Here is a 137,006-nt window from a genome sequence, read left to right as displayed (position 1 = left end):
ATCTTTTTAATTTTTTTTAAAAGTTTGTAACCAAGTTTTGAAAATCCACTGCTTAAAGTACTTAGATTCATGCAAAGATGTCTCAGTAAGAAATTAATACAACAAAGCAAAGAAACCTCTAATTGTAATAAAAAACTGCAGTTCCCATTTCCAGTAAAACCAGGTGTGTTGGTCCTTACCTTGGCCTGGGCAACGTGGCTCTGGTTTATTTCTAGTTCTCTCTCTCACCCTTGAACTCTTCCTACCACTGGGCAAGTTTTGACCTCATCTGAGTCACACAAAATTACCTGGTGAGTGGTTGGGAAGGACTGGTCAGTGCAGGCTGGGAGCAGGGATGGGGAGGGGAAGCAGGTCCTCAGGGCCACAGAGCCCTGAGAAAGAAACAGAAGGCTTTGATCCCTTTCATAGAAATTCAATCATCAATGCACAGAGACAATTATTTTTTTCATCTTTCATAATCAGCATAGTTTGCATGCCCTGTAAATCTATGAACAAGTCACAGCTTGGTAATACTGCTTCACCTCTTGAGGGAAAGGGTAACAATAATTTCTTTAGAACAGGCAGGGAGTGTGATGATCCTGGAGTCTTTACAGGCTTTGTTACACTTCTGCTCCTTGCGTGATTAATAACTAAGTAATTTTAGGTTAATAAGTAATTGGAAGTTGGAGTTGAGCTACTTCATAACTTGCCCTCAAACCATTAACAAGCACACTGCTGAAGATAGGAGAGAACCTGTAAGGGGAAAAACAGAGATTCCTGTTCTATTTTTGTAGTAGACAATCACAATAAGCAGGCTGCCATGGCAGCATCACACACACGTGCTGCACTTCAGTGGAAGGACTTTGATAAACACAAAGTATTCCTTTGTTTCACAGTGAGAAGGAAAATCCCTAATCCTGTTTGCAAACACCTATTTCTAGACAACTCATTAGCTTCAAGCACAGAAAATTCTTCCAGGATTTTCTGAGCCAGCTGCTCTAAGGCAAAAGGAGAGCCTCATCTGAAAAAACCTGAATTTAACTCAAAAAACAAGTGATCAATCCTTTCATTCTCATGACAAATGCTACCAGAGGGGTGGCATGATCATAGGAACAAACCAAGAAATTAAAACCTGAATTTAGGCTGCAGAGGGCCTCCCACTCCTTAGCAAGATTATTTTGTGTCATCACAACCAAGTGCCAACAGCAGTACTTGTGTGCCAGGACGTGTTCTGGAGCCACGACTGATAAGCACAGCAGCCAGAAACTGGGTAACAGATACTGAAGTATATCACAAAAATGAAAAGCCCACAAAGGCTCATGCACTGCCACAGGCCATAATCCCTCTCACACACCATTTGGTGGATTTGAGGGCCACGAGTTTTTAAGGACTAGAAAAAAAGCAGAGCTGAAGTTGGCAGCAGCACACACGTATTGAAGGCTATGGTTTTGAATATCACATCAAGAACTGGAACTTAGCAGACACTGACCTTTGCCTGCATGGGAAGCAGCTTGCAGGTGTCACTGTTATCATCCTCATGAGCCACTGCTGGATGGGCAGGTCTGACCTAAGCATCTGAAACACCTTTAGTCATGCCTCGTGGCAGTCATTGCCTGTCCACACCCACCGAGTCATGCATTTAATATGACAGGACTTCACAGAGGTACACGGGGATTTTTACTGCCTGGAGCTACAAAATGTCACAGAGGGCAGCACCAGAGGGGACTGCCCTGTCCCACAGAGGGACAGCAATACAGCTTGTCACTCCCACTAGTGCTCAGCCAGGAGTAAAGTCACTGCCTCATCACACCCAGCCAGGACCGCACTCAAAAACTGTGACACACTCAAGGTTTTCAGTCCATCAAACATAATTTGACCAAGTTTGTTTTTGTTTTTGTTTTTGTTTTTTCCTGAAGGTCATGCTATACATCTGGATTATTCTGTCTTCAAGACACAAAACCCTTGGTCTCCCATACTTCTCACAGCTGCTATCAAAACCCTCTCAATCCCCACAAAACAACCACCCACCAATGCATTAGAGGATCCTTTTGTGCTCACTCACTCCTCTGAAATTACCAGTTAAGGCCTTGTGACTGTATCCCCTGACTCCCTTTTCCCATTTACAATGACTTTTCTTCAGTTTTTCCTTAAGGCAGGTGAGTCATGATGTGGACTGTCTCCTGTTTTCTATTTCTTTAAAAAATGTCTGTCCAGAGCTCCCCTCAATTGAGCAGTCACTTCCTAGAGTTCTGGGGAAGATTCAGATCTTAATCCTGAACTGAAATTGTTACCATCATTCCTGGAAGGGCAGACTCACCTGCTACAGCTGGGACGTCCTTGCAAAATAGCCTGCCATTTTTTCTGATCCTTCCATTTAGATGAGGTATAAATACGCGTTTTCCATTTGAAAGGTGTTACACATCAAAGCTTCTCCTGTAGAGACAAGAGGACAGTTTGTCCCTGCAGCAAAACACACTGAGATAAGTGCCAGTGATGCCTACATGTGCAGGAAATGGTGCAATAAAAGGGTGACAAACAGCTGTCTCTTGTTTCAGCTCTGCCTGAGCAGCAGGGGATCAGAGGCTGGTGGGCACTGGGGAATGGCAGCAGTGGCAGTGTGCCCGAGCAGCCCACGCTCCTGCTCACAGCCCCTGCGTGCTGCAGGCATTCCTCACACCCGCGGCTCTGCACTGTGTGCTGCTGAGCACAAATCCCTCCTGATAATCCTGTGCTCCTGAGCACAAATCCCTGATACCTCAGCCTGCCGGGAAGCTGTGAAACCGGCCACATCTGAGACCTAAAAAATGTCCCTGTAGTGAATATTGGCAAGCAACAGCCCTGAAGCATTAGAAAAATTGTTCACTGAGAGAACAATGTAATATCTGTGCATTACAGCTCTATACAGACAGTAGAGTGGATGATCTAGAAGCATCCATGGCACATATTCATTAATTTGGTCTTGAAAACATGAGCCCAGAGGGCACTGGCAAGGAGACAGTGCAAAGCAGAACAGATCAGGCTGACTCACCCTAAGCCGGGTGTGTTGAGGGGACCACTGTGACTCCTCTCTAAGCAAGTTCGTGCTCTGACACCGACACTCCTCAGCTCAGCTCAGCTCAGTCTTCTCACTGGAAATCACCCCGCAGACACTGCCTGCTCCGTGTCACTCCTGGCATTCCATATTGCTGCTTTTCCCTTACAGTATCAAATAACCCCTTGGAGCGTTGTGCTGTTGAGCACGTTTTACCAAAAATAAATTCATTTATATACTTACTGCATATCATATCCTTCTCCCGAGTGTCTGGTTGTATGGATCACTTTTCTCTTCCCATTCAGACATTGAAGGCTCAAATCCTTAGGGTCCTGGAGCTTATGGTGGCATTTATAAGTCCCCTCCAGGGCAGAGGCGGTGGCATTTCAGCAGCATTGGAGGAAACAATAGAGTCTCTAATTTGAAGGGCCAAACCCTCTTTCGTGCTTGGCTCACACATTTACCAAACTATGCTAGGCTTTATGGGAATTAAGGGGGCTAAACTTTGATTGCTGAGGACATCTGAATGGCTTTTTGGCATAGAGGTGCTTTGGAAAAAAGTATCCAGATGAGAGGGCCATGGAACGTGGTGGAGTATCAAACCACTATCTGATTTGGACTAAGAGCTCTGCCTGTGCCTGTGTAAGGCAACGTAAACAAGTCAATAGCTGTTTAGGAGATGCTGAATTCTGGAAAGATTCTTCCCTGTGCAGTTTTTTGGAGGGTGTGTCTTCTAATTTGGAATTTGATCCGTCTGAAACTGTCATTCTCAGCCCCATGGGCAAAACCTTGGTTCTAGCCGGCACACATGTCCTTACAGGTGAAGAATCTGAGCGCACTGGGAATGCAGAGTCAGCCTCTGAGGTGATGTTGCCCTAGCTTTTAAAAAGCACACAGGAAACCACAGGATGCTGGCTGGCAGAGCCCACCTCCAACAAGAGGATGGTCAGTCAGCTAAAAAGCTGCGGAGTGTCTGTGGGATTGTTACCTGGAAGCTGTGCTCGCCCTGGTCTGTGCAGGGAGCACAGGTTCTAACTGGTGCAGGAACGGACACAGTTTCAGGCATGAAAAGTGATGCCTAAGTTGTTGCAGAAACACGAACTGAGTAAATGTCAGAGGTAGCTCCGACAGGTGAGAGCAAAGCCTTCTCGTTCGCACGTACGTACACAGCTCTTGGTGGAGTGAACTCGGTGTGCACGACCAGGACCAGACAGACAGGCGGATTTTGGCTCTGCCCTTGGACTGGCTGTTCCACGGGGGGCGCGGTGCCTGAGCGCGGACACGAGGGGGTGCTGCTCGCCCGCGGATCGCGCCCAGGAGCGATTCCCGCAGTTCCTCCGGGATGCGCCTTGGTATTCCCGGGAGCAGCTTGTTCTGAGCGTGAATGGACACGAGGGGGTGCTGCTCACCCGTCTAACGGGCTCCGGACAGCTCCCGCCGTTCGTGCGGGATGTGCCTCGGTGTTCCCGGGAAAAGCGTGTTCCAAGCGTGGATGGACACGACGGGGTGCTGCTCGCCCGCTTAACGGGCTTCGGAGCTATCCAGCCGTGTGTGCGGGATGCGCCTCGGTGTTCCCGGGAGCAGCGCGTTCCTACCGTGAACGGACACGAGGGGGCGCTGCTCGCCCGCGGATTGCGCTGCGGAGAGATTCCCGTAGTTCCTCCGGGATGAGCCTCGGTGTTCCCGGGGGCGTTCCAAGCGTGGATGGACACGACGGGGTGCTGCTCGCCCGCTTAACGGGCTTCGGAGCTATCCAGCCGTTCCTCCGGGATGCGCCTCGGTGTTCCCGGGAGCAGCGTGTTCCAAGCGTGGATGGACACGAGGGGGCGCTGCTCGCCCGCGGATCGCGCTCGGGAGCGATCCCTCAGGTCCTCCGGGATGCGCCTCGGTGTTCCCAGGAAAAGCGTGTTCCAAGCGTGGATGGACACGAGGGGGCGCTGCTCGCCCGCGGATCGCGCCCGGGAGCGATCCAGCTGTTCCTCCGGGATGCGCCCCGGTGTTCCCGGGAGCAGCGCGTTCCGAATGCGGACAGCGCTGCCTTACAGGTCTGTCGTACACCTTCCTCGCTCAAACACACGCAGGGAAAACTTGACTTCCCAGCTAGACCGCCCTAAGGAGCGCTGCTGTTGCATTCTATCGCGCAGTGCCCCGCGGCAGGGCAGGGAAGGACGGACGGACAGACGGACGGACGTGCAGCTGCCCTCCACACGCTGTGTGGCACATGCTGGACACCCACACCCGTGTTTCCCTGCCAAAGGGCTGCCCCTGTAGGGTCTGAGGCTGCGGGTGTGGATGTGGAACTTAGAAAAGGAGTCCATCCTCAGGGATGCTGGTACATCTTCCTGCACGAGAAGTAAGAGCAGGAAAAGGGTATGGAAAATTCAGTTTTGGTTACAAACTCTACAGTGTGTCAATGACAGGAAAGATAACTGGTCCTGGACAATATGGTACTACGGGATCCTGCTTGGCTGAAAGTGATAACGAAGCACTTGAAAGAGAAATCCCTATATTCCTAGAAATGCCAAATACTACTAAAGGAAAAAATCTGCACCAAAAGTGCTGAGCCCTGGACAAAACAAGAAATGGACCTGGCCAGTGTAGCCTGTTCTGTCCTAAGGGCAAGCTGCTGCTTCTGCCCTTGTTGTGAACAGGAAAATATCCTTTCTTTTAGCTTGCAGATTTGTGAATTCCTAGGCAGGAAACAGTGTCTCCTCCCATCAAACACTTCAATCACAAATAAACAGGGAACCTGTCAAGTGGATCTCTAAAATGTCTGAGACACGGGTGTTGGGAGGCGTACCAACACTGGGTCACCTGCAGGAAGTGCAGGAACAGTTTTTTATCCCAGCTGCTGCTCTCTCTATCTGTTGGACACTGTTTGCATTGGCTGCTGAATGGCACCTCATTAAAAAATTGTAAGCCTCTGACTAGTTATGAGCCACCAGGATAACCTGGCAATTTCTGGCTTCAGGCCGACGTGTCTGAAAGTGACACAGCAAAACGTTTCTAGCACAAAGCTCAAAACAGACTGACGACACAAAGCAGCACTTGTCTTCAAGAGAAAAGGCCTAGCTGGGCAGTCAGCAGCTTGCTATTTCCTGGGTGGTTTGTGTGTGCATGCAGGGACTTGCTGCTGCAGGTTACTTCAGGGTAGCTTCAGGAATTAATCTGTTTCTCATAAAATAAAACATGAGTATCTCTTTGTCATCATTTCTGAAAGTCACGCGGGCATCAGTTTGTTCCATTTCTGTAAAATGCAATCCTCAAGGAAGCAATTCAAGTCCACGTTTGGACACTGTTGTGTCAGAACCCGAAAATCAATAGGAAAGCTTCTAAATGTGCAGCTCCAAGTCTTTACAAGATGCAACCATTTTATTTTTGGTGTTTTTATGCACGTCTCATGCATTTCACTGGCAACACTTCTGCTGGTTATCAGTGTGCCCTGCTATTGTATTGTACCTTGTTCAAAAATAAATACCAGACCAAAATGTATGGGAAAACACTTAATTTCATTGTGTGTGATGTCAGGAGGAACTACTTCTTCATTCTTTTTTTGCTACAGTAGTAAAAACAATTTCCCAGGGGAAAAAAATGTGCAGTGGCTAGTAACAGTAAAGTGCTGCCTTTGTGTAACACCTCTCACTTGGGGCCATGAATGAATTTAGTCTAAAACTTCCCCATTAGTGACTGAAGTATGATTATTAAAAACCTAAAAAAAAGAGAAAACCACGGACAAGGATTTTTCCAAACGCTGACATGACTTTGAGTAGCCCAGATTCAAATATACCTGGTTTACAAAAGGAAGAGAAGGTTCACTCTGAAAATCACACCACGTCCAGGCTTTCAGAGAAACCAAAAGCATTTGCAGCCAACAACTGGACCAGGAAGCACACTAGGTAATTTCTGCCACCACTGCCAAGGGACAGAAGATGCAGCCTAGAGCAAGAACGTGTGATTTAAAATTGTTCAATTTCTCAGTGAGCAAGGAACCTCACATAGGAAAGTAGCAAAGGCTGGTTTACATGGAGGCATGTATTCAAGACAATTAAAAAATAAAAATAAAAATAAGAGATATGTGGCTAAAACTCAGCTGTCATTTAAAGATGGAACGCCGAGAGATCCAGAAAAGGGTTTTCTGATGTGCTGTAACTTGGAGGAAATCTTCTGTATTTTACCTTTGCTGTTTCAGAAATGATTAAGATTTGAGTTTTATTTCTGCACAGAGGACTTAGGAAAAAGTCAGACGTGAAGAAAGGCCACAGAAGGTGTCACAAGCTGAAGCTTGTTTGCAGTCTGTAGCTGAAGGATGTTGAAGAAGGGCAGTCCATTGAGTCTTTTCCTCCTTCAGTATTTCCAGCTAAATCCTTTCATGACCCCTCAAACTCCTCTAGGAATTTACCTTGGTAGTCCTGGGATTTTCCATGCATCCCCTCTTGCCCATGGGCCCAGAAGCCCATTTAAGCTTGGGTTTTGGCAATTTTCCTGCTTTTGCACTTTGCTGGAGGAGTGCTTGTGTTGGGTCCAGCCTCAGCTTTGAGTTTGCCTGGCCATGGATGGCACTGATCCGGGTGCCTGCCCTGCCACTTGTTTTTCTGGCTTGGCCTGGGACTTGCCTCGTTGTCCTGAGCTTTGCTGCTGGTGTAGGCTCTTGGTTGGACCCGGGCCTGCCGGGATCTCCTTGCTCAGGCCCTGTGGGAAGGAGATCCTGGGCAGTGGGGTGCCTGGCCATCCTGCTGGGTTCGGGTGCTTGGCTCCCCGTGCCTTAGGGAGCAGCTGGTCCTTCCTGGGCCCCAGCATCCACCTGCCAGGACTTGCCCACTTGCTGCAAACTTGAGCACTGACTCCTGGTAGTGTTTCCTGGGTGCTCTCTCACTGAAGGTACAAAATCAATTGAAAATAAATGTGGAAAAATTCAAATGTTATTGTTCACGTAAGAGCAGGGGAGACACATAAAGGTGCTTTCAGGTGGATGCTCTGAATTCAGTTCTGCTGCAAGTAGAACGTTCTCAGTTGGTACCCTGCAATAGCATCCCCTTCTTGCTGGTGTCTGGCCATCTAATGCTTCATCCTGGACCTTTTGAAGTGAAATATTAAATGATCAGATGCTTATTATGTTCACCTCTTTCACACCTTCTGAAACAGAGCCGTTAAACCTTTGAAGCCCAAAGAATGATGCCCAAAAGAAAGGAATGCCTCACATGCCAACAGGAAGTCTCCACAGTGTTTTTTACTTTGGGCATCTTGTTAATGCATGTGAGACGGGAGGAAAATTATCAGATTACAGAAGAGGAAAGTGGGTCAGGGAAATCACCTCAGTGACTTCAGTGGGGTGAATAAGACCCTTGCAATCCCCAACAATGTGTTAGGACAAACAATGCAGAAGAGAAGAGACATAAATCATGCAAATCCTTCATTAAAGACTTGATACCAGTGTCAGCTTCAAGCAGGAAATTCAGCTTTCAGGTGGTGTCTGTAACAGGCACTACTAGGAAAACAAAATGGGCTGCGTTGAAACCAGTGTGTCACTGGTGGCTGAATTTCCTGGCTCCAAGGTGTGGAATGAAATGATAATCCGCCTCAAATCCTTTATCCTGTGATAGTTTATTTGTTTTTGAAATGTGTTGAGGGTGAAATATATTGCTTGAGTCCTTTCCAAAGGATTATAAGGCAGATCTGTCCCAGAAACAAAGAAAGTAAAACACTGTTTTTCTGAGTAATTTTCAGATTTACATGATTCCTTTTTAAAGGGTTAAAGTGCCTGAAACATTAAAGATAAGATTGTGTACCCATAATTGGTATTGTTTCACACAAAACATACAGAATAAAGTTGATGTTTCTTTCAAAGCTGTTCTAAATCCATACTTCCAAGTATGCTTGGTAACCCCCAAACCCTACTTTTGAAAGAAAGAAAACCCAGTATCACTTGCATTGTCTGAGGTCTGAACTACTTGTGTTAGAGAATTGTGCCAATTCCTTATTTAATCCAAGAAATCCATGGCAATCCTTTATTCCTGTTTTTTTGTTTTTTTAATGCATATATATGAATATAAATATTAAAATATTAATCATGAAGATCTCATGGCTACTAACTTTTCTCCATACTGTATATTTTAGTGTTTATTTTTCTGAATCTCTAGAAATTATTCTGAAAGCCCCAGTAACTTAAATTCATCTCCTGGTAGCCAGGCACCTTCAATCTGTGCAGCCATGTAATTGTGTTGAGGCAAAGTCAGGCACAAAAAATAAAACTTTGATCTTCAGCAGTAATTAATTTGCTCTGGCTGGACTTTGAGGATGACGGTCTTGTCTTTGATGAGGACTTGGCAAATCCTGGCTTAATCAACTATCCCAGAGTCACAAACCTCTGCTCCAAAGCCAAGGGCTGCACTGGAATCTCTGCAGCTCCAGGATAACACTTCAGGCATGTGCTTGTCTTTTCTCTGAATCTATCCATCTTCCAAATCATGTGCATGCAATAAATATAATTTACTTGCTGATTTTATCTTGGGTAGTCCTCATAATTTTCTTTCACAGCAGACTTGCCTAAAGAGGAAAATTCCTCATGGGTCCATGCTGTACACTGCATTGCAAGGACTGCATCCACTGAGTCTTTTCACAGGAGCATTTGGACAGCAAAATACTGAAATTCTCTCGATTATTGCTTTCCCAGATACCCAATGACTTCAACTGTAATTAAAAATGTGCAAAACCAGGCCATTTATTCAGTGGAACAGCTTTAAATGTGAAAGGCCAGACTGTTAACTTGCCTGAGGAAAGTTAGCTTTCCACGCCAGAAATTAGGCATATCCCAAAGTGATTTCACATCCTCGGGTTGAGCCTTAGGGAAAATTCCTGCTCCAGGGCAGGATGATGGCCTGCTCTCCTGAGAGGGGGACCACCACATCTCCAAAATGACGCTGTCCAAAGTGTGTGTGTGCCACCAGGGCAGAGGTGACGCCGCGCACAGGGCTCCCGGGAGGACACCGCAGCACCGGGACATTGCAACACCATGCGGGGAGGATTTGATTGTCTTGCTGGAACTCATTACCAAGTTCCTGCCTCCAAGAACTGGAGTGACATGAAAATGCCCTTTGGATGTCCCAGCAATGAATCACTTCGAAATGGGTGATGGCTGGCTCACAGGTTTGGGGACGAGGCCCTGAGGAGCAGCAAAGCTGCAAGGTACTGGCCTTTTGCAACATCTGCTCCTGTGCCTCCAGCCTCCTTGTTCTCCCTCTGCACCATCACAGTGGCAGGCAGCACCATGCTGCAGCTGCAGTGCTCCAGCTGGGATAGAAGATGTGCACTGGAAGTCATCCCAGCGTGGTCTGACTGCTCCCACTGAGTGCTTCGTACCCTGGCTGGCTGCTGCTGAGGTTCATGGATCCAGCAAGCTGTCAGAGAGATCCAGCACTTCATTAATTTACACCCACTGCTCTTAGCAGGAAGAGCAAACGTGACCCAGCTTGTCGTGAAACGAAGTGACCTACATGTTAGTAAGGCTGCTTTTGTGATAAAAATGGCATCATGCCTTGCAATTCCATTGTGTTGTATAGTTTAAATTCATGGTGACTTGGCTCATAAAGGCTGTAGAGCCATTGCCACCAATCCTTCAGATATTTTCTGCCAGCTAACGCAGTGTCTCTGATGCTTCATGCATTGGATCACAGTAAATAATTTTCCAGGCTGTGCTGTTACAATAATTGAGATGCACAGTTTCAGGGAAGCCACTCAGGTGTTTTTATTTCTTTTCCAGTCCTGGCTTCTTCTTCCCACCTTTGCAGTGCAGCTGTTGCACCATCTCCCCAGTTATTTCACCACCGGTGTCCCAGAGTCAGATTATAAAATGGACCCCTCAAAAGAAGGAGAATCACACTAAAAGTCAAAATGACCAGCCCTGAAATGAAGGAAACCTGTCTGTAATGATGTGCACCTCAGAAATCTCAGCCCATCCTATCCCAGATCTCAAAGCCAGTCCCCAAAGTCCTCCGTTGAAAATCCACTGTGACTGCATTTTTAGGAGAACCACTATTCCTTTCTGGGTTATTCTGTGGAAAACATAGTAAAACAGCACAATACCTGTAGATTTGGAACCATCTTTGATTCAGAGAAGAAAAAAAGGCAAGCAAATAAAGGAGGACTCCAAGGAACTCACAATGGTGTAACATAACTTCCCTTAATGCTCTGCTTAAAGAATAAAATGTGATTTTTGGTATCTTCAGAAGGGAGGCAATTAGTTTGAATTGTCTGAATTTCTGCCACTTGGATTATGTTTCTTACTGTCAAAAAAGCACATTAGTGCTCAAAAAATGTGTTTAAAAATCAAATTGCTTTGCTCTTGTGCCTTCTGCTCCAGACACATGCTTTTCATCTGGAATTTCTTTTGGTAAATGATTACCATCATGTTTGGCATTTCCTTTTGGAATTGGCTGTGAAAAGGATAGGACATGCAGTGGCTCATGCAGAATTGCAAGGATTACTTTCAGAGTGCTCTGGGATGAGTTCAGACCATGACACACAACTCTGCAAACAGGGATCACAAAACACCCAATCCAGAAAGCACATGGTGAAAAATTCTACTGTGACAGAAGGCTTTGTCCAGGATCTGACTGCCCATCATGGCAAGATTGTTTACACCAGAGCAACAAAGAATACAGCAGCTTTTTCATTCTGAGTGTGTGTTTCAGGGCTTTGAAGGTCAATAAATGAAGCCTATCTTGAAAGCGGACATAAAAGACAAGAAATTTTAATGAGCTGCACAAACACACTCCAGAACTCATTTTCTGCTTCCTGTCCAATTCTGTACCTTAAAACTGAAGATTTATTCCTTGAAGTTTACAATAAGTAGGGCTGCAATTTGAAGTGTGATCTGTAGCTATTTCCCACATCTCTATAATGTACTTCAGGAACTTGTGTGAAAGGTGAACAGTGACGTTCAAGCCAACAAGTGAACATCCTGCTCATCTTGCAACACAAGCTGGAAGGAAATTGTTTTCAAACCTTGGTTAAGTAACCGTCCTTTGATCAAAACCACCGTCACATCGCTCTCACTAAAGTGCAAACCAAATCCTGGTGTACTGATAATTGTGCACCACCACAGCTACAGGCCTGGCAATTGCTCTTTAAGGCACTACTGCCTGAAATCTCTTTGTGTCCCAGCTGTAGGGGCTTCCTAGGCCTGCTGTGCCCCTGCAGACTTTTGTCACTTGTCACGCTCCACGTGCAACCAGCACCAAAGCTGCACTCAGCACAAGAGTAACAATGAAGCTCCTGTGCAGTGGGAGAAGCGTTGGAGCTGCCAAATGGCTCAAATAGAACTGTAAAACTAGAATACATGGGGAAAACCTTTTCAGGAGAGAATCTTTAAAACCTCATATAAGCCAAAAAGTAGATGAAGCATGAAGTCTAAGCAAGAAGAAATGCTCCTGGGTGTCTTGCATTCCATATTTACTCTCTGACAGTCCATGAGAAACTCTTCTGGAGGACATCTTAGCAGCCAAGGAGTTCCTGTCCTCTAAAGCTGCTGAAACAATGGGGGTTTTGCAGGAGAAATGGAAATATCCTCTGAAGAGTATGTGTGATTGATGGGATGAACCTATGAAAGGCTGCCAGCTGGCGTGCAGGCACACATGCCACTTCAGAAATGGAAATGATAAAACAGTGGCTGGCATCAAAGCTCATAATGACTCTCAGCAGTTTCCAAGCTCTCTGCTGGTTATTGCACTTCAGAGGAATGGGGAAGGGATATGGTTTTCTGTGGGTGGTTAAACATTCGGCTCCGTGCCCTGCGCTCATAGTGGATAGTTTCCTGATTTATTGTACTGGGATTGGATACCTCAACTGGTTGGACCTAACAAACAGGTATTGTCAGACCTTCGGGAAAAAGGTGCTGGGGAAAATCAAACTGCCTGCTGTAGGTTTATATCCGTGATCTACATGAGATATTCAGACGTTTGAGTTTGGTATCGACCGCTGATGTTCTGTGTCCCACAGCAATGCAGCTGTTTATGCTAAATAAAAGTGGGTCAGTTCCTGGGCTCTAATCATATTCCTTCCTCTAAGAGGAAATTAACTCTGTGCTGAAAGTAGGAGAAACAATGACACACAAGAGTAATTTCCACATTTCATTGAATCCAAATGACAAATACTTTTCCTCAAATGAAGAGGAGGACATGCCTTTAGTGCAAAGAGAATCCAAGCCCAGAAACAACAAACACTGAGCCCCAATACTGAAGAGAGGGTAGAGTGGGAATGGCAGAAGGAGAGTAGAACTTTTCAAAGTTCAGAACACACCTTAGGAATTGCTCAAGGTATAAACACACCCGCAGTTCTAACTGTGACTGTCCAAGCCAGCTCAGATCTTGGCTGATGGGGGTTTGGTAAATATCAGGCCCAGAGACATAAGTCAGTCATACAGAGATAGGATCTACCTCTGATGAAGAAGATTGATCTGGGTAGGAAGTGATTGCTTAAAATGTCCCGTCACTTTCTTCTGAAGAGTTAAAGATTAGCTTCATCCTTTTCTCCCAAAGCACCCAGGTGAATTGCAAATGCATTAAGAATTTAGTGTGCAGAGGAGATATGATTCAGCGTATAAATACCAAGATAGGCAGAGATTTACACTCCTGAACAATGGTATTTTAAATAGTAAGTTCACAAAATCCAAGATACTTTATACCCATATAGTGGTGCTTTCCAAAAGTGCTGTAATTCTCCAGGCAATCTACAGAGGCTTAAAACAATATGAATTCTGTCTTTATACCACTGGGCCTTTAAAAATCTAGAGAGCTACTTGTGAGTGCTTGGAAAAAATCCAGGGTGCAAGTTCCCAAACTCTCCCTGTCACACAAGTATTCTGGTTTGCTGTTACATACCTGTGAGGAATGGGAGAAGGCAAACAGGTCATACCTGAAGCATTTGTTTGACCTGCTGCTAACTCATGATCAGGGTTACAAAATTCACTGGAGTTAAAGGAAGTTCTCTATGGCAGGAATTCCCAACAAATCAATTTAATGTAAATTATTCCCTGGGGTTTTTTGTTTCGTATGGGAATGAAACCAGACAAAATGAAGGAAAGAATAGGAAAATCCAGTGGCAAGAAAAATCAGTTTTCCCTGTAAATAGTTACCTTCCAGCACAGTGTTCCCAAGCAGGGAAAGCAGATGTTGGAATTTGAGGCCAATGCACCCTCTTTGTCTCCTCATAGCTGCTGTGCTTTGCACCATCTCAGTGCCTGTTCAGTGAGTTCAGGACCTTGTTCTCTTTGGATCTACATCCAGTGCTGAGGTGTGACTCCTTTGATTTTAATTGATTCCCCGTTTACACCACTAAGGGGGTGATTAGAATTGCAATGCCCAAGGAATGTACCATAGAGTTACTAATTCTTCTTTGCTTAAATTCTTGAAAATTCAATATCTTTGGAAAAGCTGTCATTATTTTACCCTTCCCTCCCAAGCAGGTAAACCCTAGAACACAGGCTTCTAGTTTTGGGACAGCTGAGGGGATACAGGCTGGCAAAGAGGAGGCTGGGGAGTAAGGAAGGGAGCACAGCAAGTGCTACTCCCAAGGATCTTCTCCAGCCCTTTCCCTATTCCCAGCTACTCTTCCTGCTCAGTCCTGGAAGTCTTGGCTTTGTCACACTGAATAAAACATTTTTCTGAGTAACTCTTTTGTTCATGTATTGTACCACATCATTAGGTTTTCAGTTACATATGATGAATAATGAAAAAAGGCATCTATCTAATAGGAAAGACAATACATGGTGATACCATGTATTGCAATACTGGAAAGTCCCTGAGTAATCCTACTGCCATTAGTTGGTTTTTTTTCTTAAAAATGCAATTAATGCAATTAAACTGGTCTCTTTTTTCCTTGGAAGAAGTCGCTGAGTAGCCTGAATACCCTGACAATGTTTCAGGCAGCATCCTGTCCATTTCTTCTTTTTCTTTTTTTTTTTTTTTCCCCCAATACTACTTCCCTTTCTGAAGATGATTTCATTTCCTATGCAGTTACTACATACATGGGAAAAACCCAGGAATATACAAAGACAGATATTTTCCATCAAACTCAATCAGTAAATGGCTTTTGTTGTATTGTGAATCTGCCAAAGGGCACAGAAAGGAGGAACTGCAATTCTGGAGTCCTTCAAAGTGCTGAAAAACGTGAATCAAGTTCTGAGTAAACCACAAATACTCTGCTGGAAGCTCAGGGGGTGCTGAAGCAAGGCTCAGCATCTCCATTAGCGAATTTTAGATGTGCAGCTGCAGGCGTGGAATATTAAATGCACAGCACCAGGACCTAGAAGAGCCAGCAGGATGAGCTCTGGGAAATCAACCTGGCTGACAGAAAATTCAGGAGAGAGAGAAAGAAGTGCTAGCAAGGAGTTCAGGTGTGTGATATAATTGTGCATTCCTGGAGCAGCTGCTTGTGCACATGCCATGTGCTCCCAAGACAGAGCTCCGAGGCGCCTCACCTGCCTGTGAACCAGAGATCTCATCAGCAGGGCAGGTGGAAAAAAACATTCACCAGCAGGGATGTTGCAACTGTGCTCCTCTGCAGCAAGAATCACGGGCTGCACGGAAAATACAGGAATGGGGATCATCATCTCCTGTGCTCTGAGGAAGTATGGCTGTGGTACAGCAGAGCTCTGCCTCTCATCCTTGTTCTCAGAAGAATGTGCAATTTTATGACTAATTAATTCTCCTTTCTTAAACCACTGGCACAGTGACCTTTGTAACATCAGTGCAGGAGTGATTTGGCAAAGACCCTCCACTCCATATCCAGCACTTCTAGAAATTAACAATGCGGTTTCCATTTTTTTAATGAGGGTAAATATCAAACACAAGCAGTTTTAGGAAGTGTGGAGGAGGCAGCCACACAAATTTCAGCGAGCCTCTCCTGAGATGGAGGGCTCAGCAAAACAAGTTGGGCTTGCAGAATTGCACATTAACTAAACAAAAGAGAATTAATATTTTTGCACAGGACTGATCAGACACTGCAGAAGCTCATAGAAGACAGATACTAAAAATTAGTCTCGTGTTTACATTTCTAATTACAGCTCTTTATATTTTTCATGTAAAAGTCATTCAGTGTGAAAGCTGGCAAACCTAAAATCTTGTGGAGTTTGTTGATATCTAATTAAGAAATAGTAGTGGGGAAAGACATAGAGTTATAACATCTGTAACTATAACGAATTCTTTGTTTGGCCCTCTCAAGTCAGCCAGTTTGCCTCAGGAAAGGCTCACAGCAGAAACCATCTCACCACCAAAACACAGATGAAACTAAAGATCCCAAACGCCAGGAAAAAAACCACAAAGGTGTTGAAGTATTTTCCTGCTGCAGATCAAAAACATCGAGATTTTGCATACAGGGTCACAGAAGTGTAAGAAATTAAGAGGAAGAGTTTGCCTAAAGGAAATGTAAAGCGAAACAGGACTACCCTTTCCTGTGGAACCTAACACTCTTTCAAAAATCCCCATCAGGTCACATGGACTGACTCAGCTGCTCAGCAATTTTTAAATCATCTTTTACATGTTTGGATGTAAAATTCCAGGCATAAGGCAGAATTACTAAAGATAGCAGTGAACAGTCATTGAGGGAAATGAGGACAGGGCACTGCAAGGATCCCCCCCAGGGGAAAGGAATTCCTCACTGTTCATGTGGGCACAAGGAAATGTAAATTTTCTGGGCACTTGAGTCAGAGAAGGGCAGGAACACAGAAAATTATCTGAGAAACTGCAGTGTTTTCACTTGGGTACCTCAGCCTCTCTCCTGCCCTTTGTTTTCTGTAGCATAACTGATGTGGAAGCCTTGATTAGTGGAATTACTGAATCCTATGCTTACTGCAGCACCTCCAGATTGATCTGAACTAATCCTGCAAATACCAATTTGCCATGTGTTTTGGACAGGGGCTGTTGGACCACGCACCAGTGTCAGAAGTGAGCACAGGACAGCCTGCATTCCTGTGTGCCATACACTGCTGATAAGCATCAGTGCTCAGAAATCTTATCGCTTGGTAGCTGTTAAGGCTCTCTCCTGCCAAGAAAATGGAAGCTTCTCAATAGCTGTATTCATGACCCTTATGACAAAAAGGTGTTTATACAGCTGAAGGATATCAGGTATCATTTATGACACTCATATTTAAGGCTTGGCAATGGCTCTCTTCAGTCAGAGTGTGTGTGAACTAGAATTCCAGCAGCTCTTAATTCACTCGCTTCACGTCTCCAAAACAAGGCCCTTTAGATCAATTGGAACAGCAGCTGCTGTCTTTGGCCCAAATCACACAGTTTACAATAAAACTTGTGGCCTTTTCATTCAGAGTTCATCTCTTCTGACTTCTCTCTGGTAATCACAGGACAGAACTTATCTCTGTGGACTGTAAGTTTTTTGCAGGCCACTCCTGAGCTCTCTGCTCCCCACATGATAGATTACAAGTCAAAGCACAGCCTCCAGAACAGTGCTCAGCTGTCCCACTGCTCCACGTCAAGATCTGCTATGCTGTAATCATTATGTTGTCTCTGACAGACGTACAACACGTAAGCCCTTTCTTTATATTTGAGTAAAACACACAGAGCCACAAACATCTGGTCTGCCTGGACCAAGAAAGCAGAAATGATGCTTCCTTAAAACCAAACAGGCAGAAGGTTTTGCACAAAGTGGATGAAGGATAAAAGCTTCATTGCATATAGAGCCCAGAAAGAATAACTTTTCACTTGGGATACAGAAAATAATTTGTGAAATTAAAGAGGAATAACAGTTTATTGGAAATATTTGGGGAAAAAAATCCACACTTAGTAGGCCCTGCAATTCATCCTTCCATTTTCTCCTTGTATGCAGGCAAGAAAACTTTGCCATTCATGGTCTAGCATGCATTTCTGCAAACAGCTTGCTGTGCATGGAAATAGTGTGTGAAGAGAAAATAAAAAAGGCCAGAGTCAGGAACAAACAACTCAGTCTGTTGGACAGGACAGCACTTGGAGAAAGAGGTTGACCTGGAGACATGATAAAGGCCTACAGAATTATGAAGCCAGTGGAAATTAGGGATAAGGATCAATATCTGCTTCTTGTTACCCTGTAAAAGAATCAGGAGGCAGCAAATGAAACCAGAACCAGACTGCTAGGGATAAGTCTCAAAGACACTTATTCTTCTCTTACACATTCCTAGACACCTGCTGATTGCCATGGCTGAAGAGGACAATCCCGAGGCTGACCTCAGTCAGACAAGCAAGGGCTGTGATGAGGGGTTGATCTGGTTATATCTGTTAGCCAATCCTGCTGTACTTTCTGCACAATGTAAAGTGACAGGGAAACCAGGTGCTTAATTCCATAGCTTCTGGAATAGCTACTGTTCAGATCATGTGCTATAAGGCAAGTTATAAACTAGAGACAGTGATAGATATGGTAATAGTAACTGGAATTCACCCTGGCCTATGTAAAACTCTGAGACCTTCATGATCAGTCAGAGAAAAATAACCTACATTCATTCACATTTGGCTTTGTTCCTTTGACTTCCCCATTACCTGGCAGAAAAAAGTAATGGCAGTCCTTAATGTTTAACCCAAACAAGGCCAAGTTGTATTATAGTATTTGTCACTACGGTTAAAAGAAATGGTTGAACTCCTCTGACTTTGTCTGAATAATCCTTCTTCATGATCCCATCTTCAGTTTTCTTTATTTTCATCATAATCACAAGAAATCCTCTCTTTACATGGTCAAATTTAAAATTGCAAAAGTGCCTCACTTTATTTCAGAAGCAGAATCCTACAGCAGCTTTTAGAATTTTCCTTTACCCAAATTCAAAGCAGCAAATAACTAAGAAGTTTTTGCTTCAGAAGAAGCAGTCATCCTCAAAAAGCAAAATCCACCTTAGGTTAGCAAAGCAACTCATTGTGTCACATTTACATATTCTGTGTGTTCTTAATGATACTACAGAGTCTCAGCGGTACTGTTGTTTATTTCAGTGAAACTAGATTCAAATTCATCAAAAGAATGCTGTAAATATTTCTGCTAAAGTTATCTCAGCATATAAAAAAGGGTGTTTTAAAATGTACATGAATATAAGGACATGGAGAGCTAGTATCTATAATTTCTAGAATTATTGGCTCCTGCTTCTGTCATGTCTTAAAACAGAAAAAAAAATAAAATTGAAATCCAAAGACACAGAGGTAGAAAATCACAGAGCAAATGCCTTTGAGCTGTGGTAGAAAGTCACAAGGAGGACACGACGACAGATTAAAGTTATTCCAAGAAATTACAACCTCTGTACAGACTGCACACAGCTCAGTACAGGGCAACTCTACGTGTCTTTGCTCCACAAAGTGCTTTCTATGAACGAGAAGCAGTTTTGTGGTCATGAAGGGAAAGGGGCTTCCCCACTCACCTGTGACTCAGTGCTCAGCAGCATCTCGCAGGTTCGGAGTTTCCCAAACCCCCCGTGATGCCGGAGTGCCCCGGCTGGCCCAGGCAGGATATAAACACAGCCTGTCCCAGAGCACAGGCACTCGCCAGCCCGGGATCTGCCAGAGCTCACCACAGAACCAGGCCCAGGCCACACGAGGAAGACACGCTCTTGCGTCATGGCTGCCAAGGCTGTGGCTGCTGTGCTGGTCCTGCTCCTGATCTCAGCACTTGGAACGCAAGGTAAAGGAGCCCTTCCTCAAGCTCTGCTGACCAAATGCTGATGGAGAGGCACTGTGCTGTCTTACCAGTGCAGCAAAGGGCCCTCCCGATGCTGTCAGCAGAAAACCCCATCTTGTGCTTCCTGTGAACCACTCCACCTTTTTTGTTTTCCAGGTGAGGCGGTGCCGCGCTCGGCCGTTGAACTCCGGTGCCAGTGCATAAGCACCCATTCCAGGTTCATCCACCCCAAGTTCATCCAAAACGTGAACCTCACCCCCAGCGGACCTCACTGCAAGAATGTTGAAGTCATGTAAGTGTTTTGCAAAAGCCTCCCGATTACTTAACGAGGAGGAAGCAGATTTTGCTCTCGATCTGTGAGCGGCGTGAGTCGCCGGCAGAAGCAGCTGCTCAGAAAGCAGAACAGCAACATTCCCTGCTCCTGCAGACGATGTGCTACGTGTTGGGAACTGAGTGCTGTTTTGCCAAGCTCTACTTTTAGAACACATGCAATATTTTGACATAAATTTGCTGTCATCAGGCAGCAAATAAATGACTTCCTAAAACTCTGAATTCCACTGGCTCGTGAAAATGCATGGAGCCATGCTGAGCAAGAGATAAAAGCATAATTTTTAAGGGCTAGGTCAAAAAAGTGATCACACTTCTGCTCAAGTCAATGAAAAAACCCTACCATTAGCATTCAAGTTGTTCCAGTTGCATTTCAGAACTTTTACTGTTAAATAACCAAGTTCCTCTGGACTGGGCAGTACAATTTCTGAATCAAGATGGAAAGATTTAACTCTTCAGTGAAAGACCGACACCAATACAAAGCCAGCTGGGGGAAAAGAGCAGTTTTGAAAAGAGGGAGAGTCCTGCAGATGGTTTAATGCATCCAACAAACAGCTATGAGAAGATACTAAACCAGTGAAAAAGATCCTTTTATGTTAGGCTACAGCCTCAGTTTATGCAGCTTCAAGTGGAACATGTCAGTGTATATTGTTGTTATGAATGTTGTTGTTATGAGAGACATGTTGTTATCGGCTACAGCCTCAGTTTATGCAGCTTCAAGTGGAACATGTCAGTGTATGTTGTTATTATATGAACGCTGTTATTATGAGAGAATGGTGACATTGCCTTGGGTTTCACTAAACAGCCCTTTTCCCTTCCTTTCTTCCCTGTTGCAGAGCTACCCTGAGAGATGGCAGAGAAGTGTGCCTGGAGCCCAGCGCTCCCTGGGTGAAGCTGATCATCAAGGCAATTCTGGACAAGTGAGTCATTCCTCCTCAATAATCACAGCTTATTGAAAACCGGTATTTTAATTGAACTACCAAACACAGACAGGTGTGAAGTGCTCCAAAATTCTGTCTCCTCCGGCAGTTATTACCTTTTGTGTTCGCTAATTGTGACAAACGCTGTGATTGCTTTGAGCCTTAATTGCAGCATTAGCTATTGAAGCCTTGCTGTGCCACTCATCTCTGGGAAGGTTACCTTCCTCTCCCCTAAGGCACAAGCGTTTTGAAAACCTGCAGCACAACTGCTCAGAAAATCCGAGCATTAACTGACTGGTTTTCTCATGCTTGCAGTGGCAGAAAGCAGCAAGCAGTTTTTCAAACTACTGGCACATAGATAAAAGGGGGGGAAATCCAGCTCCAGCTGTGAAGAGGAGCATCGAACTATGGAAATTCACTGCTGTTGAATCATTTGGGGAATGTTACCACGTACCAGTCCCTTGGGTTCTATCACAGCTTCTCGGGGTCTTGGGCACAGAAGCACGAAGTGGTGGATTGCAGCTGACACCTGCAAGTCTTACCTGTTGTATGGTTGATTTTTAATAGCTTCCTTTTCCATCTTCTTTCTTTCTAGGGCCAACACCAAACCTGAGACAGCGTCCTAAAACAAAGAAGAAAAATGTCCTGACTCCTCCAGCGAGGCAAAAATAAGGCAGACACTCACTCAGTTTCTGACAGCTCAGCTCCTCCTGCCTCCCACATTCACAATGTCACAGCATTTAGAATATGGATTCCCTGGTTTGTAGTTAGTTGACAACGATACTTTTAGTCTTTTAAACTGGTCTCATCACGTAGGAAAGAAACCACTGCCGCCTCAATAAGGAGGAGGGGAAAATGGCTTGTGAAGGAATACGGGGATGATTCTGGAATAATTTTTGCTAAACACAGCTGGAACAGTGCAGTGCATGCCCAGTGGAGCTTTCACTAAATGACTCATTTCCTTTGTGCTAGCAGTTTAGGAAAAGACCAGCAACAACTTCTCCCCAGAAAAGCATGGACAAAGTAACTTCAAAGTAACTGGGTCACTGCCACTCACAGTGGGCTACTGGGTGAGGAGGGGAGATCCAGAATTAACACAGCAAAATGATTGTACATCAGGTTTTGTGTCATCATTTTCAAGATATTATTTATTGTGAATGAGTGCTGTGAAGGTATAAACATATATTTTAATGCCATCTTTTCGCTAGAAAAAAACCCACTTTATTTATTTATAGAACAATATTTATTTATTTATTTATTTATTTATTTATTGAAGATATTTATGATTGCCTATCTAATAAATGCTTGTTGAAATGTTTTCACTTCAGTGTTGTTTGTTATTATTTTCCTTGTTGGAACAGAGAATTGATAAAAAGAGGAAGCATTTTCTTTCCTTTTGTATTACATAAAGGGTTCCAAGAAGGGCAAGGGGGGGATCTGAGTTGTAGGGGCCAGCAAATTGAAACAGCATGTTGCTGCCTCTGTAAAGTGTAGATTATTAGAGGAATTATGACAGTTATCTACTTTCTTCCTCTTTCCTGTGAGACTCAGTGTTTTCAGAAGTCTGGACCATCAAATTCCCAGACAGTAATGAACAAATACTGGTTGTCACAGAAGTCACAAGGCCATAGCAGTGTGATGCTCTGACAGAAGAGCACCTGAGAACATGGCAATGAACAAGGGTTTTCATCAGCTTAAAGAAACAGGGAAATCTGATAAACATTAAGGAAGTCACTGAGAGCATCCTCCCTAATTCCAGTTAGGAGGGAGGACTACATCAGGGGAAGTCCTAAGAAACAGAGCTCTAATTATTATATGGCTTTATATCTACCTGTAGCAGAGCAATTAACCGAGGAATGTTGAAATTCAAGCAGCAAACACTTGGGAAGTGGGAAAGTTGAGCAAATATTTTGATATTTGTTTAGGTTTGGTCTTTTCCAACAAGGAGCCACTCCATATTCTGCACAATCAGCTCATGTTTGCTCATGGTGCAAGACATAAAGGGAGTTTTTGGCAGTGTTTGGGCAAGTTCTTGTGCAAGAGGACAGCTATTCTGATGACACTTTCCTCCCTGTCCCCACATTTGCCCCTGCCCCACTGCACAGCATTGTACAGCCTGCTAGACCTCAGAATGCAAAGGAGTCAAGGTTTCTCAAGGAGACAGGTTTTGTTCAGACTTGTCTTACAAGTCTAAGCCTTCCTGTTAATAATCCTGAGGGATTTTTATAAGATATCTTCTTTCAGAGATGTAATTTGGAGATAAGGATGTCGCAAGTATCAGCCAAGGATGGGGAGAGGTTGGGAAAGACCACTTGATCTGCACAGCCATAAAAATCTGGGTGTATCCTAAAGGACTGGCATCACCTTTAGTGTAATACAGATACACATAACCTTTGCCACCAGCAAAATCCCAGTCAGGTTACTGGGAGCTGAACCACAGCTGAGAAAGGACTTTTCTCATCAGCTCTTCTGTCCAAAATGTCAGCAATGGCTGCACTTGTAGGACCCTGGGCACAGCATCTGCACCTTCCTCCGTAGGCTCGTCGGTGAGATGCCATTCCAAGGGTAGAAATGACTACATAGCACATCCCTGTTCTGTGTGCAGTCACAGAATACCTTCCATAGAATCATAACAACCACTCTCATGCTTCCAAAAATGTATTTCAGTGCTCTTGGAGACTGCTAAGTGAAGCACTGTGGCTGACTTGGTGTCTACCTTCACGGGACTGGGCTGCTCTTCCCTGTCACTAGAAGTCACTTATGACATGTGTTTATCTGCTGTCTTAAGCACCTGTGATTATTCTAAATGCATGAGGTTAGAAAGAAAAACAAGCAACTTCCTAAGTGTTTATTTTAACCAAGTATCACTACAGCCCTTACTGCCAGATACTTTCTCCTTTCACGTTATGGACAGATTAAAGTTTCAGAAGAGCTTAAGTGACTTTGGTGATGATGCCTCAGTCATTTTAAGCTCATCATTTCCTGCTTAATGACTAGAGAGACTTCTCAGCACAGAATAAAGCATCTAAATCCCTTTAGCCAAACTGAAAAAGACAAAATCCTTTCAGAGAGCAAGAGGAGTTGAGTCTTCATAAAACACTGACTAATAACTGTGTCCGAATCATATCAAAATATAGTGTGCAAGACTGGGATGAAAATTTCTTCTAATTATGCAGGTAAATGTTTTTTGCACAAGGCACTTAAGCATGATGCAAAGAGCTGAACAGAAGTTTTATATTCACAGAGGAGGGGAAAAGTCTCTTTATTTTGGCTCAGAGAGATGTCTGGTAATGTTGTGTTGATTTCCAAGTGCAAGCTCAGCGTTGCTGGCTAAAGCAAATATCCCATGAAAAAGTGCAAATAGAAAGTGATGGATAACAACAACAATTTAAAGAATAATTGAAAATATACAGCAGCAAAAGGTAGGGAAGTTTGAAGTGCCACTGAATGGACTGCACAGAGGTTTGGGTTTCTTATGCAACACTCTCATGTGTTAGGAAACCTGCATGTGCAGAACCCACCTCTCAGCACTCAGGCTGCTGGGAGTGCACCTTTCAGGTATAAAACCTGATGGGAAACAGCACCAGAACAGGACCTCTGTCAAGAAAACGTGCACAGCAATGGATGGCAAATCTGTTGCTGTCACTTTGGTTCTCTACTTGGTCTTAATGGCAGGGTCAGAAGGTAAGAAAGTTATTTCTTAAAAATCATGTAAGCAATTAATAAGTATATGCATGTATATGCTATGTCCATGATGACTTTTTGCAAGAGAAGTGCATCCTCAGTAAACTGTCATTCAGAAGTAAAAAGGATCATTTGTACCTGTGAGGATGCTGTGGATGTTTCCAGGGGTAAAATATGCTTCTGTGTGCAGATGAATTTATTCTTATGCCACAATATATGCTTGTCTCTAGATTTTAATAAGTGCTTGAATTAAAACAGGGCCTTTCCCCCTAAATATGTCCATATAGATATTCTTCTACAAGTGACAATTTTATCCTTTTTGCAATTTTATTCTTAGTAGGCAGGTTGATGACAGAGCAAGAATTATCCTGTTTGCAAGAAAGAATAAGGAATATGAGCAGCTGATCATGACAGAAACGTAGCAACCCAAGTTTAAATTCAAATGCAGCTGCACACCAACAGCTCTGAAAATGCAGCTGCTGTGTTGTGCAGATGCAGTGACTTTTATCTCAGCATCCTGCAAATCAGAGTGTCTGAGGAACAAGAATGAGGCTGCAGAAGAGAATACAGTTTGTTTCAGGGGAGCAAATAAGATGTACCTAGAGTTAACAGAGTTTTGTTCCACAGGTAAGGCCCTGGAGAAGACAGATGGAGGAGGCTCCCAATGCCAGTGCATAAGCACTCATTCCAAGTTCATCCCTCCCAAGAGTATTCAGGATGTAAGATTAAGCCAAAGAGGACCTCTCTGCAAACATGTGGAAATCATGTGAGCACTTCTCCCAAACAGCACCTTGCTTCCTACAGGAGGAACCGACCCACCATTTCTCATCCTACTTACTCATGTACTTTGAGGGGCAGGATGGTTCCCTAGCAAAGCCTCAGAGACACCAAGTACCAGGAATGAGGCCTTATGGCCAAAGGAATAAGTTCATTCACAGGCAGTGTTACAAACTTCCAGAGAGCATTTTAATTCTCTTTCTGTCATCTTACTTAGGAACAACATCAGAGGGGAGAATCAGATTCCCACAACACAGAGCACAATTAATAACTCTAGACATTGAAGAATCGATCAAAGATACAAACTTGATCCTCTTGACATGGATTAAAACAATTTCCTCTGACTTGGCCTGTATGTGCCAAGGTTTGAAAGGCCCCAAGTTATTTCCTGTGTCAGAATTTCACATGGAGTATTTTTCTGTGTGAGGAGCGGGGAACTAGGATTGTACTCCATGTGGGTACAAAACAAAAGATACAGTAAGCTTCATTTAAAACCACTCCTGGAACTAGTCACAGGAACCAGGGCAGTGCAGTCACCAAACAGAAGGGCTCAGTCAGGTTTTTATGCTTTCACTATGGTTTCTTAAGCAAATAATGGTTTTACAGTTATACCCTCTGTGCAGCACTGCATGGCATCCCGTTCCACCTCACTAGGAACTGGTAATTTAAGCCAGGCTTGGTTAAAAAAAAAACCCAACTTTTCAAGATAATTATGTTCCTGAAAAATCTGCTAAAGTATGGCCAGATAGAGAACTGAAACCAGATAGAAAATCCATTAGGCTCATGATAAGATTATAGCATAAACACCTGTACTGACATCATTCACAAAAACCCCCAAACACATAAGACAAAACGAACAGGTTCTTCATCTACTGGCTAAGAGAATTTCCAGCCATCAGGAGAAGTGTGAGGGACACACCTGGCCTGAACCCCTCTGCTCCTTTCTCGGCAGAGCTACGCTGAGAGATGGCCGGGAAGTGTGCGTGGAGCCCGCTGCGCCCTGGGTCCGGCTCGCTGTGAGGGCTCTGCTGGCCAGGTGAGCTGTTCCCTTTCCTACAACCCCTGCACTTCAAAGCCCCTTTTAGAGCTACTTCAATTCTTGGCATGCAAATGTTCACCCTCTTCAGGCATGGGTAATTCTTTCCATCAGTTCTCTCTAAAGCAATATTTCTACGTGCCTGGGGAGTGAAACAGTTTCCTTTGATATCCTCCTGGTGTGTTAAACCACCCAAAGGGCCATGGCTATGATGCCCCAAAACCTCTGCTGAGAGACAGCACATTTTGTGTGTTTCACACCTCCAAAAATCCAGGTCTCAATTCCTCTTCTGGGAAACAGACACAGAGCTGGCATTTCCCAGAGCTTTCACTCCTATAGACAGGGATGGTCAAATCCTTACTTTGCACACAGGCAGATGGAAGTTCTTTCTGTTGAAGCAGTTCATGCAGGAACTGTTTTGGGGTTCTTCTGTTTGTTTGGTTTTTTTTTTTTTTTTGCACAAATCTCAGTTGGTTGGTACAGTAAAAATAAGTAATTCATGATTGGTGAGCGCTTACTGCTCTCCCTTAGCTTGCATTAATAGTAATTGTTTCTTTAATTTCTGAATTCACTTTGCACTTAATCGAATTACAGGGCCAGGGACACTGTTGAGTCACCAGTTAAAGAAAAGTCAAGGAAGAATAAACTTTGGATTTCTGCAAGGTCATGAAATGAGAGAAAACATTGCTGCTGAGAACACCATGATTTCTGATGAGAATGGCCCCTCTGCTACATCACTACAGCTGATTATTTTTCTTTCCCTGAGATGGTTGCTGATTCATGTCATTTTCTTTGCTGTCACTCTGTCTAAACTTCTGTCTGTGGTAGATCAAGGAGTTCAATGTTAATGAAAGTGTTTAAGTGTTGTAAGGATGAGAATAAACAAGATGAAGTTAGTTACCCCTAAATGGCCTTACTCAAACAGAAACAGATCGGATACAATAAGCAAGCACATGAAAAAACACATAATAAAGAAGCATCTGTGTGGTTTTAAGGAAGCCATCTCTCATGAATTGTTGCAGTTGTTTGAAGGTGAAAACAAGGCAGGATGGATGGATGTGGCAGGTCTCACAGGTAGAGTCAAACAGCCTTTCTGAAATCTTTTCACAGCCCTCACTAAACATTGGAAATAATGAGGCCAAGAAGCATGTCTTGGAAAGGCACAAGTAACAGGTGAGTGCCCAGAGATGAAGGGCAGAATGAAAAGATCAATTCTCATTGATAAAGGGACATCACCCACGGATTCTTACAACCACCTTCTGTGGGGTCCTGCTAGGTTTGTCTGTCCCACAGGGGATCCGGGAAGGTCATTTTCCATGAGCTGAGGTGCTCTGGTGATGCTAAATGATGATGTGAAAACAAGGCTCATCTATAAAGAGCTGCAGAAGGACCTTGGGAGAGTCACTGACCAGGCAACAAACCAGCAGGTGAAATTCCCTGTGGGAAGTAGCCAAAGTGATTGACACAGGAAAAAAGTTACAAGGCTCCTACAGAAGTAAAACATTCTAGGCTGACCATCAGCACACAGGAGAGAGATCTCGGGGTGGTGCTGGGTATGTGATAGGAATACCAGATCAGGAAGGAAGAGTGGTTATATGTGACTAAATGGGATTTGACTGGGTGTAAGGGAGGTGCAAGCAAGCACGGGCTGACACCTAAAATACCTCCTGTCTCATTAACAGTTCCAAGTCACAGTAAGCCTCGGGGTAAAGACTGGGAGCTCACATCTTTCAGAAGGGAGCAGCTAAAAATAGAGAGACTACATCACCCTTGTTACTTCTGTTTGTTGTGCTGCAGTTTCTGCACTCACAGACAGGAAGACGCCGGCAGAGAGACACGGGTGCACATATACACCAAGAGAAGTTTAGAAGTCATATTTCCAAAGGAAAGAACATATTATTTACTTCAATATATCAGAAAATATTAGGTCATTTTTTTTTTTTCTCTCATGTTAGTTCACACATTACTCTGAGTTGGAGGGGACCCAGCAAGATCATCAAGTCCACCTCTTAGCAAAAGGCCAATATGGGGATTGGACCTGTGACCCTGGCATTATGAGCACCATGTTCTATCTGACACCCTAATAGACCACATTTTTTATATATAGATATAAAAGGATTTTGCAGCTTACATATTTATTCTGTGTTGTTTTTCCAGGGTCCAGGGGAATGCATATATGGTTAAACGTTAGTGTTGATGTGTCAATTCCTATTGACTTATTGTTAATTTCTTTCTACAGTCAAAAAGATGTTTTGTCTTAGTGATTTGCTGTTTATGGCTAGCCATATAAATCTGATTTCTGAAGCAGAAAGTGCTGAAGTGCACATTCTAGCAGCACTCATCAGACCAGACACAGATGGTGAGAGTGATGGAGGACTCAAAAATGCCATGAGCGCCCTGTGGGGTTCAGTCTTGTGAGCCCCAGGGGGAGCGGTGGGGTTTGAAATTTGAACCCCAGCAGCACCTTCCCCGAAGCAGCTCTGGACCCAGATGTGAATCCATGAGCTGACTGAACACATTGGCTGTCCCTTCCTGCTGCCCCACCACCAGGTTTTGGTAAAGCAAGGCTTCACCTGTCCTTTGGCTGGAGATCCACTGGATCATCAAATTTACATATTACAGCTGTTACACCAAACTGATCTCATTATGAGAGTTAGAGATGAAGGTGTGATGTGTCTTATGGCCACTGAGCACTTCTAATTTAATCAAAAGTTCCTGGCACAAACTTCTTCAAACTCACCATGTGTTTCCTCCTGCCACTTCATGACCTGCACAGTCAGAAAATGCCTCTGGCTGAGCTGATGGGAGGCAAATGCAGGTTAAGCAATAAAAGCAACCTTATAGGGCAGGTAGAGCCCAGCAACTCTCTAGGTGGACTTAGTATCTCTTCTGTTCATACCACGTAGAAAAATTTTATTTGTAGTATGTATATTTGTTAATATTTTCTAGTATTTTATGTTAACACTACAGGTGATGCTAGTGCATCCTTTTCTTGTATTACTTTATACCTTATATTAATATTTTCAATGCATTTTCATGTGGAGTTGGAGCAAATTAGACATTTCATGTAATCCACAACAATTTTTAAGTGGAAGCTACAATACAGAATTGAGTCTTTTCAAGCAGAGCCGAAATGCACATCAAAAATGAATATGCAGTAATGTAATACTGTTTTTATAAATACATATATTAAAAGGCAAATCAACCTAAAAGCTGTACTGCTACTTTGTGATTCCAGAGGGATTCAGGAAAGTCCAGCACGTACTGTGGTCTGACTAAGGCTACATAACCATCTATATTTAAACACTGAAGTTTGAAAAACCCCACAAGCTGACCTAAGCCTTTCTCCTCTCCTTGCTATCACTTCCTCCTATAGCAATTCTGATATCTAGCAGATATTTTGCCTCATTGCAGACTTCCACAAGTGTTTGCACAACACTGGGCACAACTTCTGAGCAGCGGAAGCGATTATTTCACAGCTCTTGTATTTGTCCCTTCAGCCCTCTGCAGCTCAAGTGGAATGGCAGCGGAATGCCAAGGCCCTTTTGGGGAAAAGGAGGTGGTTTCAGGAACCAGAGTGAGATTTTCCCTGGGTACAAGAGTAGGTGGAACAGAGGACACACAGGAGGCAGGAGTTGGCAGACTGGCTGAACCCTCATTACAGCAAAAGCTTGGCCTCCTGAGTCTTGTGTGCACAACTTCTCAAGGGAGAGGATGGAATTTGCCTAAAACAAGACAGATTCTTAATTTTCTCAGGGAAAATTTATCAGCCCAGGAGCTGGAGCATTCCTCTGGACCTGGAGAAACTCAAACCAGTAATAGACTGAAGCTCAGCCTCAGTAGACCTGAACCCCCTTAGGGAGTCCCCTGTGCAGGGGCATCCTTTGCTACATGCAAAGATTAACGGGTCCCAGTGAAGATCCTAAAAGATGCCCTTTTGACTTTTGTGCTCATTAGACAAGCTGATGAGTCATGACAAACCACTAGTTTCCATCCTGCAACGTGGGGAACACAAGCTATATCCTGCCCTAGAACATAGGCACGGGAGGTATTTGCTTCCTTTTCAGCAGCATTTCAGTAGTCAGACTGTTGTGTAAGCGTTGTTTTGTTCACTGCCAGCGTGGTTTTTACAGGGTTTAGCATGGAAGGTCTCTGCTCGCGGCAGTATCAGCTCACTCGGTGACGCGGTCCTTCCAAAGGAGCAGCAATTCCATTTGCACAAGTCATCTCTGATGGCTGGCAGGGGAAGGAGCTGCCAGAATGCCATAATGGATTTGCAGCTGCCTTGACAAAAGCCTGGATGAGATCCTAGGCATGGTGCTGAAGGGATGTAGGGAGAGCTTGGGTGAAACATGGCACTCCCAGAAACGCAGCTTAGGAGTGCCTGGCCTTTGGGCTTGATCTCATGCCTTGACGTTGTCACCCCTCAGTTTGTCTCTCTTACTCTCCCTTCATACAGCCCCAATTAAACTGTGACTTTGGTGAAAAAGTGCAGGGATTTATATTCCATTACAAACTTCCTGCTCTTTTAGACAGATACTCTCTCTTAGTTCAGGGGCAGGGCTCATCACAGGTGGAGCAGGCTCTTGGCTTCACTTCTGCCCTGGGGACTTCTGCAGATCCGTTACTGCCACAGGCAGGAAATAGCTGAGCCTGGTGGTCAGGAGCACGAGCACTCACTGATTTCACTTGGGGATTTGAAGGGGAATTCTCTTTTACTTCCTCAGATATCAATAACATTTCAGCACATACCAATATTATATAATAAGGCTGCAAGTAGTAACTAAGAAAAGTGTGATCTCTAATCAAATGTTAATTTAACCTCTGTGTGTGTGCATACATGTATGGAGACACAGAGTGAGCTCAAAAGAAAAAATGCCAGCAAAACCTTCCACGTAAATTCATTAAAACTCCAACATCTACAATGAGGCACCACACATTAATACAACACAACATATTCATCATACTAGAACATAAACAATAAAACATAACCCTACGTTCCCAGCAAAACCCTCTCCTTGTTCACACCTCCAGAGAAGTAAATGTATTTTTGATTGAAGTTCTCTAAGAGACACAGCTAAGGAGCAGCACCATCAGGGGTCAGTGTCTTTTGTCATCTTAAAGCTCAGTAAGAGGCAGGAGAGACAAAGCTGCTGGATCTTTTCCTGGGACAGCCCATACAGCGATAGGACACAAATGAATTTTTATCACTAAGTTCCTTTTATCAAGTTAATGACAAGGAATTTATTTTATCAAGTTAATGATAGGAATATTATCAAGTTAATGACAGGAAACTACAATAAATTATGGGCAAACTATTCCGCTCTTACTGTAAATAAACTGCAATGCTTTACGTGCCAAAGATGACTGAGTTTTTATGAAGACCCCAGATTCAGGGAGAAGTACCTAATTCAATCCACAGATCCCAAAACCACAAAGCTTTGAGTTTGAAGACAACAAGCAGCAAAACTCATCATGTCAAAAGGACTGTGTTTTTACTGCACTGAAACAGAAGGCTTTCTCCTAATCACACACATTCCAGCTGGGTTTGAAAATGCAGATCTTAATTCAAGCAAACGTTCAGCATTTGACCCCATCCTCCCTTGGAATTGTCTCCCTTGCAAGGTGTTATCCCCAGCCACAGCAAATGGAAGCTCAGCATTCACCAAACAATGATCTCTAACAGAAAACTCTGTACAGTGTCATAACTCCCACTCTTGTGTCCCTTTGCTAGCAAGAAGGGTTGCTGTCGCTGAAAAAGATGTCAGAAAAGACTTATTAAAAATGTCTGGACTTGCAGAGGAAACAAAATCATTTATGTTCAGCAGTCATGCTGTTTAGTTTGTATGTAAAGCTTCCTCTGTTTATCACCCATTAACATGTGTAACATGAAAAGTACCGGCATGACTTTCAAATCCATTCAGAATTCAATATCTGCTTCCTGCAGAAAGCTTTGAATACTGCAGCCTTTATTAGCCACAAAGAATTAGTGATGAACTTACTTTGTGCCATGCCCCTTGAACGGAGGGGAAAAAAACTAAAATGAAAATCTTTCATGTCAAAATAATGCTGAGGTAAAATCATGACCCAATAAGGAGCTTCTCACTAATTTCAGCACTGCCTGAATTCCACTCTGGTGGCTTGTACCAGGTAAGCAAAAGCTGTCACCTTAACTGGGAATAAGAAATTCAGTATCTCAAGTGTAGACCTGATAAATCTACAAAGAACAGTTATAACCTTGAAGAAAGTAATAATAAATGACAACACAAATGTAACTGAAACCATTCTAAAGGTGTATAATTCAATAAGGATATGCTTTAGAAAAAGCACAAAATTGACAAGTCTACTGAAATAATTTGAATGCGTGGCTATCATAGACATGTTTTAATAAATTAATACATGGTATTAATTGTATCTGCAGGATAATTCCTCGTCATCTAGGAAGAAGTTTCACAATAGTCATGTGACTCATTTTTACTGCAACTGGGAAATTCCTCTAACGCAATCTCCATGCCAGCAGAGTACAGAGGCTGGGCACAAAACCGTATATAAGCAGGAATCAACAGTCCTCACACACAGCAGGAATCAACAATCCTTTGGGACTCCAGCTCACAGAACCAGACCTAAACAGGCCAGCGAAACACTCCTGTCCAACCATGAACGGCAAACTCGTAGCTGTCCTGGCTCTTTTCCTGATCTCAGCAGCTGTGTCTCAAGGTAAGTAAAGCTTCCCAAAGCCCCCTTGGCTGCAGTTTTGCTGAGGGGCCAACTGAGATGCTTGTCCTTGCAGGGTAGCTTTCTATTTGTTTCACTAAATTAGTCTCCTTTAAGAGATTTTCAGCAGCTCTCTTCAGTCAGAAATCTACCATGCAGACCTCAGACTGAAGAGTTACTGACATCTTGTGGGAAATATTTTAGGGATGCAACTTGCATTTGCTTTGTTTCTGTTTCTGTTGAAGTGCATGTGGCTAGAGACAGGTTCCTCTGTGGCTGGAGGCAGCTTTTTGTTCTGGAGTGTTTTAATGTTTCTCTCCCTTCCCACACAAATAACAGTTTATCATCTCGTATTTGTTGCTTAGTGACCTTGCCACCTCAAGCAAGTAACACACAGCTGGAAAGGGAGAGCAAAAAAATACAAACACAGAAACACGGGCAAACCTCCAATTAATGAACAAATCTAGGGCTCTGTCTTCTGCAGGGTGGCCAAGTTTTTTGATCCAGATATTAAAACAATGCAACTAACCATACTGTGTAGTCAGTAGGGTTAGTAACCACAAAATATGTGGGCTAACTTTTAAAAGATTTGTTAATTTAATTTCCAGTGTACTTGGGCATCAGCTCCTCTGAAACCTAAGTAACCCCACGACAGGAGATTTAGGCAGCTTGGACAAACGCAGTGTTTTAACTGAGAATGTTGTTACAGTAGAGCAGCTGTGCTTTGTGTCTGATACACGGACCACGAGAGCACGTGTCCAACCCCAATCTGCCTTTTCTGCTCGCAGGCAGGACCCTGGCAAGGATGGGAACCGAGCTCCGGTGCCAGTGCATAGCCACTCACTCCAGGTTCATTCCCCCGAAATCCATTCAAGACGTGAAGCTGACGCAGAGCGGCCCCCACTGCAAGAACGTCGAAGTCGTGTAAGTAGCTCTGCAAGAGATTCCCTCCCCTTCCCCTGCACTGCTGCCACTGCTGCTGGCCTTTTGGGCTTCACAAGTACCACAGTCAGCGTGCTGACCCCGTGCAGCCAGACTTGGCTTTTATTTTGGGAGGGATGGTGTTGAGGGAAACTGGTTTTCACCCTCTCTGTGGCCTTACATATTCCTGGTCAGGGGACATGTTAAATATTTCTAGTAGTAGAAGGTGAATTTCATGGACTTGTCAGTTCTTAGTACATAAGGTAATGATGTAGTTTGAATCCTGCATTTATTAGGCAGGCAGACTCAAGGAGAAAAACAAAGTTCCAGTAAGCAGATTTAGGGAAACAATGAACCAACCTAATCTGACCTGAACAGCACCAAGGCACCAAAATCCTTATTCTGCTCAAACACCTTTTCACCAGTGGAGGTTTTAATCGTTGTGTAAGAAAGCTTTAGTAATATAAATACGTCCAAAACAAGTATTCATATATAGAGGGAAGGATTTTTGGGAATGCAAGTCTGCTTTGAAAGCAGACACAGAGACTCACACAGTTCTGGATGGTTCTGGTCTCCTCGGTTGTATAAAGCAAAACAGCCAAATCTTACCTAGAGTAGCTGGCAAGAATTTATACTGGCTGATCTAAAAATGCAAGATTACATTTTGTGAGTAAAACTAATCCATGTAGCAGATTCCTGACTTTTCTTTATTCCCTGTTTTGCAGGGCTACTCTGAAGGATGGCAGAGAGGTGTGCTTGGAGCCCACTGCTCCTTGGGTACAGCTGATTGTAAAGGCAATTTTGGCCAGGTAAGTCCCATTACCTCTCTGTCTGGGCAGCTGAGTGGCAAACCTCCCAGAAAAAGCCAGTTTGTAGGATTCCATAGTGATACTTCCCGTTTGTAGGATTCTTTCTTAATCAGATTTAAAGAAGAGGCAAGCTTCCTGCTTAGTGAAAAATTCAGTCTTGGTTTTTCTGGCTGTGCATCAGGGTCCTTGCTCAAGCTGGTATGTCAGTACTAAACCTCTGAGTACCAGCAACTCTGTCTGCAGGGAAGCACAGAAGTGTTTTTCTCCCTTTGAAAAATAAGGCTTTAAAAATGTCATCTTCCCCTCACTTAGTTGCTATTTTTGTGCTAATGAGGTTCTTGCTGTGAGAAACTGCAGAAGCTCATGCTGCAGAGGTTTCCCAGCTGGACACCAGGCATGCACACACTGGGATTTCAGCAGTTGCTTCAGAAACATCAGCTTCATTCTCCCTGTGCTTCAAGATAGCACAAAGAATGGGAAAGCGACCCTGCATCCTGAACTGTTTGCGCAATGCTAAGCAGTGGTAACTTGAACCTTCTTTTAAATTATCCTCTTCCCTCCCCTCTCAACAGGGCTCAACAAAATTCTGACTCTCCTCTCTAAGAAGCACCAGGACAGAAAAAATCTGGGAACTTCTTCAGCTCCTCCATCAAGAGAAATGTTTGGGGAAAGCATCATTCAAGCAACGCACCACCTTCCACCTCCTGCATCAGTGTTATGACGTTAATTATGGATAGAGCATATTTATCTATTTATTTATCTATTTATTTAACTGTGTGTATTTAAGGAAGTCTTTTGCTGTGGTCAGTGCTGTCCGTGGGACATGCTGCCCGTGACACTGAAGGAAAAGTGGTTTGCTGAAGGAGATGGAGAACCCTGGGCAGCCACTTTAGCCAAACACAGGCAGTGAGGTGCAATGCACCTGCAGCACAGCTTATTCACACTAAGCCTGATGATTTTGCTATTTCAGCAGCAAACTGATGAATCCTCCTGCTCCCCTGGAGCGCCCCAGTATGTTGTGTCAACAACAGCTTCCCGAGCCACGGCCAGCCTGTGGCCAGCCTGTGAACTGTAATGTCTCACTTGAAAAACCTAACCCACAGAACGTGTAACGCTCCATTTGGTGTTTATGTATTGTGATTTCCGTGGTATTTATAAATGTATTTATTGAGCAGTTGCTATGTTAGAAAGCAAAGAGTTATAATTTATTTAATTTCTGATGGATTTGTCATTCCTGCTATCCTTTTCTGGAGAAATATTCACAATCTCATTACTCGGTACTTGATTGTATGTCTAATTAGCTACTCCATCATCTAATGGAAAAAACAGCATTTTACATACCTAGAGTTTGATTATGAGAGTGTAATTATTCCTAAAAATGTACTATTAAAATTTTTGTGTATTAAAAAACATCTGTTATCTGCTTCATCTTTTAAATCTTCACTTGCTTTATTTGAAAATTCTGCTTTATTTTTGTCAGCCTGATTTCTGGAACTGAAATGAAAATTTTTAAGTCCATGGTGCCATAACTCCCCCTGTCGTGGTAACCTGGCACTCCTGACTACACTAACACAGACTCTTAGGGTAGGGTAAGTGGCTCACTCTCCTCTCTTCAGGCTGTGCCCAATCCATGGGGACTGGTGGGCTCTATCTAGGGCAAGGCCCCTTCTTTAATTCCATTGAAGATAAAAGAGTTTACCCCCAGATGCTTAAACACCACCGAGCGTCCACTTCAGCCTCACAGTTGTAAATCTTTACTACAAAAAAAGGCCACTATCTAACCACTGAAATGGGAATTTTGACCTTTACTTTGGGTACCCAAAAAGCAAGCACTTGTCCTGGTGGAACAGCTGCTTCCTATTCTGATCCCTGAAATGCGGTGTGCTGAGCACACGATGTCTGCCTCTCTTAAAAACCTCCCAGAAGGAAACAGGGAATAAGAGAGAAAGGGCATAAGTTTAAAGATTATTGATTTTAACTAGTGTATAACTGTTCATTTGAGGAATGCACACTCTTATTTCTCTTTTATCTACAATCTAGATAGTAATAAAACAGCAGAGGGATTGTTGCTTGGTTACTTTGTGATCATAAAATAAGACAGCTCTCTCTGGCTTGTTTTTTCTTGAAGACCCTTCTTAGTAAGATTCATGCTGGTCCTCTCCTTCTCCATTTTATTTTAGCATCAGCTAGAAGAGTTCTGCACTTTAAACAACGTGCCCTCCAGCTGTCAGGCCACGCAGAAGCCACGAGGGAGAAGTGCACACTTTGGAAACATGCAGGGCATGCAGTCAGTGTCTGTGTGCACGTCTGTGCAGCGCAGCAGGAGCTGGCCAGGGGGTGATTAAAGGGTCAGGACGTTTGCACCACAGTGAAAGGATGGACCCTGAGATTTCACCGCAGCTAACTACGTGCTCTTGTCCAACTCCTCCTTTTCCCAATCTCATGGAAGTTTCTGCTCCCCTCGGTCACTTCATTTAGCATCTAAACTGTCTTTCTACAAGGCTGTCAGGAGACCATTCCACCTTGCAGCTGCTGTGTGCATTCACCACCTCCCTTTCATTGCAGTGCCTCCCACTGGAATGCAGCAGAGGAGTTTACATATCCTTTCTGTCCTCTGCTGTTCTCTTGCCCCTTACTTCACCTTCCCTTCAAACCACTTTTATTCCTTCTTGCACCGACAGGTTCATTTTGAGGGGCAAGAGAAGTGGCAACTACCAACTGACCAAGGCATGACCTCCTGTCATTTCCCTATCCTCAAACTCCCCTTCCCATGCCTGGCTGCTGGAGTCCTGCTCTTGTATTGAGGACTGCAATTTGTCCCCTCGAGTGTCTGTGGTTGCTGTCCTTGCAATAACGAAAGTATATTTCTCTAATGTATAAACATTGCAAACTATAGAGGAAGTCACGGGGAGAAATACTGGAAAGTCCCTGAAAAAACACTTCTAACTCTTCCTTAGAAGTACAGGGAATGCAAACACGGGTTTCTCAGCCTCAATTTCTCTGTCTGTGCTGAATATTGGCTAACATAAACATGATGTTGGCTAACAGAAACATCCTGGTTTTGTGCTAGGTGACAAACCCATGATCCATGCTCTACTTGCTTTTGATTACGGACTGCTTCCCATTCTAAAATGATTGCTTTTCTTATGCTCTTATCACATAACAAGGGGAAATCCCATTTTTCCCAGAAAAATTATGTCTAGGATGGATTTTGTATTGCAGATGTGTTTCGAGCATTTATTCTTGTTTATAACAAGATATTGTAAGCAACTCTACAGGAAGCAGATCCTTTGGAAATTACACAAACTGCCATGGAAATTTTGGGGTCAAAAAATAGGCATTCTGTTTCTGTGTGCACAGGTAAAACAAGAAATTTGCCACCTATAAAAAAAAGCCTGAGATCTCTGCTGTTGAAAACTGTCATGAAAATTGACTTTCATGTTACCTGCAGTTAAATTACTTCTAGTAACAAACATTGGTGCCAGTCAGTGCAAAGGCTACTTCACAATTCCTGTGGAATTCTGGAGAGGGAGATTCTGTGGAACAATCTGGAAGGTTGTAGGTATAACAAGGCTCACTGATACTGCTCCCTCTGCCCTTTCATGAAACAGGCAGCAGTGTGACGTCTCTACAGCATTCTGTGGGCAGATTTCAACACAACTATGCTGAATAACTTGTCATCACTAACAAATATCATTTATTTTAACAAGCATCAACCTCTGATGCACCCAAATACCTTATTCCATGGAAGTTAAATTAATGACAAATGTGATCTTTTCTTTTTTTTGAAAGAAAAGGGTTGCACTCAGTTTCCCAGAACCCATCTCCACTGGCTCAGCCAAGGACACTAGCAGAAAAGTGAAGTAAGGCTGCACCACCCAAGGTGCACATTGGCATCTCTGGTATCATTCTGTTGACTTCTCCTATTCCTTACTAGAGGACAGGAGAACTGGGGAAATTCTAATATTTTTATCCTTTGCAGAGAATTTTTTCATACATAGGCACCCTATGAAAATCTGTGGAAATAAGACATTAGGAAAGTGGCTTGAGAGCATATTTGGACCCAGTTAATCAACTTAACTCAGTTCAGTTAAGTTAACTTAACTTAACTTAACTGAATGCTCCAAAGGAGCATTCAGTTTTTGAGAAAGAGAGTTAAGCAGCTTTTCTGACTCAGCTAAATACAAAAGTAAATTTTAAGCACTGAAGTAACATTCTTGCTGCACTCCTAAGATTCACAATTTCTAGCTTTTTCCTTGAAATAATTTTCGAGAATGATGAGAACTTCATAGCTCATAAGAGAAGCAAATGAATAAGTCCACTCTCTTAGCCTGATTATTTTATTAAAGGCATATATAACATGTTTGCACCGAAATATGGAGTCTTCCAAAACACTGACAATTCTTCTTTTCCTCTGCTGTTTTCAAGGTCACACTTTGTACAAGTTTACAAGCAGACGGGAGAATCAGAATTCAGCTGTTGTGCTAAAGCCAAAGTGTCAATAAAATTGCAAAAGCTTGAAACACCATTTCTGTGTGAAGTGTGTCTAAAGCATCAGTGAAGAGCAAGTGACTTCTCAAAAAGCCCGAGTCTTTGAAAGCTTTGTGTTTGATTATCAATAACCAATAAAGGAATGCACTGCCACCCAGCTGCTGCATTGCTGAGCCAGACATTGCCAGCAGCAGACCAATAATCAAGCCAATAAATCTAGGTTTGCTGACTTACTGCATCCCTGTAGTCAAAAATGCCATCAGCTCCTCATTTTCTGCTTTCTTCTCTGTTTGGTACTTCACCTCTGACAGCAAAGCCCGTCGTCCTGTGAAAGAGAAGAGATTGATGCAAGCACTGCTCACCCTGAGCACAGTCTCAAAGAGAAGAGCCAAAGAAAACAGGCTCTGTTGTAGCTGGTTTGTGTGGAATACTGCAGCTTCACCAAGGAAAACCCAAGTGGATTTTGCATACACAAATCTTTCACCAAAATCAGCAGGAGACTCAGCTGAGGAAGGAACATGGGAAAGAGCCGTCAGTCTACCTGCACCCACCTGACCTGCTGGCAGGCCAAGTGCTGGAGTCATTTCCATGTTGAGAAGTTCTCACAATACTATTCCTGCTTGGAGGAAAGGATGAGGGAGAGCATGCAGTGTCTTCTGATAGTAAAATGACTATTTAAAGAAGAAGAAGAAGAAGAAAATTCATGAAAATACCCTGTACGGTTTGTTCCAAATGGTGTGTTCCAGGAATACAAGCCAGGGCCATCCAGATGGAAAGCCTGCTGGTGGAACAGTGCTCCCCTAGAAATATGGGGATTGGAACAAACCAAAAAAACTCATTAGAAAGCAATGATTTTGTCAAATTCAAGCGCCAAGTGCAAAGTTCATCTAAATTTAGCTAATCTTAGCTCACAGCAAAACAATATTTGGAGCTAAGCAAAATTATTCTTTTCAGTCAAGGTTCAGATCAATTTAATTTTATGAGGCCTTTCACTGTTTGGAAGAAAACCAAAGGTAAAAAGGCTGAATTTCAATTACATCAAATGCTGCTTTTTTTCATTAGCCTGTTTTCCATGGAATGCTCCTAGCTTGCTTACTCTCCTGCCACCTCAGTTTACTCCTGACAGCAGCACTAACTAGCAATTTCAATTTCTTAATTCTTAAGAAAGAAAAAATGCTTTGCTCATGTTTGTTGCCACAGCTTTTAGCACAATGTCCTGTACTCTGCATGTATTGAAGCAATTTGGACTCACACTATCTGGAAATTTTAAAAAAAGAAGGGAAAAAAGAAAGAAATACAAGATAATGGGGAAGAAAACCACTGACAGTAAACTCAGTGGCAATCACATTTACCAAAAATGTTATCAGTGTGTTTCCTCCAAACACCTCCTTCTCTAAACACCTCCCTATAACAAGCTGAAAGGATACATGTCCCTCTTGCTGCTTTGTAGGCTGTTTTGGGTAATTCAGTAACAAGTAAGCAAATTCATGGGTATTATTTTTCCTCCCTGCCAACAAACAGCAGCCATTTGTTGTTGCCAGGAACAATCCAATTCATTTTACTACAGAGTCCCAGTACACTGGAGACTGAACCTGCACGTGGCACCCAAAGGGCTGTAAGGAAGCGTTCCCTGAGATGGCAGCTTCGCTGCCTCCTAGGGTGTAAGTCAAGCATGACTTCTTCATTTTTCCTTCATTGCAAAACAGGCAATGGAAGTAACAGACAGGATTGAAGTCTGGGTACCATGAGAGAAGGCTTCAAAGATTTTGCGATGATTCCAATGAGTATTCCCATTTTCTTGTGGTCAGATGTCTCGTGTCACTGTTTTCCCAAGTGATGCCATCACTTTAACCAAAAGACCACAACTATTCAAAGCACACTCCCAAAAATTACTCAGCTCCACTGAGTCTGAAAATTGCCTTAAGCCATGTTGGGGGAGATGTTGATTTTGGGGCCTTGGATTGGGGTTTTTTTGGGGTGAATAGTTCCTTTTTTAAGAGACTCATATTTTCCTTATTTCCAACTATCTGCAGACAGAACAAATTTTTATGCATTTATTTCCAAACAGCTCATTTCCAAGATGACTGGAATCTTTGCTATGAAGTTTGCACACATCCAAGGACAAAAGCCTGAAGGCAATCTGTAGGATGAAGAGCATTTTCTGCTGCTGGTAAAGCCAAGAGGAGCTCTTTCTGCTTTTCAGAAGCTGTGATGACCTCAAAGGCTTATCAACCAAACAACTATGTGGGGGTGGAAGGAGTCACACAGTTGTAACCTTTGTCCAGGATCATGCCTGCTACTAAAAAGCTGGGAGATTCTTTCTCAGAGAAAGTAAGAAGTAGAAGTAAGAACAAATTGCTTAAACAGTGGACTCCAAACTCAAAATAAAGCCCCTCCTGTTCTTATATGTTAGGTGTAAAATACCGGAATCAGCGAGTCCACCAGCAGCCACTCAATTTTTGGGAATTGTTGTGTCCAGGAGTCCCACTCAGTAAGGTGACAGTGAAACCACAGTCTCTGCAGTCCCATCAAAGATCTCAGAAAAGGCCAGCCAGCACCTGAAACTGAAAAACAGAGAAGTGATGGCCAAACACACAGATTTCAGAGCCAACAGGTTCTATTTGCCAAGGTAATGCCTGAGTAATACAAACACATTCCTTTCAGCTACCCACGGTGTTTGTGTGTGTGTTCATGCTCCAATTCCCAGCAGTGGGCACAGGTGAAGGACCTCTACCTCTGGGGAAGGAAAACAAGAAAACCTAAGGGCTCCTGAGGGCTCCTGAATGTCAAAGTTAGGTGAAGGTGCAGGAAGGTGGGTGGGAAGATACTGAGCACTATTTGCTACAGATAGTTATTTTAAATGTGAATTTTCACACCTCAAAAGGTACTACAGAAATGAGCACAAAACAACGTGTGACGTGTGCCATGATGCAGCTGGCAAAACAGAGTTGGGATTCTCCATGACACAAGCTGAACAACAGGACACTTCAATCTCTTACATATTCTGGTATTATTTTCAAGGGCATATGGGGTGGAAACATGTCAAACCTTGAGAAACACACAGGGAAATTTAAGGAAATAAACCATCTGATAGATATAAAACTTACTTTGCACAAAACTGTGCAAATTCACAGCTTGAAATTTGGTTTCTGCCTCCAGCAAATATGTTTGTACTTCATGACAGAGCTGGATCCACAGGAGGAATCATAGGTGCTAGGGAGCAGCACCTCATCATAGCCAAGGAATACTATGAAGCACACTGATATAGGTAGGAAAGGTAATATGATGAAGATGAGAGGATATCAGCAGTCCATACCCTCTGACTTTACTCAGTACTAGGTAGCAGTGACTTGACATTTTACAGATCAGAACATAAATCACTCCTAATCAAAACCCTAGAGGAAATAAGACTGCTCCTTCAAAGTTGGCCATATTTAGTGGTTTCAAGGCCATGATGAAAGTTCACCTTTACACTTGTATCAGGGACACGTCCTCCAAAGTAATTCTCATGCACTTAGGAGAAGTCCTCACTTGTTGAAGTGAGACATCTCTTGTTTAATTGTCTTGTAGCTCTCCTGGGCCTGCTGCCAGTGAATGGCTCCCACTACAGGTGCCAAGCCAAATAAATACCTGCTGTGGAAAGGCACACAGCCAAAGTCTGAAACAAAGCAGCCAAATCACTTCCTGCATGTAATGAATTAAGGACTGGATAATGGGTAGGCAATTGAGCCATGAGGTTTATTCCCTTTATGTACTTGCTCAGGGCCTGCCTGAGCTGCTTTCTGTGTCCCAGTAACCCCGAGACCCAGGCTAAGGACTCAGAGATTTCACTTCCCTTTATGTACTTGCTCAGGGCCTGCCTGAGCTGCTTTCTGTGTCCCACTAACCCCGAGACCAGGCTAAGGACACAGAGATTTCATGGAATCACAGAATCCTGGCCTGTCTTCACACAGCAGTTTCTGCTAAAGAGCTGGGTGACTTGAATGGGATCTTCAGTGAGGCAAATACAAACCTTGTGGTGAGTTCTGTCCCAGCTACACTGACACCACCACTCACTGTAACTAATTTAAACTTAATTCAAGATGACCTTCGAGGTCCCCTTCCAATCCAAGCCATTTCATGATTCTATCTGTTCCACCTGCACTCGGTGCATGGCAAAATTATGTATAATGAAAGAGATAAGGCAGCAGGCAGGGAAAAACTCAGCTTTCTAAAGAGATGCTCTCTGCTCCCTATCTTTTCTGTACTTGATAAAGGAATTTTGCCAAAGGTGGTGAAGGGAGACAAGGCAAGGGGTACAATTGAAGAGAGTTCCTCCACAACTCAGCCTTGCTGCTGCTGTCATCTGGACTGAAGAGACCTTGCCAACATTCCCACAGAAGGCAGCTAGAAGCAATCTGAAGTCTGCAGGTACAATGCCTTGCTCAGGCAGATGCATGTTGCAATAGTCCCAAAGACACCCATTTCCCTTGTTCCAGGCCTGTTTGTGCAAGCCCTGACTCAGAGGACCAGGCTGTGCACCATCTGCTGCACCGCAGCATGTCCATGACCTGACTGCTGCTCCTCTTGGCACACAGCTCTGAGGGAGAGCTGGCTGCAGTTTCACACATTGCTGCTCCGTGTCTAAAAACAGCCTCACACTCCAGACCCCAGGAGACATCTGGAATTTCCTCAGCAGTAACCACTGTGGAATGAGTCTGATGGGTCAGTTCTTGTGAGCAGTCATGTAAGCATAAAGCCAAGTGCTGTCACGTAAGCTGTCCTTACTCATGCGTACTGTCCAAGAGCAGCAATGTGTAATCTGAGTGCGCACCAGTGACAATGAGTGACCTGCCCTGCACATCCACTCCGGGCTGGATCTGCCAACCATAATTGCAATGTCCCGAAGCAGATTATGCACCATCCTTCCTGCTTCTTGCCTCAGTTTGCTGCAGCTGGGCAAATCCTTCTTCCTGCAAAGAACATGGCACTTCCTTAGGACAACCATATGGGGAATTCACAGTCCAAAGCTTGCGTGGCTATAACCTGGAGAGAATGGTGATTCCACCTGCATGATCTCAAGGGATCTCAGTGAAGGTTTCTATTTAGTGGCTGCCCCTAAGCTGAGCATGTAGCTTCATTTTAAGACCAAGCTAAAAGCCAGACGCTTCCAAGGATGTTGTTACCAAGTGTATCTGGAAAAGGGTCCAAATTAGGCATTAGATATTTCCTGAAAACATGGGGCAATCACCATTTGCTTGTGACATACAATCTTCCTGCAGGGCTGATCTCCTGAGGGACTAAGCCAGCAGCTGTATGAAACAGCTGAGCTGTAGATGATGGAGCCCAGGAATGAGAGTCCTTAATCTCCTTAATCCCTTTTTAGGACTGCTTTACATGCTGTATCTTATCTGTTTTGGGTCCTGACTCGGTTTTGTTCTCAGAGAGTACACCTAATCTAAGGCATTCAGATAGATGGGGCAAGACACACGGCAGCCTGACCCTGGAACAAATTGATTTGCTGAACCCCGCTCATGTTCACAAAAGTCTGTGGAAGAGAACAGATTGGCTACAAAAAAACCAAAACAAACCAAAACAAAAACCCAAACCGACCAAAAACCAAGACCAATAAAGTGCAATATTACGTTTCGTACTAAAACTTATTACAAAAGAAAGTGTGTTGACCATAACTGATCCAAACCCATGCGTAAATAAAATTTAGAAAACCTGCATCTCATTTTCATTAAAAACTCATAGAAAACTGCTATTTTGCTTCTTTATAACTGAGCTTAGCAAAATGCCTTGACAGGAATGAAGAAAAAGAGTGACCTATGTGTGCAGAGGAGTGGAACAGAAGGCTTTCAGCAGTGGAGTGTAGTTATGGAAACCTGAGGGCTTCCTAGTCGCAGGAAAAAACGATTTCTGGTTTTCAAAAGCTAGGTGAATAAGGGGTGCACGGGGGAGCAATGCCCACCGAATAAGAGTGTGTGGTTGCACAGGGTTCGGCAGCAAGGCAAACTCCAGAACCCAGATTCCCCTTTGGCTCAGCAGCCTGCACCCTGAAAGCTAACGGAGAACCCCCCCAAAAAGCTGCCGCTCCTTTGGGAGAATGGGGTCCCAGCAGACGCTGGGCGGCTCTCGGGACGGCGCAGTGCGACGCTTCCCTCGCTCCCAAACCTGAAGGAGCCGCTGTGCCGGGAGCGGCCGCTCTTCTCTCTCCGCCTTGCTCCTTTAGCTGCACACACCCACAGGTGGAAAGGGGCCAATCGTCACTGCCCCCCGGCTCCACTCCGGGAAATTCCCCGAAGCTGCCGGCCGGGAATAAAAGCACGGGAGAGTAAGGGGGCCGCCTCGTCGGCTCCTGCACCCCCTTTGCCGCCAGCACCAGCCATGAATCCGCACCTTCGCCTCTTCCTCCTCCTCCTGGCCGCAGCCGCTCTATGCCAGGGTAAGCGGCCGAGCAGGGGCTACCCATCCTCGGCAGGGGTGCGCGGGGGGCCGGGCCCGTCCGGGGGTCGGGGGGTTTCGGGGGACGGCGGAGCAGAGGCTCAGAGGGCTCCTCCCGCTGCCAGGTGCGCCGCTGGCCGGCGAGCTGCGCTGCCGCTGCGTGCGGACCGTGTCCCAGGTGATCCCGCCGCGGCGCCTGGCCCGCCTGGAGTTCCTCGCCGAGGGGCCGCACTGCGCCGTGCCCGAGGTCATGTAAGTGCCCGGCCCCGGCCCCGGCCCGCCGAACCGAACCCGGCCCCGGCCGAACCGGCCCCGGCCGATTCCTCGCCGAGGGGCCGCACTGCGCCGTGCCCGAGGTCATGTAAGTGCCGGCCCCGGCCCGCCGAACCGAACCCGGCCCCGGCCTCACCGGCCCCGGCCTCACCCCTCCCTGTCTCGCCCGCAGAGCCACGACGAAGCAGGGACAGATGATCTGCCTGGACCCCGTCGCGCCCTGGGTCAAGATCCTGGTCACCAGGATCCACCGCAGGTACCAGCCGGGCCAGCTGTCGCCAGCGCCCGGGGCCAAACTTATCTTTTGGAGGGGCTTAAAGGCAAGAGTAACGAGCCACATTCTGTTACTGATTCTGTAGGGAAATCTGGTTAGTTACACCAAAAATGTGTCCAGAAAGTGGCTTCTTTGTTGGGGAAGAGACGACCCAGAAGGTTGTCGGGGAGAGTATCCACAGCAAATGCGTGATTAGTTGTAAATCTAGCCACAGTACATTCCATCATCATCACCATCAGGCATCTTTTCCAGGGGAGAGTATCCACAGCAAATGCGTGATTAGTTGTAAATCTAGCCACAGTACGTTCCATCATCACCATCAGGCATCTTTTCTGCACCTCCTATGGGCTTTGTTTTCTGGTCTATGCAAGAAAACTTATGGAAAAATTTCCTGTCTGGCTTTACAATTTGAATTCTTCCTATTGCAGTTCACCCAACAAGCTCTGAGTGAGGAAAGCGACACCTGGGAATGAAGTTACCTGCTTGTCACAAGATGCCAGGAAACAGATGCTGTGAGGACACAATAGCTCAGCCCTCTAGTTTTGATGGGTTTGTAGATCAGATGTTCTATGTTTCGTTCCCTCTCCTCGTATTTGTTACTGCCTGATCCTATGTGTGGTTTTACTGACTGAGATGAAGTGATTGAATCCATTTGATAAGGCAGTGGAAGCTTTGCTGGACCCCTCTCAGCAACCTTCTCAGAACCTGCTCCACCTTTGTGCAAGCTCCTCCTTGCCAAACACTGTCTGCCAATAAGTTCCTATAAAACAGCACCAATACCTAAAAAGAGGCTGGGCCCATCGTGAAGAGGATTTTGCAAATGTCTGCAGAGCGTGTGACAGGAGAGGTTTGAATGGATTGTGCCGATGACTGGGGGTAATCCTTCCATCAGGAATAACAGGAGTGCTGGCTGGCACTTAACATTTCAGTGCCTGCCCAGGATTACGTGGGAATAAAGCCTGCTTCAGGCAAGAATGTTTTGCTGAATCTCCTTTTCCTACTCCAACCCGCCAGCCTTTAACATAGAATGCCTTGGACCTTTTTGCACAATGCACTGTCTAATGAAATCACAAATTTTGCCCCTGAAGCCTTTTTGCCCCTATTCAATGCTTAGAAGGGTTTAATAATTTCTATGAAATTGTGGGGTTTTGTGCCATGACTGGTTTGATTTTTAACCAGATAACGTTGAGGCTGGTTAGTTGGTTTGTTTTTAAATGAGTTTACATGGCAATATTTGGTATTTATGCACAAGTTCTAAAGGAACAGTAAATGTTCTGGAGAGACTTAGACATTTTATGTCTTCTTGTATGACACAATGTCATAACTCATAAAGAATAAGTAATTTTCATTATTCTGCTTTGGAAAATTGTATGTAAAGAGGTGGATTTCTCATGGTAATGCAATGAAATATACAATGCAATAAACACGTTTTCCTGTTGAAAAACATCCCGGGTTTTGTGAATTCCATGTTAAATGGGGCTGTGTACCTGTGTTGTTGGGCTAGTGGGATGCAGGGAAGCAGCAACCTCCGTGCAGCCAGGGATTCCTGGACACACCTGCAGATCAGTTCTCTCTGAAGTGCAGGGGGCACTTCGTGCCACGCAAACATGTTTCTATATTCAGAGGCCCATTACTCAAAGCCTCTGATGTGAAGCTGATCTGAGCTGCTGATATGAAGAGAGATTAATCCCAGGATGGATCTGTTGAACCCAGGCACACCCCTGCAGTCTGCAGGAATTTCTAATCTTTCTGTTCTCCAACCCACCTCGAAGTGGGCTGTGTTTAAAGTTAAGCGGGAAGGAGTAACAGTGTTTGCTACGGTAAGAAACAGTAAAAGTTTGCAACGGTAAATTTGTTTCCAGAAGAAACATGGTTCGGGCCCCAGCGGTAACAGGGATCTCTGACACTTCTGAAAGCCAAGATTCCCCTTGTCTGCATTCCTCAGTGCAAATTTCTAGGATAAACAATCTCTTCTGTCACTAGGTACATGGCACTTGCTTAGCGACAGACGAATCTACTGAAATGAAATTAAATCCACATTAAATCCAACAAAACCTTAGCTGGAAGGGCACCCACATCCTGGCCTTGCTGACACGGGGGAGTCATGAGCGTTCTCCTGTGACACCTGAGGAAAGCTGGCTCATCCCCAGAGCACGGGACAGACAAATGAAGGCAATATGGAAATCTGTCTCCTTTACACACCCATGGGCAGAGAACATGAAATGTTCTTCCGTTTCCTTGTGAATTGTGAATTTATTTGTACATTTTTTCCTTAAAAAAAAGAAAAAAAAAGAAAAAAAAAAAAGTGATCTTTTTCCCTGCCTTTAAAGGTGAACTGAGACTGTTGCTCCCTCTTCAGAACCTCGAGAAAGTCCTGCCTGCCCTGACCACCTCTCAACAAGCCCCAGTGTGTCTGCACACATAATGGCTTTTCCCCTGGGAATGGTGTCTGTCTGAAATGACCACACTGCCCTCTTACACCATGTCTGTCTCAGGAAAAGCCCAGAGAGCTACATGCACCTTCACTTTACCAGAGCAGCAGATATTTGCAAAATCCCAAGGCAGATTTTTCATTTTCCCCGCTTAGTACACACCAAAGACCGTGACTAAAACACTGACAATAACCAGATTCTTTCAAAAGCTGAAAAGTATAATTTACCAGCAGGAATAGATGTTCTTTTTGAAAACCATGGCTCAGTAAAAACTTCTACAATTCTTCCCTTCTGCTCTATGTCATATGTTTTTCTTCAGATGCAAGTTAATCGACTAAAACAGCAATGGAAATGTCTTGTGCAACTCTGGATTTTTGCCTCCCACCCAGTTTTCAGCAGGAAAGTACATTGCCCAAGAAAAAATGCTAGTAAAACAGGACACATCAAAAGCCTCCCAGGTTTTTAGTCCTCATGGGGCTCAGGAGTTGTTATCATTGGTTCTTTGAAATTCTCAAGATATTAAGCATGAATCAAGTTAATCTTCACAGCACCCTAAGAGATTCACCTAAGTGCCTGTAGATAAGTCAAATGTACAAAGTCACAGTAAGCCTATCATTGCAACTTAAAACTACATTTAACACTTGAAATTTTTGGGGGTTTTTTGTTTGGTTGGTTTTTGTTTGTTTGTTTGTGTCCCCCCTGAAATTGAAAAGAGAATTTGATTTCCACGTAAAGTTCCAGCTTTGAGTAAATAACATAATTTGTGCTATTTTGTAATGGGCTTGATCAACTGAAAACGTTTATAAGATATTTGGAGGAATGACTAGGCAATTGCTTCGTTTTGCTTAGCTGCAGATCATGGAACCAAATGCTTTCATGAAGAAAATAAACGTGCTTACTCTGCAAGGGTCCTCAAAAATTATGACTGTCACCACCTGAATGTCAGTCATTTGTAAAGACCTGTCTAGGAAGGCAGGGAAAATCCTTGAAAAATATATTCCATAACATCAAAAATAGAGGAACACCTGCTTTTTTTCTGCAAAAACCCAGCCAAACACCTTTCTCCGTGGGCCTGAGCTCACTATCCTCTTCCATACAGAAAGAGTACACTCAGAAGGTATCACCCGCCAAGACAGCAACAATTATTATAGAGTTTGGGGGTTTTCACCACTACTATTTGATTAATGTGGCTGAATGCATTGCGAGCGAAGGCGCTACGCTTAAAGGGGTTTACACAGAAACACGAAGCGGGTTCTTACGCCCTCTGCAGAAACGGCTTGGCACGAAAAATAGCATACAGGTTTTCTCAAAGCTCCCTTACGGACTGCGGAGATTTACCTTAAGGCGGAGCTTCTCCCGCCCTCAGCCCCGCCTGGATCTCGCCATCTGTCCCCAAGCGACGCCGCTTCCACCTGTGGGGCCCGACCCACATGGCTGCGGCCACCACAGCGCTCTCCTCCTCCTGCTCCGCGCTGCTCCCCCCGGCCTGGGCCGGCTGCAGGGCCCCTCGTAGAGCCGCCAGCTACTCGGCCACCAGCGGGGAGTTCTCCTCGCTCCTTCCCCCTCGTCCCCCTCAGTCCCCTCAGCCCCCTCACGCTGCGGCGGGAAGCGCGCGGCGGGCAAAAAGGGCGGGAAGCGCCTGAGGGGACGGCCGGGAACATTTCGCCGGTGTTCGGTGAGGGGCCGAGCGCGGCACAAAGGTTACTTTTAGAAAACACAAAAGTTCAGCAAGGGAAAGGTAGGGACTTTGGAATTTCAGACACAAACTTTCTGCTGTTGAAAAAAAAAAAAAATCCCCAAAAACAAACCCAAAAAAACGAATCAGATTGGAAGAGTCGGGAAGTCTGCAGCTGTGGGACATTAATGCTACAGTGTGTCTAATTCCCCATGAAGAATATGGTAACATTCTGAAGATATAGAAGGGAATAACAACTAATACGTGCATAACTCTTTGGAGTCCATACAATTTATAAGAGGCTTTGGAAAAACATGCACGCTTTCAATAAAGAAAATGCCACCATCTTAGAGAGGCTTATATAGATAACATCAGCAATGCAACATCTTTGCTTAACTTTTAGTATGAAAGGAACATTGAAAATTGTGACCTGGCATTAAATTTCTGGGGCTTTTTTAAATTATGTGACTGACATGGAGTGAAGTTAGTTTCTGGAATTGTCTCTAAATGAGTTTTATCCCAAATCTTTAAATCATCTGGGGAGTAGATCTGTCAAAAGTCAGCTGAAGAACGGTTTGGCAAATGACAAGAGAATGCACATAGCAGGTATGGAGATTGCTGGGAAATTCAGTGTGGGTTTGATTTGTTTTAAATTCATAAAGACATCTTTTGTTGACTTCAGTAGCAGTGCTAATTTTATCTCCATACCCGAGTAAAAGCAACATAAAATGCTGGGTTTGTTTGGAGGACTTTGTATCAGAAAAAAAAAAAAAATTGGTGATTTTTAAAAAACTTTTTTATTTCCCCTTAAATAGAATAAGCTTTAAGTTAAGATCCACAGGAAGATCCCCTTATTATACAGAATTTGTAATGTGTGGTTAGACTACACACTAGAATTCTTGACAACATCTGTAATTCTTAATGATTCTTTTAGAATATTCTTTTAGAATATTCGACCACTATTTTTTTTTAGAATAACCCAAGAGACAAGTTAAATGAAATTAAGATATGGCAATCAAGCTTAAGAGAAGCTTCCTAAGGCTGAAAATCCCTGTTCTCTTGAATAATGATGAACACCAGTGAAAAAGTCAAAATAGCACGCACTTCTGCAAATATCTGACAGAATTCGAAGACTGTCACTATACAGAAAGAATTGTTACCACTACTAGTAGGAATAGTAGTTATTGTCTATCACTTGTTTTGTAATGCGGAAGCTGCTATTTCAGATAAATCAGATTGTTTCTCCTGGAAAACATGCATGAAAACTGGATTTAACCATCCAGTAACATTTGTAAATGGCATTATAAATGTTTATCACTGTTTTTACTCTTAATACTTTCTAAAATCATTACTTTTCTTCTGCTATTTTCTCTGTTACAACACTCTTTGTGCCGCGCTCTGTCCCTCACCGAACACGGGCGAAATGTTCCCGGCCGTCCCCTCAGGCGCTTCCCGCCCTTTTTGCCCGCCGCGCGCTTCCCGCCGCAGCGTGAGGGGGCTGAGGGGACTGAGGGGGAAGGAGCGAGGAGGAGAACTCCCCGCTGGTCTCCGCGTAGCTGGCGGCGCTGCGAGGGCGCTGCAGCCTGCCCGGGGCGCCGGGAGGAAGGCGAAGGCTCGGCAGCCCCTCGGCGGCGCCCAGGCCGGGAGCAGCAGCGCGGAGCAGGAGGAGGAGAGCGCTGCGGTGGCCGCAGCCATGTCGGTCGGGCCTCACAGGTGGACGCGGCGTTGCAAGCAAGCGACGAGGGGAAGAGCCGAGACAAAAGCAGCCGGACCCAGTGCGCGGCGGACGGGAGATGCTGAGGGACAGGTGGAGCTGAGGTACGGGTGGACAACGGGACAACACGCTAGTTTTTATCTAGGGTAGAATTTGATAAGAATAATATTTTAGAAAGGGCAAGCCGTTAAAACCCAGCATGCACACTGTGGGAGCACCTGAGCCACATTACTTTTGGAAACATATAACTCGTCAAAAACCTTGCCAGGACCATAGCAGAACATGAAGCCTGACTAAGCTGACACATCTTTCTAAAGCTTTTCCCAACTTTACAAAGGAATTTTCCCACTGTCAGTAGGCTGGCGAGGGTGCTGTTGTTATTTTGGCATGCTTTTTGTGTGCTATTTTAGATCTTTGTTTGTTTTCTCCTCCCATTCTGCACGGGCGATTTTTCACTATAAAATCTGCCACTGAACGTGACAGAGGTCACCAATTGGCAGATTGCAAGCGATTCCCTGAGACTTCCCCCTCAGGAAACACGAGGCTGCAGGGAATAACTATGAAGGGCATCGATGCTTGTCCGTGGAGCTCTGTGTCTGCCCGCTCCAAACTGTGACGGGAAGGGCAGCCAAAGGCTGCAGCCGAAGCCCGACTTTGGGGCATCGTTTGAGCCGCGTACCCCGAGGCTCCAAATCCCCGCCGCGCCTCAGCATCTCCCGTCCCTCCGGCCCGCCCTTCCCTCAGCTCCACCCGCTCCCGAGCTCCGCCCGCTCCTGCGGCGATCCCGGCCCGCCCCGCCTGCCCGTCGCTTGGTTGCGGCGGCGCTTCCGCCCGTGGGGGCCGGCCGAAATGGCGGCGGCCGGCGCAGCCTGGTCCCTCTCCTCCGTGTCCTCCTCCTCCTCCTCTGCCGCGCTGCTGCTGCGCCCGGGCTGGGCGCCCCTGAGGCGGTGGAGAGCCCTCGTTCGCGGCGCCAGCAGCTTCCCTCGCAGCGCCGCCAGGTACCTTGCGCCGATCGGGTCCTTTTCCTCGTCATTCTCCTCCTCCCTCCTCGTCCTCGTACCCCTCACGGCGCGGCGGGCCCCAGGGATCAGCGGGCTCGGGCCCCCGCCGTCGCCCTTTGGGGTGGATTGCCCTCCGATCCCCGCTGAGTTCCGTGGTTCTTCCCGGGGGAACGGGGAATAACCAGCGGGAGAGCGGGGGGCGAGCGGGCCGTGGCCCTGGCCCTGGTGATCCATCGGGGATTAAAGCGGTGCCCTCGAAATTGAAGAAGACCTTGCAGTGTGACCTTCGTGCCCCCTCCCAGAGGGGAATCTGTGAGCTTGCTTGCTCCTGGCACGTTAAAGGGCCTGTCAGTGGATTTATACCAAATTACTGTATGTATTCATAATTTGGTGGCAAACAGGGCATGCTTTGGTGCAGTAGGGATCAGTGTCCTGACAACAATCACCCCCTGCGTTTAATTTATTGTATTGTGTGCAAAGGGATTGTGGTGTTGGTTTTGCAGCACTGCAGCTCTGAGCTCCTGCCTGGGTGTGCATGGGAGGGTCTCTCAGAGCTCCTGCTTGTGAACCTTCTCATTTACATGTAATTGTGTTAAGACCTGGCTGAAAGCCGACTAAAGAGATTCAGCAGATCACAAATGCCGATGCTGAAAGCACTGTCTTTGTGATTTCAAGAATGAAAAGAGGAGTGAGCTGAACAGCATTGAAATAAGCATCTGACCCCTTGGATGGTCTGTGTATTGAGAATTGATTCTGCCAGTTTTGGGAGAAACAGTTGTATTTCTGGACCAGTGCATATCCTGCTTCTGTGCTGCGTTGTGGTTTTTCCCAGTGCTGCAGAACGTGGATGTTTCTGCACTAATAATTTTCCAGGGGTTTTTATGGGGTGTGGGACATGTCCTGTTGTGATGCTGGATATGATCTCAGATTGATCTAAAATTGTAGAGCAGATCTTAGTTTGTGTCATGCCCTGCAAGTCACCGGATTCATAAACAAGAAGAATTTTCTGTGGTAAATCCATGCTGGGTTCAGAGTAAGAGCATCCCTGGGTGGGTGGGATGACAGTGGGACAGGATGCAGTAGTAACATATTAAGTCTGTCATTTAACTTGGTCATGAAATCTGTCACAAATCCATCATTAAACCTGTCATTGACCAACACCCGGTCGATGTTTTAATGTGTGTAGAATTTACAGTAATCATTATTTGTGTCTTAGTTTCAGTGCCTTGAATAGCCTGCAGTGTAGGCTTTCTGTACACGTGGTGATTTATTTGTTCATGCAGTTCTTGTGTGATATATCCATCAAAGGACTTAGTTAGGTTCTGAACTAAAGGAGCATCAACATGTTTCAGTATTTGCTATTTTTATATTTTAGAGGTGTGAGAAGTGCTGTTTATTGACTCCCTAGCCAGCAGCTATGAAATATGAGAAATATATCATTGAGGCTTGGACAAAAAAATAGTGTAAATAATGCTACATCAAATCAATTTTAAAGGAAATTTGAGGCGGGAAGCGGGTGACTTTCCTTAAACCAGTAAAACCTAAGGGCGTAAGAACATTCTCGTGTTTTATTCCAACATGAAAGAGTTCACGTATGTTTACGTGGCTGGCTGTGTGTGTTGGGAAGGTGAGCTGTGGCTCCTCTTCCCAGGGCACGGAAGGCACATCCAGGCTCTTCAGAAAGCAGAGTGGATGTAGGCACACAGTTTGTGGAATTGGGAGCGGGGCTGCAGCCCAGCCTCATCCCCAATGGGCCGCAGCTGTGAGAAGCAGGTGGACATTGTTGAAGGTGACGAGCCATGGAGTGCCCGGTCTTTTTCCTGGTGAAATTTTAGCCCTGAATGTTGTGTACCTTTTTTGTCTTTATAGTGACGAAGCAACCGTTATCTCAGGGACGAAACTTGCACACCAGGTTTTGAAGGAAGTTCGGAGGGATGTGGAATTGTGGATATCGGCTGGGAACCAGAGGCCTCACCTCACTGTCATATTGGTAGGAGACAACCCAGCCAGTCACATCTATGTCAGGAACAAGATAAAGGCAGCTGCTGCTGTGGGTATGTCATGCAAGTGTTCCTTTGGTGAGCTCTGAAAAGAAAAAAATAAAGCAGGAGGAATCCCCTTAGTGTCTGAATTAAATTCTGCACCGATTTCTTCCACGTTTTCTCTGATGGACCTAAGGAATTGCATGACTGTATGAAGAAAGTAGTTTTAGTGTGATTTGAATGGGAGCTCTAAGTTTCATTTTGCATCTTAATATAGTGTTTGGAAACAGTTCTTAAGGATCACAGATTTTTGCACTAAATTACTAAGCTGATCACTCTGTATCCTTATTCTGACTTGTCTTCTGTCTTTTGTTTTTATCAGGCATTTCTAGTGAGATCATACTGAGGCCTAAAGACATTTCACAGGAAGAGCTCTTGGATATGACAGTAAAACTCAACAGGGATTCCAGAGTTAGTGGATTATTAGTTCAGCTACCTCTCCCAGGTGTGTGATATCTTTGTCTCACTCCTCATACACAGTCCATATGAGAGGGAAAAGTTTAGTGGTTCTGAGCTGCAAGTGTACCTTAGGGCCATAAGAAACTTTTGAAAGAGGACCTGTGTAATGAAGGGTTAGCCGAGGTGGTTTTTTTTGTTGTTGTTGAATATGCAGTTTCTTTTAAAGAAAAAAAACCAAAACATATCCTGGGGATAATTTCATATGTAAAACTTGCTTTTTTAAATGATCAGTCACAGTGGTGTTTCAAGGCATTTCACATAATTTGTCCAGTTTAATTTTTGGGATTGTTGCACTGGTTTGCCTTGAGTTCCATGCTCTCATCCTCTGTGTCATGCAACATTATGATATGTAGCAGGTAATGCTGTAGCCTTTCTCAAAGTGATTCCAGGTTTTGCCTTAAGCATTCAGCATTTATGTTTTCATTGCTGGCCTTAATGTTCCAAGTGAACTTTGTGCGGAGGTCCTAAAAACATTGACTTAATTTTTGAGTGTTTTATTTACCTTCTCCTGGTTTGTAATAAAAACTCACTGGAATATCACCAGGGAGTAGCTGGCCAAGAGGCATTTTTGCAGTGATAAAACATGCAGAGAAATTCAGAACTAAACTGGAAGTATTTTTTATCTGTTAGACAGGAAAACTGGGGCAGGTGCTGAGAGTTATGGAGGAGAAAATGCTTTGGTTGTGTTTGTAATGAACAGCAGTGTTCATCATGAGGAGGGTTTGCAGCTGGTGTTGCACGGAGCTGTCCTGAAATGGGCCGTGTACTGAAGTAAATTTGCCACAAGGTGGAAGTATAACACAAGTCAGGAGCCACATCCCGGCCTTCAGGGTAGGAGCTTTTGGAATGTGGACGGTTGCCTTTGGAGGAACATCTCTCCCACTGATGGAGATTTGCAGCAGCAGGTGATGTAATTAATGAAGTTTAATTGCAGCAGTGAGAACTGCAGAAAATGGAGCACTGGAAGCCTGGGCATGGCAATCATCCTGTCTGAAGCCCGTAGTAAAGGGAGCAGGCTTGTACACTGGACTCCCAGTGTTCCCCAAAAATGGGAGGTGTCATGTGTCAGGGGAATGGTCAGGTACCACTTGGAGAAACGCATTTATGGAAATGCATTTATGAGGTCACTCAAGTCTGCTTTCATCGGTGCACAGTTCAGAGCTTCTTTCAGTCTTGAAATGTAGTGGATTTACACCTGGTCAGCACGAGAAAAGAAAAAAAGCTTGATGGTAATTCTAGCTGTGTCAGTTGAGCTGTTTGATGCTTCTGCACTGAAATGCTGAAGTCCTTAAATAAGGATTAATCCTAAAATTGGTTGGAGATTGTTCCCAAGAAGTGTGACACACCTGTCACAATACATGAAGACTAATTAGCCTCCCTCCAACCTATCAGACAGGCATGGCTGTTGCTTGTGTTAGGAAAAGCTTTAGAGCAGTTTAATCCATAGCAGAACTTTGTCAATATTTCAGTGTCTATATAGTAAATAAAATGTGCAACTTCTCATGGACTGGAAATATTCAGTAAGCTCTTTCCATGAGTTATATTGGTATTCCACAACAATATAACTCAGATAACTGATATTTTTTTCCTCAAAGGAACTTAATCAACTAAAGGGCCAAAAGCTAAGTTAGCTGATTTCCCAAATTTTATTTGCCATGGAGGAAGGAGACAAAACCCAGAAGTTGTGAAGACTCCGTCTGTGGAGGTTCCTTATTCCTGAATTGAGGTTGTGGGGTGGGGTTTGGGGCTTTTTTGCAGTAAACCACACCAAGTGTGGCTTTTGATCAACACGGGGTTAAAAATGGAGTCAGAAACAAACAGCTTTGTTCTGTTGCACTGTTGTGAGCTGGGGCAACTTAAATTTGAGGATTGCTATCTTTGCCTCAGGAGAACTTCTTTTCTCTCCACCTTTTGAGTGCATTACTTGTGATAGTTTTCTGGAGGTTTTCCTGGCTCTTGGTTTGAATTGCCCGGGAGATGGCCACGAAATGTTGATCTTTTTGTGACAGAAGATGAAAATTCACGCAGTATTATTTTTCAAATCCCTTTTGTGCTATGTTACTCTTTTCAGTACTCTTCCCTTTTGAAAACCAGTCTATTTCTCACGTGCCAGCACCAGAGGCAGTTGCTGTGTAAGCAGCAGTTCCTCTGTGGGCAGATGCTTGGCCAGTGATGCCCGGTGTAGTCCTGCAAGTTCAGCCAAAAAGGGAGAGGAGGAGTGCAGAGAGGAGCTTGGCCTGGGGAGTGGCTTGTAATGTCTGCAAGGAAACTTGTATGAGTATCAGCTCATGTTTTATGAGACTGACAGTAGGGTAATTAAGAAATTATTTTGTTCCTCTGGAAATTAAGAAGGCATGTGGGAGCTTCTTTTCTGGCTCACAGCTCACTTGTCCCCAGCTGTGCAGCAGCATTTCCTCCCAGTGGTGTAAACCCTGTTCTGGAGTTCTGCAAATCAGTTTGCAACATGGAAAATATCCATGTAAAGCGTGATTTTTTCTTCCCTTTAACATAATTGTGTCTATTATCTGTCTGGTTTTGGGAAGCTAAAGACAGGGTGGATGGGGTGTTTTTCAGAGCAGTGTTCTGCTCATCCCAGGCACAAGGCAAAAGCATGGCTGCCAAGTTTGTGTTGGAAGAACAACTGACTTGCCCAAGGGTAACAAGTTCTGTTTTGCAAAAGCCATTTAATAGGTTACTCCAAATTTCTTGGTTTTGTTTTGTTTTTTTTAATTCCCAAGTTGACATAAAAACAGGGTTATGGCTGCTTTCAGTCTCTGTGAGGCAAGATTCAGTTCTAAGAGACTCTTTCATCAATGCACTTAATATCTTAATTTCCACAGTCTGTTCTTATTAGGACTCAAAAGGAAACTTGCTCTCATCATAAAATGGAGAATTAAACTGTAAATCATAGCATTCTGGTTTAACTCTAGGGGTTTTCTAATTGGAAATCTTTTAACAGGTGATTATCATGGTTTAAGTTCTACAGTATGCTTATCTTTTAATTATCTAGCTGCTTTTAATGGAAAACCACAAAAACCTACTAAATTAAAACATCCTGTTTATGTCTCGAAAATATTTTACCGGCAACATCTGAATTTCCCTGTTGATGCTTATTTTCCTTTATTTGGTTTTTTAAAACCTTCTGTAGTGCTCTCTGGCTCAGACACTGACACATCTTGCCACACAGTTGCAGGATTCTGTTCGGATTGTGGGTCCTGTAAGGGATGCAAAAAGCAATTGCTCTGAGGTGGAAATTAGAAGCCCCCAGCCTACTTGTCAGGTTTAGGGGAAGGCACTTTGGTTCACACTTTTTGGTGCTGGGGAAGAACAACCAAATTCCCAGGAGGTTCAGTAGCCAGCTGGTCATGAACCCACAGAGGGTCAGGGGCTCTCTCCCCATCTCCCCACTCTGGGGGTCAGCTTGGCTTTCCCCTGGAGAAAACCTTCCAACAGGTCTGGGTTACTGCAGGATGTGGGTGAGTCAGTGCCATTTTGGGTGAGGCCGTGGGCCAGTCAGTAAACACAGTTTGCTTTTTGGGTTAATATGGGATGTTTTGTGGGGTGTTAGGTATTCCACGTTTATGCTTGGATTTGTAACTCTGCACGGAGAGGTCTGCAAACACATTTTTCCCTAATTAGTGCTAATGTTTCAGCTTTAAGCGGTTGCAGAGCTGTCCTCTATCATTAGTGCATATGAAAAATATTCAGTATGAGTACATGTGAATACAAAATTATGTGCAGGCCATGCCATTTAAGCAATATTCAGTGTTTTGAGCTCACCAGTATCAAATAGTTTTGTGTATTCTCAGTTTTCTAATGAAGCAGGATATGTTTTGGTCCTACTGATTAACAGTTGGCTATAAAAACCAGTGTTGTTGGAAAAAGAAAGCTAGATCTTTAAAGTTACTTCAGCTTGAGTTTTCCCTGCATTTGTTTAAAAATTAGCTCATGTATCCTCTGTGGGCTTAGAAACCAGGAAAATGCATATAACTGTTCTCCTGTCGTTTGTTGGGGTTTTTGAGCCGCTTCATATTTAAGAATTCTACATTGCAAAAGTGACTTCCTAAAATATTTCTTCTTATAGTTACTGTGCTCATTCTCAGCTGCGTACTGGGCTCTCATATTTTGACAGAATCTGTTGTGTCAACGCTGTGACAAATGCCTTAACCTAATCTGCAGAAGTTGTTTGAAAAGGTGAAAACTGCCTTTGGGGGGGCGTAGTTGGTTGAATGGAGAGCAGTAATGGATGACCCTGGCCAGCTCTGGGCTGCGCCATGGCGCATTGGAGAGCCGTAATGGATGACCCTGGCCAGCTCTGGGCTGCGCCATGGCGCATTGGAGAGCCGTAATGGATGACCCTGGCCAGCTCTGGGCTGCGCCATGGCGCATTGGAGAGCCGTAATGGATGACCCTGGCCAGCTCTGGGCTGCGCCATGGCGCATTGGAGAGCCGTAATGGATGACCCTGGCCAGCTCTGGGCTGCGCCATGGCGCATTGGAGAGCCGTAATGGATGACCCTGGCCAGCTCTGGGCTGCGCCATGGCGCATTGGAGAGCCGTAATGGATGACCCTGGCCAGCTCTGGGCTGCGCCATGGCGCATTGGAGAGCCGTAATGGATGACCCTGGCCAGCTCTGGGCTGCGCCATGGCGCATTGGAGAGCCGTAATGGATGACCCTGGCCAGCTCTGGGCTGCGCCATGGCGCATTGGAGAGCCGTAATGGATGACCCTGGCCAGCTCTGGGCTGCGCCATGGCGCATTGGAGAGCCGTAATGGATGACCCTGGCCAGCTCTGGGCTGCGCCATGGCGCATTGGAGAGCCGTAATGGATGACCCTGGCCAGCTCTGGGCTGCGCCATGGCGCATTGGAGAGCCGTAATGGATGACCCTGGCCAGCTCTGGGCTGCGCCATGGCGCATTGGAGAGCCGTAATGGATGACCCTGGCCAGCTCTGGGCTGCGCCATGGCGCATTGGAGAGCCGTAATGGATGACCCTGGCCTGCTCTGGGCTGTGCCATGATGCATTGGTGGCACCTGACGAGCGAAGGGCTGTGGCTGAGGGCTGTGTGTCCCCTAGGTCACCTGGACGAACGGACAGTGTGCAACGCCATCGCCCCTGAAAAGGACGTGGATGGATTCCACGTGGTGAACATCGGGCGCCTGTGCCTCGATCAGCCTTCCATCATCCCTGCCACCGCTGCTGCCGTCTGGGAGATCATCAAACGCACAGGTAAGAGGCTCGCCTGTGCTGGAGCTCTCCTTATCCTGGGAGACAGGCAAGGGGTGAGCTCAGGTGTGAGCTGAAAGGTCAAGGTCATCTAAATGCATTGGGCTGAGTGAAGAACTACCATTTAGAGAATTAATCTGAATAAGGAGCTGCCAAGTAGATGGGCTCTTGTGCCATTAGCACAGCTATTATTTCAGTGCAAACCGTACTGTTTGGTGGAACACTTGAATAACTTTCTGAATTTCATAGCTGTGCAGGAAATCTTCTGTGCTGTTGTTCTTCTGTTTGTCAAATAGAAGATTGAATGCCTAAGTTCTTGGGGAGAAGGGGGAAAAACAAGGACAAAAAATGAGAGCACTTAATTCAGTACTGGAAGGGGAAAAAATGCATATGTTTTCAATAGTTGTAATTTTTTATTTACAATGTACATGTTCTTACTGGTAGATATAAGTGCTTCCCTTTGTGGCTGGAGCAAGGAAATTAAGTCTTTTTGGTAAGGGTGATTCAGGTGCCCTGAATGAGCTGTCAGTTTTCTTTCTCCGAGCTGAAAGCTGAAAGTTGTTTTGTGGATTCATCCCACAAATTCAGCCTTGTGGATTTTCAAGTTGTGTTGATGTCAGCAGTCCACAGCCACAAATAATTCTGTCATGGGGATTGAAAAGAAGGGTTTAGACATATCAAAATAGTGGAATATAATGTTTGTAATTCTTGGGTTTTTTTTTTTTTCTGCAAGGAATACAGACATTTGGAAAAAATGTTCTTGTAGCTGGAAGATCCAAAAATGTTGGAATGCCTATTTCAATGCTTTTACATACTGATGGAGAGCACGAAAGGCCTGGAGGTAAGTCCAGGAACGTTGTCCAGTGTTTCCATTTGTGAAGTCCTGAAAATAAAGCTGGCTGGAGGACTCAGGTTTAAGAGCAAGCTTTCCACACTTGTGCATAGTTGCAACCAGACCAAGGAAATAAATTTGCTAATGCATTTCCTGCCTTTTTCTCAGGAGAGCAGTTTCTGGACTTGACTTTTTCTGGTGTTAAGTCGTCCCTTCCTCCTCCATTTGAAACAGCTGCGATTTGAACTGATCCGTGAGGGTGGTGCTGGCAGTGAGGCCTTGAGGAGCTGCAGAGGCTCCTGTGGTGTTTGTACCACGTAGCTCTTTATGTGTTTTACCCTCATCCTTGCCCAGTATTGATTTCACTGGTCATACATACGTGAGCACATACGTGTACATGTGCACACCAACACATTTATGTGTGAATAAACAGAAAGGTGTGGCATGATCCCAGTGTTGTGCCGTGTCAGTGAGGTGTTGCTTATGAAAATACCCAAACGACCAAGCAAGGAACCTTTCAGCATGAGTACCATGATTGCTTGTTGGCCTGGGGGGTATTTCTGCAGTGCAGTTCATATCCCCCTGGAAATTGGGTGCTGTGGTGGAAATGTTTTTAAGGAATTCTAATTACAGAAGCCTACATGTGCTGCTGTAACTGTGCTGTAGAAATTAAAACAAATATCATTTAGATAGGATGCTGCCCTTTTGCGACTCCATTTTGATGTTAGAAACTGCTGTGGTGGTGTGCACAAATGAGGTGAACATGGACATTTAATCCCAGGCCTATTTAATTGGAGCAGAGTGAAATCTGTTATTATTATAATAAAACACTAAAAGCTTTATCCTAATCATAGAGTTGGTTTTTCCATTCAGCCTCTGTGGGAAAGTTGCTATTTGGAATTCTCTCAGTGCCTGGATTGTAATTACCATTGGTGCATAGTTCTGGTCTCATCCTCATTCCCACGAAAATCAGTGGCATTTTTGCCATTTGCTGCAAATATTGGGTGACATTTGTTACTGGCAGTGCAGCTGATGTTTGAAATAGGCTTGGTAGAACACAAGGTCATGTTACAAACTACTTACACGTTTCCCACCTGGAAATGAGGAGACCTAGCGACCTGTGATGCTTTCAGCAGCTTGTTGCAAAACCCTCAGCAGCTGCATGGGCAGTTTTTAGCTGTAATTAAATACTGTTTGCAGCTTCCAGCTTTTGAGTGGATTAGCTCCATGGCTCAGTTTTGTCTTGTATCCTGGGTTTCTAGTTCCTGTTTGACTGCCTGGTAGTGCAGCTTGTTTTGGGAGGCCAGTCCATGAGATGTTTGTGGTGCTTCATGGTCTCCTGCCAATGTTTTGGTTCCTGGCATGTCAGAAGACTTCCCATGGAACCCTGCTTGCTGGCATTGCCAGTGGTTCTAGCTATGCCACATATTTGTTGTAGGGACAGAAGAATGTTCAGGTAGTCCCTTGCTGACAATGGAGCCTAGATGCAGAGAGTTAGCTCACCAAAGCTCTTTGCCTAATCTGAAGAAGTGGGTTTATTTCTCAGGTAGTTTTATAGTTTTCCAATCTGCTGAGTGTTGGCACACAGCCTAAAGCAATGAGAAAACAAAGGAACATGTACTTCCCTGCTAATGAGCTGGCATTAAGTGTGTATGTGTGTGCTATGTACATGATGATAAATACTTCTGTATTTGGGGTGGTCTGGTGGAGTTTTCCTCCCTGACTCACAGATGGGGCTCTCCTTGAAGCTCTGCTTCGTCTTCTGCCCTTGGGTTTAATTTCTGCTTCTGCAAGAGATTGGCTTGGATGGCGTGTGGAAAGGAAGGCAGGCCAGGCCATGGTTTCAGCTTTCTTTTTTATTTTAACTCAGGAGGGTAGGGACCAGAGAAGACCTGTAGTGAAATGCTGAGAAAGACCTTTCTGAGATTATCAGTCAAGAAAAGGTTTTTTCAGTAACTGGGCTCTTTTTTTTTTTTTTTTAATTGAGCAATGATGCAAGGAGTGGGTGTGAATGGTACTATTTTTAATTTCTTTTTTTGTTGTGCATTTTGGTTGGTTTTCTTTCTAGATGATGAACAAAAATTCCAAGCTGGGGACTCTCTTAATTTGTGATGTTGCATATGTGGATACACTCATGTCCTGCAGGTGGCAATATCTGATCAGATGGAAAAGCTGTGTGAACCCCTTCCAAAATAAATAATGTTATGTGTAGGCAGGTCAAGAGACTATCTCTGATTTGTAAGCTGTGGAATTGACTTGGGAGTATGATATGGAATCTTAATTATTGAACATATTCCTCTTCTTTCAGCAGAAGTAGCAGTGTAAAAATAGTTTTTATTTTCTGTTTGGGCATGGTCACAAATAAATGGAAAACTTCCCCTTTCTGAGGTGTCTGTAAGCCTCTGGACTGCTATTCTCAAGGTGGGGGCTTTTTTTTTTTCCCTCCCTTTTTCTCCTTTTCTTTTTGTTAGTGAAAGCAATTACTTGTTTTCAGGAGTTGACTACAGACACATTCCTCACTAAAATCTTAGAAGCAAATTAGCACCAATTTTCTTCCTCTGAGATAACCTTTTACCTTTGGATTTTATCCATTGGTTTTTCTCAACCTTTTTGCTGAGTAATGACTGTGATTTTGGGCAAGACACAGTTTTGTTTAAAGCAGCTATTGGAAGACTCCTCTATTTTTTCCAAGCCTCTGCTTTTGTGTTTTCATGATCTTTAAATGTCTTGATCTGCTTGTCTTTGGGGAGGTTGTTTGCACTGTAGAGACTGAAAAAGAGGGATAAAAAATGAGGGGAAAGAGCAGTGAAGCCAGAGCACAGAAAGGTTGAAGATGAGATGCCTGAGAGAGTTAATAAGATGAGAGGCACAGATTAGATCAGTCAGACACGTTGCAAAGGAAGCAGATGTGATGGTCATGTCTGAGAAGGCAAAAGGTTCTGGTTTAATTGCAAATAACATGGCCTAGATGTCTGTGATGAGTGGAGGGCAGAGATGGGGGTATGTGACACCTGAACACTGTGCAGTACAAATAACTGCAGAGAGGGTTGGAAAGAGTCTTGTTTGAGAGCTGTTCTCCTTGCTGCTTGCTTGGGCAGTCTTTGAGGGAGTACCACTCCTGCTGGTGGGTGCAGTAGGAGACTTCGGACCCTCTCCCTGTGACTGTTCATGCTGTGGTCTCTCCTCAGTATCTCCATCAAACAGCACAAGGGTTTTTCATGTCTTGGCAGGAGAGTTTATTCTGCAGGAGCAGAAGGATGTGTGCTTCCTGTGCTTCTGCTGGTGGTCTTGTGTCGAAGCTTTCGTGTGTGGCAGACAGCTGAGTCTTGTGGCACCCTCTGCAAAGTGGCCTTGATAAAGCAGACGCTGGATTCTGTGCTGGGTTGGCTTTGTGGAGTTCCACAGAACGTAACAAAAGCCATGGAAGGGCTTCCCTTCCCATGGAAGGGAGTTGAGTCCACAGTATATAAGTGAATTCATCCTGGGAGAGGTTATAAGAAGAAATGTTTTTTCATACGTGTGAGCAGCAAATCTTGTGAGTGTTCTGCCTATGCTGATTGAAAAGTCACACCCCAGACAAATCTGATCCTCTGTTCTGTTGTTGATGTACCAAAGTAAGTAATCTGCACCTGAAGGTAAATGCTGTGCTTTTTATAGCATTCTACATCTGGCCATTAATTGTTTTTCTCTTCTGTTTCAGGTGATGCCACAGTGACCATTACTCACAGATACACCCCAAAAGAGCAGCTCAAGATCCACACGCAGCTGGCTGACATAGTAATAGTTGCTGCAGGTAATGCTGCTTGTGGTTAATGCTGCAGTTGCAGCATTTCAAACCCAAAAAGAGGACTTTGCAGCAGAGAAACTGCGCTGGCCGTTTCGCGTTTCTCTGAATAATCAGTGCTCGCTGAGGGTGTTGCAGTGGGAAGGATTCCTCACTGTAGGAAGGGCAGGTGATTTGGCTCTTTGTTCTTGCCCTTCACATTTGCAGACTCATAAACTGTTTCTCCTCACATGCGACACCTTTCCCTTAGGGAGACTTCGGAGTGAACTCAAGATTGGGAACCAGTCAGTGCATAGTTTATACAGGTATAATTATGTAAATTAAAACATTCTCTGTGCCGTGGAAAAATCATGAGTCATTTAAATTTTGACAGGAGGGTTTCTTTAAATCAGCTGGAGCCTGCATTCATAAAATCATGGTATCATTTCCTCACTGTTAGAATTAAGGCCAAACTTTCCAAATTAACTAGAGGTTTGGGTAACCTGTGTTAGTAATGGCTGGGGTTTTTTTCTCCTTTGCAATTGTCATGTCAAGAGAAAGACAATGGTAATTGCCTAGAGGAAGGGGACTGAAAGATGAGTGTCTGTACTCTTAAAGCAATGTAAACTAAAATACTTGATGTTTAACTCATTTGTCCCAAAGAAATGAGTTGAACTCTGCTTCTAAGCAGCTGTTGTTTATTTGTTTGCAGGTAATACATAGAGAAATACAAAATAATTTAAAAAAATTAAACAGCCCAACTTAGTATAACCTTGGTAAAATTCTGGGTTCCTTTACAGCTCAGGGGTCTCATCCTTCTCTTGTACCATTTTGTAGGACCACAAGAGAGTTGTGTCTTTCCTCTTTTCTGCTCCCTTTCCCCCTCTTTCTCATCCTCAAGACCCAAGACTTGATGTATTTTCTAGATGAAGACAGACAGGTACCTGTCTAAAGCTTGTCACTTCCTGTTGAAGTGAGATGCCCTTTCCTTCAGGGTTGAACTTCACTGCCTCTTTCCTAAGGCAGGCCAGGATCAAGAAACTTATTTGTCCCACCTGTAATTGTTCAGCTGTGGGCCTGACCAGAATTCACCACTGAGAGTAAAAGAAAATAATAGTGTGCTAGCTGGAAATAAACCAGTAACTTTTCATCCAAATTCACTACTTCCTATTTAATCATCACTTCTGATTTTTGTGCTGAACATGGTTTGTCATTGTTTATGCTTAAAGTTAAGTGATGTGGTAGCCATTCATCCGTGTTTACCTTTCACATTATTTTCCTTGTTTCATTTGTAACAGGAGTGTGATACAACACTCATTACACAACTTGAGATATACTTGGAATGATGAAAAAACCTAGGGCTAGGTTGTGCAAACAGCACACAGCCCTGCCCCAGTGTGTGCTCTGGGGAAAGTGGTACTTTAAAAAGGTGGAATCACTCCAAGCTTCCTTTTGTTACATGAGAACTGTGCACATTTTACCTCTGGGATCACACACTCCCTGGAAATGGGTCATCTGTGCAGTGAGTGTTACCTTTCTTGCAACTTGTACCTTGCCAGGTTGGAACAGCTGCTTTGACAGGCCACTGCAGAAGATGTGCAAATGGAAGGGAGCTTTTTTTGTGTGTGCTTGCATGGAAGACCAAGGTTCCTTTTCCTATGTGGTATTTTTACAAGAGCCATCTGCATCCTGGCTCCTGGTTGGTGACTTGATGCACTGAGCCTTCTGATCTGGTGCTCCACCTCTGAGTGTTCCTGTTCACTTGCATTCATGGTTTTGGTAAAACTTCAAATCAGGTGCTTCTTTTCTCTTACTCCTGAATGTGAAAAGATGGATCTCTGGGTGCTGTCTCTCATTTGCCCCCAGGCTTGGGGCACCAATTTTCCTGGTTATTTGGACTGTAGCTATCCATGCACTTTATTCCTTCCTTCTTGTTCCTGACTCCTCGCATCTTAAGTTCCAACAACGCTGCTCTTGTCCAGCGTACCTTCCCTAAAATCTTTCAATACTGCACAGCTTTTGGATTTCTATCTAAGGCATTGTGTTTCCTGTTAAGCACACCTGACACTTTGTATCTCACACAGCAGTTTCCCATGGTGGCCTGTAATCCCTGCCTGTACAGGCATCCCCTGGAGTCTTTTTGCCATCAGCAGTGTAAGTGCAGCTTTACCCAGCGGTGCTCCTGGAGCCAGCTCAGGACAGGCAAGGCTCTGGTGGAAGCAGCAGGACTCTGGAACCCGTCAGCTTGCTGCTCCTGCTCTCTGGGCTTTCCAGTCTGCTGGAAGAATCAGGGCTCATCTGCCTGCTGCCTTTGGAGAGGGGGTAAAGAGGAAAAGTAGTGACTGTGCCAAATGCCAGATGAGCTTCTGCTTGGACTGCTTGTGCTGTTCCTCAGGACATGATCTGTGGCCTTCTTGTGTAGGAAGCGCTGGTTCATCAGACCCTTTGTTCTGGTTAGCTTTCTTACAATTTGGCTGTTTCACAGTCCTTGCACTTAGATTAGGTAGGGCCTTGTTATTGCTTTGTTTCAAGTGTGATTCATCATTTTCTACAAAAATTACCAGTGGAAGGCTTTCCCATATTCTTCAGTTCAGTGCATTTTAGGAAAACCTACCCTAATGTTTACCCCTTCATGCTTGGTATGTAAAGTAGGCTTAAGCAACTAGACAGGCTCATTTGTTTGGGGGTTAGTTCATTTGTTGCTGTTAAGTATTTGACTTATTATCAAACCATTTTACAAAGGGTGCAACTGTGCAGCTTCCATTAATATGCTTCCAGCCCTATCACACACAGATTGTTTACCCCCATAATGCTGAGGCATTTTCCAATTACCAACCAGGTTGCCATGGATTACATCAGAGGGGGATGAAGGAGATATGCAGTCAGATGTCATTGAATGGGCTAGGAAAGAGTTTGAGATCTTGGCTTGCCCAACATGAGGAGCAGAGTTTCAAGTGGGTGTCTTATGGGGGAGTGAGGAATGGAGAGCAAGGAGTGTTCTAGTACTGCCTGTATCCAAATGACTGTCAGTGCTCCAGCACTGCACATGGAGCCAGAGCCTCGTGCACCAGCACTTCCCTCCAAAAAAACTGCACTTTCAACCCATATGGATTTGGTTTCTTTTCCTTTTTTGCTTTCTCCCTACCTGAGAGAAAGCTGCTTTGATGGGGAGAGGGGAGTTCAGACTCCCTTTTTGGAGGTACTCGAACGTTCCTCTCAGAACATAAAACTGATGGAATTGCTCAGGAAGCAAGGTGAGTTGTAATGTCTAGTTTGGAAATTCCCACTACTGAAAGCTGGAGGTTGCATGGTAGGGAAGAAATTCCTGACCAGAGTCATAGGGCCATGGATACATTTCATTAGCTAGACTTTGAAGTGACTCTTTAGGTTTTCTGGGTTCTGGCTGAAGCACTTATTGTTGATGAATATCAAGAAGCTTCACATTTAAACGTGCTGATGAAATATGGGGCATATGAAAAAGCTGTGGTGGCTTTTTGTGGCTCTTTGAGCTGGAATTCCTTAATAGCAAAAAACTCCTACTCCAGGACACCACAGAGATGAAGCCTAAAAGGTGTGCAGTGCCCAGGCTGGGCCTCCCAGGTCAAGTGCAGAGGTCTCACAAATTGCTGTAAAGAGCAAGACATGGTGTATTCAGTGTTGTAGAATTCTATTTTGTGCCTGCATAGCTTTGCATGCACACCCCCTGATATTATTCAAAAGTGATAGACTCAGATTACCTGGCCAGGGTAATGAAATATGTGTTTATGATTCCAGGTATCCCAAAGTTGATTACAAGTGATATGGTCAAAGAAGGTGCAGCTGTGATTGACGTGGGCATCAACCATATCCACGATCCTCTTACAGGAAAAACCAAATTAGTTGGGGATGTGGACTTTGAAGGTCAGTGGAACACTCTTTATACAAGTCTGTTGGATAAATATACTCAAGTTTGTAGGATTCACTCGTGGTAAATTTTTGGACTAGGCAGTGTCTCAAATGAGACTGTGTTTTCAGGAATTTTTTATCATTTATATACTTAAATAAGAGCACAAATCTATCTGCTCTTAAGCAATTGTTAGTAGACCAAGTGTTACTTTTAATTACAGGCGCCCCTAAGAGATACAGATGAGCTCTTCTGGCAGTGGTGTAAAGGTGATTGTGTCCAGTTCCTTTAGTCCTTTGAGTTTGTGAAGGGTTCAAAAAGTAATCAATGAAAACAGTTTCTGTTCTTTCTCAAGCATAGGGTCTCCTGCTGTTCATGACAATTATTATTAAACCACAGCTTCTCAAAGCCTCCTTTTGCACTCTTCCTCTACACTTGTCTGTGAAAATGTTAGCTTGGCTTTAGAAATACTCTTTATGCTAAAGTTTAATGTGGGTTCATCTGAAAGTGCTTAACATCTTGGTCCAGCCAAGCCTAACAGATAAAAATTGTTCTTACATATTGATCTTTTTATGTGTAACTTGTTGCAGAGCAAGTTCACAATGTAACTTGATTGAATATCTCTGCTCTGGAGGAGCTCCAGACTGGAATAGCAGGATTGTTGCACTTATTGGCAGGGTTGAGTGTGGGAAGCTTAGACAGCATTTATCCACCTTATTAATGGTTCTCAACAGTTCCTTGTTTTGATAAGTATGAAAATCACCCACAGGTTTTTTTTTTTTCACAGTTATTAACATCTTGGCTGGCATAATGTTTCAAAGCTTAATTATATTCAGAATGGTTTTAGCCAGCTGTGTGTATTTCTAATTACATCACTCACTCAGTTCCCTGCTGCTTTTATTCATCATGCATGTTACCTGTCTGTTAAAGTCTGTGAAATTACCTGCATGAGTGCAGCTGAGCGACTGTCTTGGAATGTGTTTGGAAATGTGGAACTGGATGTATGCAACAGAGGTCCAGGAAAAGAAATCTTTTGGAGGACAGCTTGAATTTTTTTTTTTCCTTATCCTGCCTGGGTTTGTGGTATCACAAATAAAAGGTTCCATTTTGTGTTTTCAGAGCTGAACTAAAGTACAGAGAAATTCCAGGTGTTTGGTTAGCTTTAGCAGGTGTGGGAGTACAAAAGCTGTAACTTTGAGAAACGTGAAGCTGCATCCTTCTTGTTTGTTTCCCTTCAAACACGGGACCTTGTGCCTGCAATAAAGGTGTAGATTCAGTGGCAAGGCCGTGATTCAGAGTTTCAGCGATGCGCTGTATCTGTCTCATCATGTCTGCTGTGGGTTGTTCTCGAGATTTTACCTGGGGGGAGGGAAGATCCAAAAAAGAGGGAGGAACTTCAGCTTGGATTATGCCACTGCAGTTACAAGTAGCATTTCTCTGTGCATTGCCAAAGGGAAGTTGTTGTTGGTTCACTGGTATCGGTGAAAGTTTCACTAAATCTTTAACAACAACAAGAAACATCCCGGTGTATACAGTTCTGAAGAGTAGCAAGTAAACCACCCTTGGCAAGTATTTCATCTGGCAGTTAGGAAATGGAACAAGCCAGCCTGTTTGTGTGGCAAACAGTTTGATCCTTTTCCCCTGTTTGATCACTTGGCTGTATCTGTATTTAAGCCTGAGTGAAAATGGTTTTTGCTGGTTGAGGCCAGGCACTTAAATGGCTGGCTTGACGTGTGGTGCCTGTGTAACATCACGTAGCCCACCAGTATCTATTGTCTCCTGATCTCCTTCTTTAAGAGAAAAATCCTGCTGTGCAGAGAGAGAAGTTTAACTGGGCAGTCAGAGTTCAAATTTCATTTACAAAAGTAGATGGAAATGTCTTCCTTCAATAGGTCATCTGGCTGAAAGTTTCCTGTAATAGAAATTAATTTTATTAGGTGGGTGGAAGGTGTTTTGATCCAGTTGCTTATCTTGCCAGTACTTGGATCCCATCTTCTAATCTCTGCAAGGTAGGTGAGAGAGTAGAAGTTATTTTTATCTCTTTAACAGCAAAAGGATGCATTTCATTTCTTCTTTTCTGTGTCTTTCATTGTTAAATTCAGTGTACACATTTGTGGAAGTAAAGGAATGCCTTTAGTAAACAGTATTTGCGCTTTCCCATTTCCCCATGTCCTCTTTATTTTGACACTCCAAACTGCATCCACATCAAAAACCAGTCATGGTTTGGTCTGGAATAGTTTACTGTGCAGTTCCAAGCTGTCTGAAAGAGCAAGACAGGGGAACACTGTGCTTGTGGAGGTCAGCTGCAAAGCACTGAGATACCCAGCCTGGTACTGCTGGGATAAATTAAACTGCGTGTGCAGCTCTCCATGTAAAACCACCATAGCACATGAAGAGTCCCTGTGTAGGTTAAGAATTCTGTGCTCTGGGGAGTGGCTGTCCTGGCTTCTGGGAGCCTCAGGAGGAAGAGTGAAGTGCCAGGAAGGAGGAGAAGCAGTGGCATCCCTGTGTGATCCCCAGTGCCATTGCAGCTGCTTTTGGGCCCCAAGTTTCAGTGACAGAAAGGGAGATCTGTTTCTGTGAGCAGGGTAGTGCATGTGTGGGTGCACTTGGCCCTGTTTTATACGCTTTTGTTGCCACAGCTATAATGCCAAGGGAGGAGGAGGGCTACAAGGACCAGGAGCATGAAATAAAGCAACAAGTTACCCAGAACATTTAGCTGAAACAGCTCCTTTGGGTGGAGCATCATTTCCAGGAATAACTGGTAGAGCAGGGTAGTAACACGCCACAGTAGTAGCTCACCTTTGCAAGTGGAACTGGAAATACCAATGAAACCAAGGTTGCTTGTATTTCTTTGCAATTCCTTCCATATTTTTGACAAACAGCAGTGCTGATTGCTGAGTCTTCATTAGATGCCTGTGTAGAAAAGAAATTATTTGTGTGAGATCTTTGTTAGGTGATGTAGTTGAGATATCAGTGGAGGGATTTACACAGGAGACCTGTTTGTTCTGACTTGACAGTATGAAAGAGATTCTGGAAAACTGGTGCCACCATGAGCAGGGAGGGATTCCCAGCACTGAAGAGCGGAAGAGAGAGCCCCAACAAGTAGTGGATGTGGGTCCAAGGTGATGGGCCTATGTTATGCATTCTCTCTGAATGAGGTTGACCACCACCATCTTCAAATCCAATTAATTAGTGGAAGTGGTGGTCCTTCAGTACAGCAGTGTGCAGGAAGCCCGGCCTCTGTGACAGCTGCTGCATCTGGTGGTGTTTGCTGCCTCTCCACGTTCACTGTGGTACCTGCCTGGCTATAGGCTGCTCCTCACTCATTGAATCCTTTCCAACTTAGCTCCCTGTGCAGCTTCCCCAAACAGTGGTCAGGAAAACAGAATGTGGACGTTCCAGGTGCCTTTGCTATAACTCTAGTTAGTTCCTTTCTCAGTTGATTTCAAAGAGCTGGCATTGATTTTGCCGTGAAGAAGAGCCCAGTCTGTGTGATCACGTCACCACATTGCTGCCCTGCAGGCCTTAGGGGCACCATTGCCTGTGACAGAAGCCCGAAGGCTGTTGGCTAACTGGGCTCAGTGAGCTGCTGCATGGCCAGTCAAGGTTCTCCTGCACAGAAGAGGCTGTTGTTCAGGGGTGTTACTGATAAGCACTGTTTGAATTACAGCACTGCACCAGAATTCCTTGGTTTCCCTTTATATTGCAGCTACAATAGCTGCAGTAAGAGAAACAGGGATGAGAAAAAGAAGGAACTCTGAGAGCTGGGGTCGATGCTTGCTGGTTGGTATCCCACAGTGCGTAGTGAGGAGAATCCCAGAACGTGTGGAGGAGAACATGAGATACCTAGTGTGGCTGCTGAGCACATGATAGCACACTTGGGCAGGGATGCAGGGATCTGGTGTAGCTTTAGAGGGACTCGTAAAGCCGTGTGGAAACAGTGCCTAGGCAGGAATTGCTCTGCATCACTTAATGCAGATGCACAAGACCCAGAACTGCCTTCAGGTTGAGACTTGCCATTGGTTTGTGTGATTAACCCTATTAGGTGTCTGATGTCCTCAGCTTTAAAGGAACCTAGGAATGAAGGGCTGTCTCCAAAGCAGTGGATCCTGTTTTTCAAGGAAACAATCTCCATTTCATTTCTTCTGAAGAATCAAAGGAAGATTTCAAGGTTCTACAGAAGCTGCAAAATAGCAGCTCCTCCCCCATAGGCATCTGATTTGCATTTTCCAGCTTGTCAGGGGAAGGCCTGGGAGACCAGCGTCCATCTGGAGAAAGCAGGAGTAGAGCTGTGGACCAAGTTAGTTCATTCCTGAGAAGCAGAAGCAGGACCTGATGGAATGGACAGCTCAACACCTCACCTGCTGACATGGGATCAGTCACACATTCATGTGGTGTCTGAGAACTGTGCTTTGGCCTATTTCACTTGACCAGGAAAGTCTGTTGACGTTTTTGAGGCCAAGCTATCTTCCCCCTTTGGTCGCTGGCATTCATCTTGGAAAATTGCACTTGCCATATCTGTGTTTACTCTTACCAATAGCAACTTATCAGATGGTAGTTTCCCCAGCAGACACCTGTTGTGTGTTCAGAAATCTGGATCAGCTTTTGTGCATAAGCTGTCTGGGTGGTTTTATGCTAACTGACACAAAACTTGGCTTCTGCCACGCCTATCCGTAGGGATTTCCATAATGGTAGAATATGGGCAGAGGAATTCCCCACCAACCTGGGAAAACAGTGTGCTGTGTGTTTCCTGCTGGGTAGGGTTACTAACACCACAGGCAGTGCGTGTTGGACCTGACAGGCATTGGAAGGCTTTCTTGAGGAAAGGCACGGTCTGGCTGTGGGCTGTCCCTTTTGTAGGTAAGGTAGGAGTAGTTAGAATAACACCACAAGAAGAGGTAGGTAACATTGCCATGGAAACAAACATATTTCAGTTTATAGTGCCTACAGTGCTTTCTGTGTTAATGGCTGTGTTTTCTTCAGATGTGGATGCATGTCAATGATTATGACATTAATCCAAGAATTCATAGTAAAAATATTGACTGTGAGCACCATTCTAAAATCGTAGGTGCTTCAAAATAGTATGACTATTAAAAAGGTGAATTTTGTGTTTGAGAGTATTCAGAGTAACGGTCATATGGCATCTTAATTCGGTGATTTTTACATCTGAAGAAAAACCACATTGTAGCCTGATTTCCTGTCAGTTTATTTTAAGAATATATCTGGTGGTGTCAGTCAGCAGAGTAATTAAAACCCTCCTGGTTTTGTTTACCAGCTCCCCTCAATTAGGGTTGGTCTTGTGTTCTTCAGTTCTGTGAGATATTTGCTGTTAACTTTGCAAATGCTCTTATGAGTTCCCTGCCATGGGGGAGGTTCAGACAGCATTTTACTAATTTCATTTATCCCCAGCTCCTCAAATCTAGTAAATATAATTTCCCAAAATCCCCATGTTCTAATTTTTCAAGTTCTTTTGTACTATTTCTTTTTTTGGGACCTTCTTATTCCTGACAGTTAAGCACCACATAGATTCCAGAGATTCAAGATAAATACACTTAAAGCAGTAGCAAGTGATCTTGTTTGTCCCAAAGCCCAGTGTCTGGTTTTCCACCTCTTAATCTCTTCTCATAGCCAGGCAGAGTTTGCTCTGTAGGGAATTGAATGTGGAATTGAATGTGTTTGTGTCAGCTATGCTTGCACAGTTGTCTCCTGAGCATGTGCCTTTGAAAAAGGAAAGCTTTTCCAAGTGGGGAATGATGTATCAAGAAGTTATTATTAAGGCAAGCAAAAAAAAAAATCCCAAGCTAAGAAAGAGACCTCTCATGGTGGTGCCCTAAAAAACCCCGACTCTCAGGATTAACAAGGTGAGTTCCTACCAAGTTGAGCAGAATTCCTTTGCAAACAGCCTGTAATTCCAATCAGTGGCATTTTGCACAGTGGATAAGAAGTTCAACCTAGGATTTATTGCTGAGTTATATGAATTCCTCATACAAACAGGTTAACTTAAATGCACTCAAAGTGTACACTGAATTTGAGTAGTCTAACATGGCTAATGGTTGGAGCTAAATCATCAGTAAGAATTTCCTTTGTGATACTCTGCAAAGAACCTGGCCTTTTGCATCCTGCTTGAACCTAGGCACCCTAGTAAAACAGATTTTTAAAAAATAAGTCTTTTCTGGAGGAACTGACTGTTTATGGCTGAAATTGCAGTGGGGATTTTGCCACTAGAATTATATCTTTTTCTTGAAGAAAACTTTGTTGTTGTTTGTGGTGTGAAGCAGAAAAACAAATCAAAAAGGAAATTGTGCTCCCTCCCTCTCCAGTTTTAAGTTTCTTTCTGTGATCTCAGGGTGTCTTTTTAGGATGTGTTGTAGGAGTCCAGATTATGGGCTGTAGGGAATGGGGCCGTGGCTGAGCCTCATCCCTAACAGGGTGCAGCTGTGTAAAACAGGTGATGATCGTTAAAGGGAAAACATGAGCAAGGAATGCTGAGGTGCTTTGGCCAATCACAAAAGAGTGAAAGGCCACACAGGTGCCATGCATGTGAGGAGCAGGGGGGAAAAGGTGGTGCTGGGGAATAAACAAGTGCTGATGCTTGAAGCCATTCATGGTGCCAGTTGTGTGTCCCCTGTCTGGTGGGGGACAGAGGCTGCCTAGGTGGCTTGGCTGCTGCGGGTGCTCTGCTGTCGATGGCAGTAGTTGCTCTGCATGCTGCTCCTCAGGAGCTCAGAGTTGGGGGGGTCACCTCCTTACCTACAGAATGGCATCCCCAGCTTCCATAGCTCTCCTGGATGCTGCAGGTGCAGCGTCCCAGCTGACACATGGGGGTGATGCACATCTGTGCTGCTCTCCTGGGCTGGTCTTGGCCTCGTGTCACACAGATGTTCCTGGGACAGCTGTCACCCAAGCCACATGGGCCAAAATTGCCCCTTACCACAAGATTTCCTTGGGAATAACCTTCCATCTGTCGGAGCACAGGCTGTGTGAGTTCCTGTGCCGCCATGGGGAAAGGGCAAGGTGCTGCAGGTAGATCAGCTGGAACAGGTTGTGCAGCCCTGGCCCAGAGCTAGCCCTGGGTGATACATTCAGATTAGGAGAGGTACCTCGCAGCCCCGCTCCTGGCCGCGTTCCATCCCTGCCGTGGCTGCAGCAAAGCTTCTGCCGTGCCTGGTCCCTTCCCTGCAGTACCTGCCGTCACAGCCCTTCGTGCACAGCTGGGGAGAAAGGTTTGGGAACCTTCTTAGTCAATGCCTGTTCTCTCTTTTCTCTTAGAAGTGAAGAAGAAGGCTGCCTTTATCACTCCGGTGCCGGGAGGGGTAGGACCTATGACTGTTGCAATGCTTCTGAAGAACACACTCCTGGTGGCTAAAAAGCTCATTTACTAGAGCAGATGGGTTGCCTTGGAAGAAGAATCCGGGTTGTTCTATTTATTGATACACAAAACACTTATTTTTTACTGCAAATATATTTATTTCTACATTGTATTTATTTTTTCATGTCAGGTATGTTAAAGGTGATGGTTTATAAAATGTTCAAATACTTTGTCTTACCTCCTACTGACTCATTGTGAGCAAAATCAACTTGGAGAACGCAGCCTATGCAGATATGTTGGTGGTGGTGGTGGCCAATTACATGTTTGAGAATGAAGAAAAGCATAAATTACATCTGTACCTATGTATTGGGGTAGTTATCAAGGTGTTGTAAACACTTGGGACCTGTTCAAACAATACAAAAACTAAGACGTGGTTTCAAATAGGTGGTTTGCGTTCTGAGGTCACTAAGCACTCTGGATGTAGTTCAGAGTCCTTAAATACTTATTTTTGAACAAGTAGAGCCAGCAGTGGCCAGGCAGTGCTGTTGACATGAATGCAAACGTTCAGTAAATGTTTTAAAATAGTCAAACAAGCTTGAACGCTGCTGAAATGCTGACTTGAAACAGCTGCAAGAGGTAAGGGTGAAGAAGTAGCTAGAATTGAGGCTGGAGTCTGGGCAAATTGTTTTGGTGCATGACAGCCCCATCTCACAACAACCCCTCAGACCTGAGCAGTTGGTTGGGCTGAGTTTGAAATTCAATTCAGGATAGAATGAAATTGAGTGGAATGTAGTTTAAGTTACTATTCACATACAACATAGGTCTTGCGGCAGGAGACGGAGGAGAAACTTTATCCCTCACGAAATATTTGTGTTGGAACTTTAAACCATTTAATTATTCTCTTATTTTTCAAAACTGCATGAAGAGGGCTTTTCAGTCCATGTTGTAAGCCTTGGCTTCAATGGCCACAGTATTTTGCTGGTTAGAGAAGAGCATATGGGGTAAGATCAGTATGCTTCCGTTCCCAAAGTTGGTTCCTGGATGGATCAGGAACAGTCCTATGCAGTGTAGAAGTTGCTGAGATGCCAGTTCAGCTGAGTGTGTGCACTGGTGACATTGCCACTGAAGGCAGTGGTAGACATTTTAGACTTCTACATGTTTTTGTCTGGGCTGGGATTACTGATTTATTTTCATCAGGAGCCTTAGGTGTTTGCTAGTGGGCTATGGATAACTTGGAAGGGAAGGAAAAAGACTGGGGCTAAGATCTCTTGCTGTTAAAGGGAAAAATGCCTTTACTGTGATAAATAAGTCAAGGTGGAGCATCATTTCCATGCTGGCTGTTCTTGTGATGGATTTTGAGTTTGCTTTAGCACGGTGTTTGCAGAAGTTTGACAGGATTGTTATTCAATATGCAGTGCCAATGGTGCAGACACTTGCTTGTCTTTTTAAATGTAGGCGGTAATATAAATTTCTGTGGGAATATAAGTGGTAGGAGGATGAAGGCACCTATGGAGACTGTACTTGGACTCATCAACCCATGACTGAAAGATGGAATAAAACTTGTTCGCTGTTACCTTGTTCTTGCTGGAGGGTGTTGATGTGGTTTGGGGCACGGTTGTGTTCTTCCTTTGTTTATTGTGTGTTCAGCCATTGCTGTGTCCATGTGTTTGCTGTTTGTTTTCTTTGGTTTAACTCTGGTCATCTCTGTGTTTTTTGGCAGAGTACCCATTTAAGGCGCTGTGCTTGTGTCCCTTGAGCGAGCCTGCTTGTGTCATGCCCTACAAGCAGGTCATTGTGCATGGCAAGCCTTTTCCCTTTATCCCGTGGTAGCTGGCTTAGCATTACTGCACAGCCTGGGAGGCCTGGGCTTGGCTCCACTGCATGCTGGCTGCAGAGTTGCTGGAGGCATCCATGAGAGTGCTCTCTGCTGGGAGAACATCCAGAAGGAGCATCCAGAGGGAAGGGCCCATTAGACAGCACAGCGCGCCGGTGTGCCCGACCTGGCCAAGGTTTGTCCAAGGACAAACGCCCCGCGGCAGACGGAGCGCGGCCTTGCCCGCTGCAGCCTTGTCCCAGGCCTACCACACCCGTTGTGCTGCCTCGTGACAAAGGCTGGGCTCGGATTCAGGGCAGATTAAACTGCCATTGTGCAGCTGAGTGTTGAAAGCAAGGCTCAGGAACCTCATCCCTGCTCAGGACTGATAGCAGAGGTTATCCGGGTAGGCATAAGCACTCCTGTCCGTGCAGGGAGTGCGCAAGTTGCGCTCAATCAGTGTGCAGGCATGCAGCAATTCAGGATAGCAAAGGAAGGGAAAAGCCTCATGGAATGCAGTCTGTGAGCAGGAAAAGGCATAATTAAAATATGCATAACTAGCTTGTGTTTTTCCCTTAACACGTGAAGTGGTTAGATGTAATCCTTCAGATCACTGAGGAGAATGCTGTGGAGAGGGAGGATGTGAGCCGACTGGAGCTACCAGGGCACTTAGTAAAAGACTTTGGGTTTTAAAATCTAAAAATTGTGAAGTGTTTTTGTTGCTTGGAGCTCACAGTTGAGGAAGTGAGAGTTGTTGCTGAGGTGAAATATGTAGCTCTGATGTCTCAGTGTGTTACTGAACTGGGATTTTCCAGTTAACTGCTCTAGTCCGGGCACATCAGTACCCTTCAGATAGACCAGTCCTACTTGTTCCAAGCTGCCTGTGACCGAGGAAGCTGGACAGTGTTTGGAGCCGTGGAGAGTGGTTTAGTACGAGGAGCATGTTTGACAGGTCTGTTCTAGAGACCCTGCAAACACTCTGTGAGAGGTACGAGTGTTCCCATTAAGCATAGTCACTTCTTGGAGAGGCAGAGATGGGCTTTTCTGGCAGAAATGGAGGGATCTGCTGCTGTAGTTTACCTGCTCTTTCAGTCTGTGTTTCTTCACTGCTTGTGCCTAGCCAGGTCTGGACTTGTGCCCCGCAGCTCTAGCCAGCAATCCCAGACCTGGCACCGGCCAGTGGGCTGCCTTGCTTCCCGGGCTGGGCACAGCCAGGCTGAATGGAAAGTGATTAGCACAGCCCTCAGGCTTGCAGGGCCTGGGATCAAAGGCCTCCCGCTGGCAGTCACTGCTGAAGAACACCATCCATTATCTCTGTGCCTGATCGCTTCCTAATCTCGGCACTAGCTGTTCCCGCAGTTCCTCTTCTGGATGGCAGGGACTGAGAGACAGGGAGGACCAGGGCAGGAACATGAGCAGGGGCTGGTCTCTGAGCTTGAGCTCCAGTGTAGCATCTCGAGGGTGAATATCCTCCTGGAAGTCATATAAGACCGACATTGTGAAGAGAAGGAAACACCACGTTTTCACATCGTGTTTTGTTTGTCTCACCTTTGTTTGGCTGGTTTTTTTTTTTGTTCTTCTGCACTGTCAGATTCCGGGTTTCACTCTAAAACTGTACCTTTATGCCCACAGGTAATAGGAAACCAGGGTTTCAAAAGAAAACCTGATGCCATTGCTAGATAATAGCAGTTTCCTAAATAAATGTGTGGTTGCCCTGGGGGTTAGGTTGTTACCAGATGCACCTTTTCTTGATTGGTGAGAACAGGAGATGACGCTTCCTGGCTTATAAGTGCAAGAGAAAACACGGGAGCACAGATAAGCAGAGCAAGCAAGCCACCTGGAAAGAAGACCTGAGAAGGTGTTAAAGCAGCTGCCTGCCATGGCATTTGGAATGCTAATCTATATTTTGCTGAAAGGTAGGTTTGGAAGAGGCCTTTCTGTGTTGTGAGGTGCCAGGCTTTGTAAAACAGAAACAAAGCCTTTCTCCTTCTGAAATAGACGGTGGGGTGGGAGGTGTGCAGAGACGTAGGAGGCAGAGCTACTTCAGCCATTTGAAACCTGGATGAAATTTTAACTGATAGCATATAATTTAGGTTCTTTGAAAATAAGCTACTTAAACTGGTAAATAGGTGCAAGGTTGTACAATGTTACATGTATCTATACTGTAAATCGTGAGAGATAATGGAATGGCAAACAGGATGGATTTGTATTTTGGGAAATTTGCAAGCCATCGTTTGTTGTCCCACAATCATAATTATGCTGTGTCAAAAGGAAGTTTGAGGCAGGAGTGTTTTAAATGAATTGTTATTTCATTGCTGCTTTCTCTGGGGTTTGTTTGAAGTGCATCTTGTATGAAGTGCTTTCTGGGTGAAGTGAACCTTGAATGGATACACTGAGCTTTTCTGTTCCACTAAGCATCTGTTTGCATTACACAGCAATGGGGGCACTGAGTGAAGACTCGGCTATTACTGCTTCATCCCTCAGCACTGACTTGCGGAATAACTGGACAAAAAACAACGCTGAAGGTATTGGTTTTTTGTGCTGTTTGTCTCTGTTAATCTGTCAGTTAGGGGAAAAAACCCAACCAACAAACCAAAACCTCCACCTAAATATGTGATGTTAGCTGCTGTGATGCTCTGTCCCTTGGACACTGGGATTTGTGAGATGAGCTGATTTCCTCGTGGAACTTTTGAAACCTCTCTGGAGTAAGGGTGCCACCCAGCTGGGGTAGGCTCAGCAATGAACAGCTGAAGGATCATTTAATTCAAGTTCAGTCATGATGTGAAGGAGACATTTTAAGGCTGATAAGTGGGGTTTCTGATGTAGTTTCTATTACTTTGGCCTGGTGCTTGGTTTCTGTCTGTCCTCAGCGCGCGCCTCAATGCGCAGAAGTGAGAATGAACAGGCACAACTTGGAGCAATACCTGTCATGAGTTATTACTCACTAGTTTCTGTCTTTGTTGCAGTTTTGCTTTTGGCTGTCTGGGCTTTCACAGCCCTCCTCAGAGTGCTGGCTCTCTCCTTTCTTCCTTTCTCTTTCCTGACTGCAATGTGAACCCAGGCTCTTTTACCTGCCAACTCTGAGAGCAGAGCTGTGTTTATCCTGCCAGCTGCATTCTTGGTGTTACCTGAGATGCTGGTGATGTCATTGCTTTCGGAGAGCTGTGCCATCTGGGAATGAGGTTTTGGCAGGTCAGTGAAGGAGGAGAGGAATCTAACTGCGATTTTTAGTGTCTCTGTACTTTGAAAGGCACGTAAACAGACATACAAATAATCTTCTGTTAATTCTAAGTTGTCACAGGACATCTTCCAAGCCTTTCTTAGTAGATCCATAAGCTTTTTATTATTTTCTCATAACAAGTCCAGCTGTTTTATTTTCATTTCTGATCTCTCACAGTGGCAGAGTGTTATATCTACATTGATCCATACACATACCATGTGTGTGGGTTCCTTATATATATGCATAAAATATGTATACACACTTGTGTGCATGTGAAATCGGTAAGGTGTTGATTTTTGACCGCAGTACTTTGCTTTATCAGTGCAGCACTGTGGTCTGGTTTAGTCTGTGTGTGACACGATTCTTGCAGAGGTGCATACAGCAAACAGGAGGATAATGAAGTGGAAATGCCTTGTGGTTCGTTAAGTGCCCTGTTAGTGTGGTTTCCAGAAAGCAGGAGCAATGGGTCATGTTTCAGCCAAGAGGAGGCTCATTTACAGGGTCACAGCCATGTCTGCAGTAGTCTGTGAACCTTTGTGGCAGCTGGAGCTGTGGTAGTCAGCTGGATAGCAGCATTTTCCTTTGAGAGAGTTCTACTCAAAGGCAGAATCAAATTCACAAACATTCAAGCATACATTTACACAGGGAGTTAAAATTATATTTTGGTGGTTTTTGTGGAAAACCGTTAATTTCTGCTCCATCTCTTGGCCTGCTATTTACAAGGTCTGGTCCTATTTCCTTCTTTTATGTCGCATAGGCTTTACTTGCCACCAGTACTGGGGCTGGGGAATTTTAGGCTCACTGATTAGCTGAGAAGGGGGAAAGGTCATGGAGAGGAGCTGGGAGCTGGCACAGCACGGCCTTCTTAGCAAAACGGGCAGCCAGGAGTAGGGAAGGTCTTGGTTGCACTGGGAAAAACATGGAATCTCTTGACTGCCATCAGCTGGTTCCCTGCAGCCTGTAAAGGAGGCCCTGGAGCTGGGACTGAGCCCTTCCCTGCCTCCTCTTTCCCACTGCCTTTCCCCCCCTGGAGCAGGCTGCTCGGGGACTGAGCTGTCATGGCCTTACTGGCTGACTCCTTTTGTTGCCAGTCTGTTAGTTTTGGCAAGCCCAGGCTTCCAAGTGCCTGTAACCCTGATTTCATGTCACATCTTGCCAGGTGTATCTACTTGAATGACTCAGTTGCAGGCAGCTGTCAAGTGCTTACACGGCATGTTTCTCTCTCTTCACGTGACATGAAAGGGCACATGGACCTGTTTATTCAACAGCTTGTTTAGTATCTAGGCGGGCAGTATGATAGGAATTAACATAATGCTCTGGGGCAGACTAGGAAATCATCCTTTTTGTTTTCAAGACTCCTTCTTTCAGAGGTGATTTGTACTTTTGCAATGTCAAAATAATTAGCACATGGAATTCTTGTGTGTAGACTTAATAGCTGATCTTAGCCACAACGGACCAAGCTGTTCCTCCTGATGGAAGGAATGTCTTGGTTTGTCTCAAGTGCTTTCTAGGCAGGCTGCTGCTCCTGGCTGACCTGGGTTTCTAATGACACCGGCACTCGGGGAAGAGGTTCCTGTGCCCGTGCAAGGCCAGGTTTCCTGCAGGTGTGGGTAGGTGGAAGTCTGCCACCTCTCGGCAGAGCTGGCATGAGCAAGGAGGGATTTTGGGATGTGGAAATCCACCTGGTCGGAGTCGGGGTAGAGGTGGCTGGGGATTTTGTGCCTCTGGGGTGTGAATTTGTACCTTCCTCAGGTTTATTTTCTTTCTTCCCCTCGTGGAAGAGATGGAAATGAAAAGCTAAACCTGTACAATAGACACCTTCTCGGGGCCTGGCAGGAGAGTGGTACTTTGGGCAGTGGGAAATGCTGGCTGAGGTCTCCCTCAGGGGGGATTTTCAGTGATTTTCTAGTGCACTTTGTGCTGAAATGGTGATTCAAAACACTTGGTGCCTGAGTGTTTGAGAAGGGTCCTGGGAAAAGTGTGCATGTGCCATTGTCTGTTTTTCTGAAACTCATCCCTGCAGAGCTTAGGTAGCTGTTCTGCAGGTACTTCAGACATAACCAGAGTGGGCTTTTGTGAGTCCCCAGCATCCTGCATCTCCTTGGCATGCTGAGCCCTGCAGCTCTGCTGGCCACATGCTTTCCATTGTGCTTTCTTCATCAGAGAATAGTGTACAGTTCTTCAGTGCAGCCAGTAGGGTCATCCTGTCCCAAAATCTGTCTTTGCATCCTGAAAACTGCCCTTTCTTAACTTCTTGCTGAAGTCTGTCCCTCTAAGGCCTGGTCCTTTGCTGACTGTGCTCTTAGCCAACAAGCCTGTCTCCAGAGGTTGTCAGCAGCTTCCCCAGAGGCAGCCAGAAAGAGCCAGAACTGGATGCTAGAGCTCCTGTTTAGCCAGCACCAACTTCCTCCCTTGCATTGTGTTTCTAGGCCCCACAGTGTGAAGAGAAACTTGTGTCTAACTTAGCCATCCTTCCACAGATAAAATGCCCTTTTCCCAGCCATTAGAGGCTTGTTCTGAAACAAGACATGCTTCTCCCACCTCTGTAGCTTTTCTGGGGAAGTGCAGTAAGCCAGCATGTCATTTTTTCAAGCAGATCTGAATTGCCACTTCTCCCTAAGTCTCTTCCTAAGCTGCAAGTCTGGTTACTCTGTCAGGTTTGAGACCTTGTTCTCAAAGGAATTGTTTGATCTGAGTGTCAGTGATAGCATCATGCCTTTTGGGTGTCCAAACCACATCATGCACAGCTGAAGTTGAGAGCTGCTCTAGCGAGAGCAGCTGTTTGCCATTGCTTGTCACCTCTGATAAAGCTGCAGAGAGGGGGAAGAAAAAAACCCCAAAACTACGTAGAAGAGCATGCAAAGGAGGTTCCTGCCATTAAATGGCTCAGACTGGAACGTGATTGAGAATTTAGGGGGCTGGTGCTGTTAATCCTGAAAAGCGTGTGGTGGGATCACAAGTGGCCTTCAAGGAGGCTTGAGGCTTGTGCCCATGGCAATGGTTCCATGGCTGTATGATCTCCAGACCTTGATTCAGCATTTAGTCAGAAAGGAAGGGTTCTGTTTGCTGTACCTTTTGTTGAGTCACCTTTGTTGAGCAGACCTTGTCACCTTGCTGCAAGATGTTATTTTTCTTGCGGTCATAACTGAAAGCTGCTGTTGACATGCACTCTGTTAGGAAATCACCTTCAGCTGTCACTGAGGCAGTCCCCTGAAATAGCAAGTCATTGCTTGGACACCCCACCCCACCAGTGATTCCTGGAACTGGGTAGAGAGACCAGTTGGAACAGATGCCTGCAGTGATGGCAAAGCTTTGGAGCTTTCTCCTCACCTGCTGCACCCCTGTTCCTGTGACTTCTTTATTCCCATTTGAACCACCCTGAATAAGGGCAGTCTTGGCAGGTTAAAACTGTCATGGGACACTCTGCTAACGTTGAACCATGGAGAAGGGAGGGGGAGGGAGGAGTCCCACCATTCATCCTCACCCCTGGCTGCAGAGCTGGCAGGCAGGAGCACTAGAAGTGCAACAGTTTGTCTTGGGACAAGGAAAAGAAAAAATTAACTATTAACTGAATTCAGATTGGGAAGGACACTGAGAATAATGCAGTGCTCTCCTTGTGTCCTAAATCCCTGCTGTTGCCGGCATGGTTTTTCTGATTGGATTGTAGATTGGGTAGTGCTGGTGTTTACCCTGTGTGAATCTCCCAGAGTCATTTCTGTATGTGTTCCTCAAGAGCAAGTGATTTATTCACAGTTTGTGCTTTCTCAAAGCTGTGCTGGACTTTGTGGGAAGCTTGCTCTGTTCAGTGGTGACTGAACTAGCTCACGGGACACCACACAGTAAATCGATGTACAGAGTGTTTGCTGCACAGTGTCTGTTCTGCTCCAGGTGTGAAAATATGTTCCAATGATATTTTGTCCTAAACATAACATGACTTCATTCTTTCACAGTGGATTATACCGAGCAGCCAAAGCTCTTGAAGCTGATGCAGACCTGCCTTGAGGAGCACCACAGCTATTGTATCAATGGGCTCTGCGCCTTCCACAGCGAACTGAGGAAGCCCATATGCAAGTAAGGACCCCTGCCTATTACACCCTTCTTCAGAAATGACTCTGGCATCGATTCCTCTTGTGCTGCATGTGCACCTTCACAGTGCCAGTCAGGTATTTGCAGGATTAAACTTTGGCACAGACCTGAGTGCTGTGGTGCCTCAGGACTGCTAGCAAGGCTGCAGTGCTGTGCTAGTGTAAAACTGAGGAAGGGAGAGGGGGGATTCACAGCTTTGTAGATGACTGCCATGGTGCCATCTCAAATCACAGCTGGTACTGAAGTTAGTGGTACAGGAGTCAATAGATGTTCACAGTGAGTACTAAGAAGGGAACAGGATCTTCCAACATACCAGCTCCAACTCCCTTATTCCACAATCAGGACCATGGTGTCCTTACAGTTCTTTAGGATACATAGTGGGCAGCCTTGGCCTCTGGAGACATTACAGCAGCTGAGGATCAGCAGAGCACAATGCTCTTGGTCCACGCCCTGCACAGCCAGGGGATGCTTAGACTGCGTTGCTGCTGTGACTGCAGTGCTCAAGCTAGCTTTAACCAAGGTGAACTGGGACAACTGGTAGTCTTGGTGGAGGGAAGAGGTTCTGAGTGAGCACCAGGTTCAGCCCCTCCTTGTTTAGGCTTCTTGAACTGGTGATCAGTTCAAAACAGATGAAAACTAATGTGTGTGTGAAACAGAAAGCAAGACAAGCTCTGAATGATTTTTGCACGATGTGTATTTATTTTGTAGGTGCCTTGCAGGTTATAATGGAGAGAGGTGTGAACATTTAACTCTAAATTCATATGCACATAATTCTTATGAGCGCTACATTGCTGTGGGGATTGGTATAGGAATACTGACCAGTGGAATACTTGCCATCATCTACTGCTATGTAAGAAAGAGGTATGGGAAATCTGGAGCCTTCCGATTACATTGGTCTGAATTTCAGTGGGCAGGGTTTTGAGGGCATTGGGATTGTGCTTTTGCCTGCTACTAATCTCTGGTGATCTTAAAGGAACTAACGCTCTCTGCCTCTGATTTCTGATCTACCAGTGGGGCCAGTGGTGCAGTTGTCTGAAACGTGGGGATCCTCTGGGCTGCCTAAGTCAGTTAGGGGGCTAGATTTTGATTCTGTGCAGGCTGCTGCCGTTTCAGGTTTGGCTGATACAAAATCACGTGCTGGTGTCTGCTTTAGATGCAGGAAGCTGCAATCCCCCTACAAGGTGTGCGTGGGTGAGACGGCGTTGTGAGGCCCCGGCGCTGGAACGCTCACCGCTTTGCCTGCTGAGGAGGAAGGCCCCTGGCCATGGGACAGGCACGCCGGCCTCGCCGAGGACATGGGCTCAGGGAACGGCAGAGGAGCGTGCCAAGGGAGCTCCCGCAGGACTGACAGGCTCTGTGTTGTGGAAGAAAGACTTCCTCTCTTGGGTGAGGGTGGATCGTGCGCAGGTCCAAGCAGCTGAGGACGCTGGCAGGCCTCTGGGCACGCTCCTGTGCCCAGTGTTTGCCGTGGGGAGGACTGGTTGGATTTAGCTGTTTGCAGTCATTTCAAGCACTCGTACAGTGTTCTGCTTTGGTCTTTTGTGTGTTTTGTTTGGTTTTGTTTTCTTCTTTTTTTTTGTTCTCCTCTGGAGGATAAGCACCACCTCCCTCACAGTGGAGCTGTGTTCTGGACATCATGCCCTGACCCCTAACCATCTGGGTTCTGATTTTGCTGTCTGCTGGCTGTGTGTGTGGATGAACAGCCCTCTCCCAACCTAATGGTTACCACTGGTGTGCTGGGCCAAGTATGGGCTTCTGGTGCCGTAAAGGACAACAAACGCTTTGGACTGAGGAAAATGACTGGTTCTCCATCCTTAAATTAGAATATAGAGAGTAGGCAATTCCTGGAGAATCAGACCGTGACACCTCTGGGCATGGCATGTTTTTATGGTTTTCGTAAGCAAAGCAACCAGACGCCTTTCTCAAAATGGGTTATGGAGTGTGCTTGTGACAAAGAACTCTCCTCTTCCCAAACATCCTATAGCAGCTCCACAGTTCCATGGAATTTCAGGCAGAACATTGCCTTGCTGCACCCTGATTCCTGCACAAGACTTGAATTGCTAGAGAAGCTGGAATTTTGCTATGAAACTTCACTACGGTTTTTCCCAGGAAGCAGACTTTCTCTCTGCCATTTGCACATTGTGGGGACAATGTAGCCACTCAAATAAGAACGAAATTATTTTAGGGATTTAGTTCCACCCTGGACTAACAGGTTTCATACTGCATGCTTGGTTCCATTCGTCTTATCTACGGAAAATTGGGAAGGTACGAAGATTTCATTCAAGGAAAAGGGAAGAAAATTGGTTCTGAGGATGGTGGTACTAACTGGGACATCTCACTGACAGCTGGAGTGTTTGCCAGTGCTGATGTGACTAGAGATGGCTCTCAGAGATTTTCATTTCAGCTGCTGCACATTGTAGGCTCATCTGCTGTGCTCAGCCATCTGCCAGAGAAAGGCAATTGGTACATCGAGGTCTTGTGGAGTAATATTGGCTCCTGAATTCAGGTGCCCTGCTGAAATCTCATTTCTTTGTTTTGTGAGTTCATTTTGACAACAAGGATGCATGCTGTTTGTTTAAAAAATGTGTGTTTGTGAGACTACGGTGACAATGCTGAAGGGTGTATGACAGGTGGGGTTTGAAAGGGTCAAGGTGCATGTGGTCCATCAGTGGTCTGAAGTTCAGGGGCCTTCTCATGTGGGCATCCTGATCAGTAGCTGAGCCATCCTGGCTCTGTGATACCAGTAAATAAAACAGCACATCACACACTGCTCAGAATCCCGTGTAACAGAGGGAGCAAGCTGCATGGCCACACACAAAATGGATTGCTGGTGAGGAGTGGATGGACACCACTCCTCTGCACTTTGACACCAGTTTTTCCAACCATCAGCCTTTTTGTCTTCTTCATCTCCAGTCAGATCTTCAAATCTTTGCACTGCTTGCTTTTTTCTGTTCTTCTGACCTTTTCTTAGATTCCACTGCTGGGTAACTTGTGCTCTTGACAGTCTTCAAGTCAGCTTTTGGTTGTGGCCCTACCATTTTCTGTCACACACACGTGGTGAGAGGGCAATTCGGTATGAATTACAGTCTGCACATCCTCACAAATGAAAAACACCCTTCACCCATCTCCATGGAACTGGAAAATATGCATGCCATTAGGAAAACACAGGTGAGGGATCCTGCTCATTGGTCTCAGGAGAAGATTGTAGAGTGAATATACAAAGGATGAAATGCCTTAGGGTTTTTGTCATGTGAGTGAATCTTCCTCTCCCCAGTGAGTTGTCTTCTCCTGTGCTCACACTGCCAGTGTTGGATTCACTTCCCAAGGACCAGCCCTTCTCCACTGCAGAGGCTGTCTTGGAGCAGACACACACCCTACACACCTGGCTCAGGGGTCCATGCACTTGTCACACAAGTTCTAAGGGCACAACTTGGAACAACGGGACTTCACCTTGCCCAAGGAGCACTGTTGGAGAGAGATGCATGTGCTTTGCATGACCTCTTACTGATGTTTGTTATGCCCTTTGTGTACCAGAGGCCAAGCAGGTGACCTGCAGGATATGCAGGTGCCTTTTCAGTGGTATTTACTCATTGCAGTGAGCCATTTTGTACCTACAGCAACGTACTCTGACTTGATTAGTTCAAGTTAGGTTACATGTAAGTGAAAAGGAAGTCTACTTTTCCACAATTTAGCAGGAGACTACATAGTGAAATATGTCTTTCTAGTTGGCTTTCAGGCCCACTAGTGAGAGTTTGGAAGTGAGAAGTGAGAGTTTGCTGGTGTTTTTTTGCCAGTGGAAGAAAAAAGTGGAGAGTGAAGCACCAGGTAAGCCTGTGCTATGCAAAGTGAGACTTGGTGTCGGGACAGAATGAGAATAAAATAGCAGGATGAAGATGGGAAGGAGGCAAGGGCAGGAAGGAAAAGAAGACGCTTGCTTTATTTTAATTCTCTTTTTCCCAGCGGAGTCACGGCTTCCAGCACGGGGTTCCTCACCACCTGTGTGCTGGGTGCCTGCCCTGCAGAAGCACAGCCTCAGCTGTGTGTGAGGCCTCGCTGCAGGACTGACTCACGGTGCAGCTGGGCTGAGGGAATCTGCATGGCCTCAGATTGCTTCAGGGAGTCAGCCCTGCTGAGCCCTTCCTTGATAAGTGACAGATGCTGCCAGCCTGGAATGGTGTGCTGCTGCTTACGGTGCTGAATTTCCTGCAGAACTGGCCTGCCAGAGGATCAGGATCATCTTTCCTAGCTCATTTATCAGGCTCAGACTCTTTTTGTAGTGGCATAGTTAAGAGAGTTGTAAGCTTCTCCTTCCCTTTCCAGCTGCACGTGCCAAAAACTGTCATTTCAAGAGGAGCCCCTGCGTTTGTGTGACTTTTAGGCAGGGCTGCCTCAGCTGTGGGAGGCAGCAGCTCAGCAGGGACAAGCCAGAGACATTAAAGACCAGGATCTTCCTTTCTGAAGGACAGAGCACTTGCCCTGTGCATGATCCAGGCTGGTGAACCGCACTGGATTTTCCTGCAGCACATCCCTCAAGCTGGGTTGCCCTTAAGCCACCCAGCCCTGAACCTGCTCCACTGGCATCTGCAGCCACTGTGCAGGTGTGCTGGGCTGCCGCTGGAACACCTTCCCTGGGTTCAACTCCCATTTTCTGCTCAGCTGTGTGGGTGGCCTGCAGTTTCCCTGATCCCAGCAAGGTCTGTTGCAAGCAGAGGTGCAAGCCTGGGGAAAAGATGGCTTTAAAGACGCTTGATTTGGTTTTGGAGGGAAGTGTAAGGAGCTGGATTGATGCTCTGAGTGCGCAGTGTCCCTGTCCCACTTGCTGGTTGGGGCACGCTGGTGGCTGGCACGCAGGTAAGAGGCAGTTTTTCCTTGGAGATTTTCTGTTACTCCTAGTAACCCACAGTATATTTGGATAATGAGGGTTTCCAGGGTTTCTTCTCCATCCCACTTACAGTCAAAGTACAAATCTCATTGGTGCTGCTGCAGCAGTGCAGTCCTGCCTTGTGTTTGTGTATTAAGAACCAGCTGTGGAACTGCTCACTTCCTAGTGACTCTCAGCTTCATGCAAAAAGGACAACAAAACAAAACCCCCTGAAAAAAAACCCACCCCAACTCTCCCCTCCACCTCCAACAAAACCCCAAAACCAAAATCAAACCCAAAAAATCATATTCCTCTTGGCAAAATTTTAGAGTTTTGTAATTCTTTACACCTCTTATTTGTTTTGTTTCATTTCTGGTCCATGAAATGCACTGTAGCATCCCACATGGAGAAGGCTGATTTGGTGATGTAATTGATTTCATAATTGAGTTCAGAATAACTCCTGAAGGTTGCAGTTCTTAATGGATTGCCTTTAGACCATCCCTAGGAAGCAAGGCTTTAAGGATGATGTGGAGAACTAAAATAAAGCAAGGAGGGATTAAACCCACGTGATGGAGAGATGTCAGACTTCAAACCTTTTTAAAATGTAGATCATTCTTCTGTGGCTTCTTTTAAGAAATGGTGCTCGGGTAGATCAATGACACAGTAAGTGTTGAGAGAGAGGAAAGACTGGTCAGATTTGGTAAGATGCGAGTCTGATGGCAAACAGCAAGAGTTTCTTTTTGAATATTCACTTCAGCTCTCTCTTGTGTGATACGAGTGTGGATTTACTGTTTGTGTTTTAACTTCTAGAGCATGTATCATGGCCAAGTGTAAGTGTTTGAAAGCAGACATTTGGCACGACGCAGATCAATAATCTGAAGGCTGGATTCAGTCAGCTCCAGCCTTGTCATGTAAGTGTTTGAAAGCAGACATTTGGCACGACGCAGATCAGTAATCTAAGGCTGGATGCAGTCAGCTCCAGCCTGGTCGTAGGCAAGGTCTTCATAGCCCTGCTGGTTTCAGTGAATGCTGGCATGGAACCCAGTGCTGGCTGCTGTGCAGTCTGTGTCCCAGATCTCTGGTGTGGCTGCTGTGCAGTCTGTGTGTCCCAGAGCTCTGGTGTGGCTGCTGTGCAGTCTGTGTGTCCCAGAGCTCTGGGGTGGCTGCTGTGCAGTCTGTGTGTCCCAGAGCTCTGGTGTGGCTGCTCTTACCTGTCCTGAGCCTTGCTCGGAACGGGGAAACGCCTGTAGAGGTCCCTGTTGTACTGCAAATCCTGGAAACCGCTTGGGACTCCTCCTTTACGACCCGGTTAAGGAACAAACCAGAAAAAGTGCAGCCACTCATTGAAATCTCAGTGTAAGTAGTCATTAATTATCACGACAGCAATAAATTCTTGTACTGTGACTAGACCTGGGGCTGCTCCTACTCTCGCTGAACTGAGTGGAAGCAAGAGCAGGCTCTGCGAGCAGCAGACCTTGGTGAGCTGGAGGAGATGTGCACGAGAGGGAACTGTTCACTGGGCTGCTCTGGGAGCTCTGCTACTCGGGGCCCTTCTGGCTCTTGGCTGTGCAGGTGGGAAGAGCTCCCTCTGTGTGGCTGCCGGGGCTGGGAGCTGGGGCACAGGCTGGTTTTGGTTGAGAGCAGGGTTTGACTTGGTATGAAGCCCATGGCCTGTGGGCAAGCAAACCTCTAAATGAGAGGTTGCTCGAGTCAAATTAAAATTGTAATTCCATTTTTCATGAGTATAAACATAAAAATAGCCTGTGAGACACGGTTTCACAGACAAATTAGGGTTAAAACTGCTTTAAGTTCTTATTCTCTGGAGCAGTTTGGGATGAGCTGAACTTGGTAGTTGAGGCATGTCTTGTATAGCCATTCAGGGGGAATTTTCAATTTGATGGTTTTGGATGGAATTAGGGCCATCTGTGAATGCTCGTCTGCCTTAGCTCCAAGCTCAGTTTTCTAATTCATAGAAATGTTAAAGGTAGCCAAAGGTGAGATTTTGATCCCATGTCTAAGGCCGAGTCACTTAAATGCTGATTTTTGATCAAAAGTTCTTGTTGAATTTATTTGGTGAATACTGGCAAGGAAGTTGCCTTGCACAGATTCCCTAGAGCCATTTCCTTATGAAAGTATTTTGTCCTTTAATAAGCAGAAATACAGTTCACTGCATTTTGAATGCCTGATGTTCAAATGCCAGGTCTGTTTTGTGGCCAGGACTGAACAAAATGCGGCATGGCAGCACTGCCCCTGGCTGATGGGAGCCAGCCTGAGGTGGGACAGCTTCCCAGGCAGGGTATGTCTGTGAGCCCAGAGCCAAGGTTTTGGAGCACTGCTGCTGTGTGCCAGTTCATCTGCCATCACCTGCAGCTTCCCAAGCCAAGGGGAACAGCATGATCCACTTACAGGAGTGTGAGAGCATGGGCCCTGGCACTCCAAATCTGTTGTGCTCTTTGCCTTTTTTTTTTTTTTTAGTTATTCAGTTTTGGGGTTTTTTTTTGTTTGGGGTGGCACAGGGAATGCAAGAATCCTTCCTTTCTCCTCCTTCTCCAAGGTTTTTTGTTTGGGGTGGCACAGGGAATGCAAGAATCCTTCCTTTCTCCTCCTTCTCTCTCTGTTGTGCAGAGGCCTCTCCACAGCTCCCTCTGGCAAACACCACAGCCAGGCTCGAGCCACGAGAGGACAGGGCCGAGCTTTGCAAGAATGTCTGAGTAACTCGGGCAAAGCTAATTTGTTTGCCACCGTGTCAGTACGTAAGGCTGAGTCTGTTCGTGTCCCGTTGTTACGGCAGATCCCACGAGGGGTGGAATTATGGAATTTTATTGGCTTGTGCCGGCCGTCCGGCAGAGCGCGGCAGCGGGTTTGGCCGTGAGCGCTCTTTTCCAGGAGCCGCCTTCATGGATGGCAGCGCGGAATTCCAAGGCTGTGCGGCGGCAGCTGAGCCTCGCAGGGAGCTGTGGCAGCCTCACCACAGGGGGGACCCGAGCGCTTCCCCTGAGTGCATCCCTGCTCTGCCACCCCTGGGCCGGGAAAGCAGGGCGGGATGAGTCAGTGGCACGGGGTGGGAGGGGGACCTTCAGTTACAGGCTGTGCCAGAACATGCAAGATCTGGCTGAGAATTTCGTGTTGTCCCTCTTCTTTTTAAGTGGCTATGGCATTGCATGTTCCTGGGTGTCTCCTGGAGGATTGCTCTTCGGGCAGGCAAACCCAAAGAGGGCCTCCAAGTGGATTTGTCTGTGTTTGTGATTTTTGGAAACAGCATCTCAGGTGCCGAGTTTATGGGTATAAGTCTGTAGCTCTGACACGGTACTTGGGTAGCTTAATCTGCCCTGTGTCTCAGGATGGATGACTGCTGCAGTGCCCTTTCAGGCTGTCTGGGTTTGCTGGAGCAAACCAATGCCCTGAAACACAGGCAGGGCTCCCAGGGAGGTGAGAGAGAGGAAATTCTCTTGCCCTTTCCCCTTGCCTTGTTAATGTTTCTCTTGACTTCTTTGGTGGCATGTTCACGACATCTCTTGTGCAAATAGATATGAAAGTTCTCCCTCAGGCACTTCTCAGCCGTCTCTGGAATTCCTTTCTCCATCACTAACGACGTTTTCCATCAAGATTACAGCAGGAAAAAAATGTTCTCTATGGGCTAGGTGCTCCCTGTGCGTGAAAAGTGTGTGCAGGAGCCAAGAAACACTAGGAGTTTCTTCCTGATTGTTCCCAGGAAGAATGGAGAGTGACGCAGGGGAAGGGCACGACCTTACACCAACACACTCACACTCCAAGACCAGCACAGGAGTGTCCATGGCCTCAGCATGACAGTGAGGAATTTGGGGGTGGTCTGACCCAGCTGGGTGTCCCCTTGCATTCCTCCCTCACCTTTTCCTTCTGGCCCAGCAGAGTTCCTTTCAGGGCCATCCTTCCTGGCCTACCCAAAAGAGGTGCCTCCCAGCCAGGAGCAGGTGCCCTCGTCTAATTCAGGTGCCACATTCAAACTGCAGCCTGAAAGGACTTCAGAAGGGTTTTTAAGATGATTCCAAGTAAGGGTTAGTTTGATTCCTTTTTAAACCATTAAGGGTTTGTGAAATGCACTGGTGGAATGGCTCCGCTGAAGCCTTTTCAAGACAATTAATCAAAGTAGGGCTCTGTGATTTTCCCAATCAGCTCTGGCCTAACTCCAAGCTCTGCTGCAGGCTGCAATAAAGCATTTCTTGTCTGCAGTGGGGGCTTACTTGCACTGCCTTCAGTCCATGGGTATTTAGGTGTTTAGGGCTTTTGAGTGCTGTAGAATTGTTAAAAATTCCTGTTTGCTTGTGGTGGTTTCTTGAGTGAGAAGCACAGGTGATACAACAGAAGACCAAGGGGAAAGATACAAGCCAACTTGACAACAGTAACAGCTACTGAATGCTACTTGAAGGTTAGAAACCCTGGGTGGAGGAGGAAACTCAGGGGCACTTGGCCCCAGTGTGTGTGTGTGTGTGTAAAGGCACATTTTGGGTAAAGCCTATTGAAGTCCTGGGCTGCCACAGGGTTTCTGGGGATGGTGCATTGTCCATAAATGCAGTGAATTGAAGGGAGGCTGCTCCTCTCCCTCAGTACAAATAGTTCTGTGTATGTGCATTGAAAGAAAACATGACACAGATGGGAGACAAATTCCCCTTGTCTTCCAAACATTGGAATACAGTTGTTTAAGGCTGTGCATTGCTTCATTATTTGCACGTCCTTCCTTCAGCACTTAAGCTGTGTGCTGAATTCCTGTTATGCCAAAGGATATTTTCTGTGATCAGTGTCCAGGTGACATGGAAAAACATGGTCAAATATTGGCAGAGGTGCCCTGTATGTGTCTGATAAAAAAATCTCATACTTTAATGTGCATACCATACCTTGTGCTGATGAAGAGCTGAAGCTCTGCCCTAGATATCAGGTGGTTTTGTAATGCTGAACAGCAAGTTTGTCTTTATTTCTCATAAAAAAAATCTTTGTTGACCCAGAGCTTGGCTTCATGCAGATCAGTATGTGTGCAGAGAGTCCTGCAGAAAAAATTCCATTTTCCTTCAAAGAACTCAGAGAAACCCAAACCCCACCAATGTGGGGGAGAGTTGGACCCCCTGAGCCCCCTGCTGTGGCCTGTGGGGGGCTGGCACAGGCAGGTCTGAATGCAAAAGGTGCACATCAGGGCCTGCTCAGTCCTCTTATTCTGCACCAGAGCTTTAGTCCAGTCCTTTCCACACAGAAATTGCCCCAGGCTCTATGGTGCTGTGCAGAATGCCAAAATGATAATTGATAGAAATTACAAATAAGACAAAAATGCAGTTCCATATGATTTAATGCAAGCCACTGCCAAAGAAGTCCAAGCAGAGGTTTCCACTTATCACCAAGAGTGAGATGGTGCAAAAGCAGCTTGATCTGCTTCAGGTGGCCTGGTAGGTCAGAGGTTTGAGCTTGAATGTGGCTCCTTGAAAAGCAACAAGCTAGCTGGGTGCCAGGCAAGAGCAAATGTTGGTTTAGCTTGTGCTGAGGATGAGCCAAGGGAATAGCACAGATTGCTGGGCTGAGCCTGCCGTGCACAGGGCCTGACATGTCCCAGGGGATGGAGGCCCAAGGGACAGTGCTCATGGCATGGGAATATAACGACCTGATGGTTTTCCACACTTAAATCTCTCTCCGTGGCCACATTTAAATTTCCCTTCTCCTGCAGTACGGATCAGGACTGCAGCATCAGGAAAATATCAGAAATATCCTAATTGTTACCGGGATGCCACAGGGATGAAAGTGTTACAGCCTTTGAAGGTAGTTCAGAGATGCTGGGGTATGGTAAACCAGCACTTAGTCCATGTGTAAGACTTTGCATCTGTAGATGGAAAGCCAGTCTTGCTCCCAGCGTGACCTCTGGGGGAAGTGGACAACGTTTCAGCAGCCAGCTGAAATTACCCAGCTGAAATTATCCAGACTCCCTTGGCCTGTCACGCTGCAGAGAAAGCAGAGCCTTCTCTGCCTCTGCTTTTGCTCCTTGCCTCCTTCAGCCCTGCCATCCATAAAAACAACTGGGGGGAGTTTCGGGTGTTACTAATTTTAATAAAGTGGTTTTAGGAATGTTTTGCCTCTCCAGAGCTTTCATAACATACAGTAATAGAGGCTTTTGGCAGGAGCAGTAAAGCAAATTGCTCCCACCCTCTCTTAGCATGCGGTAAGCTGTGTGTGTCCCAGCAGCCACGTGACAGAAAGTCGGAGCGCGGCGCAGCACCTGGGAGCTGGGAATGCCCGTGTGAAACACGCAGGCTCCGGGTCCTGCACGCAGAGAGCAGCAGCCTCTGCTCTCCCACGCTCGCTGCCCCATGATCGCTGCGGAACTGCTTGTTTTGGAGGTGATGGGGAATGCTCTGTCACTGGGGGTGCACATCCTTGCACCATGCTTTACTCTAAGCCTTAATTTTCTTTGCTTTTGAGGGCTTGCATCAGACTGTCAGGCACTATTGAGCAGAGACATTTGTGTTTATCTGCCTACCTGGTAAGGGAAAGGTAAGCAATTTTTATGCTTCAAATGCCTCTCATATCTCCCCAAGGGCATTTAGTTATCTCGTTCCTTGGCTGTAGGTACAGTTGTAGTGGGTGTAAGTTACAGCTTCCTCCTGCTCTATCTGCAAAGCAATCTGGATCCCAGCTGAGTTTATAGTGCAGTATGCAGTGATCTGCCTTAGAACAAGTGGGGTCAGGACTTGACATTGCTTCCTTTGCCCCTTGTTTTAGATAAAACAAGTTCCTGATGATTTCCTTTACAAAGAACATCTTTCAGGTGCCGCTGTCGCTGTTCTGGTGCTGCTAATGATGGGTTAGAGGGGTGTACCACAGGCCTGACATTTCCAGGTGACACTAGGGATGACACCAGAGCAGTCTGTGCTGCTCACAGGAGAAGAAAGCAGTGCCCTGTCTGGGAAGGTTTTGGGAACTCCACTGGGGTTACGCTGGGAATCAGACTGAAATGAGACTGGTTCTAGTTTTGTCTTGCTTTGACACAATATAAGAGACTTGTCCTTTTAGCCAAGTCTGGGGGAAGTAGCTGAATGCTGGCATCTGACCTGATGCTACCATGATTGTAGCCTGGAGTTACGGTCCTTCAAGGCACTGGGTTTTGGAGCTAGGGATGCCCTGTCACACTACTTGGCATCAGCTGTCCTTTTAGCCAAGTCTGGGGGAAGTAGCTGAATGCTGGCATCTGACCTGATGCTACCATGATTATAGCCTGGAGTTACGGTCCTTCAAGGCACTTGTTTTTGGAGCTAGGGATGCTCCCAGCAGTGGTTGTTCACATGTGAATGAGCAGTGACTCAACTCGGTGCTTCTACACCAAGAGTTCTCAGTGTTGCTCTTCTGTTTTCTTCCAAGCTGGAGCTTCCCTCTGCATGAGAGCAATTCCTCCATCCCTCAGATCTGCCTACCCAGTTAGTCAAATATGAGCCAGCCAGGGTAGGTGTGCCTTGCTTTTAATAAAGTATTTAGCTGACAGGGAACTTGGAGCTTCTCTCTAGTTCTGCTAGGAGGTTCTGTCCTGAGATGCACTGCCAAAACATAAAGGGTTTGCTGTTATATCTTCTTTTTGAAAGCTATTTTTGGATTTACTGCAGAAAATATGCAGATTACAGACAGGTATCTAATCATTGACCATCAAAAAACCCAAATTGGCAACACTGAAGAAACTCACAAGAAAATGTGTATTTTTCTCCGTGTGTCACTGTCTTCATTTAGCTGAAATGGATTGTTTACATGAAAGAGAAAAAAGCCCTACCTCTGGGTAAGATGCAGCAACAAGCACTCTATCAGTGCAACTCCCTTCTCTACCTGAGAACCACACAGCATAATCCTGTGGGAAATAATGCCAACCGTAACCTATCCTTCCTTTGACTTAAAATTCCCCAGCAAACGCTCTCCAAGTGCACCAACTCCACAAAAAATTTGTAGAAGCCACGAGGCAGAAGTCTGGGTGTGCACCCCGAGAGGCGACGCGTGGTCAGCGGGGCTTGTGCAACATCACCGGGAGAGAGAGGCAGACCCGCTGCAGACGGGCATGTATCAAAGCGGTCAAGCGCAGCTTGAGGGGCTTCTGACAGGATATTTACAAATGGGCGATATCCTGTTTATGGGAGCCACGTAAACAATCGAAGGCCGTTGCCCAGAGGCTCCTCTGTTACTCAGATGTGCGTAAAAGACAGTTCTGCCACGAGCAACGCAGTCGGCACTCGGGTGCTGTGACACGGCAGTCGAAGCCGCTGCGCTGTAATTAAATGCGCGTTGCATAAGGTGCAGCGTGAGACGCTGGGAAAGGGCTTGCAGAGAGACCTCTGGTTTAGTTTAGTTAACCTGGGCGCCCTTTAAAGTGGCTGGTTGGGAAAGATGGGTAATGAGCTTTGTGTACTGTAGCTCTTCCTGGAAATCTCTCTCCTGCTTCACAAAGGGGAATGTTACCGGGGGGAAGGGTTGAGGAGGCAGGATGGAGACAGAAGAGCAGAGCTGTGTTCTGCACAGGCTCTCGGGTCTGGCGTGTTTCACCTGAGACAGATCTTCTCCTGTGCTGGCTTAATGGGCTCCAGGCTGATGTCAGGCTGCTTGTGTGCTGGGTTTGGAGGTTTGGACAGGGGAGCTTAATCCGGGTGTGGAGCTGGAAAGTGAGTGTGTGATGCTTGAGGGGGTGACCTCGGCTGTAGGCACGCTGCAAGTCAGGGGCCAAAAGTGTCTCATCCTGAGCATCTGATGTGCAGCTTCACGAAAACAGGGCTCTCAGTGACATCTGTTGAAAATCCTGCCAAGAAACTAGTGTTGTTCAGAAGTTTAATGAGGTTCAGAGACCAAATTTGTGGTGGGCAGCCTTGGCCAATTCCTCCTTGTTCCCTAGCCCTTAATTTTCTCTATGAAGGACAAAGATGCTCGCTGCAGGAGGATCGATCAAGAACTGCCAGCCATAGCTCAGTGTTGTTAATTTAATAGCATCACTGATCTAATTGAACCCAGCCCTGGCCTTTGTCCTGCCCCACTTGATTTACACGCATGCGCTCCCGGTGTCATAAAGGAAATCTCCTGCCTCTCTTAAATAACACTAAGCTGCAGGAACGAGGACGAGGGGGTGGATGTGTAGATACCACACGGAGGAGTTATGCGGGAAGTGGCACAGTCAGCCAGCTGGCCGCTGCCACCTCCCCCCCAGGACATCCAGTTGCAGTTTCCTGCCTTGTCCCATCTCCTACTTGCACCTCAAATGACCAGCACCCCACCCTTTATACCCCTGGATGGAGAGATGGACAACTTCCCTGGGGCTTGGGCCTTCGCCTCCTCTTGGCCCTTGGGCAAACCAGAGCTCTTTGCTGAGAGAGCCGAGAAACATGCAGGCACTGAACACCTTTTATTTTGCTTTTTAGTGTGGGAGGAATCCAGGCTGCCCTCTTGAGATAGGCTGGGGAACAGCCAGCTCTGACCAGAGAAATGGGGTCTGTCTCCTTTCCTGGTAGCTAACGGCAGCCTGACCTGCATAAATGGGAGGAAAAATCAGCATTGTAGGCAGATGGTTTCCAGTTTTACAGGAGCTCTCCCTGCCTTCTCAGCCCCACAGAGGCCTACAGTCCTTCCCCGTGGCTTCCAGTCAGTACCCAGTTGGCTAATCCATTTCTTCCATGTGTAACCTAGGAACAGTATCCAGGGAGACTTGGATACCTGAGATGATGTTCAGATCATTGATGGGAGGAGAGGGTGACTAGAAGATGATTTCACATAGTCTTGGTCATTCCCAAACCAAACCCCAGAGGTTTCCACATACCATGTGACTCATGGGCTCTCAAGAGTTGGTGTTACTGAATTCACTGGAGATCAAAGAATATGGAGTTTTATAGCAGGTTGTGCCCAGGCAGGGAAAACACCGAATGGAAATGTGTTGTCGGGTGTTGCAACGACAGAATATTCCTGATCAGCTTCTTTCCCTTCTGCCTGCAGGCAGAGAGCATGGTATCCAGCCTGGCTCCCAGCTGTTGTGAGCTGCAGGGAGGGCCATGGATTATTTTGGCTGGAGTTGTAGGAGAGCTTCATTGGGGGCCACAGTGTCCTAGTTTGAAATATGACTGCAGCAATGAATTGGGCACCTGTGTTTATAGGCTCCCTGGGGCAGACTGTCTCATCACCTCTGCATGACAACAGCCAGCACAATAAAGGTCTGATCCTCACGGGCTTTTTTTTTTCTTTTCTTTTTTTTTTTTTTTTTTTGGTCACTTCAGTAATAGTAATGATTAACAGTAATTATCAGAACAGTAGTGGGAGTGTCCCATAATGCTACTGGATGGGGGAATTCCACTAAGTGCATCTGCTACAGTGCTTACTGCTGGTTACCAGGCCAAACAAATACAGCAGAGACCTGTGGCTCTTTCCTAGATTTGGTTTCTGGAACATGTGCTGGCTGAGCTGGTTTCAGGTGGATTGCTGTTTACTCCATCATCCCTAATGACACATTCCTCCTGTCCAGGGTGCCCCAGCTCCCGTGTGCATGGCTGGCGTGCAGGTGACAGGCCCTGCTGTGCTACAGCCAAAACGTGGAGTCTGCGGACAGCTGAAATCCCAGCGGTGGAGCAGGGCCTGGGCTGAGTCACAGCTCAGTGCTGCTTTGGATTCAGCAGGCCCAGCGCAGGCAGGGAAACAGCCCGCTAGTCAGCCCTTCCCCTGCTCACATATGCTTGAGATACAAGAGCAAAATATTTATCAAGGGCCAAAATAAACTTGCCAAAGGGATTGAAGCCAATGCAGCTGAGGCCTGTGATGGCCAGGATTCCCAGATGGAGCAGCAAAGTCAGGGGCTCTGCTGATGGTGTGTGTGCAGCACATATTGCTCAGGCTTTAGTGCAGGCCTTAGAGGCTGGTGCCATGGCTCAGCAGGTCTGTGCTTCTCACTGACAGTGTTTTCCTCTTGTCTTCCCCATGCTGGCACCAGCTGTCCTGATGGGAGGTGCAGGAGAGGCATGGAAGGTTGAGATGGAGAGCCCACAGCCAGGAGAGACTGCTGTGCAGGACACTTGAGAGCAGCTGGTGAGTCACGCCGGTCCCCGTCGCTGTGGGTTTGCCACCATTTCACTTTGCCACCATTTCACTGTCCTGAGTGATTGTCCCTCTCTGGACAGAGCCATCGAGGGGCTGGGCCATACAGTCATCCACCAGGGCCATGCTGCCATGCAGGAATTTCAGTTCTACTGGCCACTGATCAGGGGCATGAATGATGCACCCATGTGTGCACATGGTAACTTGTCAGAGAAGGCAAATGTCCTGTCTCTCAGTGGTTAATCCTTGTGCCTGGAGAACGAGAAATTCTGTGGAAGAGTTGACTTTATAAACTCAAAAGAGGTGCTGATGGACAGAACAGCACACAGCACTGATGGGTAAGGGGCTGGTGTTCTCCCAGCTTGCTTGCAACCTACTGCATGTTGTGGGGAAATCTCCTTTGTTTCAGGCTTTGTTCTTCTATTATTCCGTTCTATGTAATTGTTCTAAACAGTTCACCCAAAACAAGGAGAAACAATTAATAGATATAGGGACAGTGATATGGGTGGGGACTTGGCTTGATACCACTCTCAGCAAGGGCATGGGTTTGCTTGGCACCAAGTAAAGGCAGAAACCATGGAAAAACTCCACAAATGAGAAAGGTTTCAACCCCTTGGAGGCTAAGAAATCACTCGGCATGGAGCACTGGGCTGTAATTAGGAAAGGGAAATCACCAGCTGAGCATTAAGAAGTTCTTGCTGCCCATGAGATGTGTTGAGCCATTCAGGATTTGCCCAGGGGAGAGTAATGGCAAAGTCATACAAGCCAGGAGAATGAAGTTTTCAAAACTGCCCTTTAGGGAGGAATGCAGCATGAACTGGGAGACCTGTCTCCCTTTTCAGTGCCACCTTCTGAGATGGATGACAATTAGCTCCTTGGGGTTTTTTTTCCCTTTCTTTTTTAAATTGCTGGTTAATGCTGACCCAAGAAGTTGGCAAAGAAGTCAGTGAATTTGGGGAATTGTTCTTTACTTTTAATAGCACAACATCCATGTTGTCCAGTAACTTTGACCTCATGCTGTGTTTACAGGAAGAGGCATCGGCCACTTTCAGCCCTGGGTGCAGAATTTGAACTCTTGTAGTTTATAGGAGAGAGTGGTTGTTTAATTCATCCCTCGCATTCACGGCAAATTTGAAACTGACCTTTAAACGGAGTCATTTGGCTCAAGGTTTTTCTTTACTCCATTTCCTCCAGCCGGCTGCATCTACGTATTCCAGTTAAAAATACTTTCCCTTCTTAGGGCATTTGTCCTAAGGGCATGTTCCCATGAGTCTCAAGATTTTTACCATTTATGATTGTCACAAAATCATGGAATCATTTAGGTGAGAAAGGCCCTCTAAGATCACTGAGTCCAACCATTCCCCCCAGCACTGCAAAGCCCACGGCTGAGCTGTGACTCCAATGGCACATCCCTTTGGGAACTTATTATTAATCTCGTGTACGTCAAATGAAAGTGCTGTCACGAGTGAGGTGCATTCCAATTGGTGTCCAACCTTCTGGGAGTATTTCTTGAGCATCTCTCATTTTGTGCAATGAAAGCTCGCTGTATGTAAGTCTGCTTACAGACGTACTGGCATGTGCACTCCTGCTGTTTGAAAAATTCTGGATGATTTTCCCAAGAATTTATGAAATAGCTGCTCTTTGTTACTTTGCGTGTGTGCTTAACAGTGGTGAGTGCATCAATGCGAGGCTAGGAATTATTTTTTTTTCCATTCCAAAAATACTTTCTAGCAAGCAAAGATGTTGATTTTGCAAATTTGTCTTGTTTTCAGGAGACGAAACCAAGGCAGATCCATACCCACAGCAGCAATGCATAAAACTGGGTGCAAGCCCTACAGAAGGCAGCTAAAGTAAGTGGTACAGGCACTCGCCATGTATGTTTTTAGGCATGTAAAAGCACACAGATAAAGTGGCTGTGTTCACTGCTGTGAAAACATGTATTCTTCTACAGCGAGTCCCCATGAGGCAAACAGACACCACAGAAAAATATACATTTAAGATGTGCTTTTTTCCTCTTCAAATGAAAAGGGGCATGTTGTTCATAGAAAGTGCTGTGCCCCGTCACTGATGGATACGCTGAGAGACAAGGCTCAGTCTGTACCCGGGCAATAATCACTGCTGTGAATCTGCTGCTCTGCCCCAGAGGGGGAGGTGAATGCCTGAGACTCTGCAAGGACTGAAGCAAGGACTTCAGCTGAGCCTCTGTACTTTGTAAAGAGAGATTTTCTTTAAAGGTGGTCATTAAGGCCGTGCAAGGCAATAAAAGCAAGCAACTCTTTCGCGCAACTTTTTCAGGTAATTCCTCATATTCTTGTTACCCTTCGTAAAGGAAAAAAAAAATCCTGAGGTGTCAGAGCATTTGGGAGGCTTCTCCCTGGTGGTGTGCCAAGGGGCACAAATCCCCGGGCGCCTTGCCCTGGGCGTGCCGGTTCACCCCGGCTGAAATCGAGGCCAGCAGCGGAGATGCACCCGTGATGCTCTGTTGCCCAACCAGCGCTGCCTCTCAGCATTTGCACGGACTTGTCGCTCCTACCGGCACCTGTGGGATGCAATGAGCCTGCCTTACAATGACCCCATTGATGCTGCAAGGCCTCTTGGAAAACTGGCTCTGAAGGTGTGTGCCAGCCTTAGCCCCAGAGGAATCCTCCACGTGGAGGAGGGGATGGTGAAAGCCGCACGCGGGGACGCCGGATGCGAAATCAGGTACTGTGAAACAAAGCACGTTACAAAGATGTGTCCGTGATACTTGTTTTCCATATATTCAGATCTGAAAGAGGAAATTCCAATGAATTGCTCCAATTGTGTCAGCGTTACTTGGTATCTGGGTACCGGTACAAGACTATAATTAAATGTTGCCCTTCAGAGGATAAATCACGCAGGAATTTAAGGGTAAAATTAATTATAAAGTGGAAGTTCTTCGGTGATGCTGCTTTTTAAGGCATCTGTGAGCCCACACACAGAAACACGTTGCTAATAATTGCGATTCCTTCCTTTACTCATTATGATCCCTGAAAGAGCAGACAATAAAATCCTTAATAAGGGGGATCAGCACAAATTAAAGAAGCAACAAAAACAGTCATGCGGCATCAAAAAAGACACCATCTGCATGGCATGACTAATTAGAGGGGGGAAAAAAGGGGACTTAGAAAAAGATTCCAGCTGTATCATGTCCCACTTGCTGTGGAGGGCATCTTTCTAAATGCTACTTTCACACAGAGCTTTATTACATTTATCTTGCCAACTCTCATACCACTTAAGTAATTAATAAGTGGTGCTGACACACAATTCTGTAGCAACATGCTGCCTTTTTTCACTTCAGCATCTCCACGCCACTGTAGACCTAAGAAAATCCTCTGAAAATAAGGAGTATGATTTCTAAGTACCAGATCTATTGCAGCCCCCCATGAATGAATGTCTTTACTCCTTAGAACTGCATTCTGAACACGGAGTTGTGGTATTTGGAATTGTGCAGTATCTGCAGTGTATCTTCTACAGTTACCTCTCTTCAATCAGTATCAATAACTGCTTATAAAACAGAGAAATTAGGGACACTTAGTCATCAGCTGGTGCAATGCAGCTCAGTGCCAGTTCTCGGGTTCTTTTCACTGGGAGATATGCTTATCAGTGCCACAATAAACTGGGTATCGATGTGCCTTTATGGAGAGCGGTAAGGCAGGGGAAAATGATTTTTCCTTTAAAGGGAAAAGGAGTAAACCATCGTTCCTCTGAGCAGCTTGTTGAGATAAAACAAGCTTCATATTTTAGGCAAATTGTGCAGTAGGGATTTGGTGGGTGGGATCCCTCACTCATCCCATGGTGGGACGTAACTGCTGAAAGAGGTGTTGCCTAATATAGCAACAGAGTGCGTGGGCTTCAACAGGATGCTTGAAAGGAATTTTTAAAAAGTAGCTGTTGGCTGCCCTTTCAAGGATCTTATAACTGATAGAGGTGTTGCTTCCAGGAACTGCCCGTGCTGCTGGGCTGTGATGGGGCCAGGGGCTGGAGGGGGAGCATGGCATACACACCCCCTGAGCTCAAGACCATTGTGGCCAGCCCAGGGGCCAGGTGAGATGCTGGCATTCCTGGTGCCTGTGCTGTAACTTAGTAAGCCATTTCTGCCCCTAGCTCCAGGGCTCTCTGTGCTGAGGGTCACTTCAGAGATGCCAGGAGATGGGAGATTAGGCCAGCAAGTTCCCAGCTGCCCACCCTGGGGTGTTTCCCAAACCTTGGTTTAGGCACAGGCGGTGTTCATGGCAATGCAATGGCCCAATGGTCCCTTGTGTGCCGGCAGGGCATACCTGGGCAGCCGGCTCCGGGTCCGCAGGGCCTTCGCATGGATGGATGCTTTGAGGGCAAGCAGGGACAGCATCCCGGGGCTGTGCCGTAGGCATCCACAGCCCAGACAAGTCCCGGGCATCAGTGCATGGGCTAGACTGCTCAGAGGGCTCGGGTGATTTTACGGCCCCAGGTACTATTTGCAGTGCTACCCGCTGGAACCAGGGACACCCAATGTACCCGAGCACCAGCCGACGGCCGGAGGGGGCTTGGCCGGGACAGCCGGTGCGGGGTGCCGTCCGTGCCCGCCGCCGTCGGGGCATCGCCCGCGGGCAGAGCAGGCCGGGGGCGGCGGGCAGGAAGCGCGGAGGCCGAGCGGAGCCGCTGCCCCCGGCCGGGCGGGCCGAGTGTCACCGCGCGGGCCCCGCCTCTCCGCGGGCACATAAAAGTGCGGCCGGCCGGCCGGCCGATTGCACACCGCCGCGCCGCTCTGCCGCCTCCTCCTCCCTTCCTGCAGCCTCCTCTGCTCCCCGGGGACCGAGGGCCATGGACGCCGGCTGCCTGTGGGCCCGCAGCCTGCTGCTCTTCCTCGGTAAGCGGCGAGGTCCTCGTTCCCGCGGGCAAGGGCTGGGAGGGCATCGGGTGCTGCGTCCTGGGGCAGGGGCATTCTTTGGCTGCTGGGGAATCTGCGTCAGGGCATGACGTTCAGGCTGCCTTCGGGTGAAGCTGATGGGTTTCTCTCCGAGATGAAGTCCCGGGCGCTGACAGGTGTACCCCGGTGGATTGTATGAGCTGAGGAGTGCAGCACACAGCACGCTCCGTGGTGTGTTGTTACTGGATGTTTTGTTGCTTGTGCGATGCCCAGGTGTGTCCTGTGACTGAGTGAAGGTGGACATTGTTTCCCTTCTCCCCAGCTCTGCTCCCAGTGCGGTCTGTCTCTTTCACCTTGACCTGCCCTGTTTGTAGCCCGGTCCTGCTGCCTTCGCCCAGGCTGTGCTCTGGGCGAGCTCAGTGGGTGAATCCTCACAGCAGCAGAGACTTCCTGATCGTAACAAAACAGGTTGTGGCCTCCTTCTGCTTGACACTTCTCCACCTCCTCGCTGGGAGTGTGTCACTCCATTGTATGACATAAGCTACCTGAAAGTCTCAAGTGAACACGTGTATCCTTAGAGCCTCAAGAGTCCTGGGGCCTGGGTGTGCTGTGGTGCAAGAGCTGATCCTTGTCACACACCTCCACGGGGCGCTGGCAGTGACAGGTGGCGACTGCTGAGAGCTGACCCTGTTGGGCAACTTGGGCTCTGTGGGCAGCCAAGTCCTGAGACCTGGCACACTCACGCCTTGCTTTAATGACAAAGCATGTTCTCACACGCACGATGTTGGGCTCGAGGTCGTAGCTGATGGACAAACTCAGTTCCCGAGACTTCTCTTTTGGGACAGATGTTTTCCTCACCTTCTGAGCCCACTGCAGTATGAGTTTGTGTCTTTCATCTTAGCTGGGTCTTTCCATAGCAGTTGATGGAGCAGCTGCAGCCCAGCATCTCACTTGCCAGGACAGCAGGCTAAACATCTTGTAGTCTGTGAGTCAGCCGTGCTTTGCACAAAAATGACACAGGTATGGAACAGGAACTGGAATGTCTTCATGGATCTGTGTATGAATTTCTTTGTTTCCGGGGCAGGCACAGCATCTAATAGGGATGGCTTAGTCATAGCTAGGTGGCATCATAACAAGTGCTGTGAGCACTTTACTGCCTTCCCCTCCCAGGGCAGGAGTGTAAGCAGAACTTGGTGCTTCTGGGAAGACTGGCACTGGTGTTATGCCAGATTGGAGGAGCTTCCCTGCTGAATGGCTGAAGCCTTACTGAAGTGACAGTCTCCTTGGCAGGTTCATATCCTGGCTGTTGTGGGTTTGGAGACTGGGCAGCAGCAAGGCAGTGGTGAGATAGAGATGTCACTCTCTCCTGAGGGGGCACAGTGCTGTGCCAGCCACATGTGGATGTGGTGGTGATGGGGACGAGCCGGGGCCCTGCCTTTTCTGGGAGCTGCTGCAGGAGCCTTGGCACTGATCTCCTTGTGCTCACTGTAATGCCCACTCAGGGGGGAAGGCAGGCGTTGGACCTCCGGACTCACGGGACAGTTCCAGGACCTGCTGTCCTTATGGTTTCCTGTGTCACATTCTCCTGGCTCTCAGCAAATTGGCTCAGCATAAAGACTGCTGCATCTGACGATGGGCCAAGTGTTAGTGGCCGATGTGTCTGGCTGGAAGTAGTAAGGGATTTCTGCTTTTGTGGCATAGGGACCTCAGCCCCCCTGTGGGATGCAGCGTGGCCCAGGCACAGGGGCAGCACGTGAGTAAGATCAGTGGTGTGTAGGTCTCCACAGGGGTGGAAGCAGCACCAGGATGACAGGGTGCACATAACTGCATTCTCTCTGCCTAAGGGTAAGTCCTGGCACAGTGATGAAGGTGATCCCGTGGATCTGTAGCAGTTTTGGAGCACCAGTCTTCCCACCACAAACTGGTGTTTCCAGGGCTGCCTTAGAGCTGCTGTGACCTCATCCTGGACATCCACAGCTGCGAGTCTGCGGTTCTGGAATTAAACAGTGGTCGTAGGGATGCTCACAAAGCCAGTGGGACAGACTGGATAACTTCCATATTCCCTACTGGTTTGCCCAAAGAAGACAGAAGACAGTTAAGACATTCCCTGAATGTCCAAAATCAGGTGATAGGGCTGCACCTTGCAGTTAAAACGGGCTGAGATCCTTCAGGTGTGCGTCACCTGGGCACCTCTTCTTTGGAAGTGCAACCCTCGGGGAGGGTGTAGGTGCTGCTGCTGTGGCAGAGAAACCACAGAGATGCCAAATGGGAGGCAGCACCATTCAGGTGAATTAGTACAGGGCTGGCAGTCTGGGTGACAGACAAAGCCAACTCAGGTAATGACTGAGCTCTCAGAAACTTGGCGGTTCCCCTGGTGCAAATCCTTCACAGAGCAGCCCTCAGCTGAGTGTGTCTTGCATGTGCATCCTTCATCCTTAGCAGTCATCCTGCCACTGGAAACTACAGCTGGCTCACAGTGGGAAAACTGATCATTAACCCTGGCGGGTCATCTCTGATGGAGGTTGCAGGAAGCGAAGGCAGTTGGTCACTGGCCCTCATTTTCCTTTCTTCCCTCACGGAAGTACAAGCAAGCAGCAGCATTATTCCTGTTCCAGTAAGTGCTGTGAGTGTGAACCTTGCAGGAATACCTGTGAAGCCAGATGTGTAACACATTCCTGCAAGACACAGATGAAAATCCACCAGCTCATTACTCTTATCTTGTACCCTGTGTTTGCTTAATGAACAGTGAAGGAATAAAAATATAACCTCTCCCAGGTGCTGTGTTTAGTATGCATCATCTGATAAATGTCCTGGGAAAGGCTCTCCTTTGCCAGTGCTGTGTGCGGATCCCTTATCCTCCCAGTGATGTCAGAGGGGAAATATGTGCATGGGGGAAAGGGCAAAACAGAGCAGTACAGGAAGAACTTTGCCCAAAAGCAGCAAATACTGCTGGGTGTCAGCAAATATCCACGCCTGCAGTCCAGCCTTTCCGGCCCTGAGAGCATGCAGTCAGGTGGAGGAGGCACCTGCACATGTTGGGACTGGGAAAGCCCTTGGGCAGTACTGGAGGAGGAGGTTATTTTTAATTTGTCCCCCACAGATGTCTGGGTTGTGGTCTTTAGCTGGAAAGCCATGTTTCCTTCTGGAGCCAGGAGGAGAGCTGACCTGTCTCTTCCATGGACCTTTTGGTTGGTATTTTCTCACATGCGAAAGCCGGGTTCTGCTAGACCTTTTGGTTGGTATTTTCTCACATGCTTAGCACTGCTAAGTCTCCAACTGGGAACTCCAGCTTAAAAAGCAGCTGCTCGGGTTATGCCCAGGTCAAGGAAGCGTGCAAACTGTGACAGAAATGTGTAGGCTGCATGAGATCCTCAGCTGGCTTAATCCATCTGCTTAACAAGTGGGTATCTGGGATACCTCTGCCAGGTTTAGCCTTGACTTTTGTTACTTTCTGTCCTTAATTCTTTCTGTGACGTGATATATCCCTAGTGGGACGCTGCTGTCCTGTGCCACAGCTCCTCCCTGCCAAGGGAGCAGCTCAGTCCATGGAGCACTCCTGAAATGTCCCCCTCGTTCCTGGGAGGAAGAACTGGCTGACCAAATCTTTTTCCAGCATCTTTCGCAACCCCAGGTTCCTGAGCTGCCACTGTCTGACAGCTGGTGGCCTCTCCTTTCACACAGTTGAACTTATGTTTTAGCAGCTCAGACTGGCCTCACAGAAGTGTTAAACTGCTGCTGCTGAGGCAATCTACGGTGAGCACACTGCTGCTTAAGAAAAAAATCCCACCCTGAAAGTAAACTTTCATGTCCTGCCCCATTGGAGGGAAAGGCAGGTCCTGCTGAGTCATGCCAGTAGGCACGGGAGCCTCCAGCTGGTACAGCTGCTGGCATCATGGATCTCTTACTGTTGCTCTGGCTCTGGGGGACCTGGGCTTTGTTCTTTCTTCTAGAGCTTGGTGGAAATCTGGTTTATTAGCTTTGCAGGGGGAGGTGAGAAGGAGGAATGATGTTTTTAAAAATGCAAACACAGGAAGAAGCCCTGTCCCTCTTAGGTATTCCTGCTGGTTTTGTGTCTAGCTGGAATGAAGGATAAAGGAAGGCTACTGATCACCCAGAAGCAGATGAACTGCCGGAAATCCCTAAATTACCACGACTAGATTTAACCCTGAGATGTAATGACACTTTCTAATAACTGGAGTTGAATTAGAACGATCGGGAAATTATGGAGGCACACTCCCTCCATTAGACATGCATGACCTGACAAGTTAATAGAGGCAAACAGCCCAAAGACACAAATTACAGACTTCCGTGGAATGGGGCTGATGACTAAGCAGTTCATGAGCAGGTTAATTTGTGACCACAGCAGGAGTTTTAGCCAGCTGGATTTCATGGCCAGCCGGGGCAGACATTCACTATTCCTCACGGACTAGCCATGAAACTACAGGCAACCGTGCTTGCTTTCCAATCCTGTTTGCAAGACTAGTGGAACACCTGAAAGCTGTGCCTGTTTCTCCTGGTGTTCTGCTGAGTAACAGTGGCCCAGGGTCCATAAAGTGGTCAGTAACCTCTCCAAGGCCGTGGGCAGATGAGGCGTGTTTGGTATCCCGTGTTAGCGGCTTTGCAAGCGGGCTTTTAACCAAGGAGCTGCCAAAGGAGTGGGTGTCAGTGCAGGAACTGTCCAGCCCTTCAGCTCTCTTCAGCAGGGAGAGGGCTGAGGAAGGTCTTTGCTGGTAAAGAGCAGCTTTTGTGTTAAGCCTGCCTGGAGCAGTCTGTGCTCTCTCTCTCAGTACCCCAGTGGTGGGGTACTGAGCCTGGCTCAGCACTGACCTGGTGTGCTGAGTCACCAGCTGCACTGACTTGCAGATTCCTAGGAAATTCTCTTCCTGTGGGCTGTTGTGAGTCAAGGATATCTTGATTTTGATCAGCAAAAGGACTCCTCCTGTGATGAATGCGGGACTGTCATGCCTAATTGTGGAAGCCTGGCTATTTCCCTTGCACAGGTGTCGTGCCAGACCAGTCAGAAACCTAACATAATCATCAAATGGCCTAATTCCTGCCTCTCCCCATAATCTCTCCAAGCCTGTTCCTGCCCAGTTTCACTCAGAGTCTGGGCAAGGGGTGGTCACAGACACCAGGTTTCTGTTGAATCTTTGTTCTGCATTATAAGTTTGTATTTCAGAGATGTTTCTTTGGGCTGCCATTTATAGTGTAGGCAGCACATCACTCAGACGATGTTTCTTTGGGCTGCCATTTATAGTTGTAAGCTGTATTTTTCAGCTTTCAACTTCGGGTCCTTCCTACCATGATGAGAAGCTTCTGTTCTTCTTGAATGAATGACTACAGCAGCTTAAATACTTAACTGAAAATGCATCTGGTTTTGACTGTTGTTTCTATTCTCTTACAGGTTACCTATTGCAAGCAGTGCTGGGCACAACAGTGATCCCGTTATGTGGGCCTGGTGAAATGGAGAACTGCACAACAGCGCTCAGTAAGTACTGCTCAGCTCTTTGGAAATACCAGGTCTTTCATTCCCATCTTCCTTGGGCTGGCAGCCTCACTGAGGTGCCCTTGGGAATCATTTTTCTCTGAGCAGCATTTCCCACATCCTAAGGTGCTAATGAAATATCTTTGCAGTCCAGACAGAGAACAGCCCACGTGTGGCCCAAGTTGGGATAACGAGATGCAAGCCTGAAATGAAGGACTACTGCTTCCATGGGCAGTGTGTGTACATCGTGGACTTGGATGAGCACTATTGCAGGTATGGGCAGGCCCCACTCATCCTGCAGATCTCCCTGAGGTGGGCTTTGGGCTGAGCTTTGCTCTGGCTGCCGTTGACACTTAGCTGAAGCACCAATCCAGCCAAGTATTAAATGCTCCTAAGAAAGTGAAGAGGAGCACCATGTCTGTAATGCTCAGCTGCATTCAAGGAAGTGTTAAGCACATGTGCTGCCTCCAGTGATCTCTGTGAGAGTCTCAGACAGAGTGAAATTAGTGACCAACCCAGCTTAGACCTGGGACATTCTTTCGGATGTGTGTACATCTGTATTTGTACTAGTATGAGATCCAGAGCTCAGGCACAGCACCAAGGTCCCTCCTTTGATCCAACCTATAAAATAAAGACCATTTAGGCATTTTTAAGGGTACTGCTCATTTACCTGAACAATTCGCAGCCATCTCTAGGACCACATGGGCTTGGCCATCACTTCAAGTGTCTCATGCCTGAGGAAGCAGCAGGCCAGCAGCACTGTGAGCTGCTGAGGTGTAACCCCGCTGCCACGTGTGTGACTGTGCCCCTCTCCCCCTCAGGTGTGACGTGGGCTTCTCGGGAGTGCGGTGCGTGCACTCGGAGCTCGTGCGGCAGCCCCTCAGCAAGGAGTACGTGGCGCTGACCGTCATCGTGGTCCTGCTCTTCCTCGCCGCCCTCTCCCTCGCCGGCTACTACATCTGCAGGAGGTGAGACTCGTGCTCCTGGTGGCCCGGGAGGCCGAGCCAGCTGGAGGTGGCAGGCATCCTCTGAGCACCGCCGCTAGCCTGGAACAGCTCGCTCACCGGGCAGTGCCGTACGCGGAGCCGCTCAGCCGCGCCTGAAGCGCTCAGGACAGGCAGCAGCACTCCCTGTGCCTGTTCACCCTCACTCTGGGGCTCTGTAGGCTGGCTCCTGTCTGGCTTGGAGGGTGTGCTGAGCTCAAGGAGAGAGCAGGCAGGGAATAGGGAAATTCTGGTTCTTTCATTGGTAATGCCGTTCCCTCAGGCATCGGGGAGCAGCTGGATTTCTACCAGCTGATTTGCTGGTCTAGTATGTTATTGTGAGTGTGATACCATGAGCACTGCCTTATCAGCTTTACCATGGGGGACAGTACTCTTCTCCATGAACAGATCCAAAGCAGCAGGAATCATTCTCCAGTCTAAATACTAACGGTAAGCATTTGTCAGAGAGCTGAGGAGGTGGAACAACTCCAGAGGAAGAGCTCAGCTTCCCAGGTCTGGTAGGCAGCTAGATGGTAACCAGCAGGATTTCTCAAAGACAAGCCTAGTACCAGCAGGAAGACTTTAATGCAGATGTGGAATTGTCAGTGAAGAGTCGAGAAAGGAGACTGCATTCAAGTGATGTCAGACCTGGAAATGAGCACAGACAGAGAGAGCCCAGCTGCTAGAGATTTAAAACCAATGTGAGGAGCTCGTACAGCTTTTTTCTCCTTCCTTCCTTTGCCCCCCACTCCCCATCACTCCCCAAAAGCACTTGGCTTTCCAGAACTCACATTTCTCTCTTCTGTTCCAGGTACCGCAACAAGAGGAGACAAACAAACGCCAGTGAATACAAGGAAGTTGGTGCCCTATAGGAGAAGCTGTGGCTTCCTGCAGTGTTCAGTTCATCTGGATGGACTCAACGGCTACACATCTATTTAAATGTTATTTTTGTTAATAATATTTGCAATATTTATAACATTTTAAAAATTTCAATTGTCTGGTGATTCAATAAGCATAGGTCAAGCATTTTATTTTCAGTGTTTTATTTTTTTATTAAATAATATTTCCCAAAGGGAATCCCACCTAGGTGGTTCTTTGGGATAGAGATATATTTTTATAAAAACTCGTCTTCTTGCTCTGGAGAGAAGAATTTTATATTTATTCTTGTGAATATACTCAAAGCAATTGTATTCCTTGAAATAAAAGTTCTAGACAAAGTCAAAATGTCTGCTGATTCCAGCAAGTGGTGGTGGATGGAGTTACCTCCAGCTGGCTGCCTGTCACTGGGGATGTTCCCCAGGGCTCAGTCCTGGGAGCAGTCCTGTTTCGTATCTTCATCAGCAAATCCTCATGAAAGGGAAGACATTGAGAGCCTGGAGCATATCCAGAGAAGGGAGGTGGGGAAGGGTCTGGAGCACACATCTGGTGAAAGCAGCTGAGGGAGCTGGGGGAGATCAGCCTGGAGAAAAGGAGGCTCCGGAGGGAACCTTCTGTCTCTCCACAATTCCCTGACTCCTGGCAGCTGGGGTGGGTTGGGGGATCTGCTTCCAGGGAACAGGGACGGGACAAGAGCAAACTGCCTCAAGCTGTGCGTGAGGAGGTTTAGGTTGGATACTGGGGAAAATTCCTTCACTCTAAGAGCTGTCCAGCCCTGGCAGAGGCTGCACAGGACAGTGGGGGAGTCCCCATCCCTGGAGAGGTTTAACAGACACGTTGATGTGGCACTTGGGGAGATGGGATATTGGTGGGTTTGGCAGTGCTGGATTGATGCTTGCACCCTGTGATCTCAGAGTGAAACCCAGCGTGGCTTGACTGAGCAGTGTCTTTCAAGCCTCAGCAGTTATTCTTGGAGAGAGAAACCACAGTACTGTTAATAAAGTGTATCCATGCACCTTAGTTCCAATGGATAGTTTTAACTGGCACAGCTGTAGGAATTCTCAGAGGACAGCTCCTAGTGCAGCTTATCCAGCACGGACTGCATGACAGCAGCACGGATCTGGTCTCATCCCTACCCTCAGGAAGGTTGTGCTGGCTGTGTTTTGGATTTCAGCAGGGAGGCAGCAGCACAAGCTGATGAGCCTCTGCAGCTGAGCACATGAACACCTGGCAGCCCAGGCTGCGAGTGCAGCTACAGCAGGACACCTGCTTTGGAACCAGCACGAGTCCTCCCCACAGAGTTTCTGCCACAGCATCCATTGGACAGCTTGGAGCAGGGCAAGGAAAATTTTTGAGTTTGGCCATAAGTATCTTGTTGGCCTAAAATGATGATAAAGTAGCCTGCTGAGGTTTAGCTGAACCCCAGGTGTTGGCTCCCTGTGAGCAGGAAGGATTCTTGCAGCACCTGAATCATCCCCTTAACCCCATCCCTTCTCACTCTTTCAGAAGATGCGAGACAAAGCCCAACCTTTGTGCCATTCCTGGTCGTTGCCAGCCATCCTGGCAGCTGCGTTGGTGGCTGTGAGAGCCGTGATCCCTTGGCTTGTACGACAGTGGGATCCCTACCCTGTAGGGATTGTGCTTGCCGTGCTGGGTCTGTGCAGGTAGCCTGTGGCTACCTTCTGCCACCTCCTGAGGTGACCTCAGTGCTCACTGTTGGCGGTGCTACAGGGCTGTCTGCCCTCAGTCCAGGTCAGTCAGTGGTTGAGATGAGTTTGGTTGGTGTCAGGTTTTCCCTGCTCCCTCTGGACCCTCAGCATTGAACTAGAAAAGGATTGTTGGTCATTCCCAGTTAACTGGGTTAACTCACAGAGCCCTCATTAGCTGCTCTTCAGCTTTTCACTTCCTCTCTCCTTCTCCTGCAATCCGGTTGTGACACAGGAACCTGTTCTGCTGGGTAACTGGTGACAGCTAATGGCAATCCCAGCCACAGCCTCGTCGTTACACAGCCTTTCCCAGTGGGAAGATGCGGCAAAAATCGATTCTTGGAGCCTCCTTCCATTCCTGCTGTGACCCAGTTAGGATATGTGGTGACACACCTTTTCCCCCTCAGGCTTCCTTGCCTGTCCACGAACTACTCTGGCCCGTCCCTGTTTATCCTCCAGAAACTTTTCCTGGACTCCCGGAGAGGCTCAGCCCAGAGGCCTGGCCCCCAAACGCTGACCTTTTTGCTCTTCTGCAGGAGAATTCCAGAAGGGGACCTGAGCAGCCCCTGGAGCTGCAGGTGAATCTTTCTGCTGCAGCACTCCAGCCCACACGGCCCTTGCTGGCTTGCAGAAGGTTCCAGCTGCAGTGACAGCAGCAGCCTGGTGTTTATCGTGCCTTGCGCTTCGGCTCGGACACATCTAGCAGGAACAGTCTGCTTTCAGGCCTGTGCAGGGTTTGTTTGGAGTTTTTAATCTGTCTTGACTTTTAGCTGACTGTCCTGGTCTGGCTTGGGCTTTCTCCGCCTATCCTGTTGCTCATCTGACTCCCAGCCCACAGCAGCCCTTCCAGCACCTGTGTTTTTCTCACTCCTGCACATGATTGAGAAACTGCAGAACTCAGGGCCACACAACATACCAGCCTGCCACCTCAACCGCTTGTGCTGGCTGGATGCAGATTGCCAGTCCAGCAACCACACAGCCGGGTCCTGGGGACACACCCCAAATAATTTGCCTCTGAGAATGAACCTCCCTCATTCTTTCCGTGGTTTCTGCTGGCACCACCTCTGTCCCTCTGGTGCAGCTCTTCCTCACCTGCACCACCCACTGTCAGAGTCACCTTTGGCTGCCTCTTTCCTGCGGTGAGAGCACCCGTGGTGTGTCTCCTGGGTGGCCCTGCCAAAGCCTTCCTGACACAATGGCTTTGCCTGCTGCATGAGTATTACAGGCCAGGGCAGTTTTTCCCTGCCCGTGACAAACTGCTTCACAGCACAGGGAGTGTGGGAGGGGGGAAAGGGACTAGTGGCTGGTGCTGGAGAAACCCACCTGTTGACCTGTCATCGATGACAGGGGGTCATCAACCTGTCCTCAGGGCCACCAGCAAGTCACTGTGCAGGGTTTCTGCCCGGGACACTTGTGCTGGCAGCTCTCTGGAGGACCGAGCAGCCACAGCTCCCATAGCTGCAGGGGTGCTCCGTCTGACATCTCCCATCCTTTTCAAACCTGTCTCATCCCAGATTTGCCCTCTTGGTAACCCTGCCCTGGGATTCTTGCCCACAGGTCTGTATGTTTTAACTGAAACTCATTCCAGCCTCTTGGGATTCAGGCAAAGGCCAGCTGATGCTTGTTTTCAGGCCTGGGGCTGTCTGACCTAGAAAGCAACAGCAACAACCCCTTCCTGGTGTCCTGTGGAAGGATTGTGCTGGTGTGGAGGCTCACTGTAAACCCTCCAAAAATGCTTTGCGCAGACATCACTGGTGTTACTTCCCCTGAACTTGTTTTATGAGGGCATTAGAGGAAAAACCTTTCCAAAAGCAGCCACCAAGCACAGAACTGCAAAGAGATCAGGGTGTGAGTGCTCACAGCAACATAAGCCACCCACCGCCTCATCTCTTCTCGAGGGACGAACACTTCCAGTGCCTGCGCCGTGCCCGGGCACCAAAGGTGGATCTGCCGCCTGCGCGGTGTCTCTGGCTGCCCCAGCGTTTCTCGGTGCAGCTGCAGCTGCCCTGGCAGTGCAGCCAGCTCCAGAGCCGAGCCTGCTGCCTCCGAAGGCCGTGCCCTCGCGTGCCTGGCCGGCTTGGGCAATCCCCGCAGCGGCTTTCCTCGGAGTGCGTCAGCCGCGGAGCTCAGGAAGCCTCGGTGACTGTCCCGGTTACATCACGGAGGCGGAGGACGTTTGGACAACTGGTCCCCGTCCCCGCTGAGGCAAGCCTCGGATTGCACAGAGCATCTGGCACCTCATCCTGGGGCTGCTCGTGAGAAGGGCAGGGATGGAGCTCAGGGAGGAGAGAGGAGCTTAAGTGGGCTGGAAAGACTCAGAGGTCATGTACTCATCGCATATCTGAGCTGGGTCACTGGCAGTCATCCTTTGTGTCTGCGCTGAAGAAAGGATGGGTGGATAGACCAATGAACGGATGGAAGAAGGGAAGAAAGGATTAGAGGAAAAACCCTTTCCAAAAGCTGCCACCAAGCACAGAACTGCAAAGAGATCAGGGTGTGAGTGCTCACAGCAACATAAGCCACCCACCGCCTCATCTCTTCTCGAGGGACGAACACTTCCAGTGCCTGCGCCGTGCCCGGGCACCAAAGGTGGATCTGCCGCCTGCGCGGTGTCTCTGGCTGCCCCAGCGTTTCTCGGTGCAGCTGCAGCTGCCCTGGCAGTGCAGCCAGCTCCAGAGCCGAGCCTGCTGCCTCCGAAGGCCGTGCCCTCGCGTGCCTGGCCGGCTTGGGCAATCCCCGCAGCGGCTTTCCTCGGAGTGCGTCAGCCGCGGAGCTCAGGAAGCCTCGGTGACTGTCCCGGTTACATCACGGAGGCGGAGGACGTTTGGACAACTGGTCCCCGTCCCCGCTGAGGCAAGCCTCGGATTGCACAGAGCATCTGGCACCTCATCCCGGGGCTGCTCGTGAGAAGGGCAGGGATGGAGCTCAGGGAGGAGAGAGGAGCTTAAGTGGGCTGGAAAGACTCAGAGGTCATGTACTCATCGCATATCTGAGCTGGGTCACTGGCAGTCATCCTTTGTGTCTGCGCTGAAGAAAGGATGGGTGGATAGACCTATGAACGGTTATGGAAGAAGGGAAGAAAGGGTGGACGTAAGGAAGGATAGATGGAAGGTGTTTCATCAGTGAATATAGAACTTCGGTCTTGCACAAATAGACATCATTATTTTAATAAAGCCAGTGCCAAACCTAAATTACCCCAACACTCCCATGATATAATCCCATCCTATATGATTAAAAGATTTCCCAGCAAACTGGGAGATTAAGAAAACTGATCAAAAAATATTGAGAAATCTCGGTGCCCTACCCTGATGGATGCCAGTCTGATCCTTCTGACCCAGTCACCAGAGGGCTTCAGCCTCTTGATAGGAAAATACAGCCGGAATTTAGGAGATGAGATACAGTAGTGAACAGTCCCCAGACACAATTTGGAACCACCGTTTGTCCATGGACATTTGTTCCCAGTGGTCCTGGGACAGTGGCTCTTTCTGGTCTGGTTTGTTGGGCTGGTTATTGATGCCTTTCATTGTAATGGGAAGCTGGGAAAGTTGGAAAAGCCACATGAAGAGGAAGAGAAGTCAGTTCAGCCGCCTCTCCCAGAGCTGCTGTCATTTGTGCAGTACAGGGAAATGGAGGTTAATTTTGGGAGAGAAAACTGGCTAATGGGAGTGGATATCCATCTGGATACACACAACAACAACAGGGGAATAAGCCTTCAGGTCACTGCTGAGAGGGGGACGATGGAAACCTGACTGAGGAGTTGGAATAAGAGGACAGAAAATGCTGGTGAGGGTTTTGGCAGCAAAAATTAGACAGAAGCCAAGTCTGGAGGAAACAGGACTCAGTACCTGACAAAATCAGAGCATCTGTGACCTCCCAAACACATGGAGCTCGCTCAGGGTCAGCTCATCCAGCCCCTGGGAACGCTCACCAGGAGGAGAGGAGCATTTAAAGACGGAAGGGCAAATATCAGGAATCAGACTGGTAATCAGACTCAGGGTTGTTTCTTCTCCCAGCACATTCACCTATGTAGATTTCCTTTCTGCTGTGGTAACTGAGCTTCGGTATTTCATTCCAGTTTCTTCATCACTGGTCAACGCTTGGTTTTTTCCAACTCACCCAGGTTGTTTTGTTTCAATGAATTCGTATCAAACAGGCGAGAAAAGAGAAAAAAAACCTGTCCATCCGCCGGTATTCCTGGCAGGTTCGGCGTCCCGTGCCATTCCTAGCGCTGCTTTCGTTCCCATCTAGTGGCCGCGTACAAGATAACACCCCGGATCCCAGCTCCTGGCGGGAGCATCATCCCGCGCTGGCCGGCGTGCGGCTCGGGCATCGGCACGGAGGAGGGCCGGAGCACAGCCCCCTGCCGTGTTTATGGCAGGCCGTGGGGAGTTAGCTGGGGAGTTAGCTGGAGAAAAGCAGTGCTTTATGCTCATCCGAAAAAAGGCAGAGAACGGTCTGAGCTTAGGAATGCTGATGGTTTTGTGTGCATCCATTAAAAAAGGTGGAAATTATGGCTCTCGGCGTTTTCTTAACGCGAAATTTGGAGCGCCACCACCTGTGTCCTATCGCTGTATGGGCTGTCCCAGGAAAAGATCCAGCAGCTTTGTCTCTCCTGCCTCTTACTGAGCTTTAAGATGACAAAAGACACTGACCCCTGATGGTGCTGCTCCTTAGCTGTGTCTCTTAGAGAACTTCAATCAAAAATACATTTACTTCTCTGAAGGTGTGGGTTTTGCTGGGAACGTAGGGTTATGTTTTATTGTTTATGTTCTAGTATGATGAATATGTTGTGTTGTATTAATGTGTGGTGCCTCATTGTAGATGTTGGAGTTTTAATGAATTTACGTGGAAGTTTTTGCTGGCATTTTTAATTTTGAGTTCTTTTATTTGAATTCTCTCCATATATGTATGCGCGCACACAGAGGTTAAATTAACATTTGATTAGAGATCACACTTTTCTTAGTTACTACTTGCAGCCTTATTATATAATATTGGTATGTGCTGAAATGTTATTGATATCTGAGGAAGTAAAAGAGAATTCCCCTTCAAATCCCCAAGTGAAATCAGTGAGTGCTTAACATGTTTTTGGCATAATGCCCTGTTTTGGCTTAGAAATGGAAGGTGGAAAACCAGACTTCCCAAAGGGGCAGATGCATGGCCTTGGTCAGTCCCAATCTTAAAAGCAGTTTCTTTGGAAGGTTGTCACCTGTCCTTGGAGTGATTAATCACCAATGCAAGACTCAGTTTCCTGACATTTATTGCAAATTTTCCTATCTTTGCAAACCAAAAGTGAGCATCAGCTGTTGCAGAGCTGTGCAGCCACCGAGAGCATTTGTCAGCCTCATCCCTCGCTTCTGCAGGAGCCCTGAGCTCAACCTGCCTTTGGCCGAGGCTGGAAGGATTTTATTCACCCTACAGCCGCCCTTCCTGCAAATTCATCACCTTCCAAACGAGCTGCTCAGGCTCACGGCCTGAGAATGCAGGAGTCACCGTGCCCTCCCAGGGCTTTGGCAGTGAGCTCAGCCCCGACGCACGGAGCCCACCGATGGGCACCCGGCGCTCATCTGGCACTCCGCGAAAATGTGCTTTGCGTCTCTCCTGGCATGGGCTTCACGCCGGGCTCAGAGGCGGCCGTGCCGTGTTCTCCCCTCCCTGCCTGTCTCCTTTGCAGGTTTCTGTCTCCGGTACAGCGTGGAGTCACCACTGGCAGCAGCAGGGCTCAGGGGCTGGGGAGAGGCTGCCTTGGCGCCCCGCTTGCCGCGCCGGTCTGGCAGTGCCACGGGGCACGGCAAAGTCAGGTGGGTACAGCCCACAGGCACAGTCCGTCGGGCTGGAACACCTCCGGGAGCCAGGGCTGGGCTCTGGGGAAGGGCTGCAGGGACCAGAGCGACTCCCCCAGGGCTGTGGGCACAGGCACGCCGGGAGAATAAGGAGCCTGTGCTCAGCAGTGGGGCCGGGGCAGAGCCAGCGTGGAAATCCCTTTGTGGTGGCATTTTAAGGGTGAGCACAAGGCCACTTTTTGCAGGCCAAGAGGGCCCCCAGCAGCCTCAGCTCTCCTCCTCTCAGTTTCTTCCAAACCAGTGTTTACTTCCACTGTGGCTTCATGTGCAATGCCTAACACCTACAAAATGAAGAATTTGGCATTCTCAGGGGTCAGGATACTTGAAATGTGATTCTTATATTGTCACTGTAGGACCATTTTTGAATTTTCATACAGTCTTATGCATTTTTTTTCAGGCCAGCTCCTTTTAAGTGTTTTTGATTTTATTTGCCACCACTCTGCTAATGGGAGGGAAAAATGGCTGGCTGGCTGCAATGCTTATTTCATGCATGTTAAGATAAAATGTCTTTAAATCCTGAAATAATTTAACTATAGTCAAACCACCATGGAATTTTCTTCCTCTTTTCACACAGAAACACGTCAGCCCTGGGCAACTTAGGCTCTCAGCCCTGCTCTTGCCACCTCCAGGTTTCTCCCTCCCTGCTGAAGCAGACCTCTGCTCCTGCTGAAACATCCTGGGTGAAGCCTACAAGGAGAGGAGCCGTGCAGAGGCTGGTACAGCGGTGATGCTGAGAGGCATTTTAGGAGTGGTGAGAGCTCATGCCAGCAAAGCACAGCTCTGAGAGTGGGATATGTGAGTGCACCTCAAAGCAGAGGCTGGGCTTTGCTCCAGAGGGGCACAATGTGCCTCTCCACAGGGCGGACCCAAACATGCCAGGATGGCATCGTGGCGTGCCAGTGGAACCTGGGTCCTGTCCAAGGCCTTCAAGAGCAGGGTTTTTCCTACGTGAAGGCAAACCCACCTATAGGAGGAAATGAGCCTGTGCCTAGGAAACCTCCTTGGCAGCATGAGTGTGCAATCTTTATGCAAATGAGCCCTTACTCACGAGGTGTCTCAGCAGCCCTGTCCTGGGAACACGCTGGCCCCACGCTGCCGGGACACACGTGACAGGCGAGGGGGGCACCAGGTGACACCCGGGGAAGGGGGGACACCTGAGCTGCTCAGGTTCCACTGATGGAGGGAAGAACCTTCCAAAGCCCTCGCTGACCCTGTGTTCAGCTGCCAGGACTGATTCCAGCTGCACCTTCCTAGTTTGCCAAGTCTCATGCCCCTCTGCTGGCACCCTGGCACGGTTCAAGGCAGATGGAGTCACGAGGGCACAGCCCTGGCAGTCAAAGGCAGGCACCACCAGCGAACAATGGGATTTCCAAGGGAGCATAACTAACATGCCTGTGAAATGGAGTGTTCTCTGAGCTTCTTTGCTTGCTCATGGCCTGTGAAAAAACCAAAATCCAGAGTGATCTACGTAATCGTTGTTGTGCGTAGGAAGCCTGGGCTTTGTGCTAGGGAAAAAATTTAGCTATGGCAAAGGTGAGAGGAAAGGAGTTGCTAATTGCTGTAGGCTTCTCCTGTGATTCATTCTTTCTCCACATACCAAATGACTCCAAATAGGTGAAGAAAATTCTCCACCTGATGCACCCGATGGGAAGGCACTAGGAGGATCTCAAAGCAAAAAAAGCTAAGACAGAAGCTGCACTTCCAGGAGAAAATTCCCAACCAATCCTCACATGTCCTTTATTTCTCTGCTGCTTTGGACACTACTGGAAATAATGTGCAGTATAGGGGGGAAACATCACAGTCTCCGTCCTTAGGTGAGGTTGCATTCCCCAAAACAGGCAGTACTCTATAATTTGCTCACAGGGTCTGTGCTCTCAAATGAGCTGTGATACACATCTCCCAGGTGACTTCGTAGCCCAGGGTGAGGAAAGGGACATAACAAACTCAGTCAGAATCCCTGCTGCAGCCCCCATCAGCACCAACACACTTGAGGTCAGCCAGACTTCCATGGCCAAGAGCCTGAAAGGTGTTGTCACTCCATCCATGCCACCATGCAGTGGCAGTTTGCTTTGGGGGGGCTTCTCTTAATTTAAGGAATTCTGCTCTGGCTCTTTTCCAGCTCAGTCTCTAAGAAGGGCTTAAACACCTCTATTTTCCAAAGTATAGGCATCATTTTTCCAGCAGCTGCCCTGGGATTGAGCTGGGAGATCTCCAAACTTAATGAACAGTAGTCACACAGCTTCTGCTACCTTGAGCACGCTTCACATTTTAACATTTTTTTTTCTCTTCTCTTTAGAATGAGGACCCCTTGAGCCCTTGCAGAATGACCCAGTGGCTCCATACACCTTTGGGAGGTGATGAGCTGGGTGCTCTGCTCTGCCAGGCACTGTTCTGGGCTGCAATGTGGAGATGTTAGAGAGATGACCGGATGGTTTTGCTCATCTAACAATGATGTGGTAAGCTGAATATGTAAAATAATGTGCCTTGCAGGTGAAGCACTGTCATTCTGAAGGTAAAGGACTACGGTAATGTTGCCAGGTAAATAAGTGCCAGGCACTGGCTGCAACAGCTGAGCCTTTGTGTCCTTAGAGATTCCTATCTGAAGCACCTTCTCCCTTCTGTCCAGTAGTGTCAGCAGGGTGGCTTTGCACTGGGGTACCACTGGGGAGCCTGGCTTGGGCTGCAAGTGGGGATAGCCACGAGCCTGCCCTCTTCAGAGAGTCCTGGGAGAGCTTCCTGTGAATTGCCTCAGGGAAATAGAAGAAAGGGCAGCAATTTTCAGTGCAGCATGGCAGGACGTGGTATTTTAGAGAAGAAGGTTGCTAGCTGAGGGGCAGCTCCCCATTCTAGTGTAAATCCAGTATTGCCTCACCCACGTCCTGGCTTCAGGCCCTTAAAATTACTGCTGGGGTCAGGATGTGCCCCCGAGCATTTGCAGGCTGAGCCATTGCACAAAAACGAGTGGGTGAGTGCTGGAGGATGTGTCTGCTCAGAGGAGAGCTGTTCAGTGCACGCTGTGTGAAAAGCAGAGCAGCTGAAGCCCAGGACAGTGTGCTAACAGCAGGCAGCTTCCCGAGAGTGTTCCTAGCAGGATGGCTGTCCTGGGCAGGCCTGCAGCACCTTACCCCATCCCTGAGGCTAAACCACGCCGGGTATGTCCTGCTGAACTCTGCCTAGTGCCAGTGAGAGGCAGCAGCCTGAGCCACAGCGTGGCACAGGGCGTGTGGCAATGATCAGGCCGTGTTCCCCACTGCCTGCCTCTCAGGAAGGCCTGTGGAAAGCAAGTGTAGAGCCCCACTGCTGTCACTTGGTAGCATCACACTCCTTAGCACTGCTGTGTGTTTTGTCAGCTTAAGCAGGGATGCTCTGGGTCCCTGGAGTTGATGTTGTCTGAGCAGGTACTCCTTAGATTTTCAGGAGGGGCTGTTTTTTCGTTTGTGTTGATATAAGTGACAGAAATTCCACAAAATCTTGTCATCCCAGGGCCAGCAGATTTTGTTCTTTTTGGTTTTTTCTCCTTAGACATGCTCCAAAAGACATGCTCAAATGTGGAGCGATGGAAAACACAGAGCACTGGGCAGACTTTCCTGGGAGAACAGTGCATAAATTCTTCCCTTTCTGGACATGCTTTGCTCAGGCGACCCCTGCTTCAGTCAAGTCTCCAGGAAAGGAGTGGAGCACAGGGAGAAGTCATGGAAAATGATTCTTTGCTGAGGGTTTTCTCAGCAGGGAGGCACAGCCACCTCAAGGCCTGCATGTCTCAGAGGCCAACAAACTCCACCAATATCCAGAGAGGCAATATCCAGGCCTTTCCCTTCCTTCCTCCCCAACACCCTGGCTATGCACTCGCATGCTCTTTATTACAGCAATCTCGATTTACATCAGCAGGAACCGGAGTCACACATGCCTCACTTCAAAGCTGCCTCCCTGCCTGTGAGGGAGCTGCTGATAGCAGCAGATAGTGGTGTCTGCAGCTTGCAAGTGAAGTGAAAGTCTGGTGAGCTGCCCAGACAGACACCACTCCGGATTGAGTCATTACCCTTTTCCACCTGTTCTCAGCTGGATGCATGAGAAAGGATAACTCATGTTCAAACACCAGGTCAGCTCTGGCCGCCCCTGCAAAATAAACATCTGATGTCAGTGAAGAGCATAAATGGGATGGTGTGTCAGGTACTTCCTTTCCCTTCACGCATTTCTCGGGGGTTTTATCAAAAGTAAAGAGAGTGAATAAGATCCCAGCAGGCACTCAGACTCTCCTGGAAGCTGCTCCTCCACAAGTCCATGTGTGCCCGGATCATCACGGCACAGCTGGGAAGTGGCGGCTGTGTGCTGGCCACCCCCGTTCCACAAACAAGGACAGGGATCCGAGGGACAAAGAGATATCACCGGCGTCACCTGCGCTGCGTGCTGCCAGGTGCTGTCTGAGCCCAGTCTGTGCTGAAGGTTTTCAAAATGATGGTCGAGGCCCAGGGAGGACTAGCCAGGCTCCTGAGCCCGTCTCGTCTCACTTCACTGCCAGCCTGTGGAAAACCAGGTCAGGCTCAGGGCAGGTGCCAAGCAGGCAGCCCCCTGCACAGGTTCCCTGCTCGCCTGTAAGCTGCACCCATTTTGGGGGTGCTCAGCAGCCTTTGGGACAGCTCCCTGTCCCCTGGGACCGACCTGATGGAACAGCCAGAGCAAGGACTCTCTGAGCAGCAGCTCCAGCCCGGGTGTGCTGCCAGAAAACCCCGGGTGCTGCCGGGAGCGAGCGGTGGCTCAGTAGGTGGCACTCTGCATCCACAGGGAACCAGCACCTTCCCGAAGGAGAGCTCTGCAACTCACCCCCAGGCCCCGCTGCAGTGGGGCAGCCCAGGGGGCTGAGCCTTGCAGCCCCCCTCAAGGCTTCTCCTCCTTGCACCACGCCTGGGGATACCCTCTGGAAGTTCATTCTGGGGACAGAACTCAAATGTCCTTCCAGCCCTGGAAGAGGGCAGCGGCCAAGCTTAGTGCCTTTTCCCTCACAGCACACAGAAGAGCTGGGGCTTGTGGCAGATGCCACCCAGAATGTCCTGAAATGTGTGTTCTCTCAAGAAACAGCCAAGCAGGGCTTGGCCAGGAGGCTGCTGTTTGGGAAGAGCTCCCCTGATGTCCCACCAGAACCTCTCCGTGCATAACTGGGTACCCATCACCATCTTGCTGCACTTTCTGGACTCTGAGGAGTTGTGCTGGTTTGTACCAGGCTGCCCCTTCTTCTTGAAGATCACAGGGAGGACTAGCAGGAGAAAGTTGATGAAAGGACAAATTCAAATCATGGTAAGCCAAATTCCTCACTGCTGGCAGTCAGTGAGATGAAGCTATCAGCTGGAGACTGGAGAAGAGAGGGAACACGGTGAGTCAGCTGCTGGATATGCCGTGTTTGGTCTCTAAACAGTGCAGGTAACACGGGCAATTGCACTTGGGACATGTAACCTTTCCCCCATTATGCCTCTTCCAATTGCTCAGCAGTTTGCCAGTGCACCAAACGGGACGGGAATGTTCAGTGCTCAGTATACTTCTCAGACTGGACTTAAAAAAAATTGAAATGTTTCCAGTGAATCTCTGATTTTAAAAAATGGGAGAAGTATTTTGTTTTAACAGCTGAAGAAAAGAAAATTTGTGGGGGAAGCTGTGGTGCCTGGCTGAGGAAGCCAGCCTTGAGCACAGCAAGAGGGAGGAAGAGAGGGGAATTCCTGGCTGACAAACTTTGCTTTGGCCATTCTCAAATCACCAACCCCATGTTTCAGCAGAAGACACCCCAAACCTCAAAGTCTCTGCCTCTGGAGAAACTCCCCTCACATGCAAATGATCTCTGTGAACTCCAGGCACTGAGACTTACGGAGGTCTTGCGGGAAGGGAACTGCAGTCCAAGGGGGAAAGGAGGAGCCCTGTGAAGCCCCTGGCTGCCCCCCAAATAATCGAGGAGCTGCTTGATGACTGCCCCCAGAGCTCTCTGACCTGGGGTTGCAGTGATGAGCAGGACTTGCCTTTTCTCTGCTGTGCCTCTGAGAACAGGCAGTGAAGGGCAAACACGACAAAACCCCCAGAAGTGAAGCTGCCAGCTCGTGCCAGCTGTTTGAGACAGTTTCAATTGCACCATGCACAGAAGGGCTGTCGAAGGTCTGCTGGAGCTGTCTGTGTCAGCTCAACGTCTCAGTGAGTGATTCAGCATCTTCTTTTCCAGACCACTTGGGCATTGCCTCTCGGGATTGGCATGACCTGGCAAAGGCACCGGGAGCCACATATCATGTGTGCCCGTGGAAGAAGGGAGAAGGTTCAACGACCAAAGCACTTGGATCCCTGCCATCTCAAGCAAAGGCTCCATAGCTTCCTGAGCTGTGAGTAACGTTCTGTCTGTGCTCTCAGTTAAAAGGCCCAGATCCTCCTTTCCCAGGGCAGCATTGCCACTCGCTGCCCTCGCAGCCCGCTGTGCCGTGGGACTGGAGCAGGTGGGTACCAGTCCCTTCATCCTCGACCCCCTGGGCTTCTCTGGGTTCCCATGCTAGGCCAGCACGTTACAAGCTGCTGTCCCAGTTCTTCTCCCCTCAAAGCAGCAGTACAGAGAGCAACTTCCCTCTACGAGTACCTGAAAGGAGGTTGTGGTGGTGTGGAGCACCCGGTCTCTTCTGCTGTGCCTGCAGTGAGAGTACTAGAGGAAATGGCCTTAAGAGGAGACAAGGGACACTCAGATTCGATACTAGAACAGTATTTTTTCACTGTTTGGGTGCTCAGGCACTGGAATAGGTTTCCCAGGGAGGCGGTGGACTCACCATCCCTGGTGGTGTTCAGGAAGCATCTGTATGTGGCGCTGAGGGATGTGTTCAGTGGTTTGGGGGTTACAGGGCTGCGCTGATGGCTGGGCTGGGTGGTCTTACAGGTCTCTCCCAGCCTTGGTAGCTCTGGGATCCTTCAGCAGGTGCCACCGCAGCCCGGAGAGGTGGCCGTGGGGAGGTGCCCCCCGGGGAGTTCTGCCGGGGCAGCTGCGACTCGCAGTGGCCCCGAGGAGCACATTTGTCCCTGCCGGTGCGTGCCGCCGCTTGCTCAGCCCTTCCTTACTCTGCTCCGCGCAGGGAGACGCAGCCAGCGAGGAGAGGAGGGGTTGGTGACCGGGATTATCTCTGGAAAACACTCCTCCGGGAGATGCGGGAGAAGAGCAAGGAGGAGCAGCCGGCCGACAGACAGGTGTGCCCGCAATAACCCGGCGCGCTCCCGGCTCCGTGACTCGCCCAGGGAAGCTGTGGGTGCCCGATCCCTAGAGTTGTTCCAGGCCAGCCTTGTCGGAGCAACCTGATCTAGTAGAAGGGGGTGGAATGAGGTGGTATTCAGTGTCCCTTGCAACAGAAAGAAAAAAAAAACATCGGGAGATTGAGTGTTTCTGTGACTCGGGGATTCCGTCATTCTGTGATTCTGGGATTCCACGATCCCGCCCCGCTCCGCCCCTCTTGACGTCGCTCCGAGTCGCCGCCCCCAGCGCCCGCCGCCCATAAAGTGGACGGTGGCGGCGGGCCGTTCCCCATGGAGCGCTGCCGCCGGCACCTGTTGTGCTACGGCGACTCCTTTTGCCCCGTTCCCTCTGTGTGTCTGTGTCGCCACCCGCCCCGGTTCGGACGATGCGGGCCGTGCTGCTGATGGCCGCGCTGGCCGTGCTGGCAGGTGAGGGACGGGACGGGGGACATGGGGACTCGGCGGAGCCCGAGCTGGCGCCTGAGGGGGAATTACGCCTGAGGGGGAATTGCGCCTGAGGGGGTGGGGGCGGCTCGTGCCTGAGGGGGGGCAGCCCGCGCGCGGCCGTAGGCGGGAAAGCGCTGAGGCGGCTGAGGGGACCCTGAGGCGGCTGAGGGGACACTGAGGCGAGTGAGGGACCCTGAGACGGCTGAGGGGACACTGAGGCGAGTGAGGGACCCTGAGGCGGCGACCCCCTCTGCCCCCCCGCTGACGGCGCCGTTTCCCGTCCCCTCAAAGCGAGCCGTGCGGCCGCCGGGTCCTCGCCCAACGCCACGGAGCCGCAGCGGCACGAGGAGCGGGAGCCCGGGAGCCGTGAGGGCGAGCCCGTGCCGGGTCCTGACTACGAGGAGGATGAGGAGGAGTACGAGGAGGCGCCGCCCGTCCACCAGTACATCGTGGACGACTTGATCCGAGGTGAGGCGGCGGCGCCGGGGCTGGGATCGCGCAGCTTGCGAGTCGCGACTTAAAGCCTTTTCTTTCTTGTAAACGCTGCTGTGCTTGGCTCGTCGATTTTGGAGCAAAAACGTGCTTGTGCTTGAAGCTGCTGCTTTAGAAATAGCTGCTAGGGGTGGAAACCCAGCGTGAGTGTGCCGAGGGTGTGTGGGAGCTGCAGGCCAGCCCGTAGCTTGCTGTGCATAGCTTTATTTCCTGATAAACCTCACGGGAGGGCTGTGGTCAGGTGGCGACCACCTGCTCGGTGTAGAAGCATCAGTGGAGATTTAGGTGCTGTTTGGCCCTAAAAGGTTTGTTTCACATCTAGCTGTCTGTTTTGCTGCAAGAGTTTTTCTGGGTAATTTCTGATGGTGGCTTATTTGGGTTGGAGTCAAGTCAACTTGGGAAAATTGACTTGGGAAAGCAGACACTTAAATCCCTTAAGTGGTCACAGGAAAGTTTGTTGAGCATCTTTAGGCCAATGCTTCACTGTCAATAGCTGTTGTGTGTATTTATCGTAATTTACCCGCTTGCTGAGCTGTGAGGAGATCTGAGCAGCCCGCCTTACTGTGGGAACGGGAGCATTCTGGTTCTGGGCTGAGCTTAGTTGCAGTACAAGCCAGGTATCTACAAGCGATTTGAACCTCAGTAGGTGTGAGTAGGTTGGTCCTGTTGCCTCCAGGGTGGATCTGACTACTGATTTTCCTGCAGAGGCACCCTGAGACTTGAATGTGACTAAAGGACCTCTTAATTTAAGTGGGACCGCGCTCTGTGTGGTCACTTGAGGGAACTGGTGGACTTCTGCCGAAGTTCCCTGTGAAGATCTCTGGGGGAAACTCGCCTGTCGGTGTTATCGAGCAGTTTAGCCTGTCAAACTACTGGCTTGGTGGCTGAAGTGCTGTCTTAACTGCACAGAAACCAGACCTGTTACCTAAGGTGGTTGGTTTGTAGACAGGCTCTTCTGCTTGGCACGGGGTTTATCTGTGGATAAACCTTGAAGCTGTTGTGATTCAGCTGTGGATGGCTTTCCTGGCCGCGCAGCCTGCAGACAGGGACACAGAGATCGAGCTGACAAGCTGAGCCTGGGAGAGGGAGGAAGGGAAGCGGCCTCAATTATGAAAGCGCGAACTTAAAGATCAAGTCAGACGGGACAGAACAGGGGCCTTTGACTGTCAGCAGCGAGCTCACACTTCCAGGCACAGGAAACCTTGCTGCAGGAACTGTGTGCTTCGTTTGCATATTAATATAGCTCGTACGGTTTTAATCAGACTTCTGGTTGCTGAAGGCATTTTTGCTTTTAAGTAACTTCAAGCCAGGCTTGTTGCTCTGGAAGTGAAAATCATCAGCTGTCTAGACAACAGTGAGCTACACCTCGTTTCTTTGAATGGGCGCTCAGCACCAGAAATACAGGGTTAGGAAGTAGTTAGATCCAGTCGTGCCCTATTGTGGTGATTACCTGTATGCATAAAGCTGTGGGTAAAATATTAATCACCCAGAAATGACTTTCATTAGGTTTTCAGAGCACAAGAGCAAACTGGAGCTTGTTGTAAGTAGCTCTGCAGTTTCCTAGGGCCTGTTTAAATCCCTGGGTGACTGTTACTCCTGGGCAGCAGTGTGGCACTTCCCAGGTTTGGGGACAGCAGTGCAGGGTTTTTGCTGCACCAAGTTAGTCCAAACTCGTGCTGTTGAGCTTGGATTGGTGCAAGGGGCAGCTCTGGAGCTTCTGACCCTCAGTCAGCAACTGGTTTGTTCTCCTCAGCGAAAGGAACGTGATTGCCCTTGCTTAAATGCGAGGGCTACTAAGTCACCAGGATTTTAAACCACACTCTTCTAGAGGTTTGTCTTAATTGAGATAATGAGGGGCAGCAGTAAGCGGCGGAATAAATAGTCTGACTGTTGCTCCTGCATCTCCTTCCCCGCGCTCGGCATCTCTCACAAAGTAGGAGAACTGGAAAGGAGCTCTCTCCTTCTGAAGACAGCACTGCAGGTTGTTTAGGAGAAACGAGTATGCCAACCGGGATAGCAAGCTGCTTTGCCTCGGCAAGTGCCCAGGACTATCTAGCAAGTTACAGTGCCTTTCATCACTGATGCAAATGGAGAGTTTAGAGACACGGAGCTATTAGCCTTCTACCTGAGCCCATATAACACTAGAGGATGGCTTGGCTCAGCATGAACTCCCTGTTCTTTACAGGCCTTTGCTTGAAGCTGTGCTGTTGCTCTCAAGTGTCTTATGCTGTGAAATGCTGAGGTCCTGCATGTCTGCTGCTCTTCATCTTTGCTGGCTCTTGGCTCATCTGCTTGTACTGCCTCTGGTGTGCATGGCGCAGGACTGAAGCTTCAATGAGCTGCTGAGCTTGCTGCCTTTGTGCTGGGCGTGAGATGCCCAGCAGCATTCTCACTTGCATCCTGTGCTTCCTGGTCACAGATTCTCCTGCGGTGATGGTCCTCCTGGTTCTCATCTAATTCTTCAATTCAGTTTTCTCAGAATTGTGCTTTATAGCACTTCTATACCAAGTCACCGTGTCCTTTTTTCAGTTGAACCTGTGGTTAAACCCAAGCCAGCAAAGAGGGGGGGAGAGAAGAATGCTGGCAAATCAAGAAGGAAGAAAAACAGAGGGAAAAACAAGAAGAAAGGGACTCCCTGTGAAATGGAATACAAAAACTTTTGCATCCATGGAGAATGCATATACCTAGAACATCTCCAGATGGTGACCTGCAAGTAAGTTACTTGTAGATTGTGATTTAGGTGTCATTGCCGTGAGCCAGTGGCATATGAGGGCTCAGAGGAAAAATCAGTGTCAACTTGGTATAGATCCATCTCCTGCCATATTTTGACTGAGAATCTTTCTGCCATGTAAATTAAGTGATGATGGAATCTGAGATGCATAACAAGCCACTGAACTCATCAGTTGGTCATAAACTCAAAGCAAAAGAATGAAAAGGCGTGTCTTGCTGGAACATCACACCCAAACTAATCTCGACTTGTTGAAATGCTGACAAACCTTGTGCTAGAGCAGTGACTGCATTTCATGAACCCGCTCTGAAGCGAGCACCTTGAGATTCATGGGAAACTCGGAAGATGTCTAAGTCAGGTCTGAGTATGTGTGGGTGTCCTTGGCTCCAGACAGCACAAGAGCTGATAAGAACTTGTGTTAATATTTACTTGCAGGTGTCATCAGGATTTTTTTGGTGAGCGCTGTGGTGAACAGTTCATGAAGACTCAAAGGAAGAATGATGTGGCAGACTACTCAAAGACTGTGCTGGTAGTGGTAGCTGTGCTGCTCTCAAGCGTCAGCTTCATTACTGTACTTATCATTGTGATAGTGCAGTAAGTATTATGCTCTTTGGTGTCTCACTTCTTTAAGTGTGAGCGGGGCTTGTGCCCAATAACCCCAGAATGTGCATGGCTCATCTGAATTACCTTTGTGAAAAGCAGCTGGAAAGGATGAGCTCTTATCCCAGCTCGGATATGTCTGAAGGGTAGAAGCAAGGTCCGTGACCCTTTTATTGTCAGCCAAGAGCCTTTCTGCTCTTGCTACAGCCAGGGTACTTAGAGTGCTGCCAGCAGGAAGCCCAGGATGAGCATTAATGCTGACACAGAGCTGCCTTCTCTAATCCTGGTGGGAAACCTGCAAGCAGGGGTGTGATGGCCTCATGCATGGCTATTAGCCAACAGCTGCACGCGCAGGTGGAGGGCAGGAAATGGTGCTCTGGAGTCCATTTGTTAGTGGATGCTGCTGGGCTTAAATGCCTACGCTTGGAGGGAAGGCCAATGCTGGTGGTCCCAAATTTTGCTGGCTGTTAATAGGAGGGGAACACTATTTCAGCTGAACTAGCTCCTGTAGTTCAGTGTGGTGGGTTGTCAGTCTCGAGTCCTGGTGAGAATAAACTCAAAGAGCTTTTCTGGGTATGTGTTTCAAACCGAATAACAAACTGAATATTGAAGCAGTCCTGCAGTTGTGTCACTGCAGCTCCAGCACAGTAGGGCTTGGGATAGTATAGTAACTCCGAGGTTCAGTCTAATTTTAGATCTTGATGAAGCACATCATCTGAATTGGGTACGTGCTGTACCTTTTCCTGCAATTCAGGAAACAAGGTACACTTTGTCATTTCAGTGTTGCTTCATATTTAACTCTGAACTTGAAGAATGCTGGGATGAACACTTGTTCTCTGAACACTGCCTCATTCCTTGCTGCTAGGAGAGATAACCAGTTCTGTAGTGCTCTAAGAGCAAATGATTGTTGGTAGTTTATGAAGTGCATTTGCTTGATGTTCTGAACTCTCACAGTGTGGCTGCATGCTAATCTGTACCCCCATCCAGAGAAGCTGCTTGGAATAGTCACTAAAAAACACTGGAGAAACTGGGGGGAAATCCCTAAGGGGCTTCCTTATTATGTATTCAAGGGATGGGGACTAGATTTGAGGCCTGCAGGGCTCTGCTGTGGAGAGGAGGAGGACAGTGTGGCCTCTGCAGCTAGAAGCTAAAACCCCTAGGAAATCTGTCACCCAGAAAGTCTCTGGTGCTTTGCTCAGTCCCAGCAATAACCTCTCTTCATCTTGCTCCCTAGTCTGGTTTAAGCCAACAAACTCTGTCTCTGTGAGTGTTGACATCTAGGGGGTTCCTTGATTTTATCCATGGATACTGCTTGATGCTGAACGCTTAAAAACTGTCTTGCTTTAAACTCCCCGGTGCCAAGGAGTTTCTTGAGGATGCAAAGAACATGAGTCTAAATGCAGCAGAGGATGGGGAAGTTGGTGACAACCGGATGTGCCTCAGGGTTCAAAATTATCTCTAACGTGCCATAATTCCACAGGGTCAGGAAAAAGTGTCCTCAGTATGACGAGAAAGAAGAAAGGAAAAAACTCCGACAAGAAAACAGAAATGGCCATGTTGGTGTGTAAATGGGGAGAAAGCAGGTATGAATGCTGACTTGAGACACCTTTCAGTCCTTCCAGGCTGTATGGGAATTGCATGCTTGTTTTGCAAAGCTAGTGCTTGCTTTTCATGCTCCAAGTGTCTTGAAACACGTAGGTTACATGTGAGCAGCTGGCTTGGGTTTCTGGTTTCTCAAAACTGCCTTGAGTTGTACAAGTTGTTCAATAGCTCTTAAATTCCTGGCTGTGTTAAAGACCAAGTGAGGATGGGAAGCAGTGCTGAGATAAGTGGAGCTATGGAGAGCAAGTCCTGAATATCTGGACAGAGGCAGATGTAGTGCAGGAAACAGTGGTAGGCTTCAGTCGTGGAAGATGGTGCCGCAGCATCATCACCTCGTAGGAGAAAAGTTCTGAGCATTTTCATATCTTTGCTGCAAGGAGAGTTTCAGGAAGTTTCTGGTGCTCACAAGCTGTGGACCAAAAGGAAGCTGCGAGTTGTGCGAGCACCACAGATAGCCTCTCAGTCAAGTTTCATACTGTCACAGCAGCTGAGGCCCAAAGCTCCTTGGCATATGTGGATTGCTTCTGGGAGGCATCTAGTGGATTTTACTGGGCAGGCAAGTTGATCTTCTCTGAGGCCAGGTGTAAGTAACAGCAGACTCAAGGACCATTATTGGAAAGGAGTTATACTACAAGCTGAGGAGGAAGATGGCCCTGAAAAATTCCAGCAGACCTGTGCAGTTTTGCTTTGCCACATGTCAGCTATAGATATTTTCTAGCTTTGTCCAGTGACAACTGCAGGGTTTTGCTTAAAGCTTACTTGAAGCTCAGGAGTGTGTGGCAGTGTCCTCAGGTGTGCGCACGTCCTTAATCCGCCTGCCTTGCTCGGTGGTTTGCCGTGGTGCTAGCACGGGCTGCTTGTGTCTCGGACGGTGATTAATGTGCCTGGTCTGCCCGTTACAGAGCAATTCTGAAGTGGCCATTGCCAAACTCCGGGGTACCTCTGGCTACCTGACACATCCACCTGGACACTGTGGGCTGGAGCTGTTGCCACTAAGCCCTGATTCATCAAGAGAGAGGCTGCTGCAAGGAGATGTCAACAGGCCACTTGCTGCTGAATCACTTGCTGAGGAGACCAGTTATCACTGCATCTCGGCACAACGATGTGGAAGGAGCTGGCTCTCGCTGGGGGACAGTACCTGTTGTCAACACCTGCTGGAGACTACTGCTACTGAGCCTTCTCTCTCTGTGCTAGAGCTCCAGTCTCAGCTGTTGTGTGGATGGACTTTATTCTCTTAGAAAGTCTCCTGTGGCAGCTCTAACTCCAAGGGGGAGAACATGTTGCTGCTTTCAGGACTGGATGGAGGGGAGGAAATTCCCTTCCTTCGCTCTACAAAAGCGAGAAAGAGGTTGGGATGGCTTCTCTCCTTAGATCCCAGTGGATGAAAAACCTAATTCTGTTGTCACTTTGCTCCCTGTCCATATTGGCTTCCAAGAGCTTCATCTGTAGATGGGGCTTGCAGGGCTCTGGTGACAGATCTTTGTCAGCCACACTGGCTTCTGTTTCTGTGTGTGTGGAAGTGATCTGTGGAGTTCTGTGGGACGTGTGGTGTGAGTGGAGCTATCCATTTGCGTGTGTGCTAGCCCGAGTTAAAATTAGTCTCCTCAGGATGCTGAGACAGTGGATGCGAGACCTGAAGCTTTGCATCTAAAGGCCAAGACCCGTGCTCCAGCCAACTGATAAGGCTGGACCCATCTCTTCTAAACACAAAGCTACTTCTGTTAAACAGACGCTTGTTGCTGCTGCTTTATGCAGTGCTTGAATATAAAAGGCTTCCCATCGGTTTAACTTGACTAAGAACCTGTTCCTTTGAAGAATTTAATTCAGGCACTGATGCTTTGCAGGCAGTGGTCTCTTGTGCTCTGACTTCAGGGGTGAAGGACTCATCTTACCTCAGTCTCTTCTGACCCAGGTGTTCTTGTTTTCTTAACTGTCCATGCAGTCCAGAGCACAGAGTGCTATTTGAGTTCAGCTTCTTCTTGGAAGAGTGATTGTGTTCTGTCTAAACAGGGCAGAATTTTTTTGCTAGTGGAAAAAACCCATTAATTATCAAGTTGTATCTATAAATGTGTAAATATTTATTACTGTATTTAATATTTAAATTTTCATAACAAACTTATTTATTTCATGATTAAACTTTTTACATAACCTAATCATGTAAGATTTTTTTTCTTGCTCTCAGGCGTACATGTAAACACCTGAAATTAGAGCTTGGTTTCTCCTCAAAGCAAGAATTTCAACACTTGGGAACACTGCTGTGAAGAACTGCAGCCGTGTGTCAGGCATGGGCTTGGTGCTCTTACAAGAGTGCAAACTGTTTGTAAACAAAATGTACAAATGCAAGTACCTGTTTGGGTGAGAAATCCATTTCATTCAGCTACGAGGGATCTTCTGGTTCCTGACTTGGGGCGAGGCTAAGTCAGCCGTCTCACTGGCAGCGAAACTTCAAACTGAGGTTTGAGCAGATGTAGC

At 46.9% G+C, this 137,006-nt stretch overlaps 7 protein-coding genes across 16 annotated transcripts; all 7 read left to right on the top strand.

Moving 5' to 3' along the window:
• The first annotated feature begins 19,584 nt into the window (after positions 1-19,584).
• On the top strand, positions 19,585-21,518 carry LOC121348177 (interleukin-8-like). Its single transcript, XM_041427419.1, has 4 exons — positions 19,585-19,648; positions 19,802-19,937; positions 20,809-20,892; positions 21,488-21,518. The coding sequence occupies exons 1-4, from the start codon at positions 19,585-19,587 to the stop codon at positions 21,516-21,518; spliced, it is 315 nt and encodes a 104-aa protein (XP_041283353.1).
• Positions 21,519-24,487: 2,969 nt separating this feature from the next.
• Positions 24,488-27,267, top strand: LOC121348179 (interleukin-8-like). The gene is made up of 4 exons (XM_041427421.1): positions 24,488-24,576; positions 25,204-25,342; positions 26,306-26,389; positions 26,984-27,267. Exons 1-4 carry the CDS (start codon positions 24,513-24,515, stop codon positions 27,057-27,059), a joined length of 363 nt encoding a protein of 120 aa, XP_041283355.1. The 5' UTR covers positions 24,488-24,512; the 3' UTR covers positions 27,060-27,267.
• A 5,689-nt stretch (positions 27,268-32,956) lies between these two features.
• Positions 32,957-36,180, top strand: LOC121348166 (interleukin-8). 2 transcript variants are annotated; one of them, XM_041427395.1, is made up of 4 exons: positions 32,957-33,106; positions 33,892-34,027; positions 34,750-34,833; positions 35,406-36,180. In XM_041427395.1, the coding sequence occupies exons 1-4, from the start codon at positions 33,046-33,048 to the stop codon at positions 35,434-35,436; spliced, it is 312 nt and encodes a 103-aa protein (XP_041283329.1). In that variant the 5' UTR covers positions 32,957-33,045; the 3' UTR covers positions 35,437-36,180. The 2 variants fall into 2 exon arrangements, with proteins under 2 accessions (XP_041283329.1, XP_041283330.1); XM_041427396.1 differs by lacking the exon at positions 35,406-36,180 and having other exon boundaries at positions 34,750-34,837.
• Positions 36,181-45,693: 9,513 nt separating this feature from the next.
• Positions 45,694-46,744, top strand: LOC121348199 (interleukin-8-like). The gene is made up of 4 exons (XM_041427454.1): positions 45,694-45,751; positions 45,876-46,002; positions 46,196-46,279; positions 46,726-46,744. The coding sequence occupies exons 1-4, from the start codon at positions 45,694-45,696 to the stop codon at positions 46,742-46,744; spliced, it is 288 nt and encodes a 95-aa protein (XP_041283388.1).
• Positions 46,745-52,914: 6,170 nt separating this feature from the next.
• Positions 52,915-103,742, top strand: LOC121348048 (probable bifunctional methylenetetrahydrofolate dehydrogenase/cyclohydrolase 2). 9 transcript variants are annotated; one of them, XM_041427240.1, is made up of 11 exons: positions 52,915-53,116; positions 54,989-55,173; positions 55,484-55,606; positions 60,698-60,850; positions 61,581-61,688; positions 65,380-65,472; positions 69,217-69,342; positions 80,886-80,975; positions 85,621-85,741; positions 86,465-86,617; positions 86,910-88,542. In XM_041427240.1, exons 1-11 carry the CDS (start codon positions 52,968-52,970, stop codon positions 86,962-86,964), a joined length of 1,356 nt encoding a protein of 451 aa, XP_041283174.1. In that variant the 5' UTR covers positions 52,915-52,967; the 3' UTR covers positions 86,965-88,542. The 9 variants fall into 9 exon arrangements, 3 of the variants coding, with proteins under 3 accessions (XP_041283174.1, XP_041283132.1, XP_041283162.1); XR_005954319.1 differs by lacking the exons at positions 80,886-80,975; positions 85,621-85,741; positions 86,465-86,617; positions 86,910-88,542 and adding exons at positions 76,598-76,827; positions 101,566-101,660; positions 103,442-103,742; XR_005954322.1 differs by lacking the exons at positions 85,621-85,741; positions 86,465-86,617; positions 86,910-88,542 and adding an exon at positions 80,216-80,366.
• A 2,584-nt stretch (positions 103,743-106,326) lies between these two features.
• On the top strand, positions 106,327-114,224 carry EREG (epiregulin). Its single transcript, XM_041427253.1, has 5 exons — positions 106,327-106,536; positions 111,941-112,024; positions 112,171-112,294; positions 112,843-112,989; positions 113,816-114,224. The coding sequence occupies exons 1-5, from the start codon at positions 106,491-106,493 to the stop codon at positions 113,874-113,876; spliced, it is 462 nt and encodes a 153-aa protein (XP_041283187.1). The 5' UTR covers positions 106,327-106,490; the 3' UTR covers positions 113,877-114,224.
• Positions 114,225-128,937: 14,713 nt separating this feature from the next.
• On the top strand, positions 128,938-136,662 carry AREG (amphiregulin). Its single transcript, XM_041427412.1, has 6 exons — positions 128,938-129,094; positions 129,404-129,580; positions 132,134-132,317; positions 132,768-132,926; positions 134,413-134,515; positions 135,437-136,662. Exons 1-5 carry the CDS (start codon positions 129,052-129,054, stop codon positions 134,498-134,500), a joined length of 651 nt encoding a protein of 216 aa, XP_041283346.1. The 5' UTR covers positions 128,938-129,051; the 3' UTR covers positions 134,501-134,515; positions 135,437-136,662.
• Positions 136,663-137,006: the final 344 nt, after the last annotated feature.

The sequence above is a fragment of the Onychostruthus taczanowskii genome, unplaced genomic scaffold (assembly GCF_017590055.1).
Source record: "Onychostruthus taczanowskii isolate IOZ18803 unplaced genomic scaffold, ASM1759005v1 scaffold114, whole genome shotgun sequence".
In the NCBI taxonomy this organism is placed as follows: domain Eukaryota; kingdom Metazoa; phylum Chordata; class Aves; order Passeriformes; family Passeridae; genus Onychostruthus; species Onychostruthus taczanowskii.
Note: the sequence above shows the minus strand (reverse complement) of the source record. Positions and strands in the feature narration are given on the sequence as shown.

Bases quoted from the DNA above. Each gene is read 5' to 3' on its own strand.
- LOC121348177 (XM_041427419.1), top strand. From the start codon at position 19,585: ATGGCTGCCAAGGCTGTGGCTGCTGTGCTGGTCCTGCTCCTGATCTCA. The intron at 19,649-19,801 runs GTAAAGGAGCCC...TTTGTTTTCCAG, and splicing joins CTCAGCACTTGGAACGCAAG to GTGAGGCGGTGCCGCGCTCG. The intron at 20,893-21,487 runs GTGAGTCATTCC...CTTTCTTTCTAG, and splicing joins ATCAAGGCAATTCTGGACAA to GGCCAACACCAAACCTGAGA.
- LOC121348179 (XM_041427421.1), top strand. From the start codon at position 24,513: ATGGATGGCAAATCTGTTGCTGTCACTTTGGTTCTCTACTTGGTCTTA. The intron at 24,577-25,203 runs GTAAGAAAGTTA...TTTGTTCCACAG, and splicing joins CTTAATGGCAGGGTCAGAAG to GTAAGGCCCTGGAGAAGACA. The intron at 25,343-26,305 runs GTGAGCACTTCT...CTTTCTCGGCAG, and splicing joins TGCAAACATGTGGAAATCAT to AGCTACGCTGAGAGATGGCC.
- LOC121348166 (XM_041427395.1), top strand. From the start codon at position 33,046: ATGAACGGCAAACTCGTAGCTGTCCTGGCTCTTTTCCTGATCTCAGCA. The intron at 33,107-33,891 runs GTAAGTAAAGCT...TTCTGCTCGCAG, and splicing joins CTCAGCAGCTGTGTCTCAAG to GCAGGACCCTGGCAAGGATG. The intron at 34,028-34,749 runs GTAAGTAGCTCT...CCTGTTTTGCAG, and splicing joins TGCAAGAACGTCGAAGTCGT to GGCTACTCTGAAGGATGGCA.
- LOC121348199 (XM_041427454.1), top strand. From the start codon at position 45,694: ATGAATCCGCACCTTCGCCTCTTCCTCCTCCTCCTGGCCGCAGCCGCT. The intron at 45,752-45,875 runs GTAAGCGGCCGA...TCCCGCTGCCAG, and splicing joins CGCAGCCGCTCTATGCCAGG to GTGCGCCGCTGGCCGGCGAG. The intron at 46,003-46,195 runs GTAAGTGCCCGG...TCTCGCCCGCAG, and splicing joins TGCGCCGTGCCCGAGGTCAT to AGCCACGACGAAGCAGGGAC.
- LOC121348048 (XM_041427240.1), top strand. From the start codon at position 52,968: ATGGCGGCGGCCGGCGCAGCCTGGTCCCTCTCCTCCGTGTCCTCCTCC. The intron at 53,117-54,988 runs GTACCTTGCGCC...TTGTCTTTATAG, and splicing joins TTCCCTCGCAGCGCCGCCAG to TGACGAAGCAACCGTTATCT. The intron at 69,343-80,885 runs GTCAGTGGAACA...TGCATTACACAG, and splicing joins TGGGGATGTGGACTTTGAAG to CAATGGGGGCACTGAGTGAA.
- EREG (XM_041427253.1), top strand. From the start codon at position 106,491: ATGGACGCCGGCTGCCTGTGGGCCCGCAGCCTGCTGCTCTTCCTCG. The intron at 112,025-112,170 runs GTAAGTACTGCT...ATATCTTTGCAG, and splicing joins GAACTGCACAACAGCGCTCA to TCCAGACAGAGAACAGCCCA. The intron at 112,990-113,815 runs GTGAGACTCGTG...CTTCTGTTCCAG, and splicing joins GGCTACTACATCTGCAGGAG to GTACCGCAACAAGAGGAGAC.
- AREG (XM_041427412.1), top strand. From the start codon at position 129,052: ATGCGGGCCGTGCTGCTGATGGCCGCGCTGGCCGTGCTGGCAG. The intron at 129,095-129,403 runs GTGAGGGACGGG...GTCCCCTCAAAG, and splicing joins CGCGCTGGCCGTGCTGGCAG to CGAGCCGTGCGGCCGCCGGG. The intron at 132,927-134,412 runs GTAAGTATTATG...ATAATTCCACAG, and splicing joins CTTATCATTGTGATAGTGCA to GGTCAGGAAAAAGTGTCCTC.